Genomic DNA, 143,746 nt, shown 5'->3' with positions numbered 1-143,746 from the left:
GATTTGTGGGATGTGTTGAGGAGCAGTGTTCTGGTTTACCCCCCAACAGGCAGAGGGCAACAGACATGATAGCTTTAATTCCCATCTTTCCATAAAAGGCTTGTCAAGTAGAAGCTTTGTGGTGGTGATTGTACAAACAGAGGGTTAGAAGCAGAGACACCTATCTTCAGCTGGCCACAGTTGTGCTCACAACCCTTGCCACTATGTGAAAATGTTGCCAGACTGTACAGCCAGAAAAGTGACTAAGATGAGCCAAGATAGTGAATGGTAGTATAGCTGCAGGCTTTAAAATCAACCTTCTGTCTGCTTATTTGCCTTGGATAGGCAGGAGAAAAGCAATTAGTTTCTGATGGCATTTTAATTTTCCATATACAACAGGAAAAAAAGGTGTAATCTACTCTGGAAAAGAGAAGGCTCTGGTGAGACCTTGGAGCAGCATTCTGATACCTAAAGGAGCTGACAAGAAAGCTGTAGAGAGACTTTTGGCAAGGGCCTGTAGGGATAGGACAAGGGGGAATGGCTTTAATCTGACAGAGGGTAGATTTACATTAGGTACCAGGAAGAAGTTCTTCCCTGTGGTATGGTGCTGGCCCAGGTTATCCAGCAAGGTCCTGGACATGGGTTGGGGCAACCCCTAGTATCAGCATAGGCTGGGGGTGAAGGGGTTGAGAGCAGCCTGTGGAAGAGGACTTGGGAGTACTGCTGTATGAAAAGCTGGATGTGACCTGGCAGTGTGCAGCCTGGGAAGCCAAATATATGCTGGGCTGCATCACCAGCAGTGTGACCAGCAGGTTGAGGGAGGTGATTCTCCCACTCTCCTGCTCTGCTGAAGACCCCACCTGCAGTACTGCATCCAGCTCCGGGGTCCTTAGCGTAGGAAGGACATGGTCCTGAGGAGTGAGTCCAGAGTAGTCCATGAAGATGCTTAGGGGCTGGAACACTTCTATGGAGACAGGCTGAGAGAACTGGGGTTGTTCAGCCTGGAGAAGAGAAGGCTTCTGGGAGGCTTTAGAGCAGCTTCCAGTGCTCAAAGGTGGCTTATAAGAAAGGTGGGGACAGACTTTTTAGTAGGGCCTGTTGTGACAGGACAAGGGGTAATGGTTTTAAACTAAAAGAGGGTAGATTCAGACCAAATCTCAGGAGGAAATCTTTTACAATGAGGGTGGTGGGGCACTTTAACATGTTGTCCTGAGAAGTTGTGGATCCCCAATTGCTGGAAACATTCCAGGCTAGGTTGGACAGGGCTTTGAGGGACCTGATCTAGTAGAAGGTGTCCCTGTCCATTGAAGGGTGTTTGGATTGGGTGATCTTTAAGGTCCCATCCAACACAAACTGTTCTATGATCTTTTTGATTACTGTGCATCTGAGAATATAATATATTTGGGGCATGGTTAAATGTGTTGATTACTTGATCTTTCCTGGGTCTTGTCTCTTTGCTTCCCTGACACCTGATTTTATTTGTATTTTTGTACTTTCCATAGCTTTGTAATGTTGTAGGGAAGATTGTATCTAAATTCTGACCCTTCTCTTCATTCAGATTTATGTAACACAGAAGCTGATTCTGTTTTCCAGCTTCTCTTTCGAATGCAGAGTAACAGTGTTCTTGCTTTACCCCTTATTCATCTTTGCTATCTGTGTTCTGCAGCTGGTCAGTATTGTATTTCAGAGCCACTCGTAGAGTTTACTTGCTAAATGTGTAAATCTGTTTCCTTCTGTTCTTTCTAGATTGTCTTGTCTTGTATTAATCCTGGCTTTACTAAAGGCTTCAGCCTTTCTTTGACAAAATGTATTCGAATGTATAGATCTTGCTTCTATACATGACATACAAAGTCATCAAACTTCCACTGGAGCAGCAAGAATGCCTCCAGTGACTTCAAATGAAATCCACCTGGGGACCAGATTAAGAAATGCTAGCAGTTCACACCTGGGTTTCTGTGTAGACCAACAGCCATTCCAACAGAAACCTCTTAATGTGTTGGTGAGGATGGCAGAGCAGACAAGATACTGACAATATCACTTCTCAATTTCATGCAGTGCTTCCATATGAGTATCCAAGAACAAGTTTTCTTTTCCACAGTCAGATCTATCAACTTCATACTTCTGGGAGTAAATTATATAACAGAACAGTAACCCGTCCTCTTGTTTAATAAAGGCTAACAGCAGGAATGCTGATAGCAATTGCCTTTAGCTTTCTTAGAGTTGGTTCAGGCAATTGCCTGCCACATAAAGGCTAAACCTTGAGAGATTTGTCTCTCCTTTTACCAAAGGCTTAATGTCATACTTGGAGGTGCTGTCTGTGAGTCTCTATAAATGCTACAAAGCACATGTGTGTGCAGATGCAGATAATGAGTGAATAAATGGAAATGCAGGATTGCAGATGGTACTAACTTTGATTCTGAAGTCTTCAGCTTCAGTTACATCTTGCTAAACAGAGCTAACTGCTAAGTTACAGAAAGTGTCAGCTACAGTCAATGTCAATGATGCTAACTTCAAAAGGTAAATCATAAAGGAGTTGGGTCTGTTTGTGTAATACCGTAGGAAACATTAGGCACAGTTTGAACAAGCTGCCTGCATCTACAGTGGGAAGTGAACCTGGTTTCATCATCCATAAGCACTCTAAGCAAAACAGCATATTCATTAAACTGTTTGTTGGTAGTGGTGCTAGCTGTTACATGAATGAATGCTGAAAGACTTTTTTGGTAGGTGTGTTAGCTTTCAAGCAGGCTCTGCTGTCCTTTCAGCATGTTTAACAGGAAAATGAAAATCGGGAATACTGGGAGAGGGTAACTTCTCTCTCTGAAGCTCTGTGGTTTGAAAGGATGCTTGTATGCTTTATTTCCCTGAAAGATAAGTGATTCTGCTGTGCAGCTTTTATTTTAAAGCAAGTACTAATTAGTTAGGTCTTATAGAGTAGATTAACTGAACAGTGTGAATGTTGCTTTTCCTATGGTGAAAATGCAACCTTAATACTTTTTCTTCATCATCTTGTCTGTGGATTTGGTATTTTGACAGATGACAACCATGGTGTAAGCTCATAAATTTTCCAAGCTTGCTTAGTTTGCTGTGGATGAGAGGTGCTAAGCATCACTACATAAAATAGGCAGGCAGTGTCTTAAACAAACAAGACTGTTTGATCAACAGCACTGCCCTTTGCTAAGAGCTGGTGAGTTACTTTATTCTTCCCTGGAAAAAAGGTACTGCTAGTTCTCTTTCCATAGATGCAACAGTATAACCTATTAGTAATTCAAGCATCAGCATTATTAGAATCATAGAATAGTTAGGGTTGGAAAGGACCTTAAGATCATCTAGTTCCAGCCCCCCTGCTATGGGCAGGGACACCTCACACTAAACCGTGCCACCCAAGGCTTCATCCAACCTAGCCTTGAACACTGCCAGGGATGGAGCATTCACAACCTCCCTGGGCAACCCATTCCAGTGCCTCACCACCCTAACAGGAAAGAATTTCTTCCTTATATCCAATCTAAACTTCCCCTGTTTAAGTTTTAACCCATTACCCCTTGTCCTATCACTACAGTCCCTAATGAAGAGTCCCTCCCCAGCATCCCTGTAGCCCCCCTTCAGATACTGGAAGGCTGCTATGAGGTCACCCAGCCTCTCTTCTCCAGGCTGAACAGCCCCAACTTTCTCAGCCTATCTTCATATGGGAGATGCTCCAGTCCCCTGATGGTCCTCATGGCCCTCCTCTGGACTTGTTCCAACAGTTCCATGTCCTTTTTATATTGAGGACACCAGAACTGCACACAATACTCCAGGTGATGTCTCACAAGAGCAGAGTAGAGGGGCAGGATCACCTCCTTCGACCTGCTGGTCACGCTCCTTTTGATGCAGCCCAGGATATGGTTGGCTTTCTGGGCTGCGAGCCCACACTACAGCCGGCTCATGTCCATTTTTTCATTGACCAGCACCCTGAAGTCCTTCTCTGCAGGGCCGCTCTGAATCTTTTCTTTGCCCAGTCTGTAGCTGTGCCTGGGGTTGCTCCGACCCAGGTGTAGGACCTTGCACTTGTCATGGTTAAGCTTCTTAAGGTTGGCATCAGCCCACCTTACAAGGGTGTTGAGGTCCCTCTGGATGGCATCCCTTCCCTCCAGCATATCAACTGGACCACACAGCTTGGTGTTACCGGCAGGCTTGCTGAGGGCATACTCAATCCCACTTGCTGTTGTGGTATAGCAATGGCTTCTTTCTTGTAGATCAGAGGGTGAGAAATACTGGGTTGTTCAGAGTAAGATTCTTGGGGGTTTCTTTGCTCAACCTGTATCCCTACATGTGTGAAGCCTACCAGGCTGAAAGAGGTATTTCATGCAGTAAAACTTCTGCTGGAAAGTAGGACTGTTGGACTTTCCAGGATGATCTCCCCTGCCCATTAATGCTCAAGTAACACCAAGCTTGTTTGCAGTTTTGTTGGGAATGTAATAAATGTCTTAACCTCTCAGATCTTGCATACTAAAGGTTCCTGATCATGTTGCTTTTCGAAAGTGTTTTGTCTTATCTGATTTTTTTTTTCTTTCTTCTGTTTTGATTTCAGAAAGTGCGGACAAGGGGACTTTCAGCACCTTCTATGACATGAGACATTGAAATTGTTATTGAAATCCTGATACACTTTAAAGAGTATCTCCATAACCCTGCTTTCCCACATATTAATGAACTTCCTGGCAGAGGACAACTTCTAGAAGCTAATCTTAGCTTCATCCTAGAGTCTGCAATAACTGATCTCTTACGAATAGACTTGAGTCTCCCACAGCAACATGGAACGTGTCTTGTAGGAAAATAAATCTGTACAAATAGAGGCCAGAATTAGTTGAATAGCAATAATGCTTTTTCTCCATCTTTGCTTCTATGATATGTCTTAAATTACACATCTGGTTCACCTCTCTTTTGGTAACTGAGGAATTAAGTTTTGTTTATGAAACAAATGTTCCTGTTGGAAGCTGAATGTCTGTTTCTAGTCCTTTGATGTGGCAGTGATAAAATCTGAAATATTAGTCATAAACTTGTAAATTCCTCTGTGTCTGAGGTTTTTCAGTCAGGTTTCTGTTAGGAAGGAAGCCACAGTGCTCATTTGATTTTTCTCTGCAGCTCTTGAAATCTATTGCCTGTTTAAATAATAATGTGGCATCATAGGCTGTTGCTCTTTCTAGAGCTCTTCAAGATTTCTTGAAGCAAATGGCATACCCTGTTTACCTTCTTTCTTATTATCCTAAATTCACTAAATTTCTGCAGCAGTACCAACTTACATGACTGAGTGGTTTTGTAGCCTGATTCTCTTCTCTGTGTGCGTAATAAATTCCTGGTACCTTTTTAATACTGAAAGCCTGCAATAATTGTTTCTTCTCTGGAATATTTTCTCTAACTACAGTTACGTGTAGTGTCATCACAGGAATAAATAAAATAATTCAATTTTGACTTTACATCTTACTGCTTACCCAGAAGCAACTGAAAGGCTTTCACAGCAATTTCCTTCCAGATTTAATTCTGCCCTTGTAGTCTGTTGGTTTCACTATCACATATTCAGCTGTTAGTTCATGTCTCCTCCTCTGTTAGTTACATCTGTATTCAGGTGAAGAGGCGCTGGAGAAACACATTCAAAGGTGGCTGCCAACATACCCCATCTGGTTATACCTTACTGGTTGGCCTTTGGTCTCTGGCTTATGGCACTGCTCTCCTGGAGTATCCTCCAGACCATGACCCATTACTGTTTTGTTCTAGATACCCTGTTACTGGTTTTGTCTGTCTTCCCAAGAGAGCAGAAGGTACCTGACCTCAGCCTGTATCTCAGTTTGTCCAAACTAATAGGCATTGCTATGGTGTGACTTGCCACACCAGTCTCACGGGATGTCTGCCTCCCTTTGTCTGAACTCATTCCTATGATGGCCTCAGCTGCCTGCTGTGACTTACAGGTCACCATAGAGAGCATAGGGGCTGTCAGTGACCAGCTGTGTAATGGGTATCGGGAGAACCTTATGTCTCTAGCAGGATTCATGAGCTCAGGGGATCTCTGAGGCTGCCTTTTTCTTGTTGACACTGAACAATCCTCAGTCTGACTACTCTGAAGTGGAGCAGTGAGGCGACTTAGCACCATGGGGAAGTACTTTAACTCGTAGAACAGCCTACATCATTCTTCTGTCTCCCAGGCATAATAAAAATGGGATACTTGAAGTGCTGTGAAACTGATGCAGTGTCGCTCTGCAGAGTGCTGCCATCCTTCATTCCCTTCACCTACTGAGCCATATGCTGGGTGGGCTCTTGTGTCTTTGGCTGCCAGAGGTGCTTTTGCTTTCCTGTGTCACATTAAAGCCATGCAAATAGTTTCTATAGCAACAGGTCTTTTTGCTTAGCTCTGACGCAAAATCCTGAAAGGTCTTTCTCATTCTGTCTTCGTCCAATTCTGATATTTGCTTTTATCAACTCTTCTTGAAGATAAAGGGAGAAGAATTAATTCTGCTGTTTCAGTAGTTAACTTGCTGTAGAGTTGACTAATTAGTTTTAAGAGCTCACTGAAATTTTTATACCAGGATTTGAGCTCTGTGTTGAAGGCAAAATCAGCTGGAATAATCCAGAGAGCACCCTGACTGTACATAAAATGTTTGGATTTGTTCCCTTCTTTCCAGCCATCTATTTTAACTTGGATTCTTAGCTTTTAGTCAACAATATGTCTAAGCTTAAGGACTTAAGCAGTAAATTCCCTTAGCTTTTCTGGGGTGGTGAAAAATGAAAATGGGGATATTTGCAATCTCCTTTGGCTTATGGGAAGGGTTTCATAGCAGCACTTGAACACAGCTGTTGCTGATAAAAGTAGAGTGAAGGGAGGTGTGACTATGAGGGGCCAAGGGATGATAAACGAACATGCTCATCCTCTTGCTAGTGGAGGAGATGCTGGTCCTATTCTACTGATGTGGATGATTACGTAGGTGCTACTTGGAGGGAGTAAAAGCGTTGTTTCATTTGAGAGGAAGAATTTCCTTTCTGTATGAACAAATAGGCTGTTGAGGAGCTCATCTGAGCTTCAGGTGCCTTGCTTTGTTAGGAAACCAAGCTAGCAATGTTTAGTTCAAGCCCTCATCCCTCTAAAAGCCCTGTAGACTTTTATGGTTTTGCTTTGAAGATCCTGGTGTCACAGGAGGAAGGGATGGGGAAGATGCAGGTGCATTAAAAAGGCAGGTGAGTATTTTAGAGCTGAGAGATGCAGCCAGTGTAACAGCCACATTGCTCTGTGTGAACTGGGACAGGCCTGGGGAGGGACAACATGACTTCTGGATCTTGACCTGAGTGTCAGCAATAAATGCTTTGGGGCCTCCAAATGAAAGAGTGGCAAAAGAGGCCTGAATTTATCCTCAGCTTTGTTTCTGGCCTGGTTAATCTGAGGACTTTTTTCCCCTTCTGTCCTTTCAGCTCTGTTAAGTTGTCCAGAACACGTGCTGCAGGACGCAGGCTGAGCTTCTCAGGGCTCTGTTTGTGGCTGTTGCAAATTGAATGACACACACACTTACACAAAAAAGCAGACAAAGTTAGGTAAAACTACTAACCTGGTTTCTTCCTTTATGGGTTCTGGTCCTCCTTTGCAAGGAGTAACAGGTGCTGACTTAAAATGAGCATGCTGCAGGCACAGCTGCAGATTGTGTGTAGCTGAGCAGGTACCATCTGTGCTCTGGTTGCAATATTGAATCTAAGGTGCAAAATTGGCAAGACTCATATAAATGAGAAACGTCCTCCAGCTCTGTGGTTATATTCTTAGCACACAGATCTGTTTGCTTACACACCTCTAAAGCTTGATTGCTTTAGCCATGAGAAGGATGCATTTTGTTTCTGAAGTTGCCTGTGTGATGCTTCGTGGGTCACTTAACCTTCTCCTTCCTCCAGCTTTAAAATAGGTTAACAGCTGCTTCCATGATACAGCATGGGTCTTCAGCATTCCCATGATGGAGTTAGGTTCCTTAGATAAAGTTTGTAAGGACCTATTAATGTATAATTTATATATAAATAAGTGTGCATATGCATATATATGTAGATATATATGAGACTTCATGGCTTAAGTACCTTCTGTTATAGCTTTAGCCTTATGCTGTGTCACACATTGTCATGACTTTGAATAAGAGCATGGCTGTGTTTGATTGTTCTGAACAGTCTGCTTTGAGAGTGTGCTGACATAAATTCTTATCTAACATTGGACTCTGAGACACTCCTGGCAAGGCTGGTATGAGCCAAGCTGTGGTCTAATAACAGTAGCAATCACTCTGGAGATGCTCTGTGGTTCTGTTTGGATTTTGTTTTAATAATGCTGCTCATAGTAGCAGGTTTTGTGAGAGCTGTGTTTGCCTTTCTGCTGTAGAAATGGTACACCTGCAGAGTGCTGCAGGAGGGGACTAAGAACCCAGACAGCTGCTCTGTCTCCTCTTACCTCTCCTCTGAGCCTGCTCTGTTTTGGATTCTGGCTATTCCTGCTGAATTCATAGTTATACAACCTCATGGTGCTCCTATGTAATTGGAATTCTTGCAAGCTTGGTGTAAACTAGGCTTTGAAATTTGAAGAACAAAATCACGAGCCTTTACAGAGTTGTTTCCTGGGCTCTTTCATGCCCCTTACTCCTGCTCTCTGACCTGATCAAAAGCCTTCTTGGGTTCAGCTTTGCTGTCTTGCAGGTTGCCAGCCATTCCAGGAAAGAACATGCATCACAGGCAGAACATCTTGCACACAGTTTCCAGGGTTACCTGTGTAGTGCTGATAGCAAACAGGAAATTAAAATGCTCCATGATGATGATACGTTATCGACAACAGATGGTGGCCATTAGGTGTACGTGCATGTCAGGGGAAGGCATAAAGGCAAGTAGAGCAGACATGACTATTAGATTTGTGTAATTGCCACTGCAGGTGCTGAGCTCCACTGCGGATGAAGCAGGGCAGTCCCTGAACAAATGGTTCCTTCTGGTCCTGGTGTATGTGACTGGCTCCTGAAAGTAACTCCAAGTGTCAGTGTGTCTTCAAGCTAAGTTGCTTGCAGAGTTCCTTGCCCTTCTGCACAGCTTGTTCTGTCTTGTTATTATCTCTAATCTCTCTCTTCTATACACCTTTTCTCTCTTATCCTTCAAAAGGCTTGGTCTCTTCAGGCTGTTCTACTTTTAACCTCTCCAAGAATGGTCCAGCTGCCTGCAATCTTTGTGAAGACTATAGTGATCTGCTGTAACCTGTGTCAGGATTGCTAAGGGACTTGTCAGAGGACTGCTAAATCTGGAAAATCAACTGAGGATCTGTCCTGCTAAATTTTGATGCTAGCAAAGTGTCACATTATGTATCCCTTTTCTTACTGATCTCTCTCTTCTTCCTTCTGTCTTTGTGGGTTTCTCCACAATTCTGTTAACTCTGAGGCGCAGAATTAGGCTGGAGTATGCATACACAGGCCTGCTCTCAGTCTGGGGGACAGTGAATCGCTCCCTGATCTGTGCATACAAATCTGTCTCTTCAACTTTTGTGTGTGCCTAAAGAGCTGCTGTCTGGTGTGCTTCAGGATGAAATAAGAGTATCTTATTTGAGTGCAAACCCTCCTTGAAAACGGTGATGCTGATGTTGAAGTGTTTGAAAAAACTGCTGTGATGGTTTAGTTTTTCTCAATCCTCAGGCTCAGCTTTGCTTGCGGTATGTGGAAGCACTAATGAAAACCCATTTTGAGGCGTCCTCTTCTCCTCTTAACATGTCAATAATTCTGCTAACACTAGACTCATTCTAATCTGGACTCACACTATTATTTAAATAAAACACTACAGGCTGACTTCTGGTGTAGCATGTGGATAGTTTGACATAGCACTGTGGCAACTGTATGACTGTATGCAACCGAAGCATACTTGCGATATTACTCTTTACTTGCCTCCTGTATCCTAACCCTTAAGTCTGTAGTACTGAGAGAGCTGTGCTCTTGCTACAAGACTTCTCAGATACTGGCTGGAAGAACCTTCCATGCTTCTGTGTTAATTTTTTTTTAATGTGAATCTTTAATTTCAGATGTTCTGAATGACGCCATCTTTGATGAAGATCACGACGAGATGGTAATTGTGAAGGACATAGACATGTTCTCATTGTGTGAGCATCATCTCGTTCCATTTGTTGGAAAGGTAACTCTTCCTCACAAAACAAATGTGGGAATATATGATAAAAGACCTAAAGTACATGTAAAAGACCTTTTGTAGCTGTAACTACAAAGCTTTTAAGGCTTTAAGTATTTACTGCTTACGGCTATGATTCTGGAAGTTAATCTTCAGAATACAAATAAGAAAGACCTCCTTAATGTGAGTTTTATTTGAATTTAAGCTCCTAAAATATAATGCTCAACCTTTCCTAGTCTATGTAATCTAATGGTTTCTGACATTTAATATCAAAGCTCTTCTTCATGAAGCAGCAGCAAGCCTTGAGGGCAGACATCTTGATATTAAACCAGCTCACCCTGAACACTGGCTCTGTCATGGATTTAGCTTCTGGCTCAGAGCTATCTAGTGCACATTCACCTCGGGAACCCCCTGTGCGCAGAACAAGCTTCTGATTAGTAGCCCTGTCTTAAATAAATGAGCCCCATCAGGGAGAGTGTGGTCAAAATTGACTAGCAGGAGGGTGCTTAGATTGGGACTCTCATGAAAGGGACTGGTGTTCCAGAGGGTGTTGAAATTGTGATGCCAACAACTTTAAAAGGTAAATAAAAATTCTCAACCACTGTAAACATCATGAAGAATTCAGAGTGGGTAGTCCCTTCAGCATATTTCAGCCTCTTCACTCCCATATCAGCACAGAAGGATGGAGCTTATTCTGATCCATCTGTTATATCATGAAGTACTCACAGGCCAGGGAGTAGCAAATGCTTTTGTTGTCTATAAAATTCAATATGTTCTAAGAAAACTGTCTTCCAAAAATACAATAGCCGAACAGAAACCAGCCATTTATTTAGTTGAGTCAACTCAATTTCATCTGCTTTTTCTCACTGTTAGTATTTTATACTGGAAATCAAGGTAACTTCTTTTTCTGTGCAAGCTTTCTATTTTGCCTATTATCCTCTTTGTTACTCCTGTGGCAATATATGCATTCTTTTTACGTCTAGCTGTTTAGCCTGTGTGGTTTGGAGAAATCTCCTCGCAAACACCGAATCGGTCCTGCTCGTATAATGGTCTGCTAAATGACTTGGTATGCCTCTAAATATTCTCAGACTAACCATTCTCCTGTTGGGTACATCAAACAGGCTGCAAACACCAACCAGTGGGTCTTGAATTTGCAGTTCTATCTTAAATGAAACTAAGAAATTCGCAAAAACGCTCAATGGGGAACAGGATTCAACACTTGCTTCTAAGTTATGTCTCTCACTTTGAGATGTTTCATGTCTTTTCAGGTGTCAGTAGGTTGATTACCCAACAGAAGTGATAGGAATGAGCATGTTAGCCAGGTAATTAGGTGCATTGTGGTACCTCTGACTGCAGATACAGCAATACAGGATTCTGAGATGGAGCCTCTAGGCAAAGCACTAAGACAGAATCCTACACTGACACTCACCTATTGTATCTTGGCTAATCTTTCAAGTCTTTGGTACAGTGACACAATGCTGGTTTATAATCTGTTATAATTGTAAACTCACTTGAATTCAGAGCCTATGCTGCTTTCTAAAACCAAGAAGCTAAATGCCTTTCTCCTCAGATACCTTTGTATCTGAGCATTTTTCTATTAAACTTATTCCAACTTAGTGCAACTGTGTTTAGTGTGAATATTCAGCAAATCCATACTTGAGTAGCATGGATGTTGACTTAATTGCACAGTGATGTATGGTACTACTAAAGCAGGGGAAGAAAACCCTGAACAGCAGTAAGTGCAGCCTGACTTTGGTGGCAAAGTACTTCTTGCCGTCAGAACTTTCATTGGAAGTAAAGTACAATCCCTCTCCCTCCCACTCTCTAAATCCATTTTAAGTTTTGGAAGAAAAGCCATGTTTATTTTATATGAATAGTGCTGTACTGAGTAATAGACTGCTTCTTGCACCCAAATGTAGCAGCATTCCTGAACTTGGAACTCTTGAAGAGTTGTGATCTTCCCCTTGGAAAACTTAGCTATTCTTCACCAGGACACTCACCTCACCAGGCATTTGTAGTCTCTGTTAGCTCCACAGTTTTTCAGGCTTGCATGGCGGCATGTTCCTCCCACATGCTAAGACTTCTGAACTGTTCCATAGTTAGTTCTGGAACGAATGCACATCTCATTCTCTGTGCATGAGTTTCGTATGCATTTGGAAGTGTGGTTTTGACGCTGTTAATGGTTTGTTCTCCTGTCTAGGTACATATTGGCTATCTTCCTAACAAACAAGTACTTGGCCTCAGCAAGCTTGCTAGGTAAGTGTTAATGTAATGAAAGTGATCCTAATTTGTAGAAAGGATTCCAAGCTGTGCTAACTGTGCTAATCTTTCTAATCTGGTCCCCCTGTAAAGCTCAGCTCAGTTTGTGTCCTGGATTTGGATGTAGACCAATCCTCAGCATTATGTTTTTTGTGGAGAGGACAGATAAGTCTTTGAGCGCTGTGTTAATTCACATCAGTTGACTGTAGTACAGCTGTAGTGCTTTTGTACATGCATCTGAAAGCATTGGTGTCTGCAGGAAGCACTGGCACAAGAACAACAAAGAATTTGGTCATGTTCTAAGGCAGGCCACAAAAACCAGTGGGGGTCTCTATTTGATACTTGTGTGTATATTGATGGATAAGAACAAAAATCCAAAGCTTCCACACTGCAAATGAGCACACTTTCTGGATAGAAACTGAATCTAAAGCTTTCATCTGCTGGCTGACTTCAGATAAATTTGGCATTTCTTTCTTTCACTTGAAACCTGATGAGAATGCTTAAGAAACAAAGCAGTTATGATGCACTTGAGAAATCCATTTGTTACACAAAATAGCTTTTTCCTCAGCTTTTTCCTTTGGATCAGTTGTTGCACTGAATCTTGTTATAAAGTGATACTTTCTAGTTCTGGTGAGGAAGGGGATGGTAGATCCCTTCAATAAGCACATTATGGGGACCAGAGTGGAAGGGTTTCTTGAGAGATGAATCTGAAAAATTGGCTGTAGTTCAGGAAGTCCATATAGGCTTTGCTTATGCTTTCCCTGATATGTCTGTTAATCTTGCTGTAGTTCCAGTAACACTAATGAGAATTAGCCTTGTAAATCTGCATGCCTGCTGGTTTTTCTTAGCAGGTAAGAAATGGGTAGATATGACATTGCAGTGTTTCAAAGTCAGCCAGCCCTATTCTGTGCTCTGCTTGCACAGCAATGAAGTTGGTTTGGAAGTGGAAGAACCCTTGGAGGTCGCGTCTTTGTTAAGGTAACAAATTACAGGGAGGGTATCTTCTTGTGTAGTGCTTCTAAGAGTGGAATTTTCTCTGATTAAAAGGCTGAAACAGGCAGTTTGACATTTAAATTTATTTTCCTGCATGTTCTCTGTGGCTGTACCTAACTGCTGAAATTGTAGGATGAGGTTCTAAGATCAACACTGCAGTTGCTGGGCAAAAGACTGCCTTTTGTACCTGCTTACACTTGGAGATGTCTGTGTGGCAGTTCATGGCTTGTGTGTTGGCTGGCACTCATGTGGCTGATCTTTTTAGGTGATGCAAGGTTTTACTTGAGTTGGATTTCTGAGAGTGAACGTCCTTGCTGAAGAGATTGTCTTTAGCACTTGGCTTCATTTCTGCAGGGCTTGAATGCAGGATTAAGGATTGCATTTGTAATGTGCATCTGTTGATTTGTGCTTGTTCTGGTCTCTTGTTACTTCTAAACTGCAGGTGTAAAAAAGAGCTCAAAACTGTTTTCGGTGATTTTTAATGCAAGTGGCAACACAGTGCTTAAAGTGTACAATTTTCCTACTATTTATTCTCATTATAGAAACATGCATGAGTATGTGAAAGGCTTCCTGCACTGCTTGAAAGGTTAAATCTTGCCTCTTTTTCAAGGGTAAGACTCCTGTATACTGCAATAACGAAAAGATTAGATTCTTGTATAACAAAATGTTCTCATTTCTCACTTGCTTTTGTGTGCTTACCATGAAAAGATTGGTGGGCCAACTAGTGCTTTCCTTTTGTGCCCTACATAATACAACCAGTGTTCAAACAAAGATTTGTGATGCTGCTGGTACTGTAGGCCTAATCTTTTGTAATAGGATTAGCCTGATATGGTGAGTTTCTGTAGTTGTGGATGACCTGCATTCAGTAAACAAACATATTTCTTTGGATTTTAAGTTCGGGCTTGAGAATGTTAATGCAAAGAATTGTTTTTACATGAACATGCTTGCAGGACTTCTTATACGTAACAGCAATATAAAAATATCTGAGCATCAGTTTGTTTCCTATCCATATATTTCATCTAAATATTATGTTGCTTCGTTTAGAATAGCTGTAACACAACCATTTCATTTCTGGAGGGGAGTCTTCAGCATATAATTCTCTCTCCAAAGCAGCAGGCAAGTCTCATTGTCAGAAATGTTTCTTGTAACTGATGCCTCAGGCTGCTAGCCAGTGTCTGCTTTTTGTCTAGCCTGATGAGACGGGTATTGAAGCTTTCTGTAGCAACTTTACATGGCCACTTGATGTGTAATTAAGCATTTGAGGTTAGCATGAATAACCCATCGATTTACAGAGCAATTGTAAGGCTTTTTTCTTAAATGTGTGGGTTACAGGACTGTGGCAATAAATGATGGTAGTATCACTTGCTTTGCCCAATAAATAACTTAAACTTGAAGTCATGTTCGAGAGGAGTATTAAGGTGATCCTTGCATTGAAATGTGAAGGATGGTGTGATATATGGGTGGAGAGTATCTGTTTTTATATAAATGTAATTCTGTCTCATTGTTTTTGTTACATTTACAGTTAAATGCAAGAATCCAAAGCATTTCGTGCTTAATTTCAATAGCCTTCTGGGAATCCCAGTATCTGAATTGTCCTTAAAACAGCATTTGGTTTAGATTGAAGCAGAGGGAGGTAGTCTTACTTCAGTTCAGGGATTAGCTTTCAGGGAGTCTTTGGACATGGATTCCCATGCATCTGTGTAATGCAGGCGTGTGGTGGTACAAGTAATTCAAAAGTAACAGCAAATAGAAGCAGCTCTAAGAAGTGACAGGTTTGCCTCTGAAATACCCTCTGGGTAAGAGGAAACTATCAGTAAACGCAGAGATGTGCTGAGGGATGTCCTGAGCAATGCCGGCCAGGGCTGAGCAGCAGCATGTTGTTGCACAGATTTCCAGGAAGGACACAGATCAGTACAGTGGTCTTGTTTGGTAGTGTCAAGTTAATAGTGATGGTCAGATAGGAATAACTCTAACATTGTATTTTTCCTTTCTCTTTCAGGATTGTGGAAATATACAGTAGAAGATTACAAGGTAAGCAGATGAATTTTTGGCTTTGTTGTGTGCACTTCTTTGCTAGCCAGCTCAGGGCACTGATAATTGTGCATGGAGTACAGCTGAGCAAATTTTAGTGTAACAAAAACCACTGTGTTGTTGAACGAGTGTTTCTCATCTGTCATCTTCCTCAGCCTCTTCATTTCCAGTGAAGTGTAACATCTGCCCATGAAAATAGTTGTAGCCAGTAACTGATTCAGGGTATACATGTGCTACAAGATACAGCTGCCAGGAATAACTAAACTAGTTGGATGCTACTGAAGGTGAACTCTGCTACGGAAAGTTTGAGCACATGGGACAATGACATCTTTATCTCTGCTGGTGATGCCCTTGTTGATGTAACCCAGCATCCTGTTGGCTTTCTCAAAGAGATGAAGTGAGAGCTGCCATCTCATGGGCTGGCTGCCTGCTGTCCTTGAGAAGTGGAGGAAGCTGCAGGACCTGAGACATTGGATTTGGCTGAGCCTGCTCTCTCCCTGCAGTTAAATTTGGCCTGTTCTTGGTGACAGAGGTCTCAGTGGCCATTAGGTGTCGGACTAGTGGATAAGGAGTGCTAGAGCTGCAGGAACTTAAGCTTTGCGGGATAGTAGGTTCCCTTAATTTGCTCATTTTTAAATCTTCATTTGCTTTTCTTAGAAGCAGAAATTGTGTGCAGGGAATGAATAGTGTAGCAGTAAAACCAGTGAACAAATATGTTAAAGTTCAGAGAAAATAGAGAAGCAAGAAAATCTAACTGCGTAGTAGGAAATGTAAGAGCTGTTGTAATAAATCACGGTAATGCAATTTCTGCAAAGGTATAGTGCAAAATGACTTCCAGTATTAACAAGCAAATAAAAGGTCTGTTCAAGGATTAAAAACATAAAAGAGGATTTGGTACGAATAAAATTCACTTAGGAAGAGCAGTACTTGCATACAGGTGGTGAGGAACAGGCACACTTGGAAGTGAGGATTCAATGTTGCTGTCCAGATAGTGGCTGTGCATGGATGCTGGTCAGATTTAACACTGCTTCTGAGCACCCTGTTGTACTTTCAGTCCAGGAACGCCTTACCAAACAAATTGCAATAGCCATCACAGAAGCCTTACAGCCCGCTGGAGTTGGAGTGGTTATTGAAGCTACGTGAGTTACTCTGAGCTGTTCTGTGATAGTGTATGGTGTGTGTGTGATTCCAGCTGTGTGCTGCAGAGCTGTTGTGTGTTGCCACTTTGGCTGTGGTAGCTGCGTGCCATCCTTCTTTATGAAGCAGAGTGCATAACAACAGCAGTAATAATCCTTGCCCATGGCCCAGTGGGTTGGAGCCATTCAAGTGGGTGCCTACCTGCTCTGCTGCAGAGATGTGGCAACTGGCAATGTGGTCAGCTGTCCCAGCTGCACTAGGTCTGTGCTCTGCCTCAGTGCACCTTCTGCTTCCTCAAGTAGAGCAAAGGCTGGGATTAGCAACAGGCATGTCCTTATCATCAGAATACACCTTAGAAAGGTGGGATTTTTCCTGGGATTGGAGGGGGGAAGGCAGCACCTGTGGGCTGGGAATTTGACTTTCTGTTCCATAGAAGACAGCTGAGGTACTACTGGCAGATGTCCATTCTGGATAGGGAGGTTTTGTCACTTCCCCAGAATTTAATGTGACCATGTAAGAAACATTTGTGCGATTCTTTCTTCTGAGTACACCTGATTTATTGACTCCCCTCTCATTTCTTCTAGGCATATGTGTATGGTAATGCGTGGGGTACAGAAAATGAACAGTAAAACAGTAACCAGCACAATGTTGGGAGTATTCCGGGAAGATCCAAAGACCCGTGAAGAATTCTTGACACTCATCAGGAGCTGAAACTGTGTTATTCTCTAAATGCACTCTGGAGATTTGGTCCAGTGTCGCTGCCTGTTCTTACTTGTTCCTACATCTCACTTTTAAACTAAATTGTTGTGAATTGTTGTCATAGTCTTTGTGTGGTAAAAGACTTCTGATGGCAAATGAAAATGTAATGATGAGGTAGGCTCCTCCTGGATTTCCAGTGATGGTAATGTCACAGAATTACAAGCAACAAATCGGGTTTTAGAAATGGTTTTCATCCGCAATGAAGAATATTCTGCTCTCAGGAGAAAAGTGGGGCTTGGGAGTGAAATGGATATTTATAAAATAGTTATGTTTATTAGAATAAATGTGGAACAGCACAGGAAATGATGGAAAGGCTGTGGATCCTTGTAGGACCCCTATGCTGCAAATACTGCACCTCTGCTGAAAAGTATGGTCCTGAATTCTCTCTGACTATATTTTATTACAAGTCCTACAGTGGCTGTTAAAAAATCTGGATGTCTATGTTATGACTCTTTGAGATGTTAACTCTGGTGGTGTTTGATGTTCTCGCTAGTATTAACCCTCCTTTTTTGTGTGTGTTTTTTGTTTGTTTGAGAAACTTAAAACACATTTGTCCTAGCCTCTTAACGTGCAGGGATTTAACTTCTATATTATTCGGGGCACATTCTTATCTCAGTATACACCGTTTTATGCACCTTCTTATCTGTGCCTCAGAATCTCTGACCACTTTTAACTGTTAGTTTCTTACTATTTTTAATCAAACTTTAAGAGGGGGGGAGGGAAAAAATCCAGTCTGTGAAGTGCTAAGAGATCCAAAGAGGTTTTTAATGATATTTATATTTTGAGCTTTCCCTCTTGGATATCTGTGGGTTAGATCAAGAAGCTAAAAGTAGTCTGGTAATCTGAAAATGAAGAGTTCAAGCATGTCAAGATTTGCATCTCATAAATGTTGGACCAAAGGTGAGCACTGAAATCCTGAACACAGCACCGTTGTACCTCTTCTGCTTGACAGCAGGTCATTTCAGGGCAAAGTAACCTGAAATGACAACTTATTTTGTAAGAGCAATTGAGAAAAGCATTTCCGGGGCCATCAAAGTGAATTCAACAGCGTTTTTTTCTGTGTGGCAACCTCTGTATGTGGCAGTATTGGTACAAAAGGTTCAGTCAGCTGGACTTGGCTGAACTTCTTATACTTTGTTACAGTTTTAATGGGTGTTTTGTAACTCTTAATTGGGAAAATATGAGGCGCAAATGAAAACCACCCTTCCCAAACTAAGCACAGGAGGCAAAAGTTAAAGAATAAAATGTCAGCCAGGGTGTCAGATGCTCACAGAGAAGGTTCCCATAGTGGTATCTGCTATGCCGAATATGAATCCAAGATGTTCTGCATGTGAACTTAAAAGACAGTTCCTGGTCTGGCAAGCTTCATCTTAACCAACATTCCTGCCTCTTGCTTCAACCTGTGTTGGAAATGGAATGAAAATAATGCCTGGTCGAATTTCCATTGGGCCTAAAGAACTTTCGAGAACAACCACCTCATGTGCTTGATTACACTAATTTTATCTTGATGATCTTCACAGTATTATTGGGAAAAATCTCTTGTACTATCCTCTGTTCTGGATTCTGTAGAGTTAAGTGCTGTAACAGTGTTTGTCTGCTAGTGTAAACAAGCTGTGTTTGCACATTTATAAAATACACTAGCTCTATGGTATTCGTTTTCCTGAAATGGTTGAGAGCAGATACTGCCACTTTCTCCTTCAGTGTATGTTTCAAATATCCAGCAGAAAAAGCCTTAAACCTTTCTTGCCTGAAGTTCAGAGTAGAACTCTGTCTTTAACCCAAAAACAAGAAAGAGAGTTTGAGAACCAAAGGGGCACACACCGGTATATTTGTTTCTCTTTACTTGCTTTAGTTTGGAAATTAAGTCTCTCTAAAACACTCTGTAAAACTCTTGCTCCTGAGGTAAGGGAAAAGTTGTGTTTTAACCACTTATCTCTATTCAGGATAAAGTTCGCATTGCACCACCATTGGTTTTTATTTCCATGTGACCTGTAGCCCTTAAAACATACCTCTCTCTATTTGTGGCCTTGGATTTTGCTCACATTGTTGTAAGACTTGGTGCATTTTTTTGAACATTAGTATTGTTCAAATACACAAGCTTTAACTACACCTAGTGTGTGTGTATGTCTAGGACGTACAGCCTGCTGTTGTACCATGTAAAAGTCTTGTCTCTAAAATATTAAAGCACAGTACTATCCTTTGGAGTCGTAGCATCCTTCGTGACTTGGAGGTGATGGCATCTCATAAGGAAGTGGCACAAGCTCTGTCTCCTTGGGTGAGGGTTTCTTCACTGGCAGGTGCTCCAAGCCTGTGGTGAGATGTCGGGTTGCTTTTCTGGGACAGTAGTTGCTGTTGTACTCAGATGAGTCCCCATTTGTTGACTTGTGTCGTCCTCTTTCTTTCTGGTTCTCGGGGCCAGAGGAATCAATGGGGCAGGATGGTGGGTGGCTATAGCTACTCTGGTGTAGCTGTTGAAGGCTTTGAGACTCACATAGACTTACAGACCTCTTGTATGCTTCTTGAGCTATTTTGGATGCCTCATCACACTTCACTGAGGAAATACCTGGTTCCTGGCCAAGCTGCCTGAATGAATGTGTCCTAACAGTTGTCAAGATGTGGGTGTGATGAGACCTTGAAGCTGAAGTCTTGGCTGGGTTACTCTACTGTGGGCCATGCACAGCAATGAGCTCAGCCTGTGCTAGCAGAAGCTGTACTGCTCCTTCAAGGTGGGGAAGCTGTCTGAGAGATATTCCTGCTGCCCTCTCAGGATGCAGATATTGCTGAGATACAGGGGAAAGAAATGCAAAGTTTACAGATTGGAGACTCCTGAGGAGCATCGTAACCAAAGCTTTGCCGAGGGGCAGTGCTGAGGGAAGGGGGACTGCACAGACTGCACTTGGGTATGTTTGTATACACATGGACAGCGTGCAGCTGCCCTGTCACTTCTCAGCATGCAAAGCCACCAGAAGCAAAGCAGACCATGCCTGTGTGCCCCAGGGAAGTCCTTTTGTAGCTCTCAATGTTTGCTCTTCTCTATCACCAGGCTCTTCCAATGGATGGATGTCTTCTGTGCTGCAGTGGGAGCTGTAACTGCACCAACAGAGGAGCGTGACATGCTGCAAGCTGCCAAGCGCTCATGAGGGTGAACTGGCCCAGGCTTTCCTGCCCCTTGGATGAGGAAAGGACTAAAAAAAAAAAAGGAAAACATTAAAGGCCTGTGTGAAAATAAACCTTATCCCAGCCAAAACCATCACAGCTTCTTCTGGAGAAGAGAAGGCTCCAGGGAGAACCTGTAACAGTCTTCCAATACTGAAAGAGCTACAAGAAATGTGGAGGACTTTTGACAAGGGCCTCTAGGGACAGGACAGGGGGGAGATTGAGAGAGGATATTAGGAAGAAGTTCTTTCTTATGAGGGTGCTGAGGTGCTGGCACAGGGTGCCCAGAGGAGCTGTGGCTGCCCCATCCCTGGCAGTGTTCAAGGCCAGGTTGGACAGGGCTTGGAGCAACCTGGTCGAGTGGAAGGTGTCCCTGCCTGTGGCAAGGGGTGGAACTGGATGAGCTTTAAGGTCCCTTCCAACCCAAACTGTTCTGTGATTCTTAAATCTCTTACTTCTCTGTTGAAGCACAAGATGAGCCAGGCAACCAGAAATGGTTTTGGGCTGCAGGCGGGGATGGGGAATGTGCTGGCACAGCGTAGCTTTGTGGGTGAATGCTGTGCCAGTCACGAAGCCTCCAGCTGCGTGGGGGTTTGGTTTTGTTTTCTTCTTTCCCAAATGGTCTGTCCTATTTGGAAATAACCCCCCTGGAAGCCCCAGCAGCATTGTCAAGAGCTGTCTTTGTGGTGAAGCGGAGTTCTGTCTTTCTCACGGTTGTATATTGAAGCCAGAGATTGCGGTGGGAAATGGCCTGTTTGTTAAAACAGGCGCTTTTGCAGGACATTTTCTATTGCCTGCTCTTTGTGTTCGGTGTTGTTTTGGGTTTTAGGTGTGGGATTGGAAGGAGCCTCCCTGCGTTTGTGATCGTGGGAAAACAATTTTTTGTTAAGGGGAAAAAATGTTCCGCTTGGAAGTGTGTACAGCTCCAAGGGAAAACAAAACCCTCAACAAAGCAGGAGAGAGCAGTAACCGACCCTGTCAAAGGCCCCAAATCTGCAGTTCAGGTGACATCCCGCCATCCCTGGCCGCATCTCCCAAGATCTCACCTGCTCTATCACATGCTCTATTCATTCCCTGATAATTTCCAGTGGTATGTGTGGCTTCGCAGGGTTTTGTTTCCCTCAGCTGCTTTGTGTTCTGTTTTGGGGTTGGTTGGTTGAGGTATTTTTTGTTTGGGTTTCCCCCCCTTCCACCCCGTGGCTGTGGTTTCCTTTTGGATATCTCCCACCTACTCTTGCACATGTGCTGTGGATTGACCAGTCAGTGAGTCCCTGTGCCATGTGCAGCCTGCGTCAGGTCCCTGACACAGGCCATTTGGTCCTCTCCCCTTGGGTTCCATCTCTAGGTGCAGATTCACAGTCAGAGGACAGTTTGGGTTGGAAGGAACCTTAAAGCTCATCCAGTTCCAACCGCCTGCCACGGGCAGGGACACCTTCCTGTTGCTCCAAGCCCCGTCCAACCTGGCCTTGAACACTGCCGGGGGTGGGGCAGCCACAGCTTCTCTGGGCACCCTGTGCCAGCGCCTCAGCACCCTCACAGGGAAGAGCTTCTGCCTTGTATCTAGTGTAAATCTCCCCTCTGTCAGTTTAAAGCCATTCTCTTTGTCCTACCCCTACAAGCCCTTGTCAAAAGTACCTCTCCGGATTTCTTGTAGCACCTTTAGGCACTGGAAGCTGCTCTAATGTCTCCCTGGAGCCTTCCCTTCTCCAGGCTGAACAAGCACAATTCTTCCAGCCTGTCTCCATAGCAGAGGCGCTCCAGCCCCTGGAGCATCTTCATGGAAAGTGTGGAAACTTCTTCCTCAAAGCACCCTCTGGCACGTAGGATTGGTCAGGCAGGTGGTGAAAAACAAATGCTGCAGCTCGAAGATGTGAGATTTTCCAGCCCGACCTAACCTGTTCCCAAGGAAGCTCATGGAAACACAGTCTTAAAGAAGGAGGGAGGAGGAGCCTGGGCAGTACCAGCTCGCTGGGAAAGCGCTGGCAGATGGCTAGCCTGCAGCTCTGAGTGCTCGGCAGTGGGGAGCTGCAAGCTGGAGTAGGACTGGAGTAAGCTCATAGCTGCTTAATGAGCTCAAATTGCTCATTACCTGCTTCTGGTTCCTGGCCCTGCTCTCTCGAGTGATTTGTCAGTATTGAGAAAGAGGCCCTGAGCTGCTGTGTCCTTTGAGCTTTGGCTGAGCCCTTGTGCCAGCTCCTGGAAATAACCTTTGTGAAAAGCTTTGCCTTCCAGTTGTATTTAAAGTTGCAGTTATGATTTCGAAGTTAAGAGGATATAAAACATTAAAGCTCTTTTTATAAGTCTTGGGCTGTGCAGCTGACAGGGACAGCAAATAAATCACAGCGTTCAAATAAATCTTGCTAAGTACCCAAAGAATACAATCAGAAAGAATTTATTTACCTTTTTTGCAGAATTTTGCATTGTGCTTTTTGGTGTTGGGGCTTTGTAGAGGCATTTTTGGCAGAGGGGACTGTTCCACATTACCTCTGCTCTGCTGCTCCATACTGCAATGGCAACAGTAAAGCAAAGGTTAGAAATCTGCCCTGAGGGGCTAACTGAGCTGCACAGGCCTCTAGGCTATTTTAAAAGTACTAAGGCAAACAGCAGTGGTGCTTCTTTTGCCTGGGCTGTACAGTTGCCACCAAGGGAGCAGCTTGTGGGTGGGTGCCCTCACCCAACCTTCACATGTTGCCTAGGGGGGGGACCCTTTACTAGGTGTTACAGGAAGGCATTAGTGCCCTGGCTCTGTCCTGCCCTGGCTCTGTCCTGCCCCGGCCATGGGTGCCCGCACACCCTCTCGGCATCCCACTGTCCCCCTTGAGAAGTTGTATCTCACTGTACAGCTGACAGCTCTTTAGTCCACACACTGATGGATGGTGCATGAATGGCTGCAGCACATTGATGCACAGGAAAAAGGGAAAATCTGGTTTTTTCGTGTAATTAATGGTATCCAAATCCAGCATTACCAGTGTTGTTACGAGCAGATTAGCCAACAAGTGGCTGAGGGGGTATCTTTATGGTAAAACAGGGTAGATTTGGGTTTATCTGTTATTTTCACCTACTGCAGGCACTAAGGGACCATCTTTTACATGCATTTCCTGCTCTAGCCAGAAATGCCACAATAGGTATGCCTGTAGGTACATCAATTACCGGAAAACATAAATGTCAACCCCAATGGTGTCACCTTCCTAATATATCCGTGGGATGCATTTAAAATCTCTGTTTGGTTTTAAAGTGGTGTGGGGTGACAGCCCTTAGTGCCATGTAAATGTTTCCTATGGGGACCTAAATCTGTGCAGCGCCGGGGGTGCCAGCCCAGGGCACCTCAAGTCTGTGCTCATTTCCTTCGGTCTCTTCTCCATCGCTCATCACAAGGGGAGATGAACCGGGAGGGGAATGGGCATCATTGCAATGAGCTGGTACAGTTTGGAGGGAAGAGGAGGGTGGGAAAGGTTGTCGGAGGGAAGCAGCAGCAGTGGGGAGGGATAGCTGGCAGGGGGGTTGCAAAGGTTCCACCTGCGGCTGGCTGATGCTCAAGGTCAGTGATAGCGGAGAGAGAGGAGAAAGAGTGCCAGGCTGGATCCCGGCCTCTGCAGCTGCCTGTCCGGGGACACACAGTCTGTGGCTCCCTCTGCTGAGCCCGGCCCCAAGCTCTGCTCACGGCAGGAGAGGAGCAAGAGAGTTCATGGGGAGTGGAAATGCTTTTCAGGGAGGCCTGGGGTTCACCGCGATGCCAGGGCGCAGAGGGGGGTGCGAGAGGGGCATCTCTGCTGCATCCCGCTGCTGGGTGATGCTGCCCTGAGGAGCACCAGCTGACTGCAACCACCTCCACACAGGGATGGAGATGGGGCTGGGTTGTCACAGAGCAAGGGCCAGCCTGCCAGCATTATGATTATGAGGATGACCACTATTATTATTTAAAAAAGGGCCAAAATCTATTTTTTGTAGCAAAGTGGGAATTCTGGCAGAGCTGAGCAATTTCTCCTGCCTAGGCTTGGTCAGCAGAGTGTTTTGCTTAGTGAAAAGAGGGAAAATACTGCTTTGCTCTCGCAGGCAGGGCTGTACGCACCATTCTGCTGCCTGCCTAGAGCATGGCTGCTGGCCCTGGCTCTGCCTGTACTGGACTTCGGGTGAAGCCATGGTCCGTCCTTCTGTGACTGCTCCCTTCCTTGGTGCCAGTGGCTCCGTGGCAGCCCGCGCAGCTCTGGACCCTGTGCCCTAGACTGCACAGGGACTGGTGCTGCTACTAGAAAAACACCCATCACTGGGCGCCGTGCTGGGAGGTGCAGAGGGGTAGCCTCATATTCATAAGGGTGCAAACTCTCCCCTTGGGGACATATATGGCTCTATAGATAGAGGGTATTGCTTCTGATCCCATGCCAGGACCTGTGATCTGCAGGGTGAATGCAGAGGTCACTCATCTTCACCGCCCCATGCGAGTGATGCTGTGGCCCTGAGATGCCTGTGCCAGGTGTGTGTTGATGAGCCATCTGCAGATCCCAATTAAAAATAGCTCCCTAGAGCACTCGGTGATGCTGCTGAGCCCTGTGGTGAGTCCACTCTCTAGGAGTGCTGTCAAGCATCTGCCTCAGCTGAGCAGCATCAGGCTGCTTAGAGGAGCAGCTGGCCCCTTGTAGCTTTAAGTTGGGATGCAACAGCTGTAGGGGTGTTTTCCTTCCTGGGGTCGAGTGGCATCACTTGCTGCTCATGAGGAGGTGGCAGAGGCCATGTGAAGCAAAGCTGTCACGCTGCTGGTATGGGCTGCCAGCCCTGGGCTCTGAGGAGCAGCATGGCAGTGGCAATTTGGTATCATCTGGCTGGCCTGGGACACCTGGCTGAGCCCACCAGTATCACCTAGGCTCTCCTGTACAGTCTCAGCTGACAGGCTTGAGAATTAATTATTCCTTGAACTTGAGGAGCTCTTCTGGTAAAGCCACCTCCATCATAGAATCACAGAATAGGGTTGGAAAGGACCTTAAGGTCAGCTAGTGCCAAGCCCCCTGCCTGATTAAAAGGTTAGGGGGGTTGAAACTAAAAACTCTCCTGCAATGGGAAATCCCTGCGTACCGATGCTCATACATTGCTCCTCTGGCTATTCCCCCTGCTGTTAAATACAAGGCAGTTGGACCTGCACTGGGAGCCTGGGGTTAGGGCCAAAGGGACAAGAGCACCCGTTTGGAGGGTGCATCTGGGTGGCTGTATGGGCTCCCAGGGCTGGGGCTGCTTCTCCATCGCTCTTAGGGATAGACATAGAGAAGACCCTGTTAATAAGATAACCTGGGGTTACCCCCTGCCTGCTGAGGACGCTGCTGAGCCTGAGCCAGCCCAGCAGCTGCTGAAACAGCGGCCACCAGCTCCCGTCTCTGCTGCCAGCTGGATGCGGCTGCAGCCTCTGTGGGGCAGGAGAACACAAGCCATTTCCCCCGGCTGAATGGGGCTCTGGCGTGGCGTACTGCAGGCGCGCAAGCTGTTAAAGCCTTTGGTCTCCGGTACGGATTCATCCAACAGCTCCCGACAGCGCTGAAATGTTGTTTTCTTCCCTTGATTTTCCTATTTTAAGCCTCTTTCCAGTTCACCCGCCGGTGGGACCGGCAGACTCTCCCTAACCACACGGCTGCCGTGGACTTCCCTTGGAACCTTTTCAGCTGCTCCAGCTCTGATTTTCCATCCCAGGACTCTTTGGTTTCCCTTTTCTTTCTCTAGCGGTGCAACAAACCACGCTTTGAGGCCCAGAGGGCAGGCACACGTACGTGGAAAGGCAAACTGTTTATGGAAGGAAACGGCGTTTCTCTGGGGTTTAGGTAATGCTTTTCTTAGCCGTGTTGGGAGGGCTGATGCAGGGAGCTGCTGCCTGCGGGCTGCGGATGCGGGTGCTCTCCTGGGCAGGGCGATTCAGATGGGACCAAACACCACAATCCAAAATGAATCTTTCCCTCCTGGGGTGACCCTGCCCATAGTGCTCAGGAGCATCTTTAAATGAGGGCATGCTTTTGGGGTGCTTGGCTGCAGCAGCATTTGGGGAGCTTGCTGGGAGCCTCTTCCAAGGAGAAGCAGAAGATGAGGCTCTCGAGCAACCTGAAGAGGCTCCATGTTTGCAAGTTCTGCTCATCCCAGGGGACATTAACCCACCCTGGTGCCTGCTGGAGGGACACTGCAGCAGGCTCCAGGCCACCCGGGAAGTCTCTGGAGGGCACCCACGATGTGTTCCTGACACAGGCACACCGTGCTTGCTACTCAGTAGGTACCGGTGGGGGAACATGAAGGTCAGGGGCACCACTGGATGCTCAAAGAGCTCCCGGTACAACTCAGACATTAAAAGGAACTGTACAAGAGGTGGAAGCAGAGGTCCTGGGAGAAGAAGGGCACAGTGATCGGGGAGGTTTCTGACGGCTGGAAGAGAGCGGAAGTCACTCCTTCCCCCAAGGACAAGGAGGCTCGTGGGAGCTGCCGGCCAGTCACCTGTGCCTCCACCCCTGTGAAGGTGGTGGGGCAGCTGATCCGGGGTGACATCTCCAGACACCCGAAGGACGAGAAGGTGATGGGGAGCAGCCAGAGTGGCTTCACAAGGGGAAGTCTTCTGCAGTGTGGTGACTGGCCCAGGGGATGGGGCAGAGCTGTGGCAGCTTTATCTTGACTTCGCTGAGGCTTTGGCACTGTGTTCCACACCACCTTCATGGACAAGCTCATGCCGTACAGGCTGGGTAAGCTGACACTGATGTGGGTTGAAAACTGGCTGAGCGGCCAGGCTCAGAGGGCTGGCTTCACTGGCACCAAGTCCAGCTGGAGACTGGTCAATAGCAGTGTACCCCAGGGGTGAATAATGGGACCAGCTACTCTTTAACCCTGTCACTGAAGACCTGGACACTGGGACAGAGCCTGCTCTCAGCACATCTGCAGGTAACACAAAAGTGGGAGAGTGCTGCTGCCCTACAGGTTCACGCTGCCATTCAGAGGGACCTGGACTGAGAGAAGCCTCAGGAAGTTCAGCAAGGGGCCAAGTCGCGCCCCCGGTGTGAGACAACCCATCTTCCCCACTGCATCCTGGCGCTGGCTGGGCGGAAAGCAGTTTTGCAGAGAAGGAACTGGGAGTCCTGGTGGACACCAGCTGGCCATGGGCCAGCAAGCAACCCTTGCACAAAGGTGGCTGCATGAACAGGACCATCTCCAGCAGGTTGAGGGGGGTGATCTTGCCCCTCTGCTCAGCACTGGTGAGACGCAGTGTGCTGGGCCAGGGCTGGGCGCCCCAGGACAGGAGGGACAGGCACATATGAGTGTAATCAACAGCCAAGCTGATGATTTAGAGCTTGGACTGGTTGAGCAGAGCCTGCAGAGGCTGAGCTTGGTCAGCCTGGAGAAGTGGAGGCTCAGGGGCTCTTATTAAAGCATCCAGTGGTGAGGGGGCTACAAGAAGCTACAAGAGGCCACAGCCACAAGCTGAAACACAAGAAATTCCACTGAAATGTCAGAAAAAGCTTTTTTTATGCTTTAATGCCTTTTAATGCTTAACCATAAGCATAGTCTGACCCTGCGCCAGGCTGCCCAGAGAGGTTGTGCAGCCACCCCCCCCGGAGGTAACCAACCCCAGCTCCAGCACCCTGCTCTTGCTGCCGTGAGGGGTGGGATGGGATGATCCAGGGGTGTCCCTGAGCAAGACAGTGATGCTGCAAACGGCACCAGCCCATGCAGAGTCCAGCTGAGGAAACACTGGACCAGAAGCCATGGTCCTGCCCCCAGCGGCTCAGGAGGCCGAGTGCCCGTGGCCAGCAGCAGCGCAAGCTCAGAGCATCCTTCCCTGCCCGCTCTGCCCCAAGGCCAGTCTGAAATCTGTAGTTTTAAGCCCAGAATCAGCCCAGCCTTAAAAACCTGACCCAAAGGTCTCCATGCGCACACTGAGGCTCGTGGCCAAGCCAGCTCCTCCGTGAGCCTTCGCTGCAGCCTCCGAGCGGCTCCAGCCCTGATTCCTGCAGATCTCAAGAGAAAATCCCGTATCTAAACAGCTCCCAGGGCGCGGGTGCCCCACAGGGACACAGCAGCGGCTGCGTGGGGAATGCCGGGGATTTGTAAGCCCTGCCGCCCTGCCGTGGGCTTTATATAAATACCCCCCCCCCCGACCTGGGCAACTCCTCCTCCCCTCTTCTACCCCACGGGGCTGGCCATTTATTTGATTCCTTAAGTATGAGGCCATCTGCCAACAACAGCATAAATAAGGAGGCACCACACCCCAGTGTTACAAAACCTTGTATTAATCATCTCCCTTCACTTTCAATATAACGTTGATATGAAATATAGCCATGACTCCTAGTTACATGGGAGGAAATGAGTAATAAATACATTGGAGCGAGTTGAAATCACAAGGGTGTTTCACTGGGAACAACATTGGAAAACTGTACACTTGCAAAGACCGGCATCTCCAAACATTAGTATTTCTTTATATCGGGAAGCTTTTACATGTAACAAACATGCTATTTCCATATATGACCAAAAAAAAAAGAGAGAAATTTAAAAAATATGCATTGCTTGGCAACATTAACGAGGCAAAAATAGTTCTTTGTGCACTAACTTTGTACAGAAAAAACAGGACTAAAGGCATGCATGTACAATAAAAGGCTGCCCGGGAACGGCATGCAACAGAAGAGAGGTCAAAGCTTTTTAAAGTAAGCTTACAATATGCATAAATACATAAGGGTTATATATATTAATAAGGGAGGAAGTATTCTGCTGGACATTATTAACATTCCCTTTTTTTTTGTTTTTGTGGTATTTTTTTTTCTTCCTATTCCTCCCAGAGGAATACACATTCACCTTTAAGTAAAGATAAAGGAATACAAAAAATAAAACTCACTTTGCAAACTCTGATGACTCGTATAAAAGCAACTTTAGTGTTATCATCGCTGTGTGCAAATTATAGACGTCTGCAGGACCCACTTCCCATCAGGCACATTCAGAAAGCCAAACCTGGGGCACGGCCGCACCCCGACATGGAGAAAGGTGACAACAGAAATAGTTTCCCTAAGTGCTGACCAAACTCGAGCTTCGCCCTGCGCCGCTCGCGGGCGTCAATCACAGTTTTGGATTTTCCTGCTGGATGCTGGCCGGGCTTGATCCCCCCTCCCAAGACTCTTGCAATGAGCTGAGCAAGCAAAGGCAAAGCCCAGCTCAAGTCCAGTCGAGCTCTGGGCTTGTCCCTGGGGAGGGGGGAAGGACACCTCGAAACAAAGGGTTGGGATTCATTTGATTTCCCTGGGTGTCGCAGCCGCAGGAGCATCCGCCGGACCCAAGGACACTTGGGCGCTGAGCTGGCCGGCCTCCTGCTGCACCCGGGGACGGCTCAGGGGAACAGCACCAATAAGAGGTCCCCGGTGGGTGCTGGGGGGCCAGGGGCTGTCTCTGGGAGAGCTGGGGGGAACAAGGGGGATGCCCCCCGCTGCCGAGGGTCCCCGCAGCAGCATCATCTCCCTCGCCACGATGCGCACATGGTACAAAACAGTTGCAGGTGGGGTGAATGGGTGAATACAAAAAAGAAAGGCACTGCCGCTTTATTACTAAAGATTTGACTTCACAGCCTCACTCATGCAACTGTCGGGGTTTGGTTTTTTTTTTCTTTTTTTTTTTCCTTTTTATAAATAATTCTTATTTTATGATTCAAGCTACTTTTAATTTGCTTTTTAAATGTCTTTCACTGGAGCTCTGCTGCCTGCACTCAGCACAGGCATCCCAGAGCCAGGCAGGACTTCCCGAACGCAACTGAAGCCACTTCTCTTTATTTTCTTTTTACTTTAAAAAAAGAAAAACAAGGAACAGCAAACACAAGTTATTAACCTATACACTGTCAATGGAAAATAAGCTTTTTCTGGCTTTTTTTTTAACAAAAAGAAAAAACAATTGAATTATTTGGTGGTTGTTAATAACAGACATTATCATGGTTACCAGCCATAGCAAGTTAATAGGTAATATATCCAAAATAGTATCTCTTAACAATCAGATAACCTCTGCTTCTATAGTCAGCGAAGGAATAAATAGAATCTCAGCTCCGTAAATACATTTGAGCCTTCCCTGGGGAAGGCTCCTGCTACGGCAGTTGTGTTCACACCTCGGGGGTGCTCGGGGGGTGACCCAGGTCCCCAGCACCAGCCGGTGCCTGCGGCTCAGCCTCCCCCGTGCCCCTCTTTGCCGTCACCTCCTCACACCTCTTCCCAACCTCCCTCGCTTTCGGGTTTTCCCTTCTCCACTCCCCCCAGCACACACTCTCCCCATCTCCTGCCTGCCGGGACGCAGGACACCAGGGAACAGCAAACATAAAACACTGCATTTGGCACGGTTTGTTCTTTAGAAAAACAACTTAGAACTGCTGCACAGCAAATGGATTCACACATCTCCCATCCCTGCCCGCCCAGGTGATGCTCCGGTTCCTGCTCAGCCACCGGTCCCGGCACACGCTGCTGCCCACCAGCGCTTACAGCACAGCCCGTTTTGGGAATCCTGCTGCACCCGCCATGGCCGTCCTTCCCATTCATCACCTCCCTTCAGTAATTAAACTTATTATTCCATCAGAGGACTCGGAGCAGCAACAGGACTGACAGGAGCGAAGCCGCCGCTATGCCCAGCATCACTGTGGGTGCAGGTGGCTTTTCTGGCCCCGAGCATAGGCTTAAGCAGCACTGTGTTGGATGTACCCATCCAATGCCCTTGGACCAAATTTAGCTCCATTATAAAAAGCAGCACAATGGCAGGTGAGAGGCAGCCAAGCCACTGCCACCCACATCTCAGCCCTGGCACATGTTTAATGCCAAGAAAATGGGGCTGTGAAGCTGCATTTTGGTGCCCTTTGGGGCTTGGGTTTTATTTGGCTAAATAAAACTGCATGCTTGCTCCCAAGCCTCCTTCAGCCCTCACTGGCCACCCCCAGGGCTGGAAAAACCCATTACTGGTGGATTTCGGCAGGCTGGGGCCTGATGTGTGAAGCCACAATGCAGCAACACCTTCCCGGTACCTGTGCAGGCAAGGCAAGAGACACGGAAACTCACCCAGCATCCCCCCAATGCACCGACATCCCCCAGGACCCTCCGCTGGGCAAGATGTCCCCCTCCACATCCCTGACCTACACCAAGGGTGCAGGGATGGGGGGACCGACCCCACACCAGGCAGGCGCCCGCAGACCCTCCGCTGCCCCGTGCACAATGCTGCCTTGAAACTGCGGATGCTCTTGGCTAAACCGAAATTTTGGGGTTATTGTTGTTATTACTATTTAAATCTGGGCTCGCTGGGCCAGTCCGTGCCTGAACACAGCGAAATTCAAGAGATGGGACCACCGGCCCCAAAGCCCCTGGCAGGACAGGCAAATCCTCCCCAAAGGGTTTTTGGTCACGCACACCCGCGTGCTATTCGGTACTCATTCGTATCCTCGTCCAGAAACAGGGTTTGCCCATGGTGCTCCGGTGAACCCTCTGTTGTCAGCACTCTCCTGCTGCGTGCCCCCCCCACCATGTTTTTCATCATCGTTGTTGAACTTTTTTGCCACATCCCCCCACCCCCCCCAGCATGGATGTAATAAATGACAACACAAATTCCAAGTCTAATGATATGTTCACAAGGACAATCTACACATTCACAAAATTAAAACAGGAGAGAGAGAGAAAGAGAGAGGAGAGGAGAGAGAGGAGAAAGGATGCAAGCTATCGCTGAGGCTCCCTGCAAGCCCCGACCTCGCCGCTGGACCCGCAGCAGTTGTTCTCCCGGCCAGCGTCCCCGTTGCGACGCCTTTCTAGATCGTGGAGGTTCGGTCGACACCATCTGCAATGGGAAAGGAGAGTTAGGAGCAGCCCTGATGAGCAACCGCTCACGTTGCACCAGTACCCCTGGAGCTGGGGAAGGGAGAGATGGACCCCAGAGCACCCCCAACACAGCCCCTGTGACGAGGTGATGCCTCGGAACCGCCCCCACCCCCCCAACAGGGTGCAGAAAGGTTTTGGGGTGTCAGCACTCCACCAGTGCCTCCATGCCATTGTCTGTCCCCACCGTGTAGCAGCCACCCCCACAACTGTCAGTGTCCTAGCACCCATCAAGGCCTTCTGCCACCTCTCATGGCACCCTTCCCAGGAGCAGAGGGTGTTTCTGGGCAGCCTGGACTCACTGCAAGGTGGAAGTGAGTCTGGGACTTCCTTACAGCAGGACAAGTTCATGACCCACTGCCCAGGAGTGGGGGCACAGGGATGGAGCTGGTCCAGGGGGGATGCCTTGCCCCTCAACTAACTCAGCCCTGCAATGCCCAAGTCACAGAGAATCCAACATTTTCTGAGGATTCTGGCAGGAAAAATACCCCCAGGAGCTGTTTCTGTCTCCCCAGAGCCCCCATCCCCAGTGCCCTGTGACAGCAGGGACAAGTCCAGCCACAGCCCTAAGCCTAGGAGTGAGGGGTCCACAACCCATCCCTGCTGCCAGCAGCTCCCTCTCCTCCACCCCCCAGGTGCCAGCAGCTTTTATAGGGCCAGAAATCCAACCCTCCAGCCCTCCCCCAGTCCCAACCACCCACCGTCCCCTATCCCAAACCCCCATTCCCAGGATGGAGAGCAGGGGGGGCACTGGCTCCTGGGGTAGCCCCTGAACAGAGCACTCCCTGTTAACACTACCCAGGGCATCAATCATGGCCGCCTCCCTCCTCAAGACTGAAAACAAACAGGTTTGTTACGCCTTTTTGGTTTTTTCTCCCCCGAAGGTTTATTTTTTTAAGAGCTATTTATAGCACGAGGTTTGGAGAGGCTCGGGGTATGCGACCTGGAAAAAACAACTCGGAGGAACAGTACTCTGCAGAAGAACACGACAGCTAAGCCTCGCCTGGGCACACGCTGCAGAACCGCTTCGGGTGACAGAAGTGTCCTTGTTTTCCCAGCTGGGGATGCTGCCGTGGTGCTGCCAGGGCCCTGCTGCCTCTCACAGTACTTGCTCTTGCGTTGCTCTCCCCGGGATGGGCTGTTGCATCGCTTCAGGGAGCCCGCTGGTACTCATCCTCCCTGGGGGCTCCCGGCATCAACTGTTGGATGCAGCCTGGGGATTGCCAGTGGTGAGACCCAAGCTGGTTATTCCAGATGGTCTGGGAGATGGTGGTGGCCATGCTCGTCCCATCACCGGAAGCATCCTTCGTGCTTGGGGTCCAGCACATCAGCGACGGGCTCTGGGAGCTTCTGGTGCTGGTGCTTTTTGCTGCACCAGCCTCTCCATCGCACTGCTGTTCCTTTTCCACCTTTCCTGCCTGTTTTTCCACCTTGTCCTCCTCCCTCCCCTTGCCCGTTATCTGCCTGCCTGGGCTGGGACCCGCAGCTACCCCAGCCATGGGCGAGGAGCTGCCAGTGCTGCTGGCACAGCACCTGGCACAGCCCCTGGCAGGACTTCACCCAGATGCCTTGGGGCTCCCGCACCCCCCGGCCAAACGAGGGACGCTGGTGGCAGGAGGGTAAAATACTCCAAAGCCTGTGAACCATTTGAGCGTACCGGTGGTGAGGGCTTTATCAAGAGCTAGTAACAGACTAGTGAGCTAATCCTAATGATTATTAGCAAGCTAACTAGTGGCTAATAAGCATGGACTCCACTAGTGCTGGGTGCGATCCCTGGGTTCAGTTTTTACCCCCTTGCCCCAGCTACCTCACCGAGAGAAGCCAATGTCCATGTCCAACCCTCCTGGGAGCATCCCTGGGAGCAAGCCCACATTCATCCCCTCACAGCCACAGCCTGTCCCAGCTTTTGGGGGGCACAGGGCAGGGGCAGGTGCTGGGGGGCTCAGCAGAGGCAGTGTGGACGTGCTGGAAGAGCCCAAGGAGGAGGGAGTGCTCACCGCTGAGCGCGTGCTCCGTCATGCTCAGGCACAGGGACTCCAGCCTGTTGTTGATGTCAGGTTCAGTCACCGGCACCTGGAACTCTGCAGGGAGAAAGGGACAGGAGACATTGGTCAGGGGACCTGGCAGAGTGCACGTGGGGTTGAAAACCACCTGAAAGATACCCCAGGAAGGGCTGACCACATGGCTGGATTGGCAGCGCTTCACTTCCCAGTGTATCCACCTCTGGCAAGAGACGTTTGCTCAAACAGGCGTCGCTTCCCTGTTTCTTATCAGTAAGGGGTAAATGTGGGGAAACTCAACAGCCCTGGAGCCCTGGAGCACAACGTGGACAGAAACGAGGAGTGAAGGCACCAGGAGGTGGCAGCCCCAGGCTCTCTCCATGCTCAGGCCCCAGAACCTCTGGTATGAGCCAAGCTTTCACACTGGGGCTGGGAGCTGCCTTTGCAGTCAAGTGTGTGTCAGGGTTAGTGCTCCAACATGGGATGGCAGCACAGACCCGCAGAGCTGCCTCCTGGCTTCTCCCAGCTCAGTCAGCCACAGCCCCACTGCCACGGCCCCGGGGGAGATGTGCACAAGCAAAGGTAGTGCTGGACAGCATCTGCTTGCCACTGGAACATGGGATGAGATCCAGGAAGGTTGAGGGCACCTCACAGCCTGATGGTAAGAGGTTTGGGAGCCCGCCACCACATTATTGCTTATTTTCCTCACTACTGGGTCCATGTCTTTGGCTTCCTAGTCCTCCTATGCCCTCATTCACTGCAGGCTAACATGCGAAGAGAAACCCATTTATTCTCCTTCAGCGCCTGCAGAAATGTACCCTTGTCCCAGTGTTTAATCAATACCCGAGAACAGACACTGCGCTTCTGCTGTACAGGACATTTGTCGCCTGAATTATGCAGTTAAAACTCTGCAGGCTTATGATGTGAGAGGAGCTGCCAAGCTGAAACCACGGCAGAAGCTTACGGATGAGGTTTACTTTACTGGGGGGTGCAACTCCTTGTTCTGTGGTATGAATTGTTATGGAGCGTTGGTAAGAAAAGGCATGGTTTAAGTCTAATGAAAGGATACACAGAGAAAAAGGCATGAATGTCCCAATGCTCCAGAGTCCAAGTTCTCCTGAACCAGAGCATGCTCCTATATACAGGAGCACTTTTGTGGTGTTTGGGAAGGAAGCACTGACTCAGCACCACTTCCCTTCACATGCATTGTGAAAACAATTTCCCTTCAGTACATAAAGGCAGTCCCTCTGCACCGAGTCTCCGTGTCCATGCATGAGCAGAAAAGGTGAGGGATGAGCTACTGCCTTCCTTGCCTGACACGAAGCCCCTTGGAAGCAAGCTACATAAGGCATCAGCACTGTTATACACGGGGCTAAGTTGTTATCTATAGGGTCAAAACTCCCTCCAGTGATGCCTCTGGTTCAATGAACCCAGTAACCAGACCAGTGCCAGAGATGCTCTGCTTGGCTTGCATCAACCAGCACTGTGAGTATGGCTACAAGCATGCGGGAGTGCACATGGCTGATGTGCCTGTGGTGAGGCTCACGGGCACGGCTCCTTTCACGCAGCCTCCCCCCGTTCCACCGGGCTGTGGGTACATGACAAAGCAAACACCTGCTTCCTACCTGGCTGCTGAAACATCAGCATGGTCTGCGGGGAGGTGTGGACCGGCAGCGAGCGTGTCCTTTGCACAGAGCTGTGGCTCCGGCTGGGCATGCTGTTGCTGCCCCCGGGGTTGGCAAACCAGAGGTTCTGTGGGAAGCAAACAGAAAGAAAGGTGTGAGATGTAAACCAGAACCTTCTGTGCCGTGTATTTATAACCCCCTTGGGCTCATCTCTCCCCCCACCTCTTTGCCCCCATCCCTGTCCCTCTTCTGCACCCCACTACACGGAGAGTGCAACCCAAGCACCCGCTTGCAAGGGGGGGGAAACGTGGGGATCAGGACAAGGTAAAGAAGGAAAAGCAAACAAAGCTTGTGGGGAAGGGATGGAAAAGCTGGAGATGCCACAGACTCGGACCAACCTGTCTGCCTTGCTTGAGGATGGCGGGGCTGGCGGCGGGACTGCGCTGCGGGGTGCCCAGCAGTCCAGTGGGGCCCAGCAGCCCCAGCCGGGCCGTGGGGAGGTTGCGGGAGGGGATCTGGAACTGGCGGGGGTTGCGCCGTCCCAGTCCTGCCCCTGCAGAGCCGGCTGTCGGTAAGGAGTTGGACTGGCCAAAGCCTCGGCTGCGGAGAGAGAAAGCACCGAGGGTGAGACATCAGCCCCTGCATGAGACAGCGCAGGGGGAGCCGCTGGTTTGGTGTGCTCAGACCAACAGCCACACATCCCCTGGGGGCTCTGGTGCTGCCGCAAAGCACTGTACCAATGCTCATCCCCCCCACACCCAGCCCACGGTCGTGGGCTCACCATGAGCTCTGCTCCTGCCCCAACCCTCACATCCCACTGAGGATGGCTCTCCATCCTGCCTGCACATGCAGTGGGAAACAGGAGGTTTGGGCATAGCACAGCAGCTCCCTTTCTTCTTCCTGCCTGCCAGTCCCCATCCCTTCCTCCTGCAGCTCTCACACTCGCATCATTTTTCCTTTTTAGAATTTATTTTACTTCTGCAAAATGGGCCTGTTCTTAAATTCAAGCTAAAATAAGACAGGTAATTCCCTGGGCATTGGAGCTGGTGGCACCTGATTTCTTGGGTTTTGACTTAAACCCTTCATGACTTTGAGCTGTACAAAGAGAGATCTCTCATGTCTGGATTCTCTAGCGTCTCATAAAGGTTCAGCTTATGCTGTTGGGGTTTTTTCACTGGGAACACTTCCAGGGTGGGACCTTCTCCTTTCCAGGAGGTTCACTTTTACAAACATGGTCGTCTCTGAAACTTCCCAGTCAAATTTTGTTAGAACCACCTAACAAGTCCAGGATTTCCTAGGGAGGGTCTGAGCAAAAAGCACATTCCTGCACAGGTAAGACTGGCTCTGCACCCGCTCCCATCTCTGCACTGCAAGCCCTCATTCAACTCCCTGCAATCAGAGCAAAACAATCCAGACACAAGACAACATGGCCCAAACATCCTGAGACACTGATCTCAGGACATGAAACCATCTTTACACCTTGGACTAGAGGGCCACACACACCAGAATCCCTCTTCATGTGGGCTTCTTGCATTGAAAAACAGAGGAATGGCACAGAAATAATGAGGTAACCCTTGGAAACACACAGCGCTGGAGCTGGGTCTCCTCCAGCCTGGTGTCCCTGCCTGATTAGCTGGGCAGCAGGACTGCAAAACCATTATGAGGTTAAAGTACAGCCAAGGGTAGGAGCACTCTGCAAACCCACACTGCAGCTGCTTTGATGCTCCCTGTTCCCCCCCTGGCCTTCTCCAGCACTTAATCTCCCTTGCAGATGTTTCAGCTCACCTTCCTCCCAGCCCTCATCTCTCCTGCTTGTGTGGGTGGCTGCAAACATGCTTCAGATGACATGAGCCTGCTGGGATCCCAAAGCTGGATAAATTTACAAGGCAGGAGTATGACAGGGTTTCTTTAAACCTCATCCAAAAAACACTCTTGCCATTAAATCCCCATGAGAAAAGCAGGACTCCTTATGCTCCTTTCTTGCCTGCAGCTTCTCAGGAGCAGAAGAAATGCAAAAAGCAAACACCCAAAAGCAGCAAGGAAACTGGAGAGCATCCTGTGCAGCCCCAGGAAAGGGACTGGGATCATTTCAAGCCATCAGCTCTACCTTGTTCTTGCAGTCAGCCTGGATGTGCAGCAAAGCTGCTGCACTGGTGAAATCCCATAGCAAATGGGTCATCAAATATCTCTGCTCTTGTTTATTCTGCTTCCGATCCTGCCATGAACACTGAAACTGCTTGTATTGCTCCATTCCAAAATACTCTGTTTCATGGCACTGGGGAACACCCCAGTTCTGTGCCCATTCCTTCTGAATTCCGGCTGTCCCAGTACTCCCAGCTCTCTCCAAAGCAGTTTCTCTTTGATAAAAAGAACTTGCACAAGACTGTAATAAAACAGACTTAGCAGAATGAAACAAAAGGCTGATGATATTGTTCAAACTGATCTAAAAATATCTGCTCTTGTCATAACCCCAATGCTTTCTAGGATCACCCGAAACCCAGCATCGCCTTGGAAGTGAGCAAACATGGTGTTCACAACACAGCCCTCCCGGCTCTGCACCCTCTGCAAGCCTCAAGCCTTTTTTTTTGCCAGTTGATGTCTTTTTGGTGAAACTCCAGCACTGACGTTATGAGCAAAGGGCAGCAGGCAGGGGCAGAGCCGGCCGCCCAATCCTGGGGAGACACTGCACAGCTGGGAAGCCCTGGGTTCGGAGCCAGGGAGACACAGTGGGAATCGGTAGGGTAGGCGACGTCCACACACACAAGCAAACTTATTGCTGCTTTCCTTTCCCAGCCAACGCCTGGGGTTGAAGCTTTTCCAACCTTCCTCCCTCCCAAAATATGGCTCTGAACCCAGAAGGATCAGTCCCTCCCTGCTGGGAGACATCGGTCCCACTGGAGATGCTCTTGCCACTTCATCATCCCTCCCTTCCTGAAATCCCGCATACCTCCTCTGCTGCCGATAGCCTGACAGCTCCAGGAGGGATTTCCGAGGGAAAGACCGAAAGAGTTTCTGCACCTGCTGTTTCCATGACAGCAGCCGCTTCTTCTGGATCTCTGTAAACGCCTGCCCAAAGGAAAAAAAAAGAGAAAAAAAGGAAATGTATGAATATTTTTCTGGATAAAGTGAGCAGAGATGTGTATGTGGGTATGCAGGTAAAGAAACGCAGCTGGAGCAGGCAGTGGTGTGAGTCGAGACCCAGAAGCAAGTCAAGAGGGAAGCCCTGGTCTCTCTCTTGGATTTATTTATCTCAGGAGGAAAAAATGCTTCAGCAGCATCCCCTGTGCCCAGCTCTGCCCCCAAAGCTTCCATGCTGCCCATCCTAGCCCCAGACCCACTACTCATGCTGCAGCATGGGCACCTGGCTCCATGCTTGCTGCTTGGGTGTGAGCACAGCTCCCACAGGGTTTGATGGTCCCTGCTGGGTGGTGCCACTTGTCACCTGGATGTGGCTATAACACACCCAGGATCTCCAAATCCCAACTAGGATCTGGAAAGCAGAGCTGCTCCATAGCATCTTGCATTCTATCCTCCTTCCTGGGGCTCAGCTCTGTTCCTGGTGCCCACAGCCTATGCAGGAGGTCACCCAGGGTAAGCCCCACCACCCACCCAAAGGTCACCCACACAGGAGGAGACCTCCTCCTGAAATACCCCAGACCTCCAGGCAGCCGGTGTGCTATGGGGACATCCATGTGCCCACCACAGAACTTTGGACACCCAGCGTTTCCGTGCCAGCGGTGGAGAGGAGTGCAGGTCTCCAGAGGACAATGTGGAGGCTAATTAGTGCCTTGCTTGATGGCTCGAACTGCCCTCTGGAGGAGATGCTCTCTCCTGACACTTGATTATGCTGGAGCCAACGCAGATGGTGGTCCCGGGACACAGGCTGGCACTGGTGGGGTGATGCTGCGTCACCATGTCTGTCCCAGACACTCCTGGAAAACGAGTTCCTCTGGAGCTCCACATCTTCCTGGCTTTGCTCTCCAGCCCCAGGTCTCTGCTGCCACCATCCTTGTCCCTTCTGTGGCACCTCTGCTCCCCCAGCCATGTCCAGAAAGTCCAGGCACCATTTCCAGGCTCTGATGTCAGGGAGCAAGTAGGAGAACATGCTCTCCCCTCCAGCTCCTACAGCTATTCTCCACTGCCTGTGTCTCTGTAAAGCACCAAGAGGACCATACCCACAGCAATAAAACCTGTTCTGCAGCAAATCCCAAGAGTGGGCGCCACCATCCCACACTGCACAGGGAGTCGCTGACACCGCAGGCACTGCCAGCAAAATTCACTGGAACCTCCACTGGGATCAACAGGGACATCTGGGAGCACACTCCGAAAATATGATGAACTGCTTGTGTTTTGCCCAGTATCCTGCTATTTCACCCCTATTCAAGATGCCCTGTGCTAGGCCCTGGAGGGATGCATGGATCAGCCTCGGCACCAGCTTCAGTTACAAGGAAAGGGGCTGCAAGCTGCCTCTCTCCTCTTCCATGCGCAGTGCCGCGTCTTTTGGGGTTTGCAACCACCAGCCCTCTCCAGAGGATGTTCTTCTGCTGTTTGTCAGCGTAGAATTTTATAAACAAGTAACTGAGAAACGTTTAAAGCCTGCAGTTCCTGTGAGAGGGTGTGCAGTTTCCCCCCGACCTCTGCCATATGGGCAGGCAATGGGAAGCAGCTTGTTCTTCCAGGTGCAGCTGGCATGGGTACAAGATGCTGCAGGACACCGGGGACACCAGCCATCCTCCCTGCCACCAGGCACATCCCAAGTCATCACCCAGCAAAGGCAGACCTGCCAGAAGCAGGAACAGATGCCCCTGTTGCAAAATCCCAAGACCACGTGCTGCAAAACAGGAGGCAGCAATGCCAAGGGATTGCTGGGACTCTGATAGAAACCACCTGCACGCTCATCGTGAGATTTGTTCTTTCATCCAGCTGCTGATCACACTGTCACAAGCCAGATGAATTTCCCAGCTCCAGGTCTTGGCAATTAAGCGAGCGTGGAGAGGGGAGCAACATTTCCATGGACCACGTTGGAGCTACCGCCCGCTCTAGCCCTGTTCTGACAGAATGACTATTAATACCCCAAAAAATATTTGTGTTAGAAACCAAGAGGTTTACATAAACAGACACTTTGGAAACAGTTTCTAAGTGATGAGAACAACAGCTTTAGATGATCTGTCACGACTCACCTCATGGATTAGACATTTGTCTATGAGCTGTAAATAGGAACTTATATTCTCTTCGTCGGGTCGAGAAACTAGAAGTTGTGTGCACACTGGAAGAAAAAGAGACAAGAAAAATTGGCATGGGGACATCAAGCTGGGGTTCAGGGGCTGGGGCAACAAATGCCTTGGATGTCCCATTTCCCTTGTCCCACAGAGAGGTCTTCTCATCAGCAAGAAAAAACGTCCTTCCCCAATTCCTGCCATGCTATCCTATATTTAGGGGCAGATTTTGTTCTCTGTTATGATGGTGTAAATCCAGAGTAACACCACTGGAGTCACCAAAATTAGACCTGAGCAAATCAGAGGCACAGGATTATTCCCTATTCCTATGCAAGAGCCAGTGCTGGGAGAGCTCTTGCTCCTCTGACTAAAATCTGCCCCATTGCAAACAGATTTCCACCTTTTCCAATGGATTTTAGCCTCTTTTGGAATTAATGCCATAAATGCAAGTGGAAACAAGTTCACAGAGAGCTCATTTCTGTTATGACAGAGACACAGAGTCTCTCCTGTCATAACCCCCAGGCAGGGATGCCTTGCGATCCAGGAGGACACCTCAGCCTGGCACAGCCTGTGTCATACATACAGCTTTGTGCATGACAGAGGCATTGTGTCATGGGCTGAATTCAGCAGCAGGTTTAAAATGGGGCCAGAAGCCCACGTTTGTCTGTGCATGCAGTCAATCAGCTGGTGAGAAATTCTGCACCAAGTTTTTATATAGACAGCACCTCATCTGTTTTTTTCACAAAAGGTGTGAAACAGGGCTGATATTTCTTTGTGGCAACCCAACAAGTCTGCTTCTGCTCCTGGTCTCTTGTGTGAGCTTGTGGATGAGACTCCCGTCCTGCCTTCAAACACCTCAGGTGCCACTGATGGGGGTTAAGACACACCAAAGCTCACACAAATTTGCTCAAAGAGCCCTTTGCATGGCACAGGAGGTCAGTCCCTATCCTCATATCCCTCCAGTGCATCTCCCAGTGTGTTAATCCTAATGCAAAGCCACACACCCTGCACCAGCCATAGAATGGCACCTGAGTATTTTGAGTGTCCTGCATCTAAATTTGGGCTTAAGAAGAGACCTGGACCCAACTGATCTGCACTAGAGATGGCTCATGTCCAGCTCATACATCACTGTTATCTACCCCACAAGCAGAGCAAGTCTGAGGGGTGCTGCTGGAAACACCTTTGGAGTGGTGTGCTGCCCCCCAGGACTCTGAATGGGAAGGGAGAGAATGCTGTCCATCCCTGACCTGGGGCAGGGAGAGGATGCTATCCATCTCTGACCTGGGGCAGGGAGAGGATGCTATCCATCTCTGACCTGGGGCAGGGAGAGGATGCTATCCATCCCTGACCTGGGGCAGGGAGAGGATGCTATCCATCCCTGACCTGGGGCAGGGAGAGGATGCTATCCATCTCCGACCTGGGGCAAACAGCCTGATCCATCACTGCCCCTCTGCAAAATCACTGCCCACCTCCCCCACCACACTCTTACTCCTTACCACAGCACGATGGGGCCCCAGAAATCATCACCCCTAAGACAAGGGCTTGCAGCAGCTTGGGGAAAGGCTGCTGCCAGCACCACCACTGCACACACCAAGCCCTGAAGCAGCTCTCCTTAGCAAGGACACCAATAACCACTGACAGGCACTCACCCTTCCCCATCACTCTGGTGAACTGTCCAGGCAGGTCACCTTCAGGCAAAGGGGCACCCCCCGACTCGCCCTCGCATCCCGGCAAATGGTGCTGCTGCATCCCGCCCGCGGCAGAGTCCTTGCAGTCAGAGCCTTGGCTGTCTGAGCCGAGCAGGGAGGAGGGGTGATGCGAGTCTGCATCCCGGCTGTGCTCCTCCGTGCTTGAGTTTTGGGAAGAGTAAGCTTTGATGGGGGTGAGGATCATTTGGTGCAGCTCCTGCAGCGGGACACGCAAGTTGCCGCCTTCCAGGATGTCCTGCGGATTCAAGTGGAGAGGAGAGGGTTTGTCTCCACAGAGACAACAGGACACCAGCTATCAACCAAACCCTTATTGCTACCCGCCAGGAGAACATCAGCAAGGCCGATGGCCTCGCTCCTGCTCCAGGACCCTGCTGCAGGCCATGGTCAACAGCCACGTTTCGTTCACTGAGTCGTGGTTAGACCAGAGGAGCTGTGCAGGCACTCTGTCTGATTATCCATGGCTGTGTTCAGACCTGAATCCCCACAGATTAATGAGCCCCATCAGCCACTGGGACTCAAAACCAGTGGCAATCCAGCTTCAGCATTTCCAAATTTCCACCAGAAAGGTGAGAGCAACTGAGCCTGTGAGATTTCAATGCCCAGACCAGTGAGTATTTTGGTCCCTCCCCAGTAATCCCACAGTCAAGACAATTCAGCTTCTCTCCAGTTTCCAGCACTGCCTTCAAGCCTGCCTCCCCACTAACTGCTCTGCCCCAAACAGCTTGCCATAGCATCACTATGCTGTGCGACCCTCACAGAGCTCAGGACCCCACCAGGATGCAGGAGCCCATTCTGCAGCATCAAAGTGGGGACGTCCCTGCCCACACCAGGATGGGCTGCGGAAGCGGATGCAGAGGAGAAAGGGAAGGTTTCAGGGGGTGCAGGGTAGATAGGTCAGACATAGAAGGGGAGACCATGATGCTGCAGATGAACTTATATCCCTATAGCAAAAACGTTCATCTTGGAGATCCTGGGGGAGGTCCACCCAGAAGGGAGAGAATTTGGGTACATCCCAGCCTTACTCTCAGTTATAGTGTGGATCAAGATCTCCCTTTCTATGGTCAGATCCTCGTCCCACTGATGGGAGAGAACTGCGTTTTGCTTTTAACATAGCCTGGACCAGAACAGCTTGTTGCGTGCTTCAGCATGGCCTGCCTCATGAGATGCCACTTGGAAAAAGGCAGCTTTCTGGAGTGAGTCCTGGCTGCACTCAGGGAAGAGGCATAAGATGGGCACACAGGCTGCGTGTGAGCCAGCTGAAGCCCTTACATCCCTGCTGCACCCGCAGCTTGCTCTCGGGTGTCTCAGCTCCACTTCTCTCAAAGACCTGGTATTGTTCTGCTGGGCACTATTTTTGGGGAAAAATCCTGTTCTGCTAACCGGCGGAGAGGGGTGGAGCAGCTCTTCCCAAGAAAACAGCAATCTTTAGCAGAGAGACACTGCCCACAAAAACCAAGTCTCACACATGCTCTTGTTTAGCACAAAGAAATTGCATGGGAAGCCTGGAAAACCAGAGATATCTCCTCCCAAGTAAAGCAGCTCACAGGCAGCTCTGAGCCTCAGCAAAGCAGGACACGGTCACAGCTCCATGGCCCAAACCACCCCACAAGGGCTCAGAATCAGTCCCTGCCACTTATCTCCCATATTTTACAGCGTACGTGGCTGGTTGTGTCACCTGAACTGGGCTCCTGCTCCCCCACCGCACCAGTCAATCAATACCAATTTCAAAACCCAGGCAGTGATGCAGGGAGAGAGGCTGTGCAATTGTCTGGAAAACACATTGCCAAAGCAAGCTCAATCCAGTGGGCTGTCTCTGGGATGTAACAGTTATTATTAATATACGGAGGTAAACATGGCATTACTAGCTCCTGCCATACTCTGAGTACAATCCCATATTATAAATAAATGGTGAAGCACTGAGCTAACAGAAACACCAATAAATAGCAACACACCACGTAAGTATTTAAAAGCCCCTAGTGGGAGGCTCTGCAAGTTGCTGTTTGGAGATAGTGCAATTAAATATAATATAATATAATATTGCGATAATAAATACTGAGTGTTTGGGTGAGCTGCTCCCAGCAAGGCTGTGGTGCTGTTGCTTCTCTGACAGCCATTTCTGCAGAGTTTAAGCTTTTGTTGAAGTGACAGAGAAGATTCTATTTGTTCTTGCTGGAAATTCAACATGTTGTTCAGGCACTGATGAGGGCATCTGGCTTTTTATTTGGGGACAGGTTGTCCATATGATGCTCCAGAAAAGCACAGTGGCCCTCAACCTGACAGACACTGGGCAATCCCATCTCTACTGGTGGGTGAGGCACTGGAATCGGTTGCCCAGGGAGGTTGTGAGTGCTCCATCCCTGGCAGTGTTCAAGGCCAGGCTGGACGAAGCCTTGGGTGAGATGGTTTAGTGTGAGGTGTCCCTGTCCATGGCAGGGGGGTTGGAACTAGATGATCTTGAGGTCCTTTCCAACCCTAACTATTCTATGATTCTATGACTCTATTCTGGGATGGAGAGGTAGGAGCAGGGGTGGGGGCCCTTGTGCTGGCCCCATGCATGGAGGAGGTCTCATGAGAGGAACAGTGGCGCTGAGAAGGGAGAGGTAACCAAGTGGCCGAGGGATAACAAGTGGTTAAAGGCTCTGCCCAGCTGGTTCTCCAGCAGCAGACAGGATGGCAACTGCTGATGCAGCTACAGCTGGCCCTGCACCACAGTTCAGCAGATAAGCAACAACCTTCCCATCACTGTCCCTGGGATGGTATCTTCCATCACTTGAAGCTCAGGTGTTTCTAAGCACCCCGGAGCTGATTAAGGCTTGTACCAGTGGTGTAGGGTATATTTGTCCCAGCTGTGTGAGTGCTGGAGGTGGATTAAGACCACTCTGCAAAATACAGTCCCAAATAAAACCTGCATCTGGTACATGAGTGTTTGAGACATCATTCAGACGCAGCTAGGCCAAGAACAGATTTCTCTGCAAAAGATCCCAACAACATGTGTAACCGAATTAACTCCTGCCCCCTTGAAAAAGAAGAAATACAAAAGTGGTTGTGATTACTTACCCTTTCTAAAGATTTGAGCAGGTTTTGTCTTTCTTTTAGCTTCTGGATGCTGATCACTATTTTGTGTCTTGCACCTTTGGTAACATTCTGCAAAAACAGAACAAAACCTGATGTTAACATTTGCTCAGGTTATCCCAAATCCATCCTCCACTAAACAAAAAGGGCTGCTATAAATTAATCGAATTCCTGAGTGCAGAGATTAGCAGGGGATACAGACAATCATTTAGAGACTTGCTGAAGATAAGAGATTTCCAGCTAGTCTGTCCCTCCCTGGTACGTCTCACGCAGTTAAAGCAAAGGTGCCGACCGGCCCCCTTCATCCCGAGGATAACAGAGAGGCAAACCTGAAAGCGGTGGCGTTTTCAAAGGTTAACAAGGCAATCAGCCACCAAAGCCCTGCTGACTTTAAAGGAGTTGGGTACTGTCAACTGTGCCCCTGAAACTCCTGAATTTAATCCCAACTGGAAAAAATTGCAAATGCAGCCCCCAATGATGGAACTTTCATGCTGGGATTCCAGCCAGAAATCTGAGACAAGGCCTTTTTCAGGTACAGCATGGGTTTTTTCACTCCCCAGGACCCAATTTTCCTATCTCCGTTGCTTCCCAACCACCGGCAGGCAAAAAGCCTTCCATGTGAAGGCACAAAAAGAGGCATTTGGAGGCAGCTCATCTACCAGTATCACAAGTGTCAGGACCATCATGGATTGCTTTACGACTGATGCAGGACGTACTTGTGCCTCAAGCTGGCATTCGGTGAGGGCCATCATCTCCTCGTATGTCATCTGCGAGAAGAGGGCAGCGTACTTGTGCAGCCGGAGGCTCTTCAGCCAGGCTGGAACATCTGCAGCACAAAGGTAAGGAGATGAGAGCTCCCTTTGAGTTCATGATACTGCTTAACCACACGCAACAGCATTAACACCAACATGAAGAGTTGCTAAGGCGCCACCCGCCATCCCGCTGCTCCTTCACACACCTTATTGAACTTCAGGGACCTTTTGGAAGACATAGTGCTATGGATATGGATGGTAGGAAGAACCAGCCCCTGGATGAGGACATAGTGCTATGTGTGCACATGGCAGAAAGAACCAGTCCCCAGATGACGACATGTTCTCAGAGGCTGAGTTTCTTCAGCTGAGCTACTAGGAACTAGCCCACAGGGAGCTGGCATCACACCACTGCACTCTAAGCTCCTCGCTGCCCTTCTCCCAGGAACGTGGGAACAGCCAAACTTAACGGTGTGGTGGAGCTTAGGATGAGCAAATGGCTGTTTTGCAGATGGCAGACACTGCTTTATGGTGTGAGGGAAGACGGTACGTGCTGGAAATTTAAATGGCTGCTTAAAGAGAAATAAAGAGATGGGGTTTTTTGAGCATGGAAAAATGATGTGTCATTGAAGATGGTCCCTTGTGTTTCAGAAAGGTGACTTGGGACCTCAAATGCACTGACTGAAATGACTTTTTCCTTCCCATTTGCTATCTGCAATGTAGCACCTCCGTACCTGGCTGCATGGGTACCCAAAATATTTTTACCTAAAAATACTTTTACCCTTCTGACATCAATGGGGTTTCACGAGGGACTCAGGAGGTGAAGCCTTTGTCTGCAACATGCAAAACCCCACCAAACCCCATGATGGGGCATCCTCCACAGAGAATGCAATGGGACATGAGCCTCCTTTGCTACCACCTGCCCAGCAGTTACTCAGGGTTTCACAGGTTTGGGGGACCCTACTGACACTCCACAAGGTGGGGGGACCCTGCAGATACCTGTGCTGCAGCACAACACTGTGCCCGTGATGATGCATCCTAAAGGCTTCAAATGCTGTGCCGAATTGGTCCAAACTGCTTTATTTAGCACCTACAGCCCAACAATAGCCTGACCTCAGACTACCGAGCTCATGCACTCTGTTCCCAGCAACCTCTGCTCATTAGTCCTTGTCTCCTTCCCCACCAGCCAGACACCCAGGAGCCCTGTATCAACCCAAGCTGGGTGCAGTAACAACATGAAAACAGTGTTCCAGCCCAAGCTCCCACACCTTGAATGGAGGGAGCAGGTGAGGCCTTGAGAAACCTCCCTTTAGCTGCTGCACACCAGTTAGCAGCAACTCATCCCCTCTCTTTGATTGTTCCTGTGTCAATGCATGGGGTATGTGCTGAGCCGGTACACGACCCCATGTAAGGCAGGGGCTGACGATGCAGTAGAGCCCCAGGGGAAGAAGTGATGCCTGGTGGCAACGCTGCCCCGATCGGGTTCTTCTGCCCAATGTGCCCATTGAGGGAGGAGATGGAATGGGGACTTGCACTATTTTCGGACTGATATGTACCCACTGTGTGCTTCCCCTGCTGGGTTGCGCCTGGCATGGGTGCTGGTGCTCTGCTCACCATACCAGAGGCCAGCATGAGGACAACCTTCATGGCCATGACCGATAACCTTCACTAACGTAGCCATCCTCAAAGGTTTTCTAGGCTGATCCGACTGCAATGTGTGAGGCAAGACTTGCTTTGGAAAGGGATCAGACGATGCGAGGAGGACAGTCCCACTGCTGGGACATCCCATGGTATGGGTGGCCTGTGTCCAGACAGCACCACACTCCTAAGTGCCAGATGCAAGCCAAGGATCATTAGAGACCTTTTCCTGAACCAACACCTTGTCACTGGAGGGGACAGGGCAAGATAGACTGTTGGCTTGGTCCCCTAGGGCAATTCTTGCATCTGCCAGAAGTCTCCTGCTGCCCACTGCCTGGGCTGACCCCAAACCCCACTCACGTCTAAGCAGAGGATGCCAACAGCCCCAGAATGCTGTGTTTTGCTCACACTTGCCATACTTTGATACACAACAGGATTCGTGTTTCAATGAAATTCCTCAAATGCTGCACAGGAGATTAACCCCACACTAACCATGGGGTCAAAGCAGTAACTGAGCTGGATGGGCTGAACTTCTGCTGTTTTCCAAATGTCCTGACATGCAACTGTCCTAAAACCTACTACTGGAAGCCTCTTAAACCAGTTTTCTGTTTAAAAAAAACATAAAAGCTATTAGCAGAAAGCCCACTGTCTCCAGCACAGGACTGGAAGGCTCAAATTTCAACTTCATTTTAACACAAAACCACACCATTTTAATGACGACACATTAAAAGTCTTCCTGATCCCTTGTCCCCAGTGGCAAAGCCCATGGGGACACTTTCAGAAGAGAGATACAACTTCATATAGATATAAACCCTGCAGAAAACCCATCTCCAACCTTTGCAGAGGGTCAGAGTGCAGAAGCAGCTCTTCTTTTCCTCTGCATCAGCCTCCCTGGACAATCTCCTCATCTGGAGGAGCTAAGACAGTCCCAGAGCCCCCTTGCCAGTGGGAACGGCAATCCAAGTAGCAGGTTGAGGAGAAGGAGCCACCACAGCACACAGAGGGATGGTGGTGGGGCTTTCCCCCTTCCCATTGGGAAAAGGCAATCAAGAGGTACAAGGTCTTCTAAGGCAATTTCATGGTCCTCGGAAAGTCAAACTTCCTAACGTTCCCCATGGAGCAGCGAGCCGCTCGCCTGTGGAGCTACTCTTTAATCACTGATTAGTGGGAGCTAATTGCAAAGTCATGGCATGGCTGTCAGAAATGCTGCGTCTGATGTGAGCAGCAAAGCGAGGACTTCCATGCTGCTCACATACATTGCTCCCTATGAGTATCAAACACTGGAGTTTGGTTGGCACGTGTGTATCTGGGTGCTGGCATGGAAATTTAGGAGGAAAACAATTCACACCACCATATACATATACACAGGCCAATATATACACAAGACATTTTCAGAAGTGCCCTTACGGCACACTGTGTTAAGCCATAGACATACTCACAGAAGAAACCTTCGGCTTTACCCAAACCTTCCTCCTAGTGCTCCCTGAGCTATGCAGCAGACAGAGGGACAGGCTCCACAGGGAACTAAGTGCCCATGTCTCCCCTGGAAAAAACCAGGGGCCAGGAAAAAGTCAAATGGCACTTTTCCTTCAGCATGAAGACGGAAAGGACAGAAAATAGGTGACATTAGGGCGTGAAGACAGAAGGAAAGGAGAGAAACAGGTAACATCAGGGGAGATGAACTGCTAAGTCACAATGGATGGGGGTCTGTTGTGGGTCTGGTTTCCCCACTATTCTCCTGGATGTGTTAAAGAAGGAAGCTGACCAGAGACACGGGTGACACCAAGCCACAAGAGCCTGCAGGCACACAGGGAGACGTGGCTGCAATTCAGAGAAGGGACTTGGCAAACCGAGCAACCAGTCTGGATGAAATAAGATGCAACCCAATAAAAATGCACAGTTGTGCGTTTCTGTAGGAACAAGGAACGGCACGAACTGAGGGCAGGGAACGGGCAGTACTTTTTTTTTTGCAGGAAAGCTGTGGGGATACAATGGGTCATATGCAGCCTTTGGCAGTATGCTATTTGAGGACGATGAGCTATACAGCCACAGGAACGCTGTCCGTATGGCAAGCAAGTCTCTGCTCTGCTCTCAAGCCCAGTTTTGGGCAGCACAGCTCCAAGAAAATATGGACTTCCTGGGAAAAAAAACATCAGAGAAGCAAGAACAACCCAAAGTTTATAGAACTCCATCTGGGAAGAAACTGGATTCGTTCAGTCTGAATAAAATGCAGTGGAGGGGGGAAGACACAACAGTCATAGACACGAGAAGCTGCAGACATCTGTTTCGCACGTTCCAAGACAGTGGGACAAAATCACTGGCTAAGTAACAGGGGAAACAGGTTCAGATGTTTGCAACCCTTCCTCCAGTGGAGGATGATGCCTGAGAACGGGAAGCATCTCCCCCAGGGGGACTCCGTGCAGCAGCAATGGGCTGCCTTAGTATCTGGAGTATATTTAATTGATTATTGCTCGTGGACAACCTGGGCAATACCACCTTTGGGTTTTGCAGATTTGGCCACAGAGATCGATTGCGCTGCACTATAAAGTTTCTATCCACACAGGTCCTGGAGCTGCAGCTGTGGATCACAGGGAGCCAAGCTCCCCACTGATTCCTCCCCAGTTTCATCAACAGAAACCTGATGAAGGGTTAAACAGACCCCTCTGCATCAGCTGATCCCAAAAAGGGTCTCCCCGGCCTCACAGACTGCACGATCTGGCCCCAGGCATGGAAAGCCTTGGGGACTTCATACTGATTACAGCTTAGTCTTCAACATGCTCATGGTGAGCCCTCTGAGCCTGCCTGTCTGCCTGCTGCTCCAGCCAAAAGGTCATGCAGGCAGTGAGAGCCACAGGTAAGCAAAGAGCCTGCAACGCGACTGGAGATGAAACACTCCCTGGCTGTGCTACCCGATTGGAGGTTTGTCAGCGAGCGGAGCTGCTGGGAAGCAAAGCCTGGCTCTGCAAGGATGCCATCATGCTCAGAAAACTCTCCTGTCACACCTACAGCCCACTGCCCCCACCCCAGAGCAATGCTACAGGGCAAATTCTGGCTAGGGAGTGGGCTGAACCCCGAGCGTCTATCTCACAAGGGGTTTTTCATGCATTCATTTCACACACACCAATCATAAGTGCCAAGTCAAATGCAGTTCCACATTACAGAGATTTATACGTATCTAGATTTGTCTGTAATTAGAACAAAATCAGACCTTGTGACTATAAAAAAGTATGACTATTTCCTTATTCTGATACATCACTGGTCTTTACACAATTAAGTTGCTTTGCATCAATGAAAACTGCAATTGTTTGTATCAGCCTCTGATAGCTGGGGGTTCATTTTCATTTTGTCTGTTCACAGGAATAAAGAGTTTGCATTTGATCAGTTTTTATCTATTTATTCCTCTACAGCCTGAAGCTTGCTCTCTGACTGCAGCAACAGGGTTTCGTTGCTGCCTTGTTTACCAACAGGATCACACGTATTTATTGGCAAGAGTCTCTCTGAAATGCAGGTGTAACGGGAAAAACAACTGAAATACACAGGATAAATACACTGCAAGCAAGCATCCTAAGCCAAAACTTCCCCAAATACTTGGTGGGTACCAAACACTACAATGGTAAATCACATGTGGCTTGCTAAACTTACACTATTTTTCACCGTAATAAAAAGGAAAGTGAAAAGAGCACCACTCGCAGCCAAAAGCCAGAGGCTATGGAAAAATCCAGCTTTTTTGAAAGCCGGCAGCTTGCAGGATTTTGGGGCAAAACCAGCTCACCAGCACCCAACTGTAAGACATCAGCTCAGAACCAGCCGCTGCTTATAAGAAAACCTAACTTATACCCCTAAGCCTAAATTCCTAAGGTGGGAAGAAACACTGAAAGGCCCCATCTGGTTACAAGCACTCTCGCCCAAAACAGCCAACCAAGCCCCGTGCTGCCGGGAAAACAGCTTTTCCCCTCCTGCCTCTGGGTGCTGGCACGGCAGGGGGAGGCATCTGGTTTTTCACTCACCTTTCATCCCACTCCCTTCCTCCTGGAATGTGTTACGAGCGGAAGGCTGATCTTCTAAATGTTCACTCCCACCACTTCCCGAAGAGGCTACACTGCTTTGTGGAGACAGGGGGGCATGATCAGAAGGGATGCACTGGGGTCCTCTAGCTCGTAAGTCCTCATGAGACATCCATCCATGTCCTAGAGGTTGGTTTGGCACATTCATGGGTGGGGTAAGGGACACAGAGCGTTTCAAAGGGCTGTGGTGTGTCTGGCCTGAGAGAACTGAAAAATAAAAATAAAAAATAAAAAATAAATAAAAATCAAAGAGGTTATTCCCCCCTCGCCGCAACAGAGTCCCCCAGAAAAATCACTGACATCATAAAACACGTGCTGGTTGGCCACGGTGCCTGGATGACGGCTTCGCAGTGCCCGCGGCTACCTGAACCCTACCCTGAGCTCTCCGCTTTGCCTCCCGGGAAGCAAAGGGGACGGGAGTACCTGCCAGGAGGTGGGGTTACATGAGCTACGTTGGGCTGCTTAAGGAAAGCTGTTGTGTGGGTTGCAGCTCTAAGAAAAAATGAAAAATCAGACAGCTCTGGAGGTTTTCCCCATGCGGAGTCATGGACCGACAGCAAACCCGAGCTTGGGACTGTGCTGGGGGCTCGGCTGCTGCTGCTCACCAACCCTGGAGCCCAGGTGGGTGTCACCCTTGCCGGGAAGGCACTGCTGCCATTGCAGGTGTAATGGGAATTTGCAAGTGACTACACTGAGGCCATGAAACTCACCCTGCTGAAACGATCCAGACCTGTACCCTGCTGGGAAAAGCATAAAAATCCCAAGGGTGGTAATGTCCTCACACAGACTCAGGGGACACTCCTCTGTCTCTCCTTTGGGACAGGACTTGGCTTATGCTTGAAGCACGAGCATTTACGTATCTGCCTAACATCACTATGGAGGTACTTATCATCCATAGAAATGTCTAAGCCTTGCTGAATCCTACTAAGATCTTGCACTTAGCTGAGCTATCATCAGCAACGAGAGCATCCCAACTGAGCCACACATCAGGTGTGCTTCCCACCACAGGCCTTGAAGCCGTTCACAAAAGCAAACACCCACGGCAATGGTGAAAATACATCCACGACAAAGAGGTCTTCACCTCTTTGAAGGTGAATCCCCCCCCAGGAATAAATAAACTTTGGAAAGCTTTGGAATTGTTTTTCCTTCCCAGTTGTATAAGGGTTTGTATTTCCTGGCTGAAATTTCGATACTATCAAGTTTAATTTGTTTCAACAAATAACTTTAACACTGCTAGGAAGAAAACGATGCACCAACTCAACTCCTGTGATTTGGAGTAACTTCTTGAAAAAGGCTTTACAATGAGTAGGTATTTACTTGCCTTTCAGTCAAGTACAGAAATACGTCCTAGGCATGCTAAAGCATTAAACATCCCCAAATCACAGATTTTCTGACACTTTGCCAGAAGTGTTGCAACTTAAATAGATTTTTGAATACAATTGTTAATGAATGGTCTCTGTTTTTCACTGCTTTTCTTCCATACTGTCTTGTTCAGTTTTAGTTATCTCCTTAAAGATTTAGGTATCTTTTTTTCAGGCCCCTTGGTTAGCAGGGATAACACATGGTATTTAAGAGGAAAAGAGGAATATGAACAAACTATCTTTGTTTCTGTTAATGAAAAATATATTAAAAGATTTGCCTGTTGGCTAACAAAATTCAAATTCCATCACTCACAAAGTCACTAAACTGCCGGTTAAACCATAAATGCAGTTAATGTATTTCAATGCATGGATTTAGGATGTTAACCACTTGTTTAATGTTTTATTGCAGTTACTTTTAATGAAATCAGTTAAACTTCATGGGGGCTGTTTCCTGGTAACTAAAACCAAAAAGATGTGTGGATTAACCATCACTCAGCCGAGCTGTGTCTCATTGCCCATTAAGATAACCAGGAAAAGTTCTGGATTTAGTGCTACGGGAAGGTCCTTTCTGGTTTGCATCAAACCCAAGCCAACATTGCTGGTTTTAATGTACCCCAGAGTACAGATGTGGGGTTCACATTGTGATGGCTAACAAAACTGTGCTGCTTAACAAGGACTCATTTCTACAGACAAGAGCAAATTCTGCAGAAAGACACTGATTTCGCAAAATTAGAGCTCTTAAGCTTCATTGCGGGGTAGATGAAATGAAAAGCAGATTTTCTGCTCTAGGGAAATCTGAGGACAGAGGAATTAAAATGACCTTTCGGTCCATAAGAAACTGAAGCAAAAACTTTTCTACCTTTCTTCCAAATCAAATTTCTTAACTCTGTACAAAACCTGGGGGAAATTCATTGTCCTCATTGCTTTTCCTCCCAAAGCACCAAAGCACTAACCCCTTTTTTTTGCATTGGCAGGAATTCATCCAAACCACGCATGGCTCCTCCGCATATTATTTCCTAATATAAACGAGCCTTGGTGGAAACCCCCCAGCCAGGTGTACTGTGCTCTGTGCTGTAAAAATTAAGTGGGGTTTAACTCCCACCTAAAGCCTGGGGGAAAACCTGCCATCAAAGCCATCTCTGCTGACCAGAAGTGCAATGAAAATGAGCTAGTAGAGGGTTTATAACAGGAGGGGAGAGAAAAACCCCGAGCTCGTTTGCATTTATTAAGCAGCTGGTGCCACACGCAGCTGATGGATGAGGCCAAAAACCTGTGGATTCCTGCAATGTCTAAATCGTTCCTAGTTCTGAAAGAGTTTTCTTCTACCAGCACATAACACTAACATCATACAGGGAAGCAAGGGAATGACTTATGGTGAAGAATTTCTTCCCTTCCCATTAAATAACTACAGAAACATCTTCCAAAAGTCTCCTGGCAGAAAAGTGTCAGTGAGGACCTGGGATTGTTTTCAGAGCAGTGTTATATTTCCTAAAGTTGTGATGCATCCCGATGGGGAAATAGATGGATTTCAGGTGGTCTTGGCCAAGTTATTTCAGCAAGTGGCTTTGCAATTGTACCCCCAAAGAGCACTGAAATGGGGCTCTGTAGATGTCATAACACCCACCCAGAAGAAAAAACCATATTTAGCATTTAAAAAAAGGGAAATAAAAAGAAAGATAAATCAGTTGAAATGCAGCCCCATGGCTGAGCACCACAGCGGCACTGTCCAGAGCCTGATCCATGCCTGCTGCCCCCAGCTGTGTGCTATGGGGACAGAAGCCACCCTGAATTTGTTGGGAAAAACTCTGGTTTAGGAAGTATTTTTGCCCTTTGAATGAATGAGAAATGCAGGGGAGTGTATCCAGCGTGCTTTTTAGATGGTCCAAGGTGAACCCAGGGCTGCCAACAGCTGAGCTGTGACAAGTCACTTGAAGTGGTGTTGCCTATTTTGGTAGAAAAGGGCTAATTTCAAGAAGGTTTTTGTTTGCTGAAGATCATGTGGAACAGCATCAGACATTTGTGTTGTGGTTTCTCCGGGTTTCAGGCCAATTTTTCAGCCTAAGAAGGGAAAAGCCACCCGTTGCTATAATTAAGAGCTGAGGAACTGGGCTCTGCAGGCTGACCTTCCTTCACATGGCATGCGATGGCTGGCGAGGTGCTCACCTTCCCTCTGCCCCAGTGCACCCTTCATTAAATCTGACTTAAAGTGCAGCAAAAGTCCTTGACAAGACACTTGTAGGGCTGGTGTGAGCACTTCCAGGAAGAGCCAGATGCACTGCTGGATACAGAGGAGTGTTTAGACCGTTTCTGGACCCAGCGTGCCCTCCACCACTACATGGTCCCCATCAGGTTCCCTGAGACCCAGAGGACCTTTATACCCACCTCACAACCCTTTATACCAGCACACAGTTCATACAGCAGATTTCAATTCAGAATAACATCCTTCCCATAGCTGGAGAAAGGAAAAATCACTGGAAGGTGCATGCTGAACTCTTCTGGATATGGGTTTTTTTAGTCTAAAACCAGCACTTCTGCAAATCTGGTTATGGTGCATCATCAGGCATGTACAGTTTATTTTCTGGTCTGTAGATACCTGCATTAGCAGCTTGACCCCAACTTGCTATAGGAAGTGGGGATGTTTTTAATCTGCCAAAGCCACACGGTCTCTTGCACAGCCCGGAGGCACTCCCATGGTGGGGAAATACTGAGCAATACTCCTGCAATCCCCCTTTGCAAAGCAAGCACCAAGTTCAACTCAGTCCTCTCCTCCACCTCCTCCTTGCTACCCTGGTCACGAAGCATCCTCTCCTCCAGGAAGACTTCCCCGCGCTGGCAGACCAACACTCTTGCCTTTTCCAATGTTTCTGTGCCGAGGACCCTTGGAAACAGCTGCCGGAGGGTCACGCTGCCTGGCTGGCACCCAGCCTCCTTCCTGGGCACCTCATTCACCCGCTCCCCACGCCACTGCAGGCAGCTCCAGCATGGCCAAAGCAGAGCCGGATGGAACATTTTTCAGCTCGACATCCCCTAAACCCTTGGAGCCTTTTCTTCTTCCTTTTCTTTTTCCCCTTCCCTGGGTTTTGTGGCTGTGACTTTAACTACGTTGTTTGTATGATGCCGGATAAACCATGTCCTTGCTTCTAAATCAGGGGCTGATATAAGCCATGGGGGGTGAAACGAAGGGTCCTAAATGCAAGCGGCCATCGGGTAGCTACGTGCATTAGGGAAAAAGAAATACGTAAGCAGAATGCTGCCTGGAGCAGACACTAGGAAGAAGCACGGACTGCAGAAAAGCCTGTCAAGCAAACTTTTTTAAAGACATGACGTTTATAAACAGTTTCCTGTTCAAGAAACTGGAAAGGGAAACAATAACTCAGTTGTTGCTGCTTTCTCCAAGCAGTGCATGTGAGGCCCCATCCAGGCACAGCCAGGGAAGGGGATGTCTCTGCTGACCGCCACAGAGGGTTTCACAAGCCCTTGCACAGCACAAGCATGTGTGGATCCAATGTTTGGCCCTGGCAGGAACTGCCGTTATTGTTATTTACTCACTTGTGTGCAGCAGGAGTGGGGCTGCATCTAAAGACACGCAAACACAGCTCTTGGTGGCTTCAGCAATCCAACGGGATGCATTTCTGGAAGGAAGGCCAGCTCGTCTCACCAAGGAGCAGGAGCTAGGGAGCTGCCTTCTAGGCCCTTGTGCTGGGCTTCTCACCAGGCCGGAGCCGGACAGACCAGGTGTGAATCCCAACTGTGATTTAACTTGCAGACAACAGGATGCGCGACATGGCGGCTGGGGGAGGTGGGGATGGGTGGAGCGGTGTGGAGGATTAGAGGCACCCTGCAAGAAGGCGCTGCCCTGAGCCATGCTGCTCTCTGGGTAAACGCAGCGCCCCGATCTCCAAGCCAAGGAATGTGGTTTCTCTCATACATTTATACAGAAACCACAGAACAAACAGTGTTTGTCCCTGGAGAAGGCCGGTCAGTCAGTAACAACACTGCTGTGCTGAACCCAGTCCCTGTCACTACCCCAGAATCCACTGATTTTTTTCTTTCTACAGGCTCCCAGGGGGAATTCCTCCCCTGCTCATGGATCAAGCCAGAGAAAGTGCTGGGATGCAGAACCTCTCCTTCCTACAGTCCTTTTCCACCCAGAAGAGATGTCCAAGGGCATCTGCTCTGCTCAAGCAGTAGCCCATACTCCCCACTGCCTCCACCAGCTGCTAGTAAGATCCCCGGTCTGAGGAGCATGTGCCTGCTGAGACCACCAATAGCATCAGTTCCTACCACACATTACACTTCAGATGGAGAAACCCCTCTATCAGTTATAATCATTTCATGAGGCCAAGCTGGAAGATGCACATCCTTTTAAGAAGGGTCTTAAGCCAGCCAAGTGGAAGGGGTGAATGCAAAAATGTCTGTAAATGCCCCAAGAAATTGGGATGAAATAATTCCTGAAGAGTCATTAAAAATCTGAGGAGTGATGGGAGACAGTGTACTTCAGCAGTGGCAAAATACAGGAGGACAACATGCATCTTAAATGATGCGCATCCCACAGTCATCACCCGACCATCATCAGGGAAATTTCACGCAGAAGGAAACAGGGCTTTGCTACAGCCCTGTAGCCTTTCTTGTTCTCACCGACTTATTTGGGATTTTCTCCTCCCTTGTCTCTTTTTACCCACTTTCTCTCATTCAAAAATGCCATTTAGCCCTCCTTTCCTGTAGGCACACAGCCTGGATTTCACAAGACAAATTCCTCTGCATTTCAGCCTTACCATCTTCTGGCCTCTAGCGCCTGGGGACTTGCATGCCCCATCCTCAGCACCCTGTGTCTGCACTGATGACGCCTTATTCCTTCTCCTCTATCTCCTTCTTCCAAGAGCATAAAATCTTACCAGCTGCGGGACAGAAGAGGCGCCTTGTGGGTCTCTGAAGCCACTGAGGGGCAAATGCAGAATCCAGTTCCCCACAAGAGAAGATGCAAAAGACACTGCCCAGTCTGTCAATATGTCAGGACTTCCCAGTACTGCCCCAAATACTGAGCTCTGCAACACTCCCCAGCAGTCCCCAGCAGCAATGGGTCAGCAGCGGCTGCTGCCATAAAACATGTATTACTTCTTTCCCATTACTGCTCCAAAGTAACTCAGCTCAGCTTTCCACCTCCTCTACATACCGACAGCATATGCAACCTAAAAATCTGCCCTCATCATCCTCCAAAACATTCCCGACTGCTCAGATATTGTGTTGCATTCAAGTTATGGCACAGATCTCTGCGCCAGCTAACATGAGACTGTATTGCTCAGCAAACGGGGGGGACGGGACTATGGTTACAAGAAAACATTGAATGCAGAGGAACCAGCCTCGCATAAAATTGCGTAACAAATGGGAACAGCAAAGTTGAGGGGAAAATAAAATAATAATAAAAAAATTATCTTCAGGCTGCCAAAACCGAGCCATTGATTACACCGCGCTTGATCCATTTGCATGCAGAGAGCTTTGCTTTGGAGCCGAGATGGAAACAGTCTTAATATAGCTGGAGAGAAAATATCCTTCTTGCACTCTCCTAACTGCACTTTGATAGGAAGCAGCTACAGAGCAGATGGTGCCTATATATAATCACCAGACCTATTATCCCAGCCTCTTTTAGTAATTTGAAGGATGTGATAACCACAAGGAGAGCAGCAAATATTCCCCCTCCCTCCCTCCTTTCCTTCTGCTAAGAAAAATATATAATATAAAAAAAAAAAAAAAGGGAAGAGGAGGAAGCTATAATTATGGTAACAACTAAAAGAATTCCCAAATGAAGTAAATAACTATTTTGTGCACTGCTCCTTTAAACCAGAAGTCAAAAGTTAATTAAATAGCAGCATGTTACTGAGTCAGGAGAACACAGCAAGTCCCCGTGCCGTTGGGAAGGAGACTGGAGTTGCTTCGGATGAATCCAAGCCCTAGCACCCCCCTCCCTCCTTGGTGCCCTCCTGCCATTTTTCTGCAGCTGCTGTTTGATGGCTGGAGGAAAGAGAGCTCATCTGTCTTCATTTCTTTACTTGCCATATCCCAGAGTTGCACAGTTTCAAACGATGAGCAACAGGAATGCAATTCTCTTGGGGGTTTCTTACCCCACAAGGATGCTCAGGAAAACATCACAAATCTGATTTTCCTGAGGTTGCAAGGGAAGGCTGAGGAAAGGTGGTGTTGGGAAGCCGATGTGGAGGAGCAAAAAGGGTTTTAGGGGGGACTGCATGCCTCTGCCAGCATGGACCCTTCCTCCCCTTCTGCAGCTGCCTGATGGGGAGCCTTTTGGCAACTAGGAGCCCAAGGATGAGTTGATGAGAGCAATCCCTAGCTCCAGGCAGCTAGAGGCATTACTCAGCAGGCACTTCATGGACACAAGTTAATAGTGGAGGGGCTGAGAAGCACCTCTGGGTACCTGGCTTCTAGATGGAGCCCCTAGCTCCATGCTGATAGTGGCTCTGGCTGTGATACAAACTGCAGATGGGGACTGAGAGGGCAATGGGAAAGGCAAAGCTTCTTTTGGGAGAGCAAAAAGCGCCTATGCAGTGAGTAACCACAGGTTACTGTCGCCTGTGCCAGTATCAGACAGGCACCAAGGCAGCTGGTAAAATACACCTGGGTCTAGGAGGGTGCATCCATCAACAAAACATCCCATTCAACTGACACGGGAGACTGCTGACGTGTCTGAGAGAATCACTGGGGATGTCTGATTTTGCTCGGCAGCCTGGAGAACATCAATCAGCTGTGCTGGTGGCTTCTGCCCTGCTTCCAGGTCATAAGCATGATTCATTGGTGACAGGAATCCCAAGGACCATAGGAGAATGCACAAAACCACTGTGGCTGCTTCTTAACACCCCTCACAAAGATACCCAGGGTGCTGTAAGGAAAGCGGAGGCTGTGTTGGAGCTGCCAGCTTCAAGCTCCCCCCACCCCGACTTGCAGGTCAAGGATGGTGTCCTACCCCCGACTGCCAACGGACATGCAACACACTAATGGCTATGCAAACCCAGGGCACACTGTCCCTGCCCTGAGTGCTTATGGTCAGTGACTGCACTGGTATTTCACAAGCTGGGGGGATGGGAGCATCCCTGGGTGCTGCTGGAATAGAAGTTCCCAAATTATGTGGCCTCAATCCAGCCAGGAAGCTGTGGAGCCATCCGTCTCTGAGTAGGGCACATGAATTTAGGAGCATCTCCTCCCTGTAAGGAGATGTGTGGGTACATGCAAAGATCAAACCTTGCATATACCAGGTTTGGAGGAAGCAGTGGTGCAACCCCAGAGGATTCACGTGCAGCATACCCTCCAGGGGAAAGCCATGTGCCACCCATTGGTACCCAGTGCTCTGCCTCCTTTTCACTGTCCGCACAGATCAACATTCCCCTCTGCCTTCACTGCTTCTCCAACACTAACAATGCCAGAGCTGTGGCAGACCAGATTACACAGATTATTCCAAATGCCCAGTAGCATCATTTGGTGTTGCAAGCACTAGTTTAGGAGCACCTACGCCAGTCCATACCTACCAGCAGGCAAAAGCAACTGATGACGTCCATGCTTGCCGTCCATGGTATCACATGGTACGAATCACATGGTGCAAGGGAGCCTCAAGGTTCCCTCCCCTCTTTCCTTCTGGGACAGCAGCAGGACCCATCCGCCTTTTGGTGACATCTTTGCTTGTGAGCATCATGGCTGACAAAGGACCACAAGATCCAGCCCGCCGCTCGTGTGAAAAGCCACCCACTGCAGCATACCCATGGGAAATGCATTTGCTTCTCTGCCTACTCGTTCTGCTTGGCAGCAGGTATCCATCACTCGCTCAGCACCCTGCCTACAGCAGGATTGGCTCACAGCCCAAAAGCGCTGCCTGCTGTAGGCTGCACATATGCCCCCCATCGTCACTCACTCCCACACGAGAGCAGAGTGTGCAGGGCACAGAGGACCCCATCTCTGTCTCTGTGATGTCTGATGCCTGGGGTAACATCAGCTCTGCTAACCTCAACCCCCCAGAGCCATTCGCATCCCCTCTGCCCTGCTTGGGGACCAGGTCTGGGCAGTGTGGGAGCTGGGCTGGTGGTGGGATGAGCACACGTAGCTGGCCCATCAACTAAAACCATCCTGGCCAGCAGATGAGCTCGGAGAGAGCAGGCACAGCTTGCTCTGTTTTGATTTTGGACACCTCCCTTCTAACCAGAGGGCAAGGGACACAGCAAATGGAGCACCTCAACAGCAGGAAGGGCCATTGGCTATAAAACACAGCTCTGCAGTGACCACTCCAGAGCAGCAGTGGATTTTCCCCAGCAATGCTGATACCTCAAAAGGCCTCCACCACCAAACCAGTGTTTGATGGTTTCCAGGCTGAGGGCATTGATGATAATTTCTTAATGCAAATGGTGGACGTACCAACTAGGGGAGCAGCGCTGCTAGATTTAGTACTCGCCAACAAGGAGGGTTTGGTCGAAGTGGTGACGGTCAATGGCAGCCTTGGCTGCAGTGACCATGAGATGGTGGAGTTTAGGATCCTGTGTGGGAGGAATAGAATACCTAGCAAAGCCACAGTTCTGGATTTCCGAAGGGCCAACTTTGGCCTCTTCAGTCAACTGCTAAGGGAGGTCTCATGGGAAAGTGTACTAGGCGGTAAAGGGGCTCAAGATAGTTGGTTAGCATTCAAGGACCGCTTCTTCCAAGCTCAGGATCGGAGCGTCCCAATGAGTAGGAAGTCAAGTAAGGGATCTAGGAGACCGGCGTGGTTAAACAAGGAGCTGCTGGGCAAACTCAAGTGGAAAAGGAGAATCTATGGATTATGGAAGGAGGGGCTGGCCGCTTGGGAGGAATATAGGACAGTTGTTAGAGGATGTAGGGAGGCAATTAGGACAGCTAAGGCCTCCTTGGAACTCAATCTTGCTAGTCGGGTTAAAGACAATAGAAAGGGCTTCTTCAAATACATAGCAAATAAAACTAAAACAAGAGGCAATATAGGCCCACTGCTGAACGAAGTGGGTACCCTGGAGACAGAGGATATAAAGAAGGCAGAGGTGCTGAATGCCTTCTTTGCCTCTGTCTTTACTCCTGCAGACTCTCCCCGAGGGCCCCGGATTTCTATAGCCCCAGAAGGAGTCAGGACAAAGGAGGAGTTTGCTTTGGTAGATGAGGATTGGGTTAGGGATCAGCTATGCAAACTGGACATCTGTAAATCGATGGGTCCGGATGGAATGCACCCACGGGTGCTGAGGGAGCTGGCGGAGGTCATTGCTAGGCCACTTTCCATCATCTTTGGTAAGTCGTGGGAAATGGGCGAGGTGCCTGAGGATTGGCGGATGGCAAAGGTCACACCAATCTATAAGAAGGGCAAGAAGGAGGACCCGGGTAATTATAGACCGGTCAGCCTTACCTCCATCCCTGGAAAGATGATGGAACAACTTATTCTTGACTCCATCACTAGGCATATCAAGGATGAGGGCGTCATTAAGAACAGCCAACATGGTTTTATTAGGGGGAAGTCATGTATGACCAACCTTATAGCCTTCTATGAGGAAGTGACTAGGTGGAGGGATGATGGTAGAGCGGTAGATGTAGTTTTTCTTGATTTCAGTAAGGCATTTGATACTGTCTCCCACAGCATCCTCATAGATAAGCTAAGGAAGTGTGGGCTTGATGATCAAGTAGTGAGGTGGATCGAGAACTGGTTGAAAGGAAGAAGGCAGAGAGTTGTGGTCAATGGCGCAGAATCTAGCTGGAGGTCTGTGACTAGTGGAGTTCCTCAGGGGTCGGTGCTGGGACCGGTGCTGTTTAATATTTTCATCAATGACCTGGATGAGGGAACTGAGTGCACCCTCAGCAAGTTCGCTGATGACACAAAACTGGGAGGAGTGGCTGACACACCAGAGGACTGTGCTGCCATTCAGCGAGACCTGGACAGGCTGGAGAGTTGGGCAGGGAGAAACTTGATGAAATTTAACAAGGGCAAGTGTAGAGTCTTGCATCTGGGGAAGAACAACCCCATGTACCAGTACAGGTTGGGGGTTGACCTGCTGGAAAGTAGTGAAGGGGAAAGGGACCTGGGGGTCCTGGTGGATAGGAGGATGACCATGAGCCAGCAATGTGCTCTTGCGGCCAAGAAGGCAAATGGCATCTTAGGGTGCATTAGAAAGGGAGTGGTTAGTAGGTCAAGAGAGGTTCTCCTCCCCCTCTACTCAGCCTTGGTGAGGCCGCATCTGGAATATTGCGTCCAGTTCTGGGCCCCTCTGTTCAAGAAGGACAGGGAATTGCTTGAAGGAGTCCAGCGCAGAGCCACAAAGATGATTAAGGGAGTGGAACATCTCCCTTATGAGGAGAGGCTGAGGGAGCTGGGTCTCTTTAGCTTGGAGAAGAGGAGACTGAGGGGTGACCTCATCAATGTTTACAAATATGTAAAGGGTAGGTGTCAGGATGATGGAGCTAGGCTTTTTTCAGTGATATCCAGTGATAGGACAAGGGGCAATGGGTGTAAACTGGAACATAGGAAGTTCCACGTTAACATCAGGAAGAACTTCTTTACTGTAAGAGTGACAGAGCACTGGAACAGGTTGCCCAGGGGGGTTGTGGAGTCTCCTACACTGGAGATATTCAAGGCCCGCCTGGACAAGTTCCTGTGTGATGTACTGTAGGTTACCCTGCTCTTGCAGGGGGGTTGGACTAGATGATCTTTTTAGGTCCCTTCCAACCCTTGGGATTCTGTGATTCTGTGATTCTGTTCATCTCCCTGCCTGCAGAGCTGTGGACCGTATCTCCCAGGGACGAAGTGCTTTGAATTTATTCCCAGGGATGGGAAATCTGTAGCTGCTGCTCAGAGCTGGAATAGAAGACTATGGTTGGACTTGATGATCTTGAAGGTCTTTTCTAACCTAAACAATTCTATGGTTCTACATTGCCCTCACTCTCAGTCCCTTTTGCTGTTGTATTTGTGCATATTCTCCACGGATTTGAGAAAACCACTGCACTTACACATTATGTTTGTACAATGACTCTGATTTTGTTTTTGAGCTACAGAATTAGCAAGATATTGTAGCAAGGGGACCCTGGCAAAGTGGGTGACTCCTAGAAATGCTCTCCAATGCACAACACTAGAGGGCATAAGTAAGACAACAAATGCCCCCATCTACCACTGCTGAAAAGCTCAAGTGCAGTGAAGGCCAACGAGCTTCTCGCAGTCTGTAAGTAAAAGAGAAAAAAAGCAAACATTAGAGGTGTCCCCACCTCGCAGGATGAGTGCAGGGTGCCACCTCTTAGTACACAGCATGGTAAACTGAGGCGCAAGTTTCTGAAGGCGATTTCTGAGTACAAAGATAATTCCCTGCCCCAGCAAGAGCAGTACATTTATTTGCTTCGCTGTTGTAACCTTATTTAGCCTTTTGCACACTGTGTAAGTCAAACATGGGCTGAGGCCACACAATCCCCTTCAGGTATCATTGCAAATCTGCACAGAGAGCATGGTACTTGCAAGCTTCCCATCAACACGACACAAACCAGGGTGGTCCTGAGGGTTAAATCATGCAAGTACCCATTATCAAGCTCAGTATGGATACTGGGTATGATGACAGGGTCATCTCCGGTGGTAGGCAGTAAGCTGCTGCACAACAGTGTAGGGGAGGAAGAGTCAGGAAATTCACACTGCATTCATGACACATGGTGTCTTTTCTTGGTGTCATTTCTTCCCCCGCAATTCACTGATGACCTGGGGAAGAGCTTCACCACCTTGGTCACCTACTCTCTCACTAGGGAGTCCATAACTGAGGCAAATGCAGGCAAAATCCAGCAAGCCACGTCATGCACACACATGCCAACATACCGTTTTAATGGCTGCAGACCTGCCTGTAGGGCAGTAGCTGGGATTGAGTCTCTTCTGAGAAAGAGGAACACTTCCCAGGATGGCAGGGTCTCCACAAGCTGACTCTGGGCTTGCCCCACAGCCAGCAGCCTTTGGTGGGATCTACACACAAGAGTCCCTCCTTCTGCAGGGTGCCCTGCTGCCACCAGTATCTCAACATTTCTTGCGGTATGGGGAGTTTGATAACCAGTACAACTTGCTACTGCCACCGGAGCATGACTGAAACAAGCATTTCGTGAGAGCTGGCAAATGCCTGGAAGGAAGCATGCAGATTTATCCCTTCTCTTTAGCTCTAGCACAGGGTAAGAGATTTGTCTTTTTTTCAGAACAAGTATTTCTCCTGCATTGCACTGCTCGCTCTGCTCTTTCCTCATAGACAAACACTACCAGTCTTCTGGCAAAATTACCATGGGAAGGGTGTAGAGGGCTTGAGCACCGAGCATCTTTCTCATTTGTGCAGAAGCAGAAGGTTGCTGCAGACCCACAAGTCTAAGGACCCCTCTGTTCACTCACAGGGGAACTCAGGCAGCACAGCAACACTGAGATACCAAACACTTTGCAACATCTCTCCTGTGCGAACACAGTTCCAACTCCTGGGACTTCTGCCCTGCAGGACATTCCATAGCAAGGTCTCTGACTGTATCTATCCATCACTGACCTGTGATGCACACCCCATGTCCCCTGGTACCATACACACCACACCTCCAGGCATCGGTGCCACTCCAAGTGACCAGGGCACACACACCAGGGACACAATGGGTACTCACTCAAACAGGACTGCAAGGCACTACTGGCCATGCATGCAGACACCACCATTACCAGTCCAGGGACCTCCTCCTCTTTTTGGAAGGACAGACAGAAGACAGACTCCTAGACACACAAAGCTCCAGTAAGACCAAGCACTGCCTGCCTTCTTCAGGGACATCCCCCACTGGGGAACCAAACATGCCATTGCTTTATGGCAGCACTACAGCCCATATAGTGTCTAGGCAAAGCTCCTGTCCCCCAGGCAGGGTGACAACTGGAGGTACTCACCCTGGCTAAAGTGGTGCCTGTACTTGGCACTGAGCTGCCTCTTCTGGACATCTACTGGAGTAAGGAAGTCCTCACTCCTCTGCCAGAAAGAGCCTACAACTTCTGGCTCTTAATTCAAATGTTTGGAACAAGATGCTCCTCCAGTAAAACTAAGACCTCCTGCCCCTGTGCAGAGACTTGCCCCTGGGAACCTGCTCTCAATTACAAGTTTAAGTGCCCTGGCACTACACCAGAGGTGACAGCACAGGAAAATCTCACCATATATTTGATAAAAAGAAGCAATATAACAATATTGCTTATTAACAATCCCCAGGTTATATACTGGGACACTCGTCCAGCAGATGTATGTCAGTGCCAAGAACCAAATCCTTACCTCTTTAGCTGCGGTTCTACAGGCTCACTATCACCAACTGGCATTGCTATCACTATCACCAAACCTTGTGCTTTTCTTTCTCTTTTCTTGCTTGCAAACCTTATGGTCCAAATGAGACCAGTGTACCTGCGCTTCACCTTCTCAGCACTGGACAAGTGTATTTAACAGCAGATCTTCCTTCTCCTGTGCACATACAACCTTCTGAGAGGGCAAAAACCACAGGGTTAAGCTATGCTGCACTTCCACTTGACCACCGAAGCCCAGCATTGCATGCCATCAGATGGTACTCGGGTGGAACCAACTACACAGGGGAAAGGAAGAAGCTGGAGCCCCCATGCAAGAAGCTGTTGGTCTGCAGTTTTAAAGGTAGCTGCTTGTCCCTATTCTTTCAGAATCTGCAGGCCCCATGTCACTGCAAAGGCATTGTGCAACCGGGCGTTTTGCAACCACCGCCTGACTTGGCTGCAGAGCCGGGCTCTGGGCTTCACCCTGTCCCACCACGCCTGGAGCAGCACTGGCCTGCTGCCCACCTGCACTCCCAGTCTCACACTGAGGCTCCTTTTCTCCCAGCACACTAAAGCTTCATTTAAGGTTGTGGCTCAAGCTGAGAAAGCAGTTATGGTGACGCAATGGATGGGAGGGAGCACACGAACTTCCATCTCTTTGTTGAGTTCATACCCTCAGATCATTCCCGACCCAAACTCATCACTTACGGCACTGGTCCCACCCCTAGATCACCATTACTGTGGTAAATCCTTAAGAGCACTCCCGACTTGTCCTGCAAAGGCTGGAGGACTCCAGCAACATCTCCTCAAGCCTGGCTAACACCAGGCAGCACTGCTGAGAGAGAACTGGAGATGAACAAAGCCTGAACCTGTGTCTAGGTCAAGCCAAAGCCAAGGACAGCACAAAGCAAATTACTGTGTGAGCTTCAGCCACCCCTATTTAAACCCTGTGCTGTAACAGTGTTACACCCAATTATGCCACAATGCCAGAAGAAAGTACCTTGGGCAAGATCACCACGTTATTTCTCTGGGAAAGAACTCTGCCCCGTTTCAGCATGAGGAACAGGCAGTGCCTTTGTGGGGACAAGTTCAGGGACGCCTGTGCCTTGGATTAAGCCCCTGCCCATATAAACACCTCCAAGGAAGAGGGGGAATTCAAAAATAACAGCAAACCCTAAACAAACAGTAACAGTTTGAGGGCTTTGCTTTGGAATAAAAGATTAATAGATGTATTGATCGACCCAAGGGGCTGGGACAAAGGCTGACAGACATGTTTGTATTTTAGCATCTGTGGACTTACTGTGCTTGTGTCCAAGCAAATATTGCATTAAGGAAGCTTATGAGCTAACACATGAAGTGCAGTTGGATCATCTCTAGCTCAAATCGCAGGTTGTCTGAACATGCTGCCACCAAAGTACCTTAGCAGCAGTTAAAATGGCTTCACATTTAGGACTAGACTGGACTGAAGATGTGTTCAGATAGCTCTGCAAAGCTATTTAGCCATAGAAATACATGTTGACCCTGCTCTAATGCTCAAAGTTTCCCTGAATAAACTCTACAAACCTTGCATCTCATGGACAACGTGAATGAGTTGCCCTGACACCATGAAAAGCATCTACTGCTGGATGCTAGGAAGGACCAGACTGTGCGAGGGCTGCCATGTTGGGACTTACGGCAGTGGACGCTGCAGCAAAACAAGCAGCAGAGATGTGGAGAGGTGCAGTATTCCAGCAAAAGACCACGGTAAAGGGTAGGGCTGCTGCCAGACCCACAGCTGCTCCCATGCCAGCACTGTGCTGCTGTGCACACCTTACTCTGGTGTGGGGAACTTAGGAAAAACCTCAGCAGTGCAGCTGCTCAGGTACTGCTGAGTAGTTTGGCTGTTGCCTGGGTTTCAGCACCTTGTGCTAATGTTTGGGGTCCCCGCTGGACAAGAAGCAGGTCTGAGAGCAAAAAGGCTGGAAGAAACACAAAGGGGTTTTTGGAAAGCGTTCTTCAAGATGTAACACATCTTGCAGAGCTCCAGCCACTGCCAATGATTAACCGGCTGCACCCGTCAGACCTCCCCGCTTCCAGATCTCAGTGTGAGGAACCAGATCCCTACTGAAGCCATGATCTCTTCCACTGCCTCCATGGTGTGCAAAGCCTCTGAACTGCCAGGCATGCAAAAAACAGAAGAAGAACCCCCCCCATATAATCCCTAGTGAGGCTTAACAAACCAATTGCAAGTACATTCACCGTTCTTCTCACCCTGCCTCCTTGTTAAGCCTTTCCCATGCAGCTTGGTCACTCTGAAACAGCTTTCCTCTGCAGTGCAGGGACCCAGCTCTTGGAGAAGCTGAACATCCCCATGGCAGCAGGAACTGGGGCTTCACAGACAGGGGTTGGGATGGGTGTGATGTTCAGAGTCAGTGGAGAGGCTGAGACTCTTCTGCTAAATCCCTATTCGGCAAAGCAAGCAGCGCTGCCTGCAAGGATGGGCAGTGGAGAGGCAGAGACCAGGGTGCTATAGCAATAGACCCAGAGCAGTGTTTCGTATCACTGTCGATTTGAAACACCACCTAAAAAAAGTGCTTATTACAAGAAAAGGGAAAACCCCAGAAGCCTTAAGTGACCATTTTAAAGCTTTTAGCTATTTAATTGTGGCTTTCCGCATGCTGACAGAGAAGCCAGCACCCTCACCGCAAGAAACCTCACCTCCCTGAAGCACTCTCTGCAACCCTTGAATCTAGGGAGATGCCAAGCATCTTAGAGGGAGACCTTCTGAATGCCCCAAAGTGAAGGAGGACATCCAGCCTTGCAGCTGGAATAGTGACAGTAACCCAAGGCGACAAGAAGGTGGGCATGACAGCCCTCTACAGAGGGAGCAGGTGGGCAGAGGGGCTCCTGAGCGCTGCTGAGAAGATGCTCTGTCCTCCTCTCCCAAGCATGGCTTGGAGGCATCAATGGCTGCTTTAAAAGAGTTATAGCTGCACTACAGCTTCACACAAACCCAGTGATCTCCAGCCACAGTGCTCCTCAGCATCTCCGAGTGCTTAACCCTTGGGCTGGGCTCTGCACCCTCCACCTTCCACAAAAGCCTGGGTTTCTTCCAGAGGGGAAGAGCTACCCATCATCTCCCAGGAAACACTGAGGACTGTGTGTCTTAACCCCCTCATCACCACAAGCTTCACACCTCTATGTGCTGCAGATACGAGAGAACATTTTCAGATGTGCCTTGAAAATGACAGACTCCAGCCCTGCTTCCGAAAATGATGCCTGCATTTCAGGTCACCAACCCCATTTCTTCCCAGTAAATCCTCAGGTCACTTTTAGACTCAAGTCTGCCAGCCCACTTTTGGACATGAAGCATCGTATCCCTGCTTGCTTTAGGAACTCTTGAAACATGAATTGCAAATCTTCATGGAGCTAAATGAAACAGAAGGGGCTCCCTTCGATAACACACATTTTTTGCTCTCACAGGTTGGCTGGTTTTCCCTCCTCTCCAGCTGCCAGGTCTTTAGAACCCCACAGGACTAGAGGGGAAAAAAAAAAGGCAGGCAGGAAATAAAAAGCAGTGGAAAGAAAAATAAAAATGAGTTTTCTATGGTCCAGACGAACCTAGCCCCTCTGCTAACCATGTCAAAACAGTGTTTTCTAGTGGGATGGGGGGACAGTGCTGTGAAGAATGGCCCTGGGTGACCATCCCCAGAGCTTCCCGCAGGTACTTACTGGTGCTTGTGCTAGTGCCGATGGTGTTGATGGTTGTGGGGACGGAGGAGGAGGAGTAGAGGGGCAGATGGCCGTTCTCGCACGCCAGGTTTTTGTCCTGCCAGCTGGAAGCGCTGACGCTTATGCCCGAGTCTCGAGAGTTTTGCCATCCATTGAGTTTGTCGTCGGAGTTTTGTCTTTGGTGATAGTAGTGCGTCTGCCCGTAGTCCACCGAATCCGACCGACCTCTGTTCTGGCTGCCGAAGCCGCCCGATGTGCGGTCCTCCAGGTGGTTGAGCCACATGGCCAGGGCACTCCTGTCCTCTAAGGAGGTGGCAGGGTGTATCAAGGCGTAGGACAGCAGCTGCCGGCTCTCCTCGATATGTTGGTTGTGTTCAATCGAGTGGGCCAGGATTTTAGGCAAGAGTTTCATGTATTCGACTTTTGCCTCAATGTTGCCGGGCTTCAGTAAAGGCAGGTGGGTTAACAACAGGGAAATTACTTTATCCTTGGATTCCTGTTGCCATTGGTTAATGATTCCTGTTGAAAGAAAAGAAAGGAAAAAAAAAAAAGAAGAGCACTGAGAAATCAGCAAGCAGAACTAATACAAGAAATAGCTAAACCCTGGCAGGGTAAGTATGACACACCAAATGGATGCCTGCATGTGTGATGCCACTGCATGAGCATCTCGCAGGCACGGGGGTCACCACTCTCTGAAAACCAAGGTGTGCTGAACTGGGCACTGAGGATTATCAGATGCTCCTGAAAATCACTAAAAAAGATTAATTACACCCACCTCTACTGCCACATAGCTTCACTGCTGTTGTCTTAATGTTAACCAGAGTCATGATTTGGCCTGAATTGTCTGTATTACTGCAGATTACACAAAATAATACACAAAAGCACTACATGGATAAACTTAACCTTTTAAAAGCACTGGTTGGAAAATAGAAAGGTTCAAATGAGACAGGTAAGAGCACAGAGGGTGAAGGAAAGAAGCATCCCAGCAGGAGGGCAATAACCAAACCAGGGTGTTGGTCCACCCGCCAGCCTGGTGTGATAAGCTACCCTAAAGGTATTGAGAAAAGGGCTCAGCTGAAGCAGCTACAGAGCTATTGTTCCTCTGTTAGCTCACAGCAGATAGGAGAGGTTTTAGAAGACCAGAAAAAAGGCAAACATAGGGTTTAGCTTCACAAAACACACAAAAGAAAAAGTCAGGTCACTTAACTCGAACTCCTGGAAAACTGATGGAACAAATAATGAAACAACCTATTTGTACGCACTTAGAAGATAACAAGATGATAAGTGACTGTCGACACCGATTTGTCAAGAATAATTTAATTTCCTTCTGTGACAGAGTAACTGGCCTGTGAATAGCTGGAGAAGCAGTCAGCGCCATATATCTTGATATTCATTAGGTGCTGCCGCACATGGCTTCCTCAGCAGCACACCAGAGAAACATGCTCAGGCAAAACTACTCTAATGTGGGCACACAACTCATCAGAAAACCATATGGAGAGAGTCATTACTGGTGATTCACTGTCAGACTGGGAGGACGTGCTGAGCAAGGAGACTTGTCCCGGCCATGACACTAGCCAGGATGTCACTGGTGATATGGATGATGTGATAAAAGTGCTCAACATGCAGGTATCATGCTAGGAGAAATGAAAACACTCCAGGAAACTGGATTAGAAGCCAAACAATCTTGAGACATGGAGAAGTCAGAAAAAAACAGCTGCATTAAGTAGATGGAAACATCCGCATGCAGGTGGGAACAAATCGCTGTGCAGTACCAGGAGGGGAAGAGGCTGGGGTCAGGAAGCATCACAGGCTCAGCATCAGTCAAAAAGCCATGCTGCACGTAAAAACTGCAGTGGCCAGCCTGTCATGTGTCTGAAAAGTGAAGACCAGCATAGGCAAGCTGGTCTCCACATCTCCTGGGGGTTGCAGTAATAGGTTTGAATTTCAGCAAAGGCGAATAAGGTTGGACATGAACTACCTTCCACAGGTAGGACTAGTGATGCACAGGGAGAGACTGCCTTACAGACGCTGTGAAATCTCCACTACTGGGTGTTTTTTTGAGCATATTATACAAACACCAACCAAGGACAGCTCAGGATGTACCCAGACCACCCGACCGATGCTTCCCAGCCCCAGGTCAATCTCTCCTCCAGCGTTTACCAAACCCCCACATGAAGCCTTCAAACTTCCTGTCCCCGTAGCAGGCTGTGCCTAAGACTGCTGCAGCTACACCATCTGGTGAAAAAAGACTTCTGTTTGCTTTAAACCTACTGCCCAAAACTTCACCAAGTGAAATGCTCTCATTTCCCATGTGACTAAGAAAAACACCCAAACTTTATGTTCTCCCTCCCCATCTGCTGTCTCCTATCCATACTGTAGAGGAAACTGCTCTAAAGTACTGACTATCCCTATATTCTTCGTGTGCTAGGCTAACCAAACCCACACCAGTAAAATGAAGATCTGGATGTCCATCTGTAGGATCACCCATTAAGTTTGCTCTTGAGAACACCCATGCTGCTGTCCAGCCGCTAACCCAACCAACCCTTCCACCTCCCCGTGACCCAGAAGAGGGCCATTACTGTAGGGCCTTTTCCCAATTAGGACTGAGCCATGCATAGCAGTTCCCTGACACAACTGCAGTGGCGAGCAACACCCACCCCCCAGCTTTGCCTTCCCAGTCTCAAGGCACGCAACCATTTAAAGAGGAAGCCACTAGATGGCTTGCTGGAAACGCTGCCGGCTCTCGCTGGAACCTTCTGCAGCAGTATTTACTTCTACACAGACCCACCCCTCCTGCTGAGCCGCTTCCTGATGCGGCTGATGGTGTGCCCAAGCCATCTCATGCCACTGTGCTGCGAGGTGCAAGAGACACAGCGTGGCACAGCTTTGGTGGAGAAGCATAAGTGAGTTTTGGTCTCTGGGTGTGCTCCTGTGCCCATGGGGATGCTGTGAGGTAGTTTTGGAGCTAGAAAAAAAGAGATTTGGAAAAGCAATGCTCCCTAAGTGAAGCATATATGAGTGCAGTGGGACTCAAGGTGCATTAGAGCATCTCCGTATTTTCCGTATGCAGATGTAACTGCTGCAGGCAAAGCTTCCTGTCGTGCTTAATCTGATTTCTTTGTCCTCTCTTCCCCACAGCCAGCTGCCCAGAGGGTTGAAAATCTGTCTTATCTTCTCCTCTCCTCCTTCAGAGGGATGTCACCCATTCCCTTACCATCCTCACATTGGGGAGATTCAGCAGCACTTGCAGGCTGGCACAGCCAAGCCCCAGCCTGGCATGGCCTCTGCAGAGAGGCTGTGGGATTTGCAGCAGCTTGGATAAACTTGAGAAATCGAAAGATCATTAAAAAAAGGCATGCAATGCACTCTAAAAGAAGTTGGTGCCACTTGCACATAGGAACTAGGTAACAAAATACATGCATTAAAAGTAGAGCCTGGTGCAAACTGGGTGCAGGGATGGAGGAGGAGGACAGGGGAGGTAGGTGGCCATGGCTGGACTCCTCTTCCTTACATGGGGGAGAGCTGAGCATGAAGGTCAGCACTGGAGAAGCACAGGACAGTGCCAGAGCCACTTCTTGGGAAACTTACCTCAGACCTCCAAGAGATCTGGGGGGTTGAAATCACAACCCCAAAAGATGGAACACTGATTCGAAAGCCTGTGTCTCACAAGGGGCAGGGTGCCCTTCACCGCCCCAGCCTCGGCAGGAGCCGCTCTCCTTCTCAGCCAGCAGCAGGATGTGCACAATTAAGCAAAACCAGAAAATAATTAGATCTGAAAGACGTTTGGCTCTCTCTGAGATAGGGTGGAAGGTCACGTTTAATCCTATATGCCAGCAAATAGAGAGATCTGGAGACGGCGGCACGGGAGGAAGAAAGCTTGAGCTGCGTGTGGGCAGCGACAGAAGGGCTGGTGACCCCCTCAAAGCCCCTCTCCACCCTATCCCAGATCACAGGAACCCCCCCTTCAGCTCCCTACCTGCTGCCATACACTCACAGACATCTGGAGTATCTCAGCCTTTTTTGCCACCAGCTCCCCCAGGGTCAGCTGTGGTTAGGATGTGTCCCAGGTTCTGGACTCGCATGTCCCAGGGCCCCGGCATGCTACCTGCAGTGGTTTACGGGGTCACAGACACTAAGCACATTACAGACTCACTAGTTCCCCTGGGTGCTGTTTCAAGGATGCCTGATGCTTTCCATCACAAGGCTTTCGCTGCTCTAAGGGCAGGCAAGACTATTGATATCTGTACTGACTACTGAAATCTGAGCATAGAGAAAGCCCAGAAGTTAGAAACTCCATCATGCTCGTTTTAAACTCCCTAAAATCAAGATGAACTGAAATAACAACTGACCATGACCACCCTAAGGATCCAGATTCCATCCCAGCCCTATGCTACCTTGTAATGGGAAAGGATGGGAGCTGCCAGTGCCCCTGAAGCAGAAAATTCCCATTTTTATTAGGGGACTCTTTCTCTCGGGTAAGAGGATGAATGAAGGTGGGAAACTACCTTCTAATGTAGGATTACTTAACCAATATACTTTTGCTGCTATACAGCACAGCTGATGCATGTGCAGAGTGCCTGTGTATAAATACAGCGCCAAATATAGCTGGGTCCTGCTTCCAAGGCTGAAACCTGTGCTGTGCTATGAATAGGTCCAATACTATCCCTAAACATGGGGCTTTCTGGTTTGAGAAAGAGGCGATATTTGTCAATTTAATAAGTGCTTATCAGATTCCTCTGTCACAACTCTCCTTAATCACTTCTGGGTCCTGCAAACTGTTAACTGCCCCCGTGTCCACTAGTGACGGACCCACCTCTAGCGCTGCACTGCATAAAGGAACTTTTTCCCTTTATTTTGAACCTGCCTCCTGAGAGATGACTGGGTTATTTCAACTGCCAGCAAGGCACATGGAGCTCCCAAAGCTATTAATGATGTACTGGGAACAGTCATCGTTTTCCAAAGGTAAAGCCAACCTGCATGGAAAAAGGCAGGGATATACGCAGTCCCTGTGGATGCCTGCAAAAACCAAAGCAGGCAGCACACTGGTGCCTGCACTCAGTGACCTCAAAGTACCTGACTGCTTAATTTTTCCTTCTATTTTTGATTTTTTGCAAAAAAGACCTTTGGCCCCCACCTCGAGAACACCAACCCTGCCAGGCGGGATGGCCGAGGGGCTGTCAGCACAGGCATATGAAAGCGTGTACCTCACCAGATGAGATGTCTCCAAGGAACAACAATACGCGATCCCCCTCAAATGCTTAAAAAAAATCCTAAAAAAACCCCAACCCCAAACAAGATAAACCTTTTCATTTTGAAAGCAGGAACTGGGTTATCCTCCTGTTCTCATGTATGACTTATCTCATTTCAGAAGTGAAGCAGACAAATATGTTGACTGGGGTTTTGATGAAGCGGGTGAGATGAATGATGTGTAGTTTACAAACCAGACAGCAGCTTATCATGCGTAACAAGGACAACAATTAAAGGCTGTGAGTGTTTTGAAAACCACCCAAGGATTTTCTGAGAGACAGAGTACATTCAAATAGCAGGCCTGATATCACTGCTCCACAATTGCAAGTCAATGTATTTAAGGGCTCCAGTTGTCAGTAAATTGCTCTTAAATTACTATTTTATTATGCCCTTGTTTTTAGTTTAACAACATCTTCCACAATAAGTTATCAAAAGCCATTCAGACAATTTGTCCAAGCAAGAGATGACTAACAGTTAGATGTGCACATCTGATGGGCACCCACCAAGCACAGCATGTTCGCAGCAGGGCTGAATGGACCAGCACTCTCAGAGGTACTTGGGGAGAAAAGTCAGGAGTTTGTATGAAAAATTTAGGCTGGGATCCCTGATCTTTAAAGTGACATGGTACAGCATCAGGGATTGGAGGGAGGAACTAGGTACTCCTGGATGGCAACCAAGCCCTCCTAGGGATGGGCTACATTGATGTTTTCATGTCTTGGATGGCCAACAGCAAATCAGAAATCCAATGTGTGCTCAGGCAGCTTGCAACTGCTTCAGGCAAGCCTGAAATCAGTAGCCCTGGTGTGACAGCTATTTCTGGGTTTGCAGGAAGGTTTTGCAGGAGGCCTTCCTCAGCAGCTTCCAGAAGAGGTACCCATTGTTTGCCACTTCCTCAGTTACCAATGCGGCACCAGCTCTGGGCAATGGGCAAAACTATGTGAAGGTACCCACTTTTTCATCAGGGAGAGGAAAATCAGTGCCCAGACTCCTCTTGCTGCACAAAGACCCAGCAACACATCACTACCCACCAGCTCCTCCATACATGCACACAGGATGCTACACTTCCATCAAAATCAGCAAAATCTGCAGTAACGGAGGTCATGGCCAGGGTCAGCCCGGGTATTTAGCACCTATTACAGCTGCATGAGTGTCTTCAGCAGGGCAAAATGGGTCAGGAAACTTGAGCCTGCATATGAATGCAGCCCAACAACCTCTGCAACCTCTGTTTGGCCAAAATGTCAACTCCCAGTGAATGACCAGCAAGAGACATCAACTGTTCATCTACTGGCTATTTGCTCCAGTGTCTCCCAAGCACTTCAGTCTGCCTTCATTTCCAGTTGAATTTATCTGGTTTAAGCTTGAATTTATCCGGCTTCAACTTCCAGATAAATTCCAGCCTGAATGAAAATGTTCCTTGATGTCCCGCTTTTTCTCACATCAGGTACTCAGGACTCAGCATGCAAGTCACCTTCCACTCATGTTTCTGGTAAGCTCAGCTAAAGCTAAGTATCCTGTCTCCAACAGGTTCTGGCTCTATGCTCATTAATCTTGATCCAATTGCAATGCTTCCGCTGGCTCTGTGACTTCCCACACCCACGTAAATCGGGTCTTTCCTGGCTTGGTGAAAAGCATGAGTGGGGTGGAGAGACCATACCCCATCTCACACAGGATGGTCTGCAGCAAAGTTAAAGCAGAGCTGCTAAAAATGAAGAGACTTCAACCTGAAGTTGACCTGCTACCGAAAAAGGGCAGGCTGCTGCCAGTCCCAGCCTCCTGCAACAGGATTTACTGGTCTGTGAGATGGTCCAGCTCCACACCACCCATCACACCAGTCGTCTCCTTACACTGCTGTGGATACAAACCTCTGTCCTGGCTCCTGCTTGCAGCAGCTTGACTGAAGGTGAGCTACAGCCTGTTTCCAGATGAAGGGATTTAAATTATTATTTGCAGTAATTAGCACCTGCACGCCAACCCATTCAAAATACTTTGTTTGGGCAAATTTACATCATTCTCTTCCTCAGCTTCACTTGAAAGACCAACATTAAAGAAAACAAAGTGAGAACCCTGCGGAAACCCTCTCTGTACCTCATCCAGGGCACATCAATACCCTCGCTGTTAAACCTGGCAGCCTTCTCCCTAAATGAGAGGTCAAATAGTAAGAATTTCAGCATGTGCCTTTTCATTATTGCAACTAATGCTAATTAGAAGAAAAAAATCTCAACAACAAAGGTTATTGCCAGTTGTACAAGACAAGAGATGCAAGCTGACACTGAAATGCTGGTGAACATGAATCCTGCTCCTTGTCTCACCAAAATCAAAGCAAATCTGTGGCTAAAACAGGCAAGAAGATACCAGTGATGTTTCTAAGCACATCTGCAGCTGAGAGGCTGCAGCACAGCACATAAACTCTGCCAACCTCCCCCTGCTACATTCAAACAGGTTTGAATTTATGTCTGCGTTAGAGCTGACCTCAGCGCGGAGCAGGAGGACCTAATCCTATACATCTGAAGGCAATGGGAGCTGTGCCAGACAGCATAGTGCCTGCTGGATTTGGCACCCATGGCTTCCTGGCACCTCCTGTGTCTCTCTGCTGCAGTGGCCAGGAGAGGACAGCTCTGTATCCCGAGGACTGCTTCTTCCCAGGTCCCCAAAACCACTTGCCCCAGCAGATGACATGGGCTTTGACAGAGGAAAAGCCAAGAAAAACTTGAAGCTGGCTTTTTGCTTTTGCCCCTTCCCACACAGGTCTAACAGCGTGATGTGGGGAGAAATTTAGTGAGTAGTGGCAAAGCTCTTTTCCTTTAACAACCCTTGTCTAAGAGCTGGGAACAGCCTTCTGCAATCAAGCCCTGGACATGAGAGGGGCTTGGGGACTGCTATTTATGGCAAGCAGGGCCCTGCACTTTCCCTCCTGGAACACCCACCCCAACAGCTGTGAACCTCTATGTCCAAGCTGGCTGCATGGCTCAGTGCTACCCCGGCATCTTTGGTCTACCATGAAATATAAAAATGCAATCACTGAATTCCCCCTTTCCCTAGCTGGTTTGCTTCTACGCAGATTTAAGTGCAGATGACCTCTTTGAAGGACAGAAGGACCTTTTGCTCATCAGCACCCATAAGCAGAGACAGACAGACGGCAATCTGTGCCTTGTATCATTCAAGGCACGTGCATGATCTCCCGTCTCCAGCGCCCATGACCCACCTTGCACTCTGGCCCCACAACAGTGCCAAGGAGCACCAGCACCCGACGGAAAATTTGCCAGTGTTGCGATGCAACCTATCAGTTCACATGGTGCTGGCTCTCCTCCGTGTTTCCAGCAGCTACATCACATTCTGAGAGGCTAAAAATACATTAAGTACTTTCCTAATGTTTCTTTTCCACTCCAGAGGCTGCTGCAGAGCTCTGAGCAGGACGGGAGGTGAGCAGACCAGTGTGGATGCCATAAAAATGAAGCAACAGGCCCAGCATTTCCCGCAAAAGGAGGTGGTCAGGGAAGTCCCTGCTGCAGGCAGTACCAGTTCCTTGGAAAAGCAAAGGTGAGAGCCATACAGCTATCAAAAGCAAAGTGTTTCTGATTATGCTGCAGGATTCAGCACTGACAGGAGCACAGAGGAGTTCACAAATGAGCATCTTCTTCATCTTTAATGACCGAGATTAAGAAGCTCCATGCAAATTAACTACACAATATCCCTTTGACTTGTTACATTTCACAATGCAAATTTAACCTCTGAAAATAACTCTGGCCCAAAGATGCAACCTTTTTGCAACTGCCCCCAGCATCCCTGCATGCAACGGCCAAGTTCTTCAATACCCATTGCCAAGGCAGCCAGGACAGGTTTACTGGCACAGCTGGGTTGATTGAGGCACATTAGCCATCTTAGGCTTTATTTTCTGTGCTTCACAGAAGGTGTATCCCTGCTGGGCAGTGCTCTGAAACACAGGTAGCCTGATGCAGACGTGAGGTGGATGGGGATGGGCAACAGGGAGCTGGTTGCTGCATCCTGAATGCACTTCACTTCAGAAAAACAGTTTCTCACAACTCGGCTTGGGAAGCCAGGCTAAGGAGCAGGTGACCGTATGACATGCTGCTCTGGGGAAAAAGAAAGAAAGAAAGAACCTCCTCCCCAACCCGCCTCCCCGCCGTGCGGGATAAGACACGAGCCCTACACAGCTCGTCACCCTTTGAAAGGCAGTTCTCCTTGGGCAGCCAGTTCAGCTGCCTATTACTGGCAGCTCCCGTCTCCATCAAGCTCTCCAAAGCAATGGCAGCCCTGTCGAGTGTACAATTTGGAGAATCAGTCCCTTCCTTGTGTGGAAGAAATGACTGGAAAGGATATCCCCAGGCCGAGCATCCCAAGCTGGGACTGCACTTCTTGATCTCACAGCAGGGACAGTGTGAGCAAGAGTCGGGAATTTCAGCACTGAAGCCAGCCTCAAAATACAACCCCCACCATCAGATTTTCTCATCCCGTCACCCCAAGCAGGCTGATGAAACCCTGACAGAACAGCAGCACAGGAAGCTCAGTGTTTTCCATCCAAGCTGTAAGCTCAAAAGGGACCAAAATGCCCATTATTTTGTTCAGAAGCAGAACAAACTGGAAGATCCCTCAACAGAACATCCCTTAATTTACGCTGCGAGCCACAGACAGAAGAGCTCAGCTCCACTGTGCTGCAGAGAGAGTAGAAAGAGGAAGATTTTCACATTTCTGACACTATTTTCCCCTTCTACCTCGCGTGCTTGCCAGAGCTCCAGTTATTAGGAGGCTGCTTGTACAAACCCAGAAGCAACATATTTTTAGCACTGGAGAATCGCATGGCACGATCATTAAGCATGCTTCTGCAGACAGCAACAAGAGTGGGGATTTTTCCTCCTCTAAATTGGCTGCAGCCACTACAGTTTTCAGCCCAAAGCAGACTTTCAGGAAATTCAGGAGGGAGTCTTTTTCCATGACCTATTTAATACCAAGCTGAAGTACACTCAATTTTCCTCACAGATCCTCTGCATCTGATGGGAGGTTTCACAGATTTGTTTTCTAGGCTTTATCTGTTGCACACTTCTGCTACAGAGCATAATACCATGCATTATCACCACACTCCCTAGCAACATGACTTTTAATTTAGTGTAGAGCGTTGCAGCACTGAGAGTATTTTACTGACTCAGAGCAAAGATGACACGCTGGGAAACCTATCAAAAGCCCCATAGGTGCCAAGGGAACCTACAGCACATGTATGATGGCATTTTAGCTCTTCAACGCAATGTGGCTGGCACTGGCATGAAGAATACCTTGGGAAAGACAAATTTGCTTCACTGATAGCACAAGCTACAGTCCAGCCATCACGGTCTTGTGGAGTGATGACTACATCAATGACAGTGGTGCCAGCAGATGTGAAACGAGAGTGGAATTCCCACAAGTTCTGTTTGAGTGCTCAGCACTTGGACAGAAAAACATGGGAAATGGTTCACTGTCAGAAGTAAGAGCTCAGAGTCAGATGGAGATGAGGCAGCACCTCCTCGCTTCTCACCCAAATGCCAGGAGGACAGATGCTTGGTAGACAAGCCAACCAACCCCCTATGAAAGCTACCCTGAAGAGTGAGACCAGCCTGACACCTGACAAGGACTCACAGCACCGGTTTCTCTTTACTCGCTGGACCACACAAACTCCAGAGCATCAGGCGCATCATGCTACCAAGCCTCAGATGAGGAGGATGGTCTTTTGAAAGTGTAGGAAAATTGGGTCCCACCTGACAACAGAGAGCATGCAAAAATGCAAAAGAACCATCAGCAGTTCAGACAGCATCAGGTGAGGTGCTTCTCCACCTCTACCCACTGTTACGGGAGAGCAGCAGAAAGCAAGAGCAGCATCCACACACGGTGGATAGAAGAAAGCTATTGCAGCAGAAATGACACCGAAATGCTGTCCCTTTTGGGGACAGTGGAGTGGTGGGGAATCCATCAGCCCTTATGCATGCAAAGAGGAGACAGAAATATCAGAGCAGTCGTGCCAGGTCTGATGGACAAAGATACCCCGACAAGATCCTGGGTCAAATGGCTTTTTTTGGCTGCCATGCAAAGTTAACTGAGCTTAGCTGGCCGCAGAGGCAGCTTGGCCCATGGCAACGGGATGGGTCAGTGAGGATTAAATGTATAACTAAACTGGGGGCTGCAGATTGCTTCCAGAACTCCCATCGGCTCTTGGAGCTTGTGAGTTCACCAATGGCAAGATGCTGCTGGTTTTGCTGCTTCTGGGACATGGGGTACAGGTGGGAAAAGAGTTCACTGCCTGTTTTCACTTACGCTGGGGTTATATTGCTCTTATGACTCTGCACGCCCTCAAATCCAGATTTTCAGTGGAATTTCCTAGTATGCAAGAAGCCAAAGAAATAAAACAAGTGATTTCTGTATTTCTTCTTTGAGCCTAATACATAAAAATGCCTAGATCTTTCTGGCTTTCAGCGAGGAGACTACAGGCACAACCACAGGCATGGAAGACTTCTTAATTTCAATTGCAAAATGCCTTTTAGCAAAACCTCAACTGAAATGCAGATAAGTTTCTTCAAAGGCTAAAAAAAATAAAAAAATATCCAAATGTCATAACTGTGTTGCCTAACATGGATACAGGATTTAGAAGTGGGAAAAATAATACTAAAAATAAGTTATGAAGGGTATGTAAGGTATTGATACACAGCACATGGTTTAAACTGTTAATCATTGAACAGATTCCAGTATAAAAATAAAGAGACTGAAGCTGCACATAATGGAGGAGTTGCTCTATTTATAAACTTCTCTGTGCAAAGGGCAAGCAAGGGCCAGGACAAGCAGGCAGCGGAGGCTGAGCCACCACTATGGAGCCTATATTTTGAGGGAAAATAAACAGATATTTTAATTGTTCTTTGTTGGTTTTTTTGTTAAAGTGTTGTCAACAAAATCAAATAGAGTTGTCCAACAGCCTGTGCACCCCAGCCATGTGAGCAGCATTTACAGCTCCTGCATGTGACAGCTCTGCTAATTTAGCCAGTAACTGACTCCCTCTGACCTGTAATAACACCGCTCCCAAATTAGAGCCCTCAATTTGACTTGGCTTCAGTCCCTCCCTCCCAGCAACATAAAGCATCCTTTTCTCCCCCTTCCCCAAACATTCATAATCCCATCCTTTCTCACTGCCAACTCAAACTCACATTTAGCCTTTTCCTGTTTTTCTGGGGGGTGTGTGTGTGTGTGTGTGTAGGGATGAGGGGGTGCAGGCAGCAAGGGGTAGGGCAAAAGCCTGGTGGAAAAACACCAAGAGACAAAACCAGCAACAAAATCAGGCAAAAATTCCAAGTTGGTGACATTCAGCTGGAAAAGCTCAATGACTCACATGCAAATAAAATCTGCCTAAATTCACTGCTGCATGACGCAGGCCACTGGCTTCAGCATAAAAAGGCCAGGATGAAATCATCCACAATTAAGTCGGAGCTTGGAAGGCTGCAAAAGCAGCCGCATTAGCACAGTTCCCTCGGCTTAATAGGAAACACAAAGGAAGGAAGTTCAGCGGAGTGAGAACATCCCCCTTTTCCCCTCCTTTCCACCGACACCTCGCACCATCAGTCACCCCCAAACGTCGGCACGGCTCCTCCGGCATCACACGTCGGCGCTGAGCTCCAGCAAGCTGCTTGCTAGCAGGCGGCTGCCAGCTTTTAATGGGCTTTCCTGGAATACTAGCTCAAAAGTGAAATAAAAATAAATGTGGCTACGTAGGAAGGCAAACCCCCACCAGTCAGAGACTTCTTCCAGAGATTTCTGCCCTGCCCTCTGCAGAATGGGATGACATATTGTAGAATTAACATTTACAAACCCTGGACCAAAGCCAGACCCTCCCCAAATCCCCCAAAGACGTGATGAGGGGGAGAGAGGGATTTAAATCTTGGTTCTTAGATTTTCTTCTTTCATTGCAACAGTGCTTTTAAACCTTCTGAGTTTGCAAGTACTGTCTGAAGCCACACTACAGAAATGCACTCGCAGCGGCCCACGGCACAGGGCTAAGGCAGGGAATGGGGTGCAATAGGTTCCTCTTACATCAGCATGCACATCAGGCTTCAAGTCCCTACCCCTCCAACGCAACCATTCATGGGGTTGTGTCATGAACCAGGTCATCAGCCTCCTCCAGGCTAAAAATAACATTGGGAGGGGGGAGAATAAACTAAAAAAGGTCATTTTAACCTAGATCAGCCTGCTGATGGATTCACAGCACTGCTCTACAAAAGGCTTTTGGAGCTCCAGCTGAGAAGGGAAAACAATTTCTTTAAACAAGCACTGGTCCCTCTGCACCACCCCAAAATGCTTCTCTGGGGAACAGCTGGGGAGCATCCATCCGGGATGCAGGAGGACTGTGCCCCAGGCATCCGGAGTGGCCTCAACCAGTGGGACACTGCACCTACTCTCAGCTAGGATAACGCAAGGAGTCCACAGAAATTCAGTGACCGGCTGCACGTTTATTGAGAAATTGGTTGCTTGAACCATTACGGGCTTTCCCCCCGCCAAGGCTGTCGTGCCTATCCCTGGGATAACCAGTGTGCTGTGCTGCCGAGAGATCCCAGACTGAGCCAAAGGCTCCTCGGCACTCACTCACGCCAGCTCGCAGCGGCTGCAGCAGCAGGGTGTTAACAGGTCCATAAAAGGTAACTGGAAGATGGGAGCACAGAGCCTCCTGCCAGCCAGACTGCATTTGTTCTGGAGGAATCTGCACCTCCCTAGAAAGAAATACATATAAAGATAACACTGCAAGTGGGGAAAGGCTGGAAGCGCCTGCAGGAGGACATCCGACAGAGCCCCGGCCATCTGGTCACCCACCCTGCGCAGTGACACGGCCCTCCCTTCGCCACCAGATGCTAATTCCTTTCATCCGGCCTGGCCCTCCGCTGGTGTAATTTTAGGTCTGTGAATAGGACCATATGCCTTTGAGATGCTCATTTATTTTTTACTAAGCCCTCCCTTTCACCACTCCCTTCTTAAAGGAAGTCCAAATTGGGTGCCATTGGAAATGGTGTTTCTTGTCTGGTCCTCTAACCGCAGAGCATTAACGAGCTATCTAGAGCATGCTCCGTAACACCGCCACTCATAAAACTGGGGGGTGTCATTATCTTCAAAGCATTTTGCAAACACTCTTTCTTTCCTCCCCACATCACCACCACAAACTAGTAATTATTCACTTTTCTCTGAATACGGCGGGCTTGGTCCAGCACCCTGGAGCTCGGAAAAGGCGTGCTCAGCAAAATTTAACATGGCCAAAGTAAAGATAAAACTAGTTCCTATCTTCGGATGCTACAGACTGCTATTGTTGCTTCCTGTCCCATAGCAGACATGAAAATGTTAAAAATAAATGCTGGGACCACACTGGCCAATAATGTAATTTCCACGTATTACGAGGAAATGCAACGCCTGGAGAAAAAGGAGTTTTAAGGGAAGTTTTGCTTTTATACGCATCTCAGTGCTATGAATGAAAGTCACGGTCACAATCTGCTGCTGCTCTTAGCAAAACGCTGCATAAAATGCTGCGAAACCCCCTCATGCTCCAGTTGCCTCTGGTCCTGCCAGGCACCGAGTCCCTGCAGGAAGAGGAGACCAGAATGGGAGGGAGAAGGCTGCATGCAGTGTCGTGTCCATCGCTGCTGCCACTGGCATTTAAAAACATCACTTCACCTTGAACCTCAAGTACCTGCCTGCACCCCCCAAGAAAGCTTTTACCCCAGAGCTAAGAGCAGCTGGGAGGGGAGAACCTCCTTGGTGGCCCCACGTTGGCTTCTTCAGGTGGGTCGGAGCATGTAACAACATGCTCTCGGTTTGGGTGACACAGACAAGCCGCGACATCACAGCAAGGCCACGGGGGATCTCCACTGTGCCAGGGCTCAGCCCACCTCTTGGGATGAATGTTGGATCCTCCACCATGTCCCAGGCAAAGGTGTCCAGTCAAGGACTGCTCAGGAGGGCTGCAAGCAGCGTGCACTAACAGGCTGAATCTGTGCATCTGCCAGCCATAAAGGTATTATTTCCCCTTTATTGTTAAGGTCTTTCCAAGCATCTGGAGTGGTGGGGAAAGCACAGCTGCCCCCCAGGAAACCCTTTCCATGACAAATTGGCTTCTTGCACAAATCCAGGCTGCACAAAGCTGTTACAAACCTCGGGAGCTACAAAAACATGTAGTCTACTGCGGCAAACCAGCGTGAGACAAGAGAACATCCCTACAGGGGAGCCCTGTGCGCTGCATGCACCCAGCACACTGAAGAGCAAGAGCCTGTTACGACGCCAAATTTCTCACAGGGAAAACATACCCAGGACTTAAAAAAAGAACATTTCTGTGCAATGCTTGAGGTGTAAAAATCAAGCCTTGGCTTTGGCTGGCCACAACTCAGCCCTGCGGGAGCTTGGGGAAACACCTGGCTGCTCATTGCTCCACACTCCCTGCAGCAAACAAGGGATCAAACAATTTGATTGATCTGATCAGATCTCAGATTCAACAAGATCTCCTCCCTGGGTAAAATCTGACATATTTTGCTTTGGTTTTAAAGTAAAGATGAAGAAAAAACAATGATAGCTTGGCTATGAAGTGAGGATGAGCAGATACACCCTCCATGCTGCACGCTCTGGGTGTAGAAGCTGCAGGAGTTAGGAAATACAGGCATCCATCCCTTCCCCTTTCTGCTATTCATATCACCCAGTGCAAAGCACTTGACCAAAGCCAGCGGATGAGTCACCACCGTAAGGAGGAGACTTTCTAATTTCAAACACTTTGATCCTGCCCTGAAGTGCCAACGTCAAAGAGGAGGGAGCGGAGGACTGGGGGCTGACTCAGGGAAGATGGGAAAAATCTGAGCATCCCTAACAGAGACATTTAAAGCAAAGTGAAACTCCCCTTTTTTCACAAACAACAACAAAAAAATGGACTGGAAAAGCTGACTCTCACCAGTTAACAGCTTGTACCAGAGCAGCAGTACCTGCACTCGGCTGGGCTCCCTATATGTTTGCCAGCTGTAACAAGCACTCACAAGGCAGAAACACCATCTCAAAACACACCTTTCACTGGGGAATTCACTGTGTCTCAGTGCTGCCCGCGGCTGGCACGTAAAGGCAGCCAGCTTGTCTTTCCTTTACAACCAGCTTCACATTGTGCTTCTCATATACCCACAAAATGCTACAGGACCTCAGAACAAAGAGCAACATTGTTCCTTCAGAATAAAACTACTGTTCACCCAATTTTCATTTATATTTCACGAAAACAGCCCAGGAACTGCAAGGCTTCATTTGTTGGGGGGGGGGGGGGGGGCACGACACCAACATGATCTGGCAGCACTGCAGTCACAGCTATTTCACTGGGAAGATTTCCATGGTGCTCTTTCCACCGTGAACACAACATGACATGGGTCAACATGGACATTTAACTTAAAGAAGAATGCTGGTCCTTGCAATTACATGTTCTCTCTGTTCAGCTGGTTGATTTGCCCATGCACGGTGCTGAAGGTACTGGTTCCTCTCTCGTAACTCTGCTGCTCATAGAAGTCCCCAGAACCACACTGCAGAGCCCAAAAATCCCATACAGCCCTATTTTACCACTGTTTATATACTAAAAACAGGTGTTGGAAATGTCTGACAGCAGCTGATGTACCTCCAACACCTAATGGTGGTCCAAGTGTTGGTGTTACCAACACTAACCACCAGTGTTAGAGCAGACCACAAGAGAGGACAGAAAGTGAGTATTATCCTTAAACACCTAGGGAAATATTGCATGGCTCTGGCAGAACAATTTCTGTTTGATTGTAAAGTCTCCTTCTAACACTACACTTTTGAGCCTTAAAACTAATGTAGAAAACCAACTGCTCCCCCAGCTGTGGGCACTGATGCCTTTGATACTGTAACCTCAAAAGCTTTTGCTATGTAAATCAAGATTTCTGTCCAACCGAAATCCTTCCTCATTCTCCCCCTGCCTGGTTGAAATGTCCATTTTCAACTACTAAAAAAAAAACCCCAAAACACAAGAAGGATTTGAAATTTCATTTTCCATAACATTTGGGAAGGAATTTTGAACAAAATGAAAACCAGGTATTTCGTGGAAGTAGAGAGAGAACAAGATTTTCCTGCGGAGAAAAATCCCTGTCCTCACATCTTGATGTTTTTCCCTGAAGAGCAGCAACACGCTGCAATAACCCACACGGAAAGATTCAACCTACACTACTCAGAAGCTATGAACATGAGAAGTGACAGGATTTCTGGAAGCCGCTGACCCTTCTCTTACCCTCGAGAGTTATTGACTACAGCAGAGCAGCAATGGCGCTCTTCAAGCAACACTGTAGCAAGCAGGCAGAAATCTAGTTGATTAGCAGAGCTACACAACACTCTCTGGGATTCTGCACTGGGTAAATCCTGCTTCTCCACTCCTTGCAGCCCCTGTAAGTTGTTCCTATGATGCCTCAAGCCCTAACTGCACCCCTGCAAACAGCATGCAGAAATGAGCAAAAAGTGTATGGCTGCGTCCTCAGAAATTCAAGCTTTTCTTGGCTAGGAGCAAAGCTGGAAAAACACAGTAAGATAACAAACAACCAAAAATCCAGATGCAATTGGTGCGAGTAGCAGCATAATGCTGCAGGGGACCATGGGGGAAAGTCAAGGTGCCACAACCTGGTTCAAAGCTGCACAGGGGAGGTTTAGATTGGACATTAGGAAGCATTCCTTTACCGAGAGGGTGGCCAAATGCTAGAACAGGCTTCCTAGAGAGGGTTGATGTCTCAAGCCTGTCAGTGTTGACGAGGTGTTTGGACAATGCCCTAAACAACACGCTTTAAACTTCTGGTCAGCCCCAAAGTGATCATGCAGTTGGACTACACAACTGTTGCAGGTCCTTTCAAACTGAAGTATTCTATTCTATTCCACCTTCATAGAATTCCGTGCAGCTGGGCAAGTCTACCCTGCAGAAGGACCCAACTGCTGAATACCTCCATCAATTCAGACTCTAGCTGGAGAGGTGCAAACTGCACCCACCCAGCATGGAAGAGCCAGAGAAAGGCTTTACTGTGTTGCAATATGGCAATAGCATTGTCCCACTCAGCGAGATGTCTGCAACCTCCATTTCAGGGGTAGATCTGCTCTATATCCTGGTTCCCCATGGGAAGAGCGAAGCTCCAGCACTTCGCAGCTCAAAGGGAGTCCTACAACTGCTTAGGTCCTCTAGGTCTTCAACTGTCCTTGTCTGGTGCGAAGGGAAACTTGTGGATAGGTTTTACACGACTCCGAGTTATCATCCACCTCCTTCACCTTTCTTTCCTTTCGGTGTTAGGAAGAGGTGGTATTTCTTACCCAAAAAATAAACCCACTACAGCATTTCACATAGAGGGCTGCTTCTGCAGCCAGCAGCCTTTCACTAAAGCCTGTGGGCAACTCTTTAGTTGCTACGACCACCTACCCCAGGTTCACTCCTTGAGGAGAAATGTCTTAAGTAGAGGGGAATTGGGCCTGCAGCTCTCCAGCACGCTGGCAATCTCATATAGAAAAGCACTCACACAAGTTAAGCTTGCAAAGCCTCCACTCCTCAGCTGCTTTACAAACAGCAACACAGCATGAGACTTGTTGAAGGCAGAAAATTGGACACCAGGAACAAATTCCCTGACCTGTCACTTTCCACAGTCCTTTTGCTGCTGCGGAATACGCATATACAGTCACCAGACAACAAATTGAAGATCTCAACATGAAGCAGCATGACAAGAAAAGCTGCAAAATAAACAGTGAGAAGTTTTATATGGAAACGCAGCAGGAGGGAATGCTGTTCCCAGAGACGCTTCTCCATCAGATGCTGACAATCAGTTCGGTGCATGAAACTGCACCAGCCCCCAGCAGCACCAGCTCGCGGCAGTACTGGGAAAGATGGGGAAGGTGGTGAGAAGCCCCGATTTCCCAGTCTCACCACGTTGCACTGGAACAGTTTTTGGGAAAAGATCATAAATGCAGTAAATTTCTACCTTGATAAAGCAACCAATGCAAGGCCATGCTCAGGTTTCAGACCTTATAACAGCCACCACTCTTTGCAGAAGTAAGTTATTTTGGGGTGAAACCTGATCAGCTCTTGCAGCAGCCAGCACAAAGGCCAGAAGTGCCTCCCTCTGGGATGTAGCTGCCAGGGACCTGCCTGAACTGCAGTGCCAGCACTACCTGCTGCCCCTCTCCTACACCCTCCCTGTCCCAGTGCCAGCCCATGTCACTGATGCCAACCCAGATAGGATCAGGCTGCTGAGCACAAGGTGGGACAGGACAGGATAGGAGTAGGATAAAGTAGAATATTACTTATTTTTTCCCCAAATCCCAGAGGATTTTTACCACCTGCATGAATTCCTAACATCCTTTCCCCTTTGCCATGCTGAGAGGCCAACAGCAGCAGTGAGGACTCCCACTCACAGGAATTGATGTGCATGGATTGATCTCTGTTTTGTCAGTATTCAGTGAACTACTTGCAAAAGCTGCAGAGCTGCATGGCTGGAGTGCGCCAGCATCTCCTTCATCCTCAGCCTGGCCTTTCCTCTCCCTTCACTTACTTTCACAGGAGTTTAAAGTTTTCTATGCCTTTGATTTGTGGCACAGGAGACATGGCAGGGCACTTTCTCAGCGAAAGGTAAGTGGCAAAGTCACAGCTCTTCAACCCTTGCTGTCCTCCCTGACATCAAGGTTGCCATTTCCCACTGCTCTTTATCACCATGATTTTCCACTATACAGAACAAATGCAGAGTTGGGTTAAAAAACCATTCCCCCATCCTCAACCATCCTATTCACCAGTGCAAGTAACAGCCCAATAAGGTGGTGGAGAACCATCTCCCTGTGACTCTTGCCCCTGGGTGGGTGATATCCAGAAGGACACATGCATTGCTGGTTGTGGCATCACCCACCGCTGGTGTTTCACAGGGCTCTGTGCTGCTGGCTGGGAACCAGCCTCCCTGCTGCTCCTATGGTAACTCACCCCTTCCAGCCAGGGACCTCAAACCATCTGCCTGCTGGAGGAGAGAAAATGTAAGTGTGGCAAAGGGATGTGGGAGGTTTGGGCTTTGAGAGAGGAAAATACTACTCAAATGCTGAGAACAAAACAAAACAAAACAAAACACATCTGAGAACACTTCTACCATCTTCTTTTGCCTGAGGTATTTTCTGGGTAAACCCATTAAATCAGAGGTACTTGACAGCCCCATCAGCTGCTGCATCCTGTCCAAGGCTTGCATTAAAGGAGTTTTTCTTCCCCCACCCAGCTCTTGCAAGGAAAAATCGGTTTCTCCAGCCTGGCTAAACAGCTTCACCGCACTGAAATGCAGCCCACTTCCAGCTTCCCCAGCATCAGGGATTACTGGGTTACAGATACGTGGCCTTCCCATACGAAGCCAGTTTCCTGGATACTTGCGCCACGGCCCCTAAATTCTGTTGTGGTCTGGACTGCATGGGCTGCTGGTTTTAATATTTTCATATGCTGAAAGCAAGGCCCCGTGATTTTCTTTAACTCTTTTTTGGTTTTGAAGGAGCATTTTCCATGATGCTGCAGAAAAGACGTAAGTCGTGGTGTCGGAGGACACAAAGGTGGCTCTGGGGCAAGGCTGAGTCCTTCTTTCACCCGACCACTCAGCACACTATTTCTAACGGACTGATCGGCTTGCCTGTAAATACAGTTGCTTCTAATCTCTATTCATGTAAAGTCCAAGTAAAGTTCCTTTTCATTATGTAAATACATCTATTATGAATATAATTTATGGCTTGGCCTTACTCAGTGAGACTAATGAAACATCACTGCTTCTAAAGATAAAACCACTTTCCAAATACTTCCTATACACATATTGCTTGTTCAGAGTTTCTGCATTATTCATTTGTAACACCAGGGCACTCTTACAATGGATTTCCCTTAGCAGTGCTCAGATCCACCTCCTTCTCCTGAACAGGACAGTTTAAGTCCTCTGGGATTCTTCAGATGAACGGGGCTGGAGCTTCTTCACACCATTTCTCCCCAAAAGTTTCTTAAGTTTTCACAGTGGGGGTTTATCTTCCAGCCTCTTCTGAAGGATTTTTCTAGGCAAAACCATGAGGGAAGTGAGGCCGATGCTGGCGATGACAAACATGTCTGAAGGATGCCATCCAGGTTCACAACTCTGCTGTCCACTGGGCTGCAACACCATAGGCTGGTGCCTGGTCCTTTTCTGACCATGGGTTAATGCAACCCAGAAAACCCTGAATGATTTGTACTTTTCAGTGCAAACCACCTCTTTACCTCACATAGGGAATACCAACAATAGCTCCTGAGATCCAAGGGGCATGGCATGGGCTCTGGGCTGCCCTCAGCAGCTTTCAGTCCTGTAGCACCTTCTTTTCTATGGGGCTCCCCAGGTATCTTGCCAGGCAAGTTTCCCCAAACTTCTACAAGAAACCAAGGCTGCCAGGATAAGAAACAGCATCTGATCAGCCATTGCATGATGTGGAATAAAGACATGTCTGTCATTTTTTCCTGCCCTATTTCACAAGCTTTGTGGCCCCAGACACCTTCATGGCACATGGGATGAGGCCTTAAAGAAAAAAAAAGAAGCCCCCTGGCAACATGACTGCAGCCAAATCAGAGACCAAAACTGTGAGCACCACCTCCCTTGAAACTTCAATACCAAGAGCAAGAAGACCTCACCCAAGAGCCAACAACAGGAAAGTCCCCCTCACTGCACATCTGAGGCAGAGCCCCAGGTTCTGTATGCTCCTGAAAAACACTGCTTTTGTGATAATGCTGTGCCTGATGAGCCAACACGGGGAGACAGGACCCATCTGATAGACAACTGTTGTAGGAACATCTAAGCCAAGCCGACCAGCTACTCGGTGTTACCTTTTCAGTGCACAACACATGGTCCCTTAGTCATGGCCCTGCAGAGCACTAGAGATTTGGACCTGGGCACCACTCTCTTACATTGCCCCAGAGCAGACTGTAGTGCAGTGCTGGCCACACACATCACACCGAGAGCTGCCATCAACCTCGCTCCATCTCAGGAAATCACATCTGCGCATTCAGAGCTGAAGAAAACCCTCAGTGTCGGCAGAGGAATACGACGGGATGAAGGCAGCAAATAACTCCATCACGGCATGAAATGACATAAATCCTCAGCAACCAGCACTCAGAAACATGCTTTTGATCTCAGACTATGACTGTAGTGTCTCTTTGATGAAACCTGTCTTTCATAAACAAAATCCAGCCCAGGGGATGAAGAGGGTAATCAAACATCACAGCCTGCTATTGAATTTCCTGACATAAACAGCATGTTCACAGTATCACCCCAACATTTGCTCATCCTCCCTAGCTACCACCATCTCAGTCATTTGAATGCTCATGTCTTCCAGCAAAGTGTGTTATGCCATCTTCACCATCCTCACTGCATTACTGTAGGAAACCAAAACCTTTCTTTCAGCCAAGACCATGCCTTGCTAAGGGTATTATTACACAGGATAGAAAGATAACTCCAGCCCCGAAGACAGGCACTTCATGGAAGAGATCTTCATGCCCATGAGGACCAGCACCTACAATAGCAAAATTCACAGATCCTAGAGAATTATTTCCAGTTAAGATGGAGAAGTCTGACTCCCTCAGTCTCCTACTCACAGCTTCCGGTGTTCTGCAGAAACCACATCTCCCAGAGACTTTCTCTCACCTTGTGATGAAAGGTTACCTTCCAGGAAACATAACACAGTGCAATGTGACGGAAGAACCATTAGCTTACGCATTAGGGAAAATCTGTTTGCAGGAAGGGTACCAAAGCACTGGACCAAAGAGCTAGGACAATCTTCTTCATAGAGTTTAAGAGCAGACAAGTGCATCCAAAATAGCCCAACACTACTAGTGCAGAAAAACAGGTAAGTCATCTTCATGTTGCTTCCAGCAGCCCACATAGGAGTTGCCTTCAGTAACTTTATATATTTAATACAAAAACACTCAATCAGAAAACTGTAAGTTAACCAGCTCAAGTGGCATCTGCTCTGCTTGTTTTCCTTGAGAATCCTGCACACATCAACTGATGCTCCCCCTACAAAGCAAGAGAGGACTGTACATCTTCCCATGCACCTTCTGCAAAGGTTAAGTTAAGCTCCACTGCACACAGAGGGGCAGAGATCCTCCTAGGCTGAGCCAGGCTGTCAGCTCCGTATCATTCAACAGGAACAGGGTAATTTACACCTGCTGAGACAGTCTCTCTCCTCTAGCAGTTGAAACCACGAAAGCCATGGGATGCTTACAATCAACAGGTTTCTCTGTCTTTTCAGTTCAGCAAAATTGCTTCAAAGATCCTTGGTCTAGAACAGGTACGTTTCCTTAAAAATACATAGGGCAAAAAGTTCATTTCTTTAACTTCCTGAAGCATGCGGGTTTGATTAAAGGTGTAGGGCTGGTGGGGAGGTGATACAACTGAACATCAGAAAGGCTGGGGAAAAAAGCTTTAAAAAGCATTAGCTCCCACACTTTCAATGCAATCAGATACAATGCTAGCCAACAAAATCCTGGATTTAAAAGCCAATCCAAATTTTACTTGGCTGGCAGACAGAATTTGCTGTCTGTTTTTTAACTCCAGCATAAGTCGCTCTTGAGAAACAGATTTTGCCTGCATCATATTTAAAACAAGTCAATAAAAACGTGATTTAGAGAAGCCAGTATCAAAAGGTTGGGGTGAGGTTTTTCCATTTGTTATACTGTTATATTGTGAGCAAATGTTATACTCCTGTCTATCTGTCTGGCATGTACTAAGCTTGTCTGGAGCAGCTCCTCTGGAGTATGTGTGATCCCCCAGTGATTTATGAATGATATTCCATCACTCTGAATGCATGTATTCTGGTTTATACTTATTGGCATGCTCTTTGTATCCTGCTGCCCTTTCCCTTTAGATTTTCATGTCTGCACAGGTAAGACAGTAGCTTGCAGGTAAGACTCTACATGGAGAAAAAAGGCTGTTCATCTGAGTGGATTTAATGTATTCAACAGGAAAGGAAGTCAGATCATTAGCATCCTTCAAAAGAAAACACCTATTTCCAGGGCACAAGGAGAAAAATACCCCAACAGCACGATAATTTTATTTTAACCACAGTTTTCAGGCAGGCAGCTATCTGTGAATAGCTAGAATAAATATCCAAAACCACCACGATTAGAAGATGTTGGAACAAAAAGGCTTGATATATGCAGTCTCAACTAGTGTATGTATGTATTTTTTCAGACAATTAGGCAAGTTTCCCAAGAAAATATCATTCTAAACACCTAAAGACAGAGCACATCTGTATTGCCATGTATTCTTACAACACAATCACATTAGCACAGAATATGTTATTATAGACAGGATGTTTTTGTCTTCACAAGTCAAATTAAAAAACCCACAGGCTGCTAGGAGCTCTTTAACGCTTTGGGGTTATTTTGTTTTAACTAGCCATCCATTACCGGTGAAAGGACCCCCCCAGACTGGAAACCTGTGGGGGAAGCCTGCATCCCCGTGAGCGCTGGGCAGGAGGCACGGCAGCACATTAGATACAGCAAACACATGACTGCAGACCTAAAAATACGCTCACGGTTATCGCAGCAGGCCAAGAATAGAGCTGGGGGGATGGATGAAGCCGTTGCAACAGGATTTTCTTTGTTTTATCTTTTCACACCTACTGAAGGCTGCGACTCCAAAAGACCAGCCCTGTGAGATAAATCTATGTGCAACACCCATCATCTGCATGGGGCAATCTCTAGGGAATGACTAGGTGATGCCAGCAGCACTGAGTGAGCTTGCTGGTTCCCTCCCAGCTGCACCAGGACAGGCCTCTTGGGCATTGCTGCTTTTGGCTTGTTTTGGCAGCTTTTGCAAGAAAAATGGTGCGGAAGAGTGTGGTGGCTGGAGCTGGAATGCTTCCTGCGACACCGCACTCCCCGTGGGGAAAGGAGCGCACCTGCAAGAGCGTGAGCGAGCGTCTTCCCCAGCTGAAGGGATCAAAACCCCTATTGAAAGTAGAGAGTTATTGATCTGCTGGTCACAGCACAGGGAGGGGAAGAAGTACAGCCTGTCTAGAACACACAGATCTGAGCACAGAGTCTGAAGAAAGGTCCCGCCAGGCACTGCGCAGAGGGAACTTCATAGGGAGGACGTAAAGAGAGATCACAGTCACCACCAGGTAACTTCAGGGCCTGGAAGAAGGTTGTAACATCCAGTCTTCTCCCCAAAAAGGCATCAGTACTTTCTGAACACGCATCTTGAGAAAAGGCTGGAGCCTAGGCAAGGCATGCAGCAGGGCTGGTGAGAGATGCCTCCCATGCCAGTTAAAACAGATAAACCCACCAAAAAACCACATTAGAAGGCTATAGACAGATTCATGAGCCACTGGAGATGGGGGCCAGTACTGTGGTCATTTAGTTTGATTTGCTGAATTAAGAGAACTTTACAGCCAGGGAGTCCTGCGTGACGGCCCACAGCACCTACACCAGGTACCTGTGGGAAGCTGACATTCCCAACCTGAACCCCATGCAGAACCCACCAGAGCCTCTGGTAAGCTGCTGCAAAGGTCAGTTACACAAGGAGCTAACAACCCAAACTCCCATCTCCAGCCTGCATTTCTCTCCAGCATCCACTTCCAACCCTTTGTGTTTTTAAAACGGGCTACCAACTGCTGCTGAAACCGCCTGTGTCAGTATTTAAACACTGATCAATTCTTTGTGTCCTCCTGGATAAACTAAATGGACTGAATTTCCTTAATCATTCCCTGAACGCAGGCTGCCACATATACTTCTCCCAGACGCGCTATCTTGCTGAGACAGGACTAACACAGAGATTTATCCCCAGGCAGCACGCCTTTTGTTCGTTGCTTTATCCCTGGCCAAAGAGACCCTGACCTCCCCCATAGTGAGTAAGGAGTGCATGCAACAGCTTCCTTGAAGGAACCACTGCTTAATATGGAAACTGGACAAATCAGCTTTCCATTCATCAGCATTTGAACAAGGGCAGGTCACTGCTGGCACGCAGCAGGGCTCTGACTCGCCAGGTCTAAGGACAAGGGGAGGAATTACCATAAATACACCCATCATATTGATCACAAACGCAGCACGTCCATCACCCTAACACACATCTGACTCCACATTAGTGTCTCCAGCAGCCGCTCTTCTAGCTTGCAGCCAGTACACTTCCCCAAAACCTGGTTTTGCTGCAAGGGCACTTACTATGAGACTTTGAGGGGGGAGCACTCTCATTCTTCCCTCCTCAAGGCATGCAACCCTGGCGTTCAGCACCCCAGGAAAGTGTGACCCACATCACCATGGGGTGCAACAGTGAGGAGGAGCCTCGCCTTTACTTGGAGAGAACCTCGCGAAGAGAGGTGAAAACCTGGCTCTCACCTCTGCATCCACACGACAAATCCAGTTACGCTCTTCTCCTACGGCAGAGGGTTTCACATTGCCCTCACTGCCCCGTGAGTACCCCCAGATCTCCTTCGCTTCCCAGTCTCCCTGCTTTTTCCTGCACAGAGGGTGATGGGAGCTGCACCCTTTTGCTCCCAGCTCCACACGAGCCAAGAGGCTAGTCTGCAGCACGACCATAACACTGGGTGTCAGCGAGGGATGGATGCAGCACAGCAACATAACAGTTAGGGGCAAGTCCTGCTGGCAGCATCACTGCCCGAGGAAATTAGGGGATTAGGGATAAATCCAACGCAGCAGCTATGATTGGGCTGTGCAGTGACTTGCTTTGTATTTGTGCCTCCAGGTGAAGAACTGAATGCTGCCATCGGCAGGCAAGTGAGGAAATGGGTATGAAAGAAGGTTAGGCCCCTTATTTTTCTCTCCCCACCCCCCCCACCCCCCCCCCCGCCTTCCTCTTCAAGGGCTGTAAAGAGCCTGAAAATAGAACATTTTGTGACAGCAAAAAAATAAAAAATAAGAACTAGGTCAATCAGCTAATAGGCATGATTTAAGAGAAAAATGGCAGCGTTCGTAACGGGCTAAAAACAGCACTAATGCGCTGCCGAGAAAGAATATAATTAAGAGGCTTTTTAAAGCGGCGCTTCCCCACCCCAGCCGCAGAAATCACAGCTCACACTACCAGTATTGCTTCCACCTCATGGAGCAGGAATGCGCTGGCGTGCCGCAAGCTGGCCGAAGAATGCGGAGTTTCCGTGGGCTGGGAGAAGATCCCGAACGGCAGCGGTTCCCGGCATTCCTTCGTGGGTACATCACTGCTATCCAGTTATAAAGCATGGCAACGGAAAGGCGGGGGGGGATATCTGACAGTTTAATTCTTTTGCATCTAACAAAGGGGTCTGGGAAAGCAGGTGTAGCCCAGCGGATAAATGAATGAGGATTTAAATAATTGGATGGGCGATGGGGCATGTCTTTGTCGATGCTTGTCCCATGGATGGCCCAGGAGGATCTACAATGAGTACTTCTATAGTGAAGGCACCTTTCAACAGCGTTCATTCAAGAATGAGCTTCTTGGAAGAAAACTCTGCTCTAATTAGGTGCAGATGGCCCAATTCGAACAGGCAGCAGACACAGCTCAGGAACTGCCGAGTGGAGATCCCTGGTCCTGTGCTACGCAAGGGCTCATGCCAGTAAACCCTCTGCCTCCCTTGGACCCCAAACCCCAAACCCAAACCTGAAAGAGGAAAGGGGACTTTTCTGGATTCTCCTGGGGTTGTACAACAGAGCCATAGAATCACAGAATCATTACGGCTGGAGATCTTTAAGATCATTGTGTCCAACTATAAACATGACCCAGAGTAAATCCTGTGCCCCTCAAAGTTTGCTGGAGCCAACAGGCCATGAGCTTGACTACAAGTCCCGTAACTCCAGAGGCCAGGCACATAACTTGGGTGCAGCCATCGCCCCGTGTCCAAGGACACCATCAGGCTTGGGAAGCATCTCTGGGACATCCCCACCCACTCTGCTCTGCCAGAGAGGAGCAAAGCAGATGAGTCAGACCCAGAAAGTTCATTCCCTCAACTTCTGCTTCTTGCTGTAATTATCCTTTGGGGTAATTAGATAAGCAGTCCTTCCTTTAATCTTGCCATAGCTAAATAGCATGTGGTAGCATCCACCTTGGGGGCTTGTCACCCAGAGATGGTGCACTCCTTTCCCACACAAATCTTCTTCCCTTCGCCTTTTTATCTTTGCCAGTCTCAAACACAAAACCATTTGGCACCAGTGAAAATACATGTTGGATGGAGGTGACGGGGGGAGAGGGGATGTGGAGAAAAGGAGAGGCAGATCGAGCTGCTCCTCTTGAGAAGCTGCTGTCTGTACAGCAGTAGGTTAAAGCCCAATTACCCCACTTTGAGCTATTCCACCTCCCTTTAAATATCTTAGGAAGGAGCTGGCGTATCAGGCAGGCCAAAGCCCCAGCAGCTCCCCACTGGAAAACTTTGGCTGGTGCCTCCCCCTCCCTCTGCACAAACCCTCACTCTCCCTCTCTCGCAGGCATGCACGAGGAAAGGGAGGGAGAGAAAAAACCACAAGCAAATATTCTGGAGCAGTATTTCCCCTCATCAGCCTTGAATTCAGATCATGTTTATGGAATTAACAGAAAAAGCCCTTCCCCTGCGCTGGGGGCAGCTCCAGCGGGACAACACTGCTCTTGCTTGGGCAATACCCCGCTGGTGCAAACATAAACCCCTCTGCAAGAGCTTAAATGAACCGGAAAATAATTAAAACATAACTGGCAAATTTAATATATTTTTTTTAAATATGGAAAAAATAATCATGGTAGACGATATACACTGGGAAGCCTCCAAGACTCTGACCTTTAAATTAGCAGCTAGGACAGTCAGACAAGTATGCCTGAGGACTGCATGTGCACGCAGAGGAGCTCCAGAGGGGTTTTTTCCAAGCTCTCCACAAACAAACCACACACCTCGCTTTCAAAAAAGAAAGAAGAACAAACCTGTTTTCTTCTCAATGCGCACACTAGGGGAGGCAGATGCTCAAGTCAGCGTCACGCATTACATTACTCAACCCTATACCGCACTTTGGGAGATTCCATTTCACATGGACTCTCAGCTGAGTAGGAGGAATAAGCCCTCCCCCCTAATTTTATAAATAAGAAACAAAAGCAAAACGAAGGGCTATGTTCCCAATTACTCTAAGGAGTCTTTACATTGCTCTGATGATGAAAAAGAGCACAGGGAAGTACGCAGAAGAAATCCATTCATCTTCTGAGGGTCCTTCCCTCAGCCAAAATAAGATGATTCAGCTTAAATACAACAACCCTTGTATCTAAGTGACAAACAAATGCACTCTGTTGCAGAAGGATGCAACTTGAACCATTATCTCTGGAAAACTGGTATCAGTGATAACAAACCTGATGTGAACACTTCCATCCTGCCTCCCCTATGATGGCTGTAGCTGCACAGTATTTCCAGTGCTTTGAAACAATAGTTTCAGGTTCTATAGCCTCTATTTTGGCACCTAAACCTACTTTCCATTAGCTCAAGGCTGAGGGATGATTTCACTTCAGAGCTAAAATGGGGAAACCAGCAAAATGAGTAAGATGCAGCTAAACACAGGTTTCTAAGTTTTCTTAAGACTGCACTGAATAGCAGGGTTTTATCAGTTTTTTGGGAGGGACCAGCTTACCCAGTATGCATAGATTGCTGCTTTTAAAGAGGATTTCTGAGCTGCATGCCAGCAAACGTACCATCATCAGGGATCATCAGGGACAGCGTGGGACAGCTGGGATGGAGGAGACACCCCAGCACAGTGCCCAGAAAGGTGCAGGGGTGCCCAGGGATGGACAGAGGTATCAGGAGGAAGGAAAGCGGTCCAGGAAAACACTGTGGGATACAACAGGGTCTCCTGCGGCAGGAAAGGTGCAGTAATACAGCAGACAGGGAAGCCGTTCTCCAACCTGCTGCCAACAAACGCCAAGGTTATTCACGTCCAAACAAATAATTCTTCCATAAATAAGACAGACACTCTGACTTCCTGATCAAAACCCATCTTTTCTGGTGATCCAAGAGGTGGACGGAAACGGCGGGGACTTGAGGAGCTTATTGCAAGCAGCTGAACTCCCCAACACCCATGTGAGGGGAACAGAGACCTGCTTTTCCATACACCATCCCTGTCCCCCCAGTGTGCACACACATGCAAGCTTGTACACGTACGACACATGCAAGATGCCATGCAGAGCAGCTCAGGTCCTGCAAATGCAGCACAAGGACAATTTTCCTTCTTTCTTGACTTTTTCCTTCCTTTTATGCAATGATAACAAGGTTTGCAGTTCAAGCCATTAAGTTGCAGCTTCTCACACATATTAAAGATACCCCTTTAGACACTGCTTCTCTGAGCAAGCACAACAAAGGCATCATTGAGTCAGTAAGGAATCAAGATACATCCTTGTCAAGAAACCAGAATATACTGCCAGCTTCCCGAAACAGCGGAGACCAAACAGGTACCTAGGCCGGGCATGTGATGGAGGTGGGAAAGGTGCAGGTATTTCCCCCAAAATAGTTCCCTTCCCCTGCACCCAGCACACACAAACACCACAGACTTGCAGGCTGCAGCCTTTCTTTCTCCAAGGCCACCCTGGGCATGCAACAGCAGGATATATCATAGCCAGAGCATGGGGGAGCGCTCGAGGGTCCACTCATCCTTGGAGCATCTTGTACATCTTGCTGCTGGGCTGCCTGAACGAGCCACAAGGCTCCCTTCTCTCCGCAGGTACAAAAATAGCAGTGGTTCAGTGCACCTGAGCCCTGCCCTGAGGAGTTGGTGCAGCTGTTCCCAAAACCACACGCTCCCTGAGTCAGACCCGTCCGTCTAGACGGAGGACATTCCTTGCCCCACCACCAGCCCAGTGGCTGGTACAAGCTACGTCCTCGCTTGTTAAGGGCAGGATCTGTGGTGAAATCCCCTGGGGCACCCAGAAGCAGCATCCTGATCTCCTGAGAAGATGCTCTGGCACCTACATCCCCTGGACCACAGAGGGTGCAGCGGGGGAACTCTCGGGCATCTCCTCCAGCCCCTGGAGCTCTTTATGGAGAGGCAACACCTGGCAAGACACCATGGACACCGGGGTTAACCAAAAACCTGTCCAGACGTGCAAGAGGACTCTTGCTAGATGGAAATCAAGCCCACGAGGGCAAAGGATGGATCCTGCCCAGCCTGAAGGTGCTACCACTCCTGGAGGTGTCAGGAAAAGCAAGCCATCGCATCTCCAGACATCTAATGCTTCAGGCAAAACCATGCAAGATTTGCTCTAAGAGGTCTGAACCATACCCCCTTCTCTCCAGCTAGGATAAGAAAACCAGTACAGGTGATACCTCAAAGTAGAACAGCAAAATTGTTTTCGCCTTCTCTTTTTTAGGAAAACTGAGCATGTAAGAAACACAAAGACCTGAATGCTTCTTCCCCTTTAGAACTACAACTGCATCCAAGTTCCTAAACCTCTGAACATGAGTCCCACTGACTTGCAACAGGTTGCAGACATGAAGTTATTTAAAACACTTTTCAAACGTTAACTGGCATTTGCCTTAGAGGGGACACAAAAAAAAGGGAAGAGACAGAAACAGGAACCCCAGGGATGCAGATGATCCAATTTTAGACACCTAATTAAAATGAAATTTTAGTTAATTTCCAATTACTTTATTTTAAACTTATTTTGTATTTATGCTTTTTTTTGTTAGTTGCCTAAAAATGAGTATGTCCCTTTGGTTGCTTTTCAATTAAGTATCATCTTGACACTAAAATTAGTGCTTTTATTTGCCAACTCAGAGGTTATTCAGAACCCTAAACGCTTAATTCAAGGACTACGAGAACTTGACAGACATTCCCCACCTCCCTTTTTCACTATGGTAGGAATGATGAATCATTGTATTTACTACATGCTCATTCTTCGTAGCGATGTGTTAAACTTCACTCAAGTGGAAACCAAAAGAGCAGAATGACAAGGTAGCTCTGGCATTGCAAAATACATATGGAGAAAGGATGGAAGCTTATTTTGCCTGTATTTCAGATTATCTGCTTTTTTAATGTTTCCTTAATTTTTATTCTTATTTTTTACATGTTTTCTGGTTGGTCTCAAGAGTTCAGAAGTAACAGATCTCACCTTAATTTGGAGTTGAAGACGAAAACATCCCCAGCCTCGTCTCAGCCCCGATGATTTCCTTTGCTTTGAAGGGACTAGCCACTGAACAGAATGGGTCAATTCAACAGAACAGAAGAAAACTTAGCTCTTCAGTAACCTCCTTGCAGGTACTTTGCTATAGACCCCTCACGCCCAACAGTTTGACTTTAACTCTCTGGCAGCGAACAAGCAGCACTTAAATATTTAATATGAAGCATAAGACATCATGGTATGTTTTTATCTTAATGCACACTGTCACAAGTGAAGTTAAATTTTTACTTCTTTCATACAAAATAATATGCTTTAAAGAAACAGGGCTTTCTTATTTATTAGTTGTTTTATCTGCCCTGTTCTGTATTTACACCCTGTAGCTTGTCTGGATTTCCCAGCACCATAACAACGGCTAGGAGCTGCTGCAGAGAAGCCAGACATCTAACGTTGTGATAAATACCTGTAGGCTCCCTGCCATTGCTAATGAGCTAAAATATGTAGAGAATCAGAAAAAACCAAAAGCTTCTCAAAAGCTGAAGTTGCAGTGCTCATCTCTGGAAGGATTCCTGCTTGGTTTTGGAAGCATGCATGCCAGAAAAGGAAAAAAAGAATCCAACAAGACCTGTGGGCGTCTGAAACCACCTCATCTTTGAGAGATTGTAGATCTGCTTTTAAATTGGCAAAAACATCCTTCTGCAGAAGGACAAACTGAAGACAGATGCAATCTAGTGTTGCTCAGGAGTCAACCTGCACCACAGATGCTCTGCCGCTTGCAGGAATACTAAAACAAAAGATGTGACAGCAGAGAAGGAGCAACTCACAGCATGCATCAGAAGCGCCACAACAAGCTCTGCACCAGATTTCTTGCACTTGTGATCTGGAATAGTTTGTTTCCTGAAGGCATTACATTCCTAAATGGCCATCATTCAAGGCCAGGCTGGATGGGGCTTTGAGCAACCTGGTCTAGTGGAAGGTGTCTCTGTCCATGGCAAGGGGGTTGCAACAAAGGGTTGGTCCCTTCCAATCCAAACCACTTTCTCCCCCCAAAACCCCTACACAGCTCTAGTTTACATCCGGGCTGCTTCTATGACGAATACAGACTTCCTGGGTCACTTCTTCAAGATCTCTCCTCCTGTAGGATCTGATGTTCATCATGGCACTTACTGCTTGAACACAGCCACTGACAGATGCAGTTGTAGAAAAAAATGAATATCCACTAAGCAACGCAGTAAAGTGACCCTTCTGTGCCATTCCATTATATATTCTTCCCAAGCTAAACTCTGTGCTGCTGCACCAGGTTAGAGCATCAGGCAACGTGACTGGCTCCCAGTGGAGCTGAGCCAGGATTGCAGGAGCAGCAGGAACTGTGGCTGTGCCAGATCATCAGTGACTTATCCAGGAGCATGCAGAAATACATGTGGCTGATGACAGAAAATAAGACATCCACGCTGAGCCCAAGAGGGGCACACGAGGAGCACCAACCTTGGCAGGCAGTGCTGCAGACGGGGAGCAGCCATCACCGCAGTCAGACATCCTCGATGCCACATGATGGTGTGCCTGGCAGCTCTGTTCATGCTGGCAGACATGCCAGGCTGAAGAGGAGCACCCTCAGCCCTTCACACTGCCTCCCCCAGAACCACTGCATGGATTGCCCCCTCTGCGAAGCCACAACAGGGACCAGTGCTACCAGCTAACAAGGTCTTCTTTAAAAGATAAAGATGCAAAGCTGCATCGTTCTGCTTCGGGGTTTTGGCTTGTTTTTATCTCCTCTGTGTTCACAGATGAGTGACACTATCGGGTCTAAAATCACTTACACATACTTTCAAATTGCATGTATCTTCTGTACATGAAGCAGAGAGATTCCTGGCACCAGCATATGCCAAAAAGGACTGGAATTGTTCATGCAGTGCAGGAAGTTTATGCTTTTCCTATATGTCTTGCTCCAAAGGCTTTTCAATGCCCAAGACACCTTGGCATTGTATGACAGTCTGTAGCAGCCAAAACTGAGTTCCTGGTCCCCCTGTGTTAGGGGATTGCCAGCTCCCCCCATCAGCACAGAGCCACAGTGACTGCTCTGATGTAAATGGGCACAGAAGGGAAGACAAAACAGCCACCCTGTCCAGCAGAAATGGGCTTAAAAACTAATGGACCAGTCAAGAAGTTACCACTACCTTCAAATCATTAATGCACAGCCTGAAAAATAATGTCAGCAAAACTGCAAAGCAAATGCTATGTTTTGGGGTTTAATCCATGCAAGCAGGAGTTCTTAAAAATGCAGCTTTCTCCCAGTTCTGTGCTCATTTTGAAATCTGTCAGCTTGAACCATGTCTCTGGTCCAGGAAAGTGCTTTATGATCCCCCATCCCCCCGAAATGACGGCTTTGCTCGTAACACCTTCAGAAAGACAGAAAGAAAAATCTCTATATTCTCTGACTCCATCCTCAAAGAGGCTGGTTTGATTCCTGATGCTCCAGCATATTTCTGTCTTTTGCTGTACTTCAAGGCTATTTTCTCCCTGCCAAAATATGCAAGGAAAAGCAAAACAAGCCCTGCAGCTCTTATTATCTTTGGATGGGAAGAGGGAGAGAGACAGAGGCACTGTTAATGCCTTGGATATTTCTAGATCCTACCGCTGTCCTACCAAGGAAGTCAGAAACATAAAATGCCATTGGAAACATCACACGGGGCATTAAATAAACAAAGAAACACCAATGTAACACCATAAGAGTCTAATTTGCGCTATTATCAGCATCTAGCGTCTCTTGCATGTAGCCTGCTTGAAGCTTGTGCTGGTTAAGACAGCTCACATGTTGTTGTTCTTCATGAATTTAAACCAGCACCAAACTTCTGCCTGGGTGGTCAAATCTTCCTAAACACATCTCTGGTGTCAAATGCTTTATGGTCGTCAAGGTTTCCTTGCACTTGGGATGTGACATGATAGCCAGCTGCACATCAAGCCAGGGGAAAAGCCAGGCAAGGCAAGACTCAAGGTCTGCATTTGGTCACATACAGTTCACAATCTGGTCCACAGTTTTGTAATTGAGCAGATAAAAGTTCAGCATTAACTAGGTCACAGCTACAAGACATGTTGAAGATACAAAGTGCAAAGTCCGTGCACTTCTTTATTTGGTAGGATTAGTCCCATCTCATCCCTGCTGCAGCCCTGACCAGCAAACACAGAAGTTGCCAACTGCAGTCTGCATCATCCCTGAATCTATGGTCCAACACCACGGATGCTCTTCTCTGAGGATACATTTAAAATGGATGTTTATATTAATTGCTATGGTGAAAAGTCAGGCAGAGAGGGAGCAAAGCTTCAAAGGCTTATTTACTTCCCCCAGAACAAGAAACAAAGTCCCTTTAGAAAAGTAGCCTGAACAGCTTCCCGTTGTCCTTCTGCTTATGGGGTCGGTTTCCCAAACATACATCTCAGCCCAGGATGGAACCCAAGGAAGTTCCCAGAAAAGCTGGCTTTTTGAAAAATGAGAGTTTGTACTGGGAAAGCATCACTTTATAAGCCTTGCTACTGGGAGAATTTCCCATGCATCTGCTCGTCAGTCATCCATAGGGCTGGCCACACATCCCATCAGCATGTCCCCAGCTGAAAGCCCCTATCAGGCTGATGATGTGGCACCATGCAGGTTTCAGGCTAAGGGATATAGCTAACCCTAGAGGTAAGGAGTTTGATGATGCACACACAGGCTACCCTTCAACCTTCCCAATTTCAGCACTGAGGGTCCCAGTGGCACAGACTACAGAGCAGATAACTAACCCCAGCACTTCTCACATACCTGCAGCATCCTCAGCTGCTAACCCTGTATGCTACAAACAAAGGAAAACTCTCAGGCTTTCATCCACAGCTCCATAAAACAACAGGCATCTGTTCACTGGCTCCAAAGGGACAGGAATCCAGACTTTACAGAGTTTATCCAACGCCATTCTTTCCAACTTAGGAAAACCGAAGCTTGCCTGGCTGAAGAACAGGCCATTCTACTGCTACGCACGCTGGGTGCCCTGCAAACCACCCGAGCAGCAGGACAGACAGCAAAACCACCGATTTGATTGATTTTTTTCTTCCTTCTGAAGGAGGCAGCAGCACCTCAGTGAGACGGTCTCAACAGCAGGAGTCTGGTTCAGCTCTGGAGATCAAGCAATGGTCCAACAAGAACATGACTTGCTGTGCTGGTGGGTAGGGAAAATCTCTCTTACTCCTTCACAGATGTTCCTCCTAACACCTCTGCTAACTGCATTGATAACTCCCTGTTTAGATGAACATATGGCTGCACTTGTATCAGCACTGCTTTTACTTTAATAATTCTTACAAGGTGCTTTAAGGACAGGCTGGACCACTAACTATAATTAGAAACCTGGTGCTCTGCCTGCCCCCCCAGAACCTAACCATCACTGCAGGGTCTGGGCATGAGCCCTAGATTTGTGGTCCAGGTGTCCAGCTCAAGGACACAAGCCAGCACCTGCTTCCTCAGGCATCCAAGCTAGGAAAAGTCCAGAGAGCTCTAATTAGCCAAACTGCTCATTTACCTTTACAGAGCTGCTCTTCCCATGGGTTCTGCTGGTAATGAGGGAGGGATGCTGTGCCCCATGGGGGCAGATGGATGCAGAGCTCTCAGCTCATATAAGTACTCGTGTAAAACAGCCTTTCCCCTGGTTTTATGGCCAGGATGATGAACAGAACAGTTTGGAAAAGGTGGTGGGGAACACAAAAGCTTACAGAAACAAAAGCAGATCCACCAACATCCAAGCACACCAGGAAGGGTTTTGGCAGGAGATGCATTAGGACCATCTCCTCCCTTCTTCGAAGGCACCCACGTCTCATTACACATCATGCTGGCTCCTCCTGAAATAAGGTTTCACCATACAGAAAAAGAAATCACTAGCAAGATTGAACCAGAAAAAGAACCCACCAGGTGAGCAGGGAACCTATATAGAAGACTCTCCCCCAGAGGGGCACGAGCTGGCTGCAGAGCCATGAGCAGTTTAAGGCAGCAGGACCCAATGCTAAAGAGCAGCTCTGTGCTGTTCCTCCTGCCAGCAGCGAGGTCTGCTCAGCCATGTCCTGAAGCCAGTGGGGCTCAAAGCACATGGGGCAAAGTCAGAAGGGCTGCAAAGGGGGCAGAAATCTATGGCAACATGGATGGCTTGCACAGTTTCTCTAAGTTTTGGGAGAGAACACAGGTAATAGGGCACACATGGGCCAGAGGAAAGGGGAGCTATGGTAAAAAATAAGAAAATATACAAAAATAAAATAAAAAGGACAAAATGAGACCAAAAAAGAAACCCCATCAGGAGTGATGCAGAGCTGGCTTTCAGTGCTCTGGACCTTGCATTTTCTGGCCTTTTTTATGAAACACAAATAATCCAGCCTTCTCTGTAAGCAGCCAGATCCGGTGGAATTACATGTCTGAATACTCTCAGTAAACAGACAGAAAGCTGTGGAAACACAGCTTAAGGCAATGTGCATTAACAAGGGGGCCTTTATCGCTCAACCTGGCTCTTCCTGGCAGAAGAAAACCTGCTGGCTCTGGCTGAAGTCTGTGCAACTGGTGTGTTTGATCGGCTACAAGCCAGCCAGTGGCTCCAAGCAGGGATACCCCCGGCTGCATTTATTTATTTGCCCCTCATGGTGCAGGTGGGACCCACTGGAAAGAGGCAACCAAGGGAGGAGGGATGCTGCTACACACCACTGTCCCTTCCAAGGATGGGAGAAAGGATGTCAGGAGCCAAACATGCAGGAATCCTCTTCCCCCAGTGCTGAGCATCTGCTTTCATCTACTGATAAAAGCCCTATGTGCTGCTGACATATAACATCAGCAAGGTTAGGCACTGGAAAGAGGATTTCCTGCCAGAGGAGCACATCATCCACTGGAGAAAGCGTCGGGAAAGAGTTGACCCCATTTCACTGAGCTGATGGAAAGTGCCAAAATAAAACCCAGCTCACCCAAAACCAGGAGCTCGGCTGCATGAACAACAGAGCGCAATTGTCTGGCCAGAGCCGAGGATCAGCATGCTCCCTTCTGGCTGGAGGATCTGAGGATCTGAAAGTATTTTCCAGACCAAAAACACTTCTTTTCAAAGATCTTCTGTTAAGGAGAGTTCTATTCCTGCAGAGGTAAGCTCCCGTCCCTGCTGAGAAGCTGCACTGAGCCTTATGCAAGGAAATCTCAGTGCGAAGGCAGCAGAGGGGTCTGCAGTGCAATTTCCCCTTTATCCATCATCTGCACAGTGATGAGGCAAAGCAACGCTGCTGGCGTACTGGATGAATTGGGAGGGGTGATGGTGGGGAGTGTCTCACATTTTTTGACCAAGATGTACATGGTCACATCCAGGCACACCCCAACCCCAGGCACAACCCCTATCTCCATCTCTCCCCGCTTCACCTGCATGAAGGATCACAAAGCTACTGCAGCCTCCACAGTGTGCTTAAAATAAATTACTATAATTACTTCAAATAAATTATTATACTGCGCTCAGACACCTCAGCTCTTACTTGTTTCTAGCAAGGAGCATTCCAGGCTATTTCTCACCAAAAAAAAACAACCCAAACAACTCAGTAAATTCAGGTGGAGCTGTATTTTTCCTACTTAAAGGAACTTTCCTTTCATTTAAACCTCACTACCTGATGACAAGAGGGGAGTCAGGCCTCCTAATGAAGAGCTGCAATCCTCAGTGACTGTCAGATAAGGAAAAATGAAAGAGCTTTGTGAGTGCATGTCCTGAGCAGGGACCTGTAACGAGTGATGAGGACGTGGGTACAGAAGGAAGGGAAAGACAAGGCTTTGCTTTGGAAGCTGGAGGTCACCACCGGGCTGATTATTCTTCCAGCATTTACACTTTCAACGGCACAGGCAATTTTTAAAGCCACGCTGAAAGATATCAGCACACTTCTATGTGTATGTTAACAGGCACCATCCAAGTGCTATACAGCACTGCGCCTACACCCACACTTTGTGCTTACTGCAGCATTTTCTATCTGAAGACCTCAGTGTGAATTAATTTAGCTTCCCAGTGCCCTTGCCAGGTAGATTATCTTCCTCTTACAGAAAGAGGAGAGGCTCAAGAAACAAACAGGGGCTAAAAAGTTGAAGCCATCCCACCAGGACTGCCTTTAGCACAGACCTTTATGTATTCTTCATACAAAAAAGTATGTTTGCAACAGAGAGCACACCGAAGGTCAAGCATCAAGACACATGCTGACACTCTGCCTTCAACCCATGCCTGCAGATGCAGGAGCTGAATGCTGGTGCACTCTGCAAGTCCCCGCCAACATGACTTTTCAAGCCAGAAAGAGCACAGTTTATAGCCCAAACACAATTACAGGATGAGGTCATACACTGGGGATGCAGGGATGTGGGTGCACAGACCTCAAGACCCCACAAGAGCCAGTCTTGCTGCTGCTTCTCTTCCCCCAACATCAAAAGCTCCCCCCAAAGCCCCTAACTTCCAATGACTTCGCTCAGAAGCAGGAGCAGGGATGTCACAGGTGAGATGGAAATACAGAATTGAGCTGGGGAGGTCAGTGAATCTGGTGGAAGGAGAAGGAGCAGAAGCAGCTCTTGTCACCAGAGAGCAGTTTTGAAACAGCCACCAAGCCTTTGGGTTATGCGCGTGCCAGGGGAGGGAATACATTCCCACACTTCCCTTTCCCTTCGGCTTACCTTGCAGTCTTGGATGGGGGAAGGAGCCTGGGCACCTATCACGCAGTGCCTTCATCCAAACCTTTCCTATTTACCTACCAAGAACAACGCAGCAGCAGCTTTAAGAGGTCTGGATTAGGGACATGACTCTCACAGTCATCCCTTCGTACACAGTATGCAATGAAAGATCCTCCCTGGAGCCACAGGGTCCCCTTGCTCCCAACCATGCAGCAAGCCTGGTTGGGTAGGCACCTCCTCATTCTAACACACATGGAATTCCCATCCATCTCCCTCCCGGAGTGGAATCATTGAATTGTTTAAGTTGGAAAAGACCATTAAGATAACTGAGTCCAACCATAAGCCTAACATTGCCAAGTCCACTGCTGAACCATGTCCCTAGGCACTACATCTACATGTCTTTTAAATACCCCCAGAGATGGAAGCTGGAATCCAGCCATCCCCACTGGCTGCATGAGGTCTCCCCACGCTGATGCTCTCCTGGAGGGTCTCCAAAGGACACCAGAGCCAGAAGGGAGCCCACTGTGGAGCGAGAAGAGGGAAGAGTGAAGTCTGCACATGGATCCCTTAGCTCAGGGTGCTGCATGCCCCCTCTGCAACCTGCTGCATTGGCATGCCTTCATCTTGCCACTCCTGGAATGCCCAACAGGGAGTCTTCCCCGGGAATCAGCTCTTGGCCTGCACACAAACCAACACACTCTATGTATGAAATGAGTGGTGCATGTAAACCCCCTGGAAGAAAGAAAAGTGAAGCATGTTTTGAGCAAGGTTCAGATATACCATAGCACACCATCATCACCTTCAGTTACTGAGAGCCCCTGCAGCTTCTGCTTGGGTCAAAAGGCTCACTATCCCTCCAAACTACCTGAGAAACTACAAATCTTCTTTCAGACAGAAAAATTTTCCTGTATCATGGCAATAATAAAACCCAAGGTATTTGTGTGGCTTCTACTTTGACAGGAAAACGACCAAAGCTGAGAAACATGCAGCCGCAATGAATCCTGTGTGCGCCCTTCTCACGCTTCGCTGCCCAACTCCAGCACTAGACACAAACCACTTTTCTTTATCCTGAGTAGGATTTCCTCTTCTTCTCGCTCCTCTTTACCACACATCACTAGCCAACGGGACATCTGAGAAGAAGGATGAACAGTAACTGTAAAAAAACCGATTGTTAAAAACAGCTGAAATACTGCACAGCCCAATTCACCCTCTGCTTGATATATGAGGAAACTGAAGTCCTCTGGAGAGAGGGATAAGTACTGCAGCAGCTCCAGACCCAACTGTCCAGTCCCATTCCACAACCCTAATGGTTTTTTTCCTGTAATCACATCCTTTTTTGCCACCAAGGCCCCTTTTCCCCCCTAAACACATCTCTACTGTGATTTTAGTGCTTTGACCCTGCCAAAAGCACCTAATGCTAGAAAAGAGAGGGGCTGCAGCATCCCTGCTCCCTCCCCAGCAGACATGGACTCTCCCTGGGATGCAGGATATGATGAGCCACTTGCCCTCAAGTCCCTGTGCAAGCTGATAGGGAAGGAAAGGAAAACCCTATTTACAAAATCTCTACCTTAAACAAGCAGAAAGATGTAGGAGAGAAGAAAGAAGCTTGTGCCCAGGTTTGGTGCACAAAGACTACTGCAGACACCAAGGAGAAGCTTTAGGACCCCGCAGATGGGCCATGGTGGCAAGCTGGCTGGCTTAAGGAGAGCATGGTGAGAAACAGCAGGGGTGAGAAAACAGGGAAAACCACTGCATGCATCCATACATCCCTCAGTTTTACAAGGTTTTTCCAACTGTTCAAAAAAAAAAAAAAAAAAAAGAAAGAAAGAAAAGGGAAAAAAAGAAAGGAACTGAAAAACCCTCAGCAAATTTAGCAAAACATGTCAACAATTTCTGTGCCACAGCCAAGGCACACTTGCTCTCCTCACTGAAAGACTAGGCATTTTTAGAAACCTTCTTTTGCAAAACCTGTTGGTGGGCCTTTTGTTCTCCCTTCTAGCACTACGTACGCACAAGCATCCTGGAAACTTAAAAAACAAAGGGGGAGGGGAGCCCATTTTTAGACTTACACAGGCAGGGAGGACTAAGAGTGTGTCACCATGTCTCTGAGCTAGATGTTACATTCTCCAAAAACCATATGCTGAAGATTGCTAAAACAAAAGAGACAGCAATGATAAAGGGAAGCCTTATGTTCAAGTAGTGGTTAGTTGCACAAGATTAGAAATTAGCTCACTATCCAATTTTTAGATAAAGGCTTTAAAAGGATAGGATTTCTCCTTCACATGGAAGCAATGAACTGATAGCTATTCATTACTGAATTACTCATTCAAGATTTAAAAACAGCAGAAGAAGAAATCTTGTCGTCTTCTGTGTCATCGAGACAAACCGCAGGGGTAAGGGTTAGAGCATCGCACCCGGGACTGAAAAATGTATCCCATGGGTTTCAGACTAACCCCCACTCCCGTGGGGACCCGAGCTGCCCTGCTGAATTTGAGCCAAAGATTTACTGTGCAATCAATTCAGTATACCCCCAGGGCATTAGAAGCTTAGTTATGGAAAAGATGGGCCACTCACTACAAGAAATCAGAGGAAGGAAAACAAGGTGTATGTTTGCCAGCAGGATTATACTCCCGATTGGACAAGAGGCTGCCTGTGATCTGAGCCTCTCAGACGACGGGACAACATATAAAAACCCTTACGGAAGCAGCAGGCACACAACAAAACACATGCGATGTTTAACATCCGCACTGCAGGCAAGATGTACCTGCACACAAGCACAACCCCGAAGGATGCCGCAAAACCTACCGGACACCCCCCAACCACCAAGGACCTGAGCAAGGCACCTACACCAGCCATGGCATGCTACATTTCTGTCTCCCCATGCAAGCGCGTCAAGAAACAGTCATGCATTAAACTGCTCATGGCAAAACCAGTGCTGATCATCAGACACAAAGGAGGTGGACAGACATCTCTGTGCCCAAAGACTAACATAGCCAGGCAAGCTGTCTCCTGAAATAGCTCCAATTCCAGCCCCCTCCCAAACCTGGCTTCGGTTTCAGCTGCAGTTGCTCCCTCCCAAATTGTTCCTCCTTAAATAGTCTCCCTTCCTCTTTCCTGGGGGAGGATTTGCCCTGCGGGATGACAGCAGGCTGTAGGACCAAGAGAAAGCTAAAATAGACCTTCGCTAAGATTATCATCCCACTAGCAGCTGTATTACAGTGAAATGCAACCACCTGGAGGATTAATATATAGATGCATTAACATATAGACTGAAATTTATAAATAGAATGAATACTTAATTTCTGCAGTGTATTTCCTGGAAAGGAAGAAGGTGGGAGCATCCACAAAATAAAGAATACACCACCCAGGCAGAACAGCCATGCATGCCATAGAGCATTCCCCTTCATCTGCAGCATCAACACAGGCTCCAGTCAGTCAGAACATAGAAATAGGAAGGAGCTAACAATATTCTTGACACTTACCACCCAATGCACAAAACCACAGCTAATAAAGCAAAACAAATAAATATGAGATGCATTTTGAGGCCAGAAAGCACTTGAAGCAAGAGAAAAGCAACTGCTTCAATATCTTGAATGAAAAACACTGCATGAATCCAAAGTCTTTCCAAGTAGTTTTCAGAGAGGTGGCCATCACAGCCTGGCTGCTAACAGGCATTCTGCAAGCGGTACAGATAAAGCACTAAGTGACATGGCAAAACTAGCTGTAAATGCTCCTGTCATCTGAACCTGGTAAGTGGGGAAAATAACCAGCCTGAATTATCAGGGTTACCTTTGGAAACACCAACCCTCCCTTCCCATCCACCAGAGATAACAGCCGCAGAGACTTGCTGCACATGGGGCGTTACGTATTAAGCACAGCTACGAGAATCAAACAGTTTGTGCTCAAGTTGTGGGTCACCACTGAAAAAATCCGTCTTAGGAAAACCAGAGAACCTGATGCAAAATCAGACAGAGTTATCTTCAAAAGTCACACTGTTATCTGCTTTCACCTTACAGCTGCAGTACGCAGTGGCAGGACATGATAACTCATAAAGCCATCCTTAGCAACGCCAAGACATCACATCTATAAAATAGCCATTTTGTGTAAGAAAGCAAACACACGGAGGAAAAGCAGCAGGTGATACGGAAAAAAAGAAGAAGAAAAAAAAGAAAAGGGGGGGAACACTTCCTTGACAGGATTTATTTTTAAATGATGGTTGCTCAAACCTGCTTGGGAAATTGGTATGGCAGGAGTATCTCCTGTGCAAGAGGATGAATGGTGACTCAGCAGGTAAAAGCTGTCAAAAACACATCCAAAATTAGAAGTCAGAAGGAAGAACTATAAATTCCTCAAGCAGTGCTGCTTTGTGCACTGGGTGGACGCTGCAGAGATGCTCAGCAAAACAAGTGGGGAACCCAATCCCCACTCTGAGCACCCACAGGGGGTTCATCCTCCCGGAGCCACCAGAGACAAGGGGAGCTTTGCCACCGATGCTGGCAGGACTCCTGGCACTCTTGTGCTGTGAGAAACCACTCTGGATCCTGTGTTTGCCCCGAACGCAATGTGTGAGGAGATCCCATCACTGCTGGATTTCAGTTATGATGCTGAAGAGCTTTGCACCCCCAGGGCATAACCCTCGCCAGCCTTCACCCCACTTTGCACATCACTCCGGAGAAGACAGGAGCAAGACTTTTTCATGCACACTCAGACAAAAATACCTCTTTTTTGCACTGCCTTTTTTTTTTTCCCCTAAATAAAAGTCAAGCAGCCCAGCCAACATGGAAGGCTGGATAAACACTCCTCCTTCCCCCCAACAGAAATTACAAAAATGCCTTTGAATTTGTTTTGGCAAGAAACAATGTTTTTTTATGAAAGAGCTCCATTGAAAAGTCACAATTTGGAATGTACTCATCTATTCTACATATTTTTAGAAGTTCTAATTACCACCTTAAGAGTATTTTGACACAGTTTACGGTTTGTTAGATGGTATTGTGTGCTACAACTGCCAAACACACCTTTTGGAAGCACCTGATTGTATTAATGCTAACTGTGGGGTTTGTGCTGCCGAGTCTCATGTTGGCAAATGAAAAATAATAAATTAACGCCATTTGGAGAAAGCTCTGCCATTTCTAACCCAGCAATTAAGAACAGATTTAATTTTAGATACTGCTGCATTCTTCAGCTTATCAAGTTATTCAGTACTGACACTGGTACTATCAGTACATGCCCAGTTCTTTAAAAACAGACCCAGGCCACTTTCTCACCCCTTAAATTAGCAGCGACAGAGATGAGAAGTTAACACTGCTTTCCTGCCTCCCAGGAGCTGCAACATATGCTCTTTGCTGAAAAATAACAACTAAATAAAAAGCACACAAACACAGAGCACACACTGGTATTCCTCCAATGGGCCAAATTATAGCAGCCAGTGGCACATAAGGAGTTAACAAGAAAAACCCCAAGTCGTCAATGGCTTGTGGCAGAGCTGACTGCATTCGCAAACCATGGTGTGCAGGCATTTTACGGGTGATAAAAGCAGACTGAAGCATGGCTGGAGAGATGCCCACAGCCCCATCTCCCTTCCCAAGGCTGGGCAGTTGGGTGGCAGGTAGGACATGGAGAAAGACAAATGCTTTTTATTTGGCCATGGCTCTGCCAGTGGCAAGGTGTTGCCCAGGGAGGTCTGGTGCTGTCGGCAGGTCTCCAGCTGGCACCAAGGGGATGGGAGATTGCTGGCTACATCCCACAAGGGAAGTCAGAGCAATCTAGGGACCAGCATCTGCATCTCAGCGGCAGTGGGGCAGCCCTTGCTGGGAAATGGGATGTGCCTTCATCATCTCCTGTGGGCATGTGGCAGCAAACACTGTGACCACCAGCAACCTCTACATCTTGAAAACAGTGCCTCTAGACAAGGGAAGAAAAGATAAATAGGAGCCAGGGCATGGGAGCTCCCCTTTTCCTGCCTGTGCTTACAGTGTCACCAGCCTCCCTGCCATCTCCAGCAGCAGGAGACCACGATGTACAGCAGAAAGGGATACACATGGTTGTGGCAGCAGTCCAGACTTTGAAAGCAAAATTAACACATGCAGCAAGGGACAAGTTGTGAAACCGTTCTCTAATGATGGCAGTGGAGGACCCTGGGAATCACCTGAAACAATAAGGTGACAGGGCAACAGCTACTTGCTATTTCCACTATTAATCAGAGCAGCATCGCAGCCAGGACAGGCTGCAGGATCCCCAGAGATGACCTGACTAAAGCAAGATATGTTTTGGCCACACACATGTTGTGGGGCTTGCTGCAGGAAAAGCAGGATGATGCTTTGGCTTCTTGTCACAAGGGAGGCCAGAATGGGTAACACATCAAGAGCTATGTGAAAACAGACAGAGGGTTTTGTTGACATGAAGATGATGAAGCTAGTATTCACAACAGGAAGCCTTAATGGTGCAATAGTTAGCAAAATAGCTAGTCGATGGCCCCTGAAAACCCAATGCCCAGCTGGGACAGAACAGCAGGGCTCACGAAGCAGCATCAGATCAACTCAGACCCTGGGAGAAAAGCTCCTGGCATCCTTAGGACCGTGCCATGGGTAAGCCCAGGCAAACACATGATGAGGACTCAAAAGACAGACCCTCAGAGGGGTTTGCCCATCCCAAAGGATGCAATGGCACCTTCGCCACATCCCTCCTCCTGCCATGCATCCCTCTAAGGCAAAAAGCACACACAAAAGCAAACAAAATTAAATTCAACCTTGGCCTTTATAGGGTTCCCTCTTTTCATACGAAGAAAAGACACAACCATCCCCAAGCACATTTTTATTTACTGAGATTCCAGCAGCCTCATTTCCTGCTACATCCCTCTTGAAGGCAGGAGTGCACTAATTGTAAGCCTATTGAGAAACAGGCTACCCTCTGCTTTCAAACTGGAATTAGTTCTGCTCAGTCTGACCTTGCATTATTTTGCAGCGCTGCAACACTAAAAGAAAATTAGAGCGACTTGTTAAATCCTTTGAAAGGTAAAGCAACCTTAGTGCTCCAGGTTCACATGCAAAAAACCAACCAAAACAAAAGCCAACAAAACAAACCAAAATCAAGCTCTTAAATCATGACTACTGCTTTGATGTGGTAGGATTTAGCCCTGCATTTTAAGTTAATTTATTTCTCATTTACTTGAACAATCACACCAGATTTAACGAGCTCTCCCTATGAAAACTTCAGCTACAAAGAATCGCATTTGCTTATGTTACACCTAGGAAGGAAACCCTAAAACATCGCATGCTTCTTAACAGCCAGATTACTAGTTTTCAGGCCTCTCCGCCAGATGCGTTTTTAATCTCTGTGCATAATAAAGCAAAGTGTAATTGTACAGGTAAAGTGAACCAAAATATGCACACCAGATGGAAAAGAAAACCCACAAAAAACAACTTGATTATGTTTTGTAGAGCTGGCAACTAATGGAGCTGGAAGCTGAATTCAGATCTGCAGGCACTGGCAGAGTTGCTGCATGGTAAATGAGGAGCTTCATTACCCCACAGCCACAGCTCATGGGCTCCTGTTTGTCCTCCTGGTTCCCTGCATGGGAGCACGCCGGGTTGCGTATGGGCAACACGTCCTTGCACTTGTTCATGCTTGCAGAGCATGAACAGGCAAGATCCCAGGCTACCATGCAACTGCTTGTCCACCTTCACACTGTCCCTTGGTGCATGGGGATTACTCAGCCCTCTGGACTTACACTGGTCTGGCCCTCTCAAGCCACCTCCTAACCCATTATGCAGGTTCTTCGCTACCCACCATCAGCAGATTTCATCACCCTGGTAAACCGGACACTGCCACCCTTGTATGAAAGCTCACACCCACTCTAAAAGCAAAATTCATCATGAACCACCGATCACCTCTGGAAAGCCCCAGGTAAGGTGGGCACTGCCTTAACTCTGCTGTGAGCACTGCTCAGAGTCACAATCCTGGGCTTTCACCAGCAGCAACAGGACCACGGGAAGCAAATCCCAGCCAGTGGGACCACAGGATGAGACACAGCTGCAGCTCTGCATCCAGGGCTCAACATCTGCACATCATCCCTATTTCTACCAAACCTGGACCATCCAAGAGCCATGCGCCCAGGGAAGAAAGGTGCATGTGCCAAGCTTTTGCAGCCAGGCAAGTTTGCAGCAAGGAGCTCTGCTTCTCTGGAGCCACGCCATCCTACACTGCCTCCCCTACTCCCCGACAGCTTTTGCCAACACCATCTATTTGTTAATTCAAGACTACCTTGATTTGCCTTCACAGAAAACAGAGATTCAGTATCACAGTGTTTTCTCCAGATCGAGGAGACTGCTGCCAGATTTAATGGCCCTAGCAGGATTAGACAGGTTGTTCCCATTTTCCACCAGTGCTAAGAGGCCAAATTCAGCAGGATAAAGTCAGAATAATTACATTCAAAACCTCAAGAAGTTGGGTTTTTTTCATCTGTTTCACCAGTGAGCCAGACTCATCCACTGGAATTAAACCCAGCTAAAAGCATCATTAGCTTCAGCAAGGTGTTTCATCAGGCAGGAGACTACATCCCTCTTTGTTCCATCCTCAAGGTGGGACTCTTACATTGCAATTCAGGCACAGGGTTCCAAGCCTGAACAATGCTGAGGGAGACTGAAAAGGATCCAGCATGCGAGCATCAGCTGCGCACAGGGACAGCGCTGCTTTCCCACGCAGGATGGGGACAAGAGCCCAGGAATGCAAGAAGTCACTCAGAAGTGCTGTCTCCTGGGAAAAGCTTTAGCAACCTTCCTTTTCTTTTTCTTTTTTTCTTAAATAAAAGAAAATAAGCAAACAAAAGTCACCCCAGCGACGGCACATTCTGCTGAGATTCTGAGATGCTTTCTGCAGGGGGTGCAAGCAGTGAAAGGGCTGGAGAACACCTCACGTGGATATACAGCAATGTAAACAGCTCTGCCAAGACTCAAGCTGCAGGATAGGAATAAATAAATGCAGGGATAAATAAATATTAAAAGGGCCCTGCACACAGGTAGCGCAGGCACATTTCAGAGCTAGAGGAGGGTTTCCTTCCCCCCCTGCCATATCTAAATCAGGGCACAGGAAGCCCAAAGCCTCCGCAGCTCTGGGCTGCAGCACAGACTCGGTTCTGTGCCTCTTGTGTCGCAGGACCCCCAGGTATTGCACATAGAGAGAATTGAGTGCTCAGGGTAGAGGGAGAAAACATGAACTATTTCTATGTTAAAAACAGAAAACAACCGAACATCAACGCTCACATCCAGTTTGTCTTTAGGAGGGATTTAAAGCACTTGGGCTTCTTCATTGCTTAATCCCACACCACACTTCCCCACTACCAACCAGTATCGACTTTTAACAATGCAAAAGCATCTGCCCACATTTTTGCAAGTATTTAAGAGCCGGCAAAGAGCACCCTTCCCTTTCTGTAGGGTTAATCAAAAGAACAGTTGCCAAAATGCTGAGAACACAGTCAAACAATAGCTCCTCTGATGAAATTCCTCCACTCCATAGAGAAACCAGTATCCTCCAGCTGCTGTCGCTTGTCCAGAGAGATCTCCGAGTGTTTACCCGCTCCCATAAAAAAAAAAAAAGTGGGGAGAAAACCAAAAAAAATGTGACAAATTGAAAGATTCAAGTGCAGCTTGCAGAAAATTAATGCAGAGCCCTGCAATATAACTGCAATACAGAAGGTTGATTAATGCTCCATTTGCTTTGTGCGAAATATAAACCTGGGACATCAGTGGAAGGAGGGCAACACCAGTCACCTGTCCCAGGGATAGAGACTTGCTATACTTATCAGTACACAGACCACTTCTGGCAGCTCCATCTCTCTAAATAACTCATTCTCAGTGGAATCTCTCATCAGTCACTTATAAAAGCCAGGTAGCCGAGCCGGACAGCTGAATTACAGCAGCTATTATCCACGTATGCCTGAATACAAGTAGACACCTTTATTTATAAACGCTCTCTGCCTGACCAAGATTTGACACCGGCTACAAAAAGCATTCAGCATCCAACTGACTGCTTCAGAATAATGTTATGAAAGGTTAGCATGCACAGTCCAAGAAGACACCTTTACACAGTGCTAAGAGCTATTGTTAAAAGAATTCATGCTGCCTCGATGACTCTTTTATCCAAGCAAGTTTAAGTAATTGATTTCCTGACCACACTCTGCTGCACACCCTTGCCTCTTTCTACTTGTATGTATTCAAATAAACATTTTTTTTCCTAGACCCAATTCTCAGACATTTAGAGTATTTTTTGGTTTATCAAGTCTATCCCTCTCCTTTCAGACCTCCTGGGTCTCTGTGCTTTCCAAGATGCTGTTTCTTGCTTGATTACGTTTAGGCTCACCCCGACCTGCAAGCCATGAGCATGGGCACACACGTTCCATGAAAGGGGAACGTGCAGGTTATCCAAGTGCAAAGGGATGGGGGAGGAAAATGGCAGCAATTAAAAAAAAAAAAAACAAAAACAGATTGCTCGCATTTAGTTTTCTTCAGCTTTAAGTGGCAACCTCTGATAACAGAAGGTAACCAAGTCCATGGCAAAAGCGTGAATTTTGCTTTACATTGACAGCATCCCCAGGAACAGCACGTGCAAACACGCCAAGCAGGGCTCAGCTGGGCAAAGGAAGACCTTAAGTATACATATGTTCATAGCAGACTCCTGACTGTTATAACCTGAAACAGAAGCTGGCATTTCTGCCATGGCAGAGAGATGGGACCCAACTCCCCATAGAGCTCCAAGGGCTGTGCTGTGCCATCACAGAAATGGCGAGGAAGAGCCTTCCTTGTCGTGCTCCTCATTTCTTAAATGCGGTTGATCAAAAGCATCCTCGTTTCACTCCCAAAAGCACCGTTCCTGTGCCCAGCACCTTCACCCCTTGCACCCATCCCTCCCACCACACCCAAACCCGAAGCACCAGACTCACCAGCACAGCACTGAGCCCCAGCCCAACTCTCCGGCTAAAAATCCCTACAGAGGATGAAAATCAGAGGGCTGACAGCAACAGGAGCAAATAACCTCAGGCACCCCTCCTCACAGCACCAACCGGCAGCTCCAGAGAGGCTTCCCAGGAACCCCCTGAGGGGCTGGCTGGTGGATGGGATCCCCATGGGGCCATCCTTGAGACCCCAGCACCAGCGTCAGGAAGGAGCTGTGTGCTGCCTCTGCATTGCTGAGTAAGTTGTTATGGTTACTGAAGGGTTTGGTTTTTTCCCCTCTCCTCTTTTTGAAAGAATGCTTATCAGTTCAACAGAATTCCGTGAGTCAGTAACAATTCTTATCTCAAAAGGTCACTCAGGTAGTTTTAACTCTACATTTCATCTACATTCGCATTATCTGGAGGGAAACAGCCTGAGGACTTTGTTGGTTGTTTTGGTTTTTTTTTTTTTAATAATCCGCTTTGGAACTGTAAGATTTAAAAGAAATACAAGCTACCAGAACCAAACGGAGCCCATGAGCAATCTGAACACACCGGGGAACAGACAGGGAAAAAAGGCAGAAAAATCACACTGAGGGATGCTGCATGAGAAACAAAGGGACTATCCCAACAGGAAAACTATGAAAACCAGGGAAATGTGCGCGTACAGACCACAGCTGCTGCAGAAACGCTATGTTCTGCTTGCAAATGTCAGATCAGCCAAGTTTCTCCACAACAAAAGTTGCGGTTTTTTTCCTCTGCATTTCTCCCCTGATTTTCTTCCTTCTTCACTTCCCATTACAGACAGAGGGCAGAAGGAAGGGGACAATGGGAAAAACCTGAGCACTTGAGAAATAAGAAGAACTGACCTGTGAGGTTCAGGGTGGGTTTTTTTGAAAACAGATAACAAGAAAAAAAATGCAGTGGCATGGAAGAGTTTTAAAACATTTCAAGCTAAACCTGGTCAAACGCTGGTTTATCCACCCACTGAATTATAACAACACTTAAAGCTCATGCCCATACCCTCACCAGGCAAAAGCGTAGGAAAAGAGCAGGAGAAATAAGTAGTTAAAAGCAAGGCAGGTTTGTGGTTTGTCTGAAGTAAGTTCTATCAAAAGAAAGAAAAGAGAGCAAGAAAAGGGAAAGAGAAATCTGGAACTAATTACTTGCAAGGATCAGGAACAGAGGAAAAGCTTTTTAAAGCGCCCCATGCTTCCACTCCAGGGCTGCCTTGCTCAAAAGCAAAGAGCAGGGCAAAGCTGCTGAATCCTGCAGATGACACTCACAATATTAACATTACTTTAAGTGAAACAGTACCTTCAGGCATGGTAGCAGCTCAACAAACTGGGCCATGTCCAGCTCCTGCAAGCATCAGGGAAGACTTGCTGGGATTGCAGCACAAGCTGGCTCAGTCCCTGGTGCAGCAGAGACACCAGCACCATCCATCTGTATCTCCCATAACAGAAAGTCCCATGCTCACAACACAAAACCAACCATGAGTTTCTTGAAGCATGGTACTGCGAACAGGAGAAAGTCTTTTTCTGCCCCGTGGCTTATTTTTATGTATTAGAAGAAAGTTTTCTGCATTAGAGCTCTGAAAAGGGCAATGGCAACATACGTGGTTACCACCCTGTTTTCCACTCAGAGATTGGAAGTCTACAGACTTCATCAGCAAGCAGAGCCTTTGGTTATGCCAGAGAGAAGCTCTGAAGAAGGTGCTGTACCGCACATCTTCACAGCTCTGCAAGTATAGAGCCAGATCATAAAAGCCATGCTGTAACTCTGACACCTTCACCAAAATCTTTGATACAACCATACCATGCCACAGAGCCACCGCATGCAAACACGCAAATAAAACTGCAAGCTGTGAATCAGGCATCAATGCTGATAAATCCTTCACTTGCATGTCCTCTTGCCTTAGACAGACAGGTTTGCCTCCTGCACAGAAAGGCTAGCAAAAGCCCAAGCCCCGGCCACACACAGGTAACACCTACCACGTACAAAGCAAATGGGGTTGCTGCCTCCAGAACTGGTCCTCCCACACCGACCAGGCTCATTTACTGCTCTTTACTCAGAATCAGAGCAGACTGAATTGCATGGCCATCACATAGTGGGTGAAACCAACCTCAGCTCTCTGCTCTAAGAAACCCAGCTTGGAATCCCCATGTGCCAAAAATGCAACTCCCTCTGCCCATAAAATCCCTTCCAAAGAAAAGCCAGCATCACCTTCTGCAACAGGGAAACAATCCCAACCTTGTTTTGATGAGATCCTGACCTTCCATTTAACACATCTGCTGCAGAAGAGGAAGCGGTGCACAGGCGGAAAGTCAGGAATGGATCTGCTTGCTCCACTTTATTTGTAAGTACAGGGATCAGGACAGAAAGCCACCGGTTTGGCTGTTTGCCATTGCCAAACTCACACTCAGCAGTGACCTCTGCAGATCTCTGGGTCTCCGTCTTAGGACCAGAGCACTGCAAAGATAAGCACGCCATTTTTTAAGAGAAAAGGGGTAAGCATGCAAACCCGTGCATCCTCTGTATGAGGCCTTGCAGCCTCTTTTAGAGGCTTAACAGCTCCTGCATAACCAACAGTTAGTAAAATAGTAATGGCCTTGTTTGTTCAGCGAAAATAGAAAGAAAACGCAAAGGGCACGTGCATGCAATTCATGTAATGGCTCATCCCAGCTGCAATCCTTGGTGTCAAGGCCCACTCCCGCATTTCTGCAGACAGAAAGGGTTGATGACTTATGACATGATGACTTATGCTTTGCCATGGGCTCCGACACTCACTTGGCACCATGTAAGAAGTGGGGAGAAGACTGGAGCAATCAGGTGGTAAGCCCAAAACACAGCCCAGCAGCCACTGTAATACATTAGCTCTTCCATCTGATCAATCCAACCCTGAGGAGCTGTCAGCAATGACCCCTGGGGTTTGGATGCAGTGGTAGTGCAAGGGGTGCCCTTTCTCCAAACAGTTATCTGCAGTAACATTAGACACAAGCACGAAGCTGGAGATCTAAAGCACTGACGAATACATCTTAAAATAAAGCAAGTGTTCACAGTAATTACTATTTCAGTTACGCTGACCACAAACATAACTCCCAGCTTGGTAAAAAGTTATTTAATTTGTGGCCCCTGAAAGCAAAGGTGTTTTTTAATGGAAGATGAGAAAAAGAAAGGCCAAAGCTCAAGAAACTGTAGAAGATAGGTGGCTAATCTAGTCCACGGAAACCTTCACCAACTGCTTCAAGGAAATTTTGGCTGACCATAGCATCAACTGTTTTAAAAGCAACCGACCCAAATGCAAACACGTCAAATCTAAGCGGCAAGTCAGACATGCAGCTTCGTTAAGATGCTGAGGTCCAGCACACCAAAGGATGTAACTGTGCAGATGATCATTCACTGGCAACGGCCAAAGCTGCAAGCAGAGCACTTTCCTCCTTCATCCACTTAATCTCATTTGAAGCAAGTGTATTTGCAAACTAGATTATTTTACCTGATGCTCTACAGTTGGTTCTTATTCAGCTCCTGATCTAAAGCTAATGTTGACCTCTCCCATCAGTCTGTACCTTGGCAGGTTGATGACTGCCACACATTGGCAACAATGCCCCATGCGGTTCCTCCCCTTCACATACAACCTCCCTGCACTCACTGTTGTGGGGACAACAAGCTGGTCCAGGCAGAGAACTCCTGCTCAGGTCTGACGATGCATCAAGTGATCTCTGCATCTTTTACACGCACACCAGTGGGATTCTTTCCCAACCGTAGTCAGTGGGGAAATTGAGCCTGGCATCAGGCCCCTCACTGAGCCCTGCATTATACGACAAAATGGTTAAAAGGTCACTACAAAGCATGCAAAACTCTCTGGGAGAAAGCAGCCCACCCATGGGCAGACCCGCTTGCACCATACGATGCTCGAGGCAGCAAACCACACTGCTCTCATCCTCATCAGTTAACCTTTTCCTCCCTCCATCCTGTTTTAAGCACTGCTACCTAAAAAGTCTCCCCTGGCAAGCTCTGCCCTTTGGGAAGAGGCACACCAGCCACCTCATGACCCAGCCCTTTTAGCTCTGCCCCATGGGAGAGACCTCATGGTGCGTACTGCTGGTGCTTTGGGAGCGAGCCACAGAAAGCTTCTCCCTCCTCCTCCGACTGCGAGGGACGCGCGCCAGGAACCGCGAGGGAAGGCATTTCTAAGCAAACAGGAGAAGATACAGAAGAGTTAAGCACAAGCCCAGAGGCGTCTCCTCTAGGTTTCCAGCAGCAGGGCGAGAGCGAAGGGGAGCCTTCTTCACACTGTGCCGCAGGCCTGCCTCCAGCCAGGGCAAGTGAGAGCCAAACACTGGCCTGCAGTGCTTCCCACAGCTACTCTGAAAAGCATCTTTAAAAACAAAACTATCTTTGGATTGCAAGAGAATACTGGGTGTGTAGCCTTGCTCAAAGTCCCTGGCTGACACTGCTCTGTAACTCTACATCCGTCCCCTTGCTGCTCTCCACAGAGCGCAGCACAGATAGCTTTTAGCCCTCAAGTTTGCGAACAAAACCTGAGCAAGATGCATGGCAGCAGCTCAAGCAAACACATGCAGATTAGAAGAAGCCAGCGTCCAACAGCTCAGCCTATCTCTCCGTTTAAGAGTCCCAGCTCATGACTTTTAATGTGCAGAGCTGGGAGGGCTGCTCACACCCCTCTCCAGGCAGGGAAAAGTGTGGAAAGGGACCACATGATGCCAACATCCAGCTTTGCACTCAGAACTTCCTATTGCTCTCACTGAGCACAGGTATTAGCTCCTCATCCCACCATCCTCCTCCCAGGATACCTACTCGTCCCTCTGGTCCCTGCCACAGGATAGCCCAGCTCTTGCATAGGCCAGGGGGACTTATGCTACAGCTCAGCATTGCAATGCACCAGCAAGCCAAGGAAAACAAAGAAAAAATTGGGAACCACTTTCAAACTGAGCACTGGGATGACTTTTCCATCAGTGGGGGTCACTGCATGGTGAAGGGGTAGCAGCTTCCCAATGAGCCGAGAGACTATCTGCAACCAGGGTGGCATCCACAGTCGTAAGGCTGGAGCCACAACGACCCAAGGACACATGAAGTGAGGAACATGTAATACCTTTTAATAGACCAGCTGGTACAGTTCGGGGGGGAAAAAAAAAAAAAGGGAACCCACAACCACACAAGCCCTCCTTTGAGCTGGTGTGCCTTCATGCTTGGCCAGTTTTCCAGCTGCATCACTTGGTCTAATTAAAGACATTACAGCTCTCTACAACCCTTGTCTCTTCCTCCGACCAGTCCTTCCCAGGACAGGAAATCTAGGTCATTTTGATGTTCTCATTGTGAAACTTGACAGCCTGCTGAAATGAAACAAAGATTTTGGCCTTAACATGTGAAGTGGTTAATGTCCTGTGCACAGGGCAAAGAAAGCTTCAAGACCAGGAGCTTAAAGCTGTCACTCTGCTATCAGTGCAGGTGGGTGTCTGGATGCCCAGAGGACCCACAGGAGACTTCAGGCATCTCTGTCAGCCAGCAGAGACCACAGGAGTGAGGAAGCCATGGCAGCTCCCAAGCTAGGACTGGTGTGTCTGGATATGGGACTACTCCAGAAAAACATCTCCAGTCACACCTCTGGCCATAAGAGAGGGGATGCCCAAGCAGGTGAGATCAGAAGCACATCCTGCACTCAATGTCAAGAGCTTATGGACCACAGTTCATGGATACAGCAGCCCCACATCTCCTCATGGGGTCTGTACCTTGCAGGGTGGCCATGCCTGGTGCCCCTCGGTGCCTCGGCCCCAGCCAGCAAGCGCAGGAGCAGCACGGGTTCTGCTCCCACCACGGGGGACACTGCGCTCCTGCCTGACCTTTAGCGGTGGCTTGGAGAAGGTCGCCACGTCCTGACAGCTCCGAGCAGCTGGGACCGAAGCTGCCCAGCGAGGCCAGGCTGGAAGGAAGGAAGGAAGTTATAGCAGGCTTTTAAATAGCACTATGTAATACCTGAAACTTCTATTTCTGTGCAGGGATAATATGGTTTCCATATTCTTCTCCATGCATGGCAGGCCAAGCCACTCGTGCTCAAACTGAATTAGCAGCAGCCCACATTCTTCACCAGTAAAACCATTAAAGCTCTGTGAGGCTACTCATAGCCACCACATAGAATAACTACAAGCTCTACACCTCGGCTAATGAAAAAACATATACAGATTTCCTCCCATGGTTGCTTCTCACTTCTATTTTACCTTTATAATCAAGCAACACCTTTCAGTGCACTACAGATCGCAGGTGGTCTTGCAGTCATCTGCACAGCCCCACACACCACATGTAGTCACCAAACCTCCAGTGTGCTCTGAGACACCAGTGTAGATTTCTGGAAGATGCCTCTCATCTGCAGAGGGGAATGTGGTCATATGCACCCCTCCATGCTTGAGCAGGTACCCAAAGTAGCACAGAAGCAGGAGGGTCCTCAGGGCTTTCTGAGGGCTCACAGCAGAACCACACTGGGTTTTCAATGTTAACTAGGAGGGCTACCATTATCAAAAATAACATCACAGTTGGAAAAAAATTAGATGGAACTCTTTCAAAATAAATATACTTGCTTCTCAATGTCAATTAACTGCTAAAAAGAGTTCTTTTTCTTCCTTGATGTATTCCCCACCTCATCTGCCATATAGCAGACCTCTCGTGTGGAGTCTACCAGGCAAGAACTAGCTGGGCACCTTTGTTCAGAGTTTTTCTCTGTGCCTGGTCCACACACACCTAACAGCTCATGAGCCCAGCTCCACCAGCCAGTGGGGATTTCATGCTCCTTCTGGGCCCCCTCTTGACCCCATTTGTTGGTAATGATACTGCCAAGGATGGTGCCTATCCACCAAGGAACACAGTAGGGCTGCCCCCTCCTTCTAATGGCTGTGAACTTGTGATACATTCAAGTCTTCCCAAAGCTCCAACAAGGCTGGGGCAAGCACCAGGTCCTGCACATATAAAACAACTTGCTTAACCCACTGTTAAGTCAATTTGGACACTTCCTCCAGCAAATCAGACCAGCACGTTACATTCAGACTGGTGTTGCTTAAATCACAGTGACACCCCTCGCCAGACAGAACATTTCACCCGCTCCTCCATGGAAGGTGAAGACCTCGTGTCTTACAGCCAGCTCCTACATCCCATTTAGGCTGCACAACGCTGTCACCCCACAGTCCCTCGCAGACCACCACTGCTGCATCCCCAACATCTACAAGGACACCGGTGGGGTACCTTCAAGCAGGGAGCCACCATTTCCAAGTCAGCAAACTCCAGGAAAACGTAACACAAGCCACCTCAGCCCCCAGCCTGAGAGGGAATCAAGCCCAAATCAGTTACGCAAACAACAGGATAAAAAACAGTGAGGAGTAACGCAAGGTCAGATTATGCCTCTGCTTTTCAGAACAACTTGGTGCGATTCCACTGCCAGGCAAGCAAAAAATGCCAGGCTGCAAAATGAGTGCCAAACAGGAGCGATTTGAGAAATACAGGTGGTTTTAACAAGAAGGAAGTGTTAACATTGGAGACGAAAGCAGTTTTTCTAAGAGTTCTTGGTTGCAAATCTCAGCTACGTTTCCCTCCGCTGCAAACAGAACTGCCCAGCTCACAAAAGCACGTCCTTCTCTACAGGATGCATAGGTACGTCCATCTCATGGAAAAGCCATACAGAGGGGTGTCTGGTGAAAAACAACAACCCAACAGACCCAGGTTTTGCTATCAGTGTTACAAACGCCCTGGAGGAACAGCTCATTTTTGGAAGAAACATCAGGTGAAGTGCAGGCAGCTCTGCAAGCGCATTAAGGGACAGGCAGGAGGCTGGGTGCCACGCTTTGCTTGCAAGAGAAATCCTCATGCCAAGTAAGGTCAGTGGGATTACAGGGGCAAGCAGGGATTGCTCGCATGAGTGGAGATGGAAAGGGCCCAACCCTTGGTTTCCACCCTGGCTTATATGGAGTGAATGCCACCACACAGGCAGCCATACATGACTTTGTATCTGGGAAGGCTTCAAGACACTGCTTCCCTTCATAACTCATCTTTTCTGCAGTCAGCAGGTAAATCACCCCTCTAACGACTTAACCAACCTAGGGGACACGGCTACTGCCAAAACCACAACGTGAATGAGAAATCACAATACTGATACAAAAATGCCGAATTTGAAATGGGCTGCTCACACTAACTTGCAGCAGGAATTGCAGCAACCCTGTGCTAAAGCCAGCAATAGGAAGCTGCACATCTATCCCAGAGCAGCTGAGTTTAGAGAGCATGCTCCCCCCCCCCCACCCCCGGGGCCTCCCCACCCAAATGGATGAGGTTTGGCCCTTCAGCTGTTTATAAAACCAGCAGTATTGCGCCCAGACACACTCTGCAGCATTCCTCCTTCTCATTCCTGCGAGCTATATAAGGGAACAGCCAATTCCAGCCTCGCTCCCCCGTAGCCAGCCCCGATCCCTTCGCGCCACAGCAGCCCCCAGCTTGGCTTCCTGCAGAAGGACTTAAATCTGTCCTCAGTGGAACACGGCACTGCGCTGGACCTTGTCATCAAATGGCAGCACAAGGCAGCTGCCAAATCCTGCCGGCTCAGAGCTCTAATAGGGAACAGCTGGAGAAGGACCCTGCATTCCTCCCGCCCCATCCACACCAGGGGCTGTGTTCAGGATCCAGGGCTCCGCTCGCGATCCGGCCGCCGCCAGCCCGTGAGATTTCCAAACCCACAAGATTCCCCCCTATCGCAAAATGCTCCCTGGCACTGCTTCCATACACACAGCCCCAAAAGTGAGAACTCCCAGCCTATCTCCCCAACCCCCTGGGGTTTTAAACAAAAGGGATGCTTTTCAACGGGGATGGGGGGTTGCTGTGCCTTCTTTTGCTTCTGTTTTGTTTGGAGGGGTTGGTGAAACAGAACTATGCACTTCCAGGCAGATTCTGCCCTCCCTACTTTCATTTCAGCATTTCAGAAACTCTGCCTAAAGCAGCTCGCATCCCCACGTACATCTGGGCACACACACTTGGGAGCATACATGTTTGCAGTCCACACACACCCATAAACAAACGCGTTAGCACGCAGCGCCATTCGCACATCCCTCGTGCCATTTTCATCCTGTTCCAACTCCAATTACTTCTGCGGAGTTGAGTCACTTGTAATGGGGTATAAATAAACCCGAAATACACTTTCGTAGCCACGCACGTCCTCTGTAATGCACCCTGTATGTTCAGTAACACAGCGCAGGCTACTCGCGTTTTCTTAGCGCTCCACTGAAACACAAGGGGGTATTCAGAGCCGCAGGAAAAAAAATGCGTCCAAACAGGATCTGAATGATGAAATAGGAATTGCTACACTTAAAAAAAAATAAAATTAAATAAAACCGGCATAACCCAGCTGCCCAAATCTTTACAAAATAACAGTTCGCCTAAGGTAGCGATGGGCTGCTTCTGCATGCTGCAGAAAGCAAAGCAAGCCACGTTGTCCAAAAGAAGCCTAGAAAATCCAGACTCTACGTGACCTGACTTACTTATTTCACAGGAAACTGCATGGAAGGAGGAAGGGGGGGGGGTGGAGGGGGAGGGGAAGGGAGGGAGAGGGAAGAGAAAAAAACCCTCCAATCATTCATGCTACCGTAGTTACACCACGCCATAGACCGGAGTAGTTTGCAGTGAAAAGCCAAACTGCAATCAGCCATCAGCCGTTTGGAAAACAAAAATGTAAGGAGAGAAGCTGCAAACGCAATCAGCCGGGGGAGCCCTGGCTCCCGACCTCCTCCCTCGGGTGGGTTTTTTGGGTGGGTTTTGCGTGGTTTTGTATTTAATTTTGCCTGCGTGAGAGCACCGTCTGGGAAGGAGCTGCAGCAAATAACACTCACCGGGGTTGTTGGCCTCCCCTTCGAGGATGTGGAGCTCGGTGCAGTCTGCCAGGGAGTGCTCCAGGCAGAGCTGGAGGAAGCGAGCTTGGGTCCGACTAACGCGTTTCAGCAGCGAGAGCAGCGCAACAGTCTGCTCGCACTCGTTCCAGCCCTTGAACCAGCCGGCCAACACGCCGACCTGGTCTCGAAACATCATGGTGAGCCGGCGGCCGGAGGAGACACCTCTGCGGGGGCACAGAATAAATAACCGGGAGAGCCTCCCCGCCCCGACGCCGCTTCCTCCCCTCCGCGCCGGGTCAGGGTTGAAAAATAACAATAATCGAAATTAGGAGAAAAAATACACCAAAACCAACGGATCTCCTCGGCAATCAGAAGGGTGGGTTTTGTTTTGGACGCAGCTTTCGGCCTGGGTTGGGTTTTGCTCCCTCTCTTCTGGCTTCGGTGCGGTGCTGGATTCCCTGATGGCGACACGGGAGGGAGGGAGAGGGGAGGGCGGCCAAAAAAAAAAAATAAATAAAAAGAAAAAAAAAAAAGAAAAAAAAAGGCAAAAAAAATTAGGAAAAGCCCAGCGGCAGGGTCAGGGCTGCCCTGGCGAGGCGGCGGGGGCCTCACACCTGAAACAGAGAGCGGGGCGTCAGGGGGGCACAACAGGAGGAGAAGGAGGAGGAGGAGGAGGAGGAAGGCCCTCGGCCCTGGCACCGCAGCCCCCCCCACTGCCTCCTTCCCCCTCCTCCTCAACGGAGATCTCTGACACTCCCAGCCCGGTTTTGGGGGGGGTGGGGGGGCCACGGGGCATAAGCAACCCCCACATGAACCCAGCACCCTAGGGAGAGAGGGAATCCCCCTCCCACAGCACCCAGGCGGGGGGAAGGAGCTCCCCTAAAACATCCAGCACCACCTGGGGGGGGGGGGAAGGAGAGAGAATAAACACCCCCCCCCGCAGCACATCCAGCCCCCCGCGATAAGCACCCCCCACACGCACACGGATCCGCATGGGGAGGGGAACAAGCACCCCCCCCTGCATCCAGCACCCCGATCTGGGGGGAGGCACACACGAGCAACCCCTCCGAAGCCTCCAGCACCGGGGGTGTCCCCACTGCAGCAAAGCACCGCTAAAGAGAGGGGGTGGCGAGGGATGAGCCCGTGTCGTGCCCCGTGTCCTCTCCCCCCCACCCCCGACACTCACCTGGCTCGTCGGGGCCCCGGGGAGCGGGGGGGGGCGGCGCGGCGCCGGGGGGGGCCGTGCCATGGCGGGGAGAGGGGAGGGGGGGAAGGGGGCGCGCGGAGCGCGAGCAGCGGCGGCGACTCCGCGGCGAGAGACTGAGGCCGGCGGCGCGAGAGCCCCCGCTCCCCACATGCCGCTCATTTGCATAGCGGTGACGTCATGGGGGCGGGGCGGGGGAGGGGGGGAGCACGCGCTCCGGTTCCCCCGCGCACCACCACCCCCCCCCCCCCCCCAGCCCCCGGTTGCGAGCCCCTCGCTATAGGGTGCAACCAATCCCCCCTCTGGCGGTGGGGGGGACCCACCGGGCGGAGGGCGGAGGGGGAGCCCCGGCCCCTACCGTCCGGCCCGGGCCCGGCGGCGGCTTTCCCGCTGGAGGAAGCCACCATCTAGTGGAGCGCGGGGTAATGGCAGCGCAGCGCTCGCTGTTGGGGGGCACACACACCACCACAACACCCCCCCACACACACGCACCCCCCAACACACGCACATACACCGCACACACAACACCCCCACCCCACGCACACACGCACCCCCCAACACACGCACATACACCGCACACACAACACCCCCACCCCACGCACACACGCACCCCCCAACACAAGCACACACAACACCCCCACCCCACGCACACACGGTACTTTCGGCGTACCGCAGCGGCGAAAAGGGACGTTTTAAACGTGACTGAATTTGGCTGAGGCGTTCTGCACGGCGGGATGCTCGGCGGTAAACGCTGCCCCGGGAATCTGGGGAGCAGGCGGTGGGGATGGATGGGCTTAAGGCTGAGAGCACCAACGGTGCCCAGGAGGGGCAGGATTTGTGCTTCGGGTTGCTGATTTCCCCTGCAGTCATAGTTTAGTTTTATTTTTCTATCCTATGATATTATATCCTGCTGCATTCTGTTCTGTGCTGTTCTATCCTGTCGTACTCTATTTTATTTCAATGTCCCTGCTATTCAAGGAAAGAGCGATACAGGTATATCCAAGGGAAATAGAGGGGAGATGCGACCAAAACCAAGAATAAGCATTTGTAAGAAGACAGAAAATACTGAGCAGATTCTAACACATTGTAAAGCCCAAATAAAGGCGTAAAGTGGGTTTATTTGTGAATGTGGCAAATGTTGGGTCTGTGTATGGCTTGTGCTTCTGGGAACTATTGCAGCATTTCCTGATACCTGTTGTGCTGTGGACAGGGAAGCTTGGAGGTAAGAGGAGTCAGGAGGTGGTGAAGGAGGGAGTTGGGCTGTGACTGTGGCAAACCAGGGGCTGAACCTCCCCAGTGGTGATGCCATTCCCAAAAAACAGCCATGTGTGGGTGCTGGGGAGAGGAAAACTCTGAGTTTGGGCCTCCTTTGGCTCAAAAAAGCTACACACATGGCTGAACCTGTTACTGTTTTTGGGGAAAGATAAAGGCTGCCTGAAGCACCAGGAACACTCAGTCCAGTGCACAGGAGCATCACTCACAGGACCGCAGGACGAGGATCACCAAGTTGCTTCCCATACATCAAGCGCAAATGGTCCATCTCACCCTGCTTAAGAGTTTGCACATAACACGCTTTAGCTTTCAGTATGTCTGGTGACTAATTAAACAAACAGGAGCGGAGTTCCCTGCCAACAAACCCAACCATCTGCCTCATCCTCCAGCTCCATCCAAATAAATGGTCCATCAAAGAGCCCCTTTCCCCTCACCTCGGTGCTGACAGCCCTCCCGCTGGCCGGGTGTCTGAGGGACAGCCCGCCGAGCTGCGAGGATACACCATCTGTGCGTGCACGTCTGGCATGGGAATGCGGAGCGAGGCTTGTTAAACCATCGGTGTAAACAGCACAAGGAGCTCCGGGCAGAACTCCGTGCACTTGCACGTTGCTAATTTAAGAGTTGCCAAGCTTGCTTTGCAGATAACGCCTCTCAGGTTTTGCATTTTGCGCATCTAAAGTGGTAACAGCAGAGTATTTAGGGATGAAACATTAAATGCAGCCCTCTGCAAGGCCACGTGTATCAGTGAGACGTGGTGTCCCTCCACATGCAGAAGTCATGAATGAGCGAGAGTAAAAGGACTGAAGCCACAGACTCTGTCCTCCGCCCTTGGAGACATTGAGAGCTGCCTGATAATAGACCCCAAAATAATCATCCACCACTCAGGACTCCACAGTACCTGTTCCCCCGTTAATGTCCCCAGGAAGCAGATGTGGAAGAGTAAGATCCTGATGTAGCAGCATACGCTGTGATGTTTGGAGGTTTCTATGGTAATTACAAATAACGTATCTGCGACCCATGGAAGTAACACCCTGCTGCAACCCCAGCTGCATCCGTAGGTACATTGTGGGGAGGGCACCCATGCAGATCAATGTGACCCAAGGGTTCCAAGCTGGCTGGAAGCCAATCTTCTTTCCTGGGGCTCATACGCTGGGGCGGAGGTACCCATCAACACCTTCATGGTCAATTCCCTTCCCCAAGGATAGAACACCCCATGTGCAGATGCTGTGTCCTAGGGGCAGAGATGCCCTTGCTCCACACAAACACGAGGCAGTGGAGAAGCAGGCTAATTCTATTTGGTATAGCAACTCCTGGGGAACCTTGGGATCTTCACAGATCCAGCTGGAGCATTTCTGCAGGGCTGCAAGTCCCAGGGCAAAAAGCAGAGGCTGTTAATGGGGTTTGCAGTGTCCGGGCTGTCATTATTTGGCCAAGGCAGAACTGATGGCATGATGTGGCCTTCCTCCACTGCCAGCATGCCAGGGCAGCTTGTACAGCAACATCCAGGCATGCTCTACGTTTCTGTTTACCACTTGAGAGAGAAAACAAGAGGCCTGTGGTAATACCAGCCAAGCAGGTGGTCTAAGCAAATTTGTGAATCTTGATGGCTCATGAGTTCAAAGGAAGCAGTTGCTCATCTCTGTGGAAGCTATCCGATAGCACATTTAGCTAAAGAAAGGGTGAGTACATCCACCAGCATACAATGGCCCAGATTTCCTAGCTCATGAAACCCAAATATTAGTGAAAATATCACAGTAGGCAGGCTGAGGTAAGTAAACATCCTTCCATTTGTTCCTAAACAAAGCGAGGGAGTTGGGCACTAGGATGCTAGCGTTTTCCTCACCTTGGGCAGTGAAGGGGAGCTGTATTATTCATGCAAATAAGCCCTACCAAAAGCAAACACAAATAAAAAAAACAAGAAAAGTTTAACAATAAAACCTACATATTTCCAAATTAAATGCAGCAGCATTTAATATGTATTTATTATGTATATATAAAAATATACATATATGTACATATATACATATATATGTACATATATACATATAGGCATATAAATATGTATTTATTATACTCACAGTCCTGTGCCCAGTCTCGGGTTCAGGGAAGACCTTGGGTCTGAACTCACCGTGAGAGGTGAGAGGTCACAGATCTCTCCTGCCTGAGAGAAAATAGAAGAAAAGACAATCCCAGGCCTGAAATTCCCGATGACTGGGAAAAGGGAAATATAACCCCCATTTTCAAGAAGGGGAAAATGGAAGACCCGGGGAACTACAGACCAGTCAGTCTCACCTCTGTGCCTGGTAAAATCTTGGAGCACATTCCCCTGGAAGGCATGCTAAGGCACATGAAAAACAACAAGGTGCTTGGTGACAGCCAGCATGGCTTCACTAAGGGGAAATCCTGCCTGACCAATTTGGTGGCCTTCTATGATGGGGCTACAGAACTCATGGACAAGGGTAAAGCAGCTGATGTCATCTACCTGCGTTTGTGCAAAGTGTTCGACAAAGTCCCACATGACATCCTTCTCTCTAAATTGGAGAGATATCAATTTGATGGATGGACCACTCGGTGGATAAAGAACTGGCTGGATGGCCACACACAAAGAGTTGTGGTCAATGGCTCGATGTCCGGCTGGAGACCGGTAACGAGTGGTGTCCCTCAGGGATCGGTGTTGGGACCGGTCTTGTTTAACATCTTCATCGCTGACATGGACAGTAGGATTGAGTGCGCCCTCAGCAAGTTTGCCAATGACACCAAGCTGTGTGGTCCGGTTGATACGCTGGAGGGAAGGGATGCCATCCAGAGGGACCTTGACACGCTTGTAAGGTGGGCTGATGCCAACCTTATGAAGTTCAACCACGACAAGTGGAAGGTCCTACACCTGGGTCGGAGCAATCCCAGGCACAGCTACAGGTTGGGTAGAGAATAGATTCAGAGCAGCCCTGCAGAGAAGGACTTGGGGGTGTTGGTCGATGAGAAAATGAACATGAGCCGGCTTCAGTGTGCGCTCGCAGCCCAGAAAGCCAACCATATCCTGGGCTGCATCAAAAGGAGCGTGACCAGCAGGTCGAAGGAGGTGATCCTGCCCCTCTACTCTGCTCTTGTGAGACCTCACCTGGAGTATTGTGTGCAGTTCTGGTGTCCTCAACATAAAAAGGACATGGAACTGCTGGAACAAGTCCAGAGGAGGCCACGAGGATGATCAGGGGACTGGAGCACCTCCCGTATGAAGACAGGCTGAGGAAGTTGGGGCTGTTCAGCCTGGAGAAGAGAAGGCTGGGTGGAGACCTCATAGCAGCCTTCCAGTATCAGAAGGGGGCCTATAGGGATGCTGGGGAGGGACTCTTCGTCAGGGACTGTAGTGACAGGACAAGGGGTAACGGGTTAAAACTTAAACAGGGGAAGTTTAAATTGGATATAAGGAGGAAATTCTTTCCTGTTAGGGTGGTGAGGCACTGGAATGGGTTGCCCAGGGAGGTTGTGAGTGCTCCATCCCTGGCGGTGTTCAAGGCCAGGTTGGATGAAGCCTTGTGTGGGATGGTTTAGTGTGAGGTGTCCCTGTCCATGGCAGGGGGGTTGGAACTAGATGATCTTGAGGTCCTTTCCAACCCTAACTATTCTATGATTCTATGATTCTATGAAATACCTAATCTACATGCACCTCACTCTGCTGGCATCGTTCTGGGGCAGGGAGTGAAACGCACATCTTCCAGCCTTTAATGCATGACCCTGGCACGTGGATCAGCTCTCAGCCTGGATGTACAACCATTCCTTCTTAAGTAAGTGGTAGGCTAGGTGCTGCTGCCCAAGCCCTTGCAAGAGAAGTGTGCACTGACCTGCCTGCTGCAGGAGGCAGTGATGGGAGATGAGGGCTGGGAGGAACAGCGCATTTAACCCTCCAGCTTGAGCTACAGCAGGGGATCTGTGAGCATCTGAAGGGGAAAGAAGAAGTGGTAGCATCTGGGTGCTAGTGAAAGCATTGGGAAATACTGGTTAGTATGGGAAGCACTGCTCACGTTGTATTTGTTTAGCCACTGTCAAGGGGTTGCTTTGAGAAGACCCTGCTTCAGCTCTGAAAACACTGTTGTGCTGTGCTGTGAGCACACTGGCACTTGCCTCTCCAGCTCTGCCCTGTGCTCTCAGTGAGTTGGCTCACAGGGACCCTGGGGACACAGAGGCAACAGAATAAATCAGCTTAACTAATGGTTCTCAAAAAGCCACCCCTTGCAAAAGTACCACAGGCTGCTCTCGTGTCTAGTGACGTGCAGAGAATTGGTGACAAAGAGGAGCTGAGGAAGAAGGGGATGCGAATGATTTATTTAACCCAGCAGGCAGTATGTTTCACTGGGCTCCTCCAGTTTCAAACAGCCCCTTGAATACAGACATGTACTTTCGCGCAGTGTTGCCAAACCTGATCATCCCATCGAAAGTGAGTATTTGAAGACTTTGTCTTTGCAAAACTGAGATCTGTGTATGCGTGTTGAGGGCAAAGCCTGACCCAAGCCCTGCTGGCCCGTTGGGGCAGCCTGGTTATGAGGTTTGTGCAGCACACAAGAGATGTCCCATCCCTGCCCCTCTGGCCAGTCATCGCACAGCTCCAGCTCACACCTCGGATGGATCTGCAGCAAGATGCCTCAGTGGCTGTGGGCCCCTCTTCATCCGTGCTAACACCCCGTAAATGCCTGCTGGTGAGATAACTCCCTGGATGGCTATATCCCATAGCCTCACGTCATGTTTACCTACAACACTCAGATTTTTCAAACCATTTCCAGCTAGCAATGAAAGCAGCTCGTTGTAGGACTTGGAGCTGACTGAGCCTGTGTTGCAAGCAGATGGCCCTGATGAAACAAGACACTGATCCCCAAGGAAGCACCATTCAACATTGCTGCTCGACTCCCAGGCTCCAGCAGCTCCAAGGCAGGCTTGGAGATGTGCATTAGCACGCACCATTGAGGAAACTGCTTCCCTAACTACCCCTTCTCAAGCAATTCTCCTTGGAAGCCTGGTTACACCTCAAGACACATGTCAGCAGCACTGATACTAGGGCAGTTTTTCTACTTAATAATGAAGCATGCCTGGTGCTGACAAAATGATAGTAGTTTAAGGAGAATTTCCCTAAAGGAGAGTGGAAGAGTTGCCAGCCTGGGTGAGGGTTTAGATGTAGCCAGGGTTTTGGGTGGGGGAAAACCTTCACACTCACCTGATCAAATGGCAGGGGATCCAAGCATGAAAGGCAAACACAGGGGGAAAGAGCCCTCGTTGATCCTTCTGCTCCTGGCTCCAAACATGCAGCTTTCAGCCAGACTTGCAGAAATAACATCTAGGGCTGCACAGACACAGCAAGCCTGTGTGCATACAGCTAGAATAGATGTAAACAGAGACCACGGAATCATAGAATGGTTTGGGTTGGAAGGGACCTGAAAGACAATCTTGTTCCAACCCCCTGCCATGTGCAGGGACACCTTCCATTAGACCAGGTTGCTCCAAGCCTCGTCCAACCTGGCCTTGAACACTGCCAGGGATGGGGCAGCCACAGATGATTCACTGAGACACGTCTATGGGGTATTCTACATTTTGCCTGAGTCCTCTGAAGACATTGCAAGAAGCAACAAGACAGGGATAAGACATGGAAAAAGACATGGAAACTGAGTAAGCTGACGAGAAAGGCACAACATGCTGAGGAGGTAGGGTGGGTTTGGCAGAGGGCATTCAGTCTCAGCCATGCCCTGCACACTGTCCTCATGTCTCTCTCCATCCCACCACATCTCAGACTGCTCGCTTGCCCAGGGTGCTGCCTACTTGCCTGGTTACAGAGGTTGCTTCTCAGAGTCCTCAGGAGAGCTCCATCAATGAAGGCTAGTTCATCTATGAAAGGCTAGAAGCAAATTGGATACCAGCCCTAACACCCTGATGAACCAGGCCAGTTGTACAACACTTTGCCAGGTGCTTAAATTGCTTCTAAGAGTCTTTTATATGTTTCCTTGAAATCAGGGAATAAATAAACATGTAATCTTGCTCCATATATACCAAACTCAGCTCTCCCAGCTAAGCTCCAGCCACCACCCAGCAGAGCACAGTGGTGATCACGGCTTCCCTGAGGAACATGGCATGGGAAGTGGGGAACTGTGGCAGCTGTGCCCAAATGCCCCCAAACCACCACTCCTGTCTTCATGGGTATCAAGTTTCTCTGCAAAAGGTGAGAAAAAAAGAAAAGAAGATTCTCATGGAAATGAGAAGACGCAAAAAGGGAATCAAAACCACCTTCTGAGATCAGATTTTTGCAGGTGGGGTCACTCAGTCAGATCGGGGCCCATCTCCAAATCCTGTTACAAAGGATTGTGTCGCTCCAAATAAGAGATGTGCAAAAACCTGAAAATCATTCCTACTCTTGTGCTTTAAGGAGCTCATTCAGAGAAACATGACATTGATCAAAAGTCAGCAGATACATCTTTGTGTTTGCCTTGCCCTTGTATGGATTGGTCCTGCTCCCTGCAGCAGAGACTACCACATAGTTAACATACGAGATCATGTTCCAGTGTAGATGGCTGTGGTTGGAACTGGTTGCTGGCTCCAGGGAAAAGCTTTACAAGCTACCACACCTCCTGTGATTGTCCCCAATGTCACCAGCATCCAGCCACCATTCTGACCCCACTACCTCTTACAGCAGCCTTCAGAGTACGTGGGACAAGGGAAATATGGGCTGTGCTGGAGGACGTGGATTTGAAGAATGAACACTTAATATGCAGCAACCAGGAACATTTAAGTTCATTATTGAAAATGTGGCCTACTGGAGATCTACTTCTTCCAGTTAGCTACAGCAGATGTATCCAGAGGGGGCTAGTGGAGCCCTGCATTGCAGAGGTCTCACCTGGCTGCAGTCATTGGAAGCAGAAGCAGGATGAATCACAGAGCAATCTGCACATTGCTAAGCTGCCTGTCACACCCAGCAAAATGAAGGCCCACAAGGTAAAGCTGAGGGTATAGCTCAGCAAAGCCTGCAAATTTCTGAGTTCATGTGGTTCTGAGAAATAAGTGTCTAGTTGGTTGCTGTGAGTAGATCCAGCAGTTAGACAGAGAGAACATCGAGGCAGATGTTGCTAAAATGAAGGATATAAATGACCTCATCAAAACATGTCATAGGGCCAAGAGTCCTTTATATTATCAAATGCCTTTTTTAGGACAGGAGAAAAGCAAATGGTTTCTTAATCATAGAATGGTTTGGGTTGGAAGGGACCTTAAAGCTCACCCAGTTCCAACCCCACTGTCATGGGCAGGGACACCTTCCACTAGACCAGGCTGCTCCAAGCCCTGTCCAACCTGGCTTTGAACACTGCCAGGGATGGGGCAGCCACAGCTTCTCTGGGCAACCTGTGCCAGCGCCTCAGCACCCTCACAGGGAAGAAATTCTAATATCTAGTCTAGATTTCCCCTCCATCAGTTTAAAGCCATTCTCCCTTGTCCTATTACTACAAGCCCTTGTCAAAAGCCCTTCACCAGTTTTCCTGACATCCGCTTTAGGCACTAGAAGCTGCTCTAAGGTCTCCCTGGAGCCTTCTCTTCTCCAGGCTGAACAAGGCCAGCTCTCTTGACCTGTCTCCATAGCAGAGATGCTCCAGCCCTCTGAGCATCTTCATGTTCTCCTCTGGACTCACTCCAACAGTTCCATGTACTTCTTATGCTGAGGGCCTCAGAGCTGGATGCAGCACTCCAGTATGAATGGTAGAGTGTTCAATGCTGTTGGACTTGATGGACACTTTTGTTAAGAAGTTGGCACTGAAAGGGAAAACTGCAGTTGGAAGACTTACACATTAATTTTATGTCTCTGGGAAGATACTTGAAGATTGAAAGACTGGAAAAGCTATAGCCATTCTTAAATGTGAATCCACCACCTCCTGCAAACATCTTTCTTTTGGTCCTATAGCAAAACTTCTTGTGTTATCCAGGAGAAGAGTCCAGCCAGGGTCTGGTACTGACCACCTAGAAAGAAGCTGACTTTAAAAAGCAAGGCAGCAGCTGGGTTGTCAATCTTGTCTCCCTGTATGGCAGCGTCTGGTGAAAAGCATTGCTTTATATGCCATAAATCCTGCCCTCTTCTTCCTTTGATCAACGAAATGTGCCCCCATAGAAAGGGGTCTGCTAGCCTTGGCAAGTGGAGCAGCACATGAGCAAACACGGTGCCTGACTCCCTCGGAGCTCCCCACTTCCTTTAATTATCCTCAGCCTCGTTGCCAGCAATATCCCACCCCAGGCTTCCAGCAAGCTGGTGCATTTTGGGCTTGCAGTCTATTTCCTATAGGGAAATCTCTGAAATTAAGGACTCTCAGGAACTGGAGACCAAATTGAATAGCTTCGAGCATGGTGTCTGTGTTGCATTTGACCAGTTAAGATGCAACAGAACTTCTGTATCTCACAGTCAATTCTGGTGACAGAAGATTAATGCATGATGACCCTCGCAGATCTCTGGGGTCTCACTGCCTCCAAACTCAATAGAACCTGCAGAGTTAAAAGACAAAAAAGAAGAAAAGGAACAACTACCAAAGTAATTCACAAGTCAGCAATCCTCCCTCTAGCCCGTTTGTTAAAATATTGCTCACAAGGAGCTGATAGACACTGAAATAAATAGCACTATGAAAGATAAGTGATGCATTAGACTTCTCACCAGTCCCCTGACTACAGCTACTGTTTCAAAATCTGCCAAGTGTGAAGTGGCTATGCAATGGGAGAGTAAAAAATACTAGGAACTGCCAAAACCCCTCATCTGATGAAGACAAAAAGCTGGAGGAGGCATCTAACACCTAGAAAAGCTTTCTAGGTACAAATCTGCTGATACGAGGATGCCACAGGCTGAGGCTGTAAAACACACGTAGCAACTAATCGTCCATATAATTGATTGCTGGTCCTGCAGTAGTTCTTGGATTCACCCGAGCCTCAGGAGCACCGAGCACAGCACAGGTAGTACAGAAGTTTTCTGAAGAATGGAAATGCAGTAACGCCTCCTGTCATGACTCTGGCAAACATCACAGCATCGCCCTTTGTACGGCTGAGGAGCACATGTGAAGGGAGGAGGAGTAAAAAGGGTATTTTGGGTTCCTCTGAACCCTGATGAAGGCTCAGTAATCTCAGCATGAATTTATAAAGTCACTGCTCTTCAAAATACTGTCAGGGAAACAGAGAGACTGCTCACTTTTGACATCAGACTGAAGACTTCATCTAGTCTCATGACTAAGTTTACATATAGCATTTTTACCATTTTAAATCATTCCCATTATGAGTAGGCATAATGAAAGCAGGAACTCTCCCAGCTCAGAAGCAGCAGCATCCAGACAAAAGTCCCTTTATGTAGGTGTTGCACATTCCTACAAATTTATGGAACCAAACCAGCAGAAGCCCCTTTTTGAAGTATAACCATTGCTGCCCTGCAAGCTCATGTCTCTCTACCCACATTGCTGACAGACACGAGGGAATAAAAGCAACACAGAAACAATGCACAGAGCTGCCTGAGCGACTTCACACTGCTCAGCAGAGACTTTCTGAGCCCCTCTCTGTGCTCACTGGCTCGGCAAACATCCATAAGGATCATGGTTAGCACTGCTTCAGAGAGCAGTCGCAAGGCAGGGAGTAGGGTCTGGATGGTTCTGGGGGAACCTGCAGAGCACGGCACGCCCCAGTGCTTGGCTGCGGCCTGATCGCTGTGCTCAGGTGTATTACAAGATCGCTGTATGCTATCAAAGCAACATTAAAATGGTAGTAATACTGAAGT

At 48.3% G+C, this 143,746-nt stretch overlaps 2 protein-coding genes across 7 annotated transcripts in view; one reads left to right on the top strand and one right to left on the bottom strand.

Moving 5' to 3' along the window:
• Positions 1-19,496, top strand: part of GCH1 (GTP cyclohydrolase 1) — a 22,523-nt gene extending 3,027 nt beyond the window's left edge. The window contains exons 2-6 of the mRNA XM_065683067.1: positions 10,013-10,122; positions 12,314-12,369; positions 15,365-15,396; positions 16,451-16,535; positions 17,118-19,496. Of these exons, the coding sequence (XP_065539139.1) occupies positions 10,013-10,122; positions 12,314-12,369; positions 15,365-15,396; positions 16,451-16,535; positions 17,118-17,244 (410 nt within the window). The 3' untranslated portion in view covers positions 17,245-19,496. The remainder of the gene's footprint in view (positions 1-10,012; positions 10,123-12,313; positions 12,370-15,364; positions 15,397-16,450; positions 16,536-17,117) is intronic.
• Positions 19,497-28,673: 9,177 nt separating this feature from the next.
• Positions 28,674-132,868, bottom strand: SAMD4A (sterile alpha motif domain containing 4A). 6 transcript variants are annotated; one of them, XM_065683477.1, is made up of 13 exons: positions 132,694-132,866; positions 131,508-132,121; positions 70,710-71,228; positions 52,293-52,556; positions 46,615-46,724; positions 45,884-45,970; positions 42,767-43,061; positions 41,082-41,167; positions 38,849-38,967; positions 36,300-36,501; positions 35,902-36,028; positions 34,274-34,357; positions 28,674-32,238 (listed from the first exon to the last, which is right to left on the bottom strand). In XM_065683477.1, exons 2-13 carry the CDS (start codon positions 131,701-131,703, stop codon positions 32,210-32,212), a joined length of 2,118 nt encoding a protein of 705 aa, XP_065539549.1. In that variant the 5' UTR covers positions 131,704-132,121; positions 132,694-132,866; the 3' UTR covers positions 28,674-32,209. The 6 variants fall into 6 exon arrangements, with proteins under 6 accessions (XP_065539549.1, XP_065539551.1, XP_065539548.1 ...); XM_065683476.1 differs by lacking the exon at positions 28,674-32,238 and adding an exon at positions 33,137-33,489 and having other exon boundaries at positions 132,694-132,867; XM_065683479.1 differs by lacking the exon at positions 52,293-52,556 and having other exon boundaries at positions 132,694-132,867.
• Positions 132,869-143,746: the final 10,878 nt, after the last annotated feature.

The sequence above is a fragment of the Lathamus discolor genome, chromosome 6 (genome assembly GCF_037157495.1).
Source record: "Lathamus discolor isolate bLatDis1 chromosome 6, bLatDis1.hap1, whole genome shotgun sequence".
NCBI lineage: Eukaryota > Metazoa > Chordata > Aves > Psittaciformes > Psittacidae > Lathamus > Lathamus discolor.
This window is presented reverse-complemented; position numbering and strand designations above follow the sequence as displayed.

Coding starts and splice junctions, on each gene's coding strand:
- SAMD4A (XM_065683474.1), bottom strand. CDS start 131,703: ATGATGTTTCGAGACCAGGTCGGCGTGTTGGCCGGCTGGTTCAAGGGC. Junction 41,168..42,766: donor CACCAGAGTGATGGGGAAGG/GTGAGTGCCTGT, acceptor TTTTTCTTCCAG/TGTGCACACAACTTCTAGTT. Junction 38,968..41,081: donor ACAAATGTCTAATCCATGAG/GTGAGTCGTGAC, acceptor TCCTTTGGGCAG/GCGTTTACAGAGATCCAGAA.